This window comes from Siphateles boraxobius, unplaced genomic scaffold, assembly GCF_051911475.1.
Source record: "Siphateles boraxobius isolate OS27281-9 unplaced genomic scaffold, OSU_SipBor_1 51, whole genome shotgun sequence".
Lineage (NCBI taxonomy): Eukaryota > Metazoa > Chordata > Actinopteri > Cypriniformes > Leuciscidae > Siphateles > Siphateles boraxobius.
In genome coordinates this window covers 2,545,328-2,689,506 of record NW_027509153.1, presented here as the reverse complement: position 1 = coordinate 2,689,506, position 144,179 = coordinate 2,545,328, and the positions used below count along the sequence as shown (strand labels likewise).

General features: G+C 42.7%; 1 long non-coding RNA gene and 26 other non-coding genes across 27 annotated transcripts; 20 read left to right on the top strand and 7 right to left on the bottom strand.

The window, feature by feature from the left end:
• Window positions 1–35,014: 35,014 nt before the first annotated feature.
• trnav-cac (transfer RNA valine (anticodon CAC)) lies at window positions 35,015–35,087 on the top strand. Its single transcript has one exon. It is a non-coding gene; the product is annotated as a tRNA-Val (tRNA).
• A 7,186-nt stretch (window positions 35,088–42,273) lies between these two features.
• Window positions 42,274–42,346, top strand: trnav-uac (transfer RNA valine (anticodon UAC)). The gene has a single exon. It is a non-coding gene; the product is annotated as a tRNA-Val (tRNA).
• A 13,540-nt stretch (window positions 42,347–55,886) lies between these two features.
• trnag-ucc (transfer RNA glycine (anticodon UCC)) lies at window positions 55,887–55,958 on the top strand. Its single transcript has one exon. It is a non-coding gene; the product is annotated as a tRNA-Gly (tRNA).
• Window positions 55,959–56,184: 226 nt separating this feature from the next.
• trnad-guc (transfer RNA aspartic acid (anticodon GUC)) lies at window positions 56,185–56,256 on the bottom strand. Its single transcript has one exon. It is a non-coding gene; the product is annotated as a tRNA-Asp (tRNA).
• Window positions 56,257–56,893: 637 nt separating this feature from the next.
• On the bottom strand, window positions 56,894–56,965 carry trnad-guc (transfer RNA aspartic acid (anticodon GUC)). The gene has a single exon. It is a non-coding gene; the product is annotated as a tRNA-Asp (tRNA).
• Window positions 56,966–57,304: 339 nt separating this feature from the next.
• Window positions 57,305–57,376, top strand: trnag-ucc (transfer RNA glycine (anticodon UCC)). The gene has a single exon. It is a non-coding gene; the product is annotated as a tRNA-Gly (tRNA).
• Window positions 57,377–57,602: 226 nt separating this feature from the next.
• trnad-auc (transfer RNA aspartic acid (anticodon AUC)) lies at window positions 57,603–57,674 on the bottom strand. Its single transcript has one exon. It is a non-coding gene; the product is annotated as a tRNA-Asp (tRNA).
• A 340-nt stretch (window positions 57,675–58,014) lies between these two features.
• Window positions 58,015–58,086, top strand: trnag-ucc (transfer RNA glycine (anticodon UCC)). The gene has a single exon. It is a non-coding gene; the product is annotated as a tRNA-Gly (tRNA).
• A 796-nt stretch (window positions 58,087–58,882) lies between these two features.
• trnag-ucc (transfer RNA glycine (anticodon UCC)) lies at window positions 58,883–58,954 on the top strand. Its single transcript has one exon. It is a non-coding gene; the product is annotated as a tRNA-Gly (tRNA).
• Window positions 58,955–59,180: 226 nt separating this feature from the next.
• Window positions 59,181–59,252, bottom strand: trnad-guc (transfer RNA aspartic acid (anticodon GUC)). Its single transcript has one exon. It is a non-coding gene; the product is annotated as a tRNA-Asp (tRNA).
• Window positions 59,253–59,829: 577 nt separating this feature from the next.
• trnad-guc (transfer RNA aspartic acid (anticodon GUC)) lies at window positions 59,830–59,901 on the bottom strand. Its single transcript has one exon. It is a non-coding gene; the product is annotated as a tRNA-Asp (tRNA).
• A 22,810-nt stretch (window positions 59,902–82,711) lies between these two features.
• trnav-cac (transfer RNA valine (anticodon CAC)) lies at window positions 82,712–82,784 on the top strand. Its single transcript has one exon. It is a non-coding gene; the product is annotated as a tRNA-Val (tRNA).
• Window positions 82,785–83,230: 446 nt separating this feature from the next.
• Window positions 83,231–83,303, top strand: trnav-cac (transfer RNA valine (anticodon CAC)). Its single transcript has one exon. It is a non-coding gene; the product is annotated as a tRNA-Val (tRNA).
• A 1,057-nt stretch (window positions 83,304–84,360) lies between these two features.
• On the top strand, window positions 84,361–84,433 carry trnav-aac (transfer RNA valine (anticodon AAC)). Its single transcript has one exon. It is a non-coding gene; the product is annotated as a tRNA-Val (tRNA).
• Window positions 84,434–85,335: 902 nt separating this feature from the next.
• trnav-aac (transfer RNA valine (anticodon AAC)) lies at window positions 85,336–85,408 on the top strand. The gene has a single exon. It is a non-coding gene; the product is annotated as a tRNA-Val (tRNA).
• Window positions 85,409–86,152: 744 nt separating this feature from the next.
• trnav-aac (transfer RNA valine (anticodon AAC)) lies at window positions 86,153–86,225 on the top strand. The gene has a single exon. It is a non-coding gene; the product is annotated as a tRNA-Val (tRNA).
• A 121-nt stretch (window positions 86,226–86,346) lies between these two features.
• Window positions 86,347–86,417, top strand: trnav-cac (transfer RNA valine (anticodon CAC)). The gene has a single exon. It is a non-coding gene; the product is annotated as a tRNA-Val (tRNA).
• A 7,209-nt stretch (window positions 86,418–93,626) lies between these two features.
• On the bottom strand, window positions 93,627–94,383 carry LOC143712770 (uncharacterized). The gene is made up of 3 exons (XR_013195081.1): window positions 94,041–94,383; window positions 93,840–93,944; window positions 93,627–93,729 (listed from the first exon to the last, which is right to left on the bottom strand). It is a non-coding gene; the product is annotated as an uncharacterized LOC143712770 (long non-coding RNA).
• A 2,651-nt stretch (window positions 94,384–97,034) lies between these two features.
• Window positions 97,035–97,107, top strand: trnav-aac (transfer RNA valine (anticodon AAC)). Its single transcript has one exon. It is a non-coding gene; the product is annotated as a tRNA-Val (tRNA).
• Window positions 97,108–97,447: 340 nt separating this feature from the next.
• On the top strand, window positions 97,448–97,520 carry trnav-aac (transfer RNA valine (anticodon AAC)). Its single transcript has one exon. It is a non-coding gene; the product is annotated as a tRNA-Val (tRNA).
• Window positions 97,521–107,371: 9,851 nt separating this feature from the next.
• Window positions 107,372–107,454, bottom strand: trnal-cag (transfer RNA leucine (anticodon CAG)). The gene has a single exon. It is a non-coding gene; the product is annotated as a tRNA-Leu (tRNA).
• Window positions 107,455–107,549: 95 nt separating this feature from the next.
• trnam-cau (transfer RNA methionine (anticodon CAU)) lies at window positions 107,550–107,623 on the top strand. The gene has a single exon. It is a non-coding gene; the product is annotated as a tRNA-Met (tRNA).
• Window positions 107,624–121,134: 13,511 nt separating this feature from the next.
• trnas-aga (transfer RNA serine (anticodon AGA)) lies at window positions 121,135–121,215 on the top strand. The gene has a single exon. It is a non-coding gene; the product is annotated as a tRNA-Ser (tRNA).
• A 3,495-nt stretch (window positions 121,216–124,710) lies between these two features.
• Window positions 124,711–124,783, top strand: trnak-uuu (transfer RNA lysine (anticodon UUU)). Its single transcript has one exon. It is a non-coding gene; the product is annotated as a tRNA-Lys (tRNA).
• A 122-nt stretch (window positions 124,784–124,905) lies between these two features.
• On the top strand, window positions 124,906–124,987 carry trnas-aga (transfer RNA serine (anticodon AGA)). The gene has a single exon. It is a non-coding gene; the product is annotated as a tRNA-Ser (tRNA).
• Window positions 124,988–125,177: 190 nt separating this feature from the next.
• On the top strand, window positions 125,178–125,249 carry trnah-gug (transfer RNA histidin (anticodon GUG)). Its single transcript has one exon. It is a non-coding gene; the product is annotated as a tRNA-His (tRNA).
• A 735-nt stretch (window positions 125,250–125,984) lies between these two features.
• On the top strand, window positions 125,985–126,057 carry trnak-uuu (transfer RNA lysine (anticodon UUU)). The gene has a single exon. It is a non-coding gene; the product is annotated as a tRNA-Lys (tRNA).
• The last annotated feature ends 18,122 nt before the right edge of the window (window positions 126,058–144,179 follow it).

Sequence of the window (144,179 nt, the reverse complement as noted above, 5' to 3'; positions counted from 1 at the left end):
CACAGCGTTTTGCATTGTGTTCCCCATAGCGTAAGATATTACGCAGTACGAGAGATACTCTCGTAAGGGAACGTACTCCGTTACTAATGTAACCTCGGTTCTCTCTAGAGAGGGAACGAGTACTGCGTATCTTGCCCTGCATACACAGCTCTGGTTCGCTTCGGCGATGAAAACCAGTTGTACCAGCCTAATCGAGCTATATTTATGGGGCGAGACCACGCCTTTTCTGGCGGGATGTGACGAAATGGGCGCGAAATGCCCCCATTGGATCACGCAGTGGTCACGCAGGGCCACTCTCGATAGGCTGCTGCTGTTGCTGCAGGGCAGCCAGTAGGCGCGCAAGCCGTCTTGCCTATGTCTGCATGCTGCTGCACAGCGTTTTACATTAATTCAAAATTAAGGATAATTTTTGGCTTCAATAACTCGTGGAAAAGAGGTTTTCCCCATAGCGTAAGATATTAAGCAGTACTCGTTCCCTCTCTAGAGAGAACCGAGGTTACGTTAGTAACCGAGTACGTTTTTTTTGTTTAAAAGCAGAGGCTCTGTTTGTTAGTTTTTTGACATACTCAGATATTCATACAACAGAATATTCTGTTAGAAAGAGTTAAAGGATTAGATCATTCAAAAATTCTGTCATTAACTACTCCCCCCTCATGTCTTGCAAACACCGTCATCCCTAACCCCAAAAAACAACTTTATTCAACAATCTCTTCTCTTCCACATCAATCTCCTTCACTATTGATGTGTGTAAACAGTGCAACACTTCCTGGTTCTACACCAGAACATCGCCTCACTATTGCCCAGCTCTTGGGTCAGAATCACACGCATATGTTGTGGTGATCACGTGACCAGCGTCGGCCAATAGTGAGGCAATTGTGATTTATTTGTTATTAAAAAATGACAATCACTTAGTTACCCTTGTTATTCAAAACTTATTTGAGGAGATGTTAAGCAAAATGTGTTGAACTATTTTATCCATTCTATAGAAAACAATTGTAGAACTAGTTTAAATACTATAAAAGCCAGATGTGTTTTAAGGCCTTATGTGACTGTGATGTCAAAGGTCAAGAGGAGGATTTTGTGCAGCCACTGAGCAGTTTTTGCTTAGTCAGGGATTTTCAAGTAAACGACAAGTGATGGTGAAAGAATAAAAGACCATTGTGAAGAAGTGTCACGTTGAAGTTTCTTGCCTCTGGGAAGAGTTGATTGGAGATTCCTTCTAGAAAGTTACATTTTGCCTATGAGAAACTTGATCATCAACTGGCAGAATGACACAATTAGCGAGAAAGACAGAATATGTAGGACTTAATGGAGGGAAAACAGGAGGGATGGGGGTGAATCTTACAAGACATTATGTCACTTGGTTATTGCGAAATTACAGATTTATGGTTTTTCTGATTCTGGAAACTCCGGAACTCTTGAGCTTCATTTGCAAGAAAGAGATTACTTTTCCCCACAACATAAAATTGGCAAGTGACAGCCAGGAGTGGTCTGAGGCCGATGTCGATGAGAGCCGTGGCTGGGGGACTTGGCAGATCACACAAACAAAGTCACCTATGAGGTAAGAGCAATATTTTCTTATTTGCGTGGTCTGCTGAGTCAAACCTGTAGCGGTGATCGGAGAAAGGACCCCACCAAATTCTACAAAAAACTAATAATAGAATAGAGTTCCTTGTTTCAAAAGATGGGCTTGCGTAGTGTAGATTAGGAGTGCTCTTGCGTGAGGGCAGCCAAGGGAAAGAAAGAAGCCCCTTGGTAGGAGATAAGGGTTACTTAAGGGTATAATTAAGGGTCTTACTGGTGTAGCTGAAGGGTGTGGATTCTGGAATCCACTGCTACTTCAATGTATATCTAATGAGTGATTATAATCAAGGTATTAATCAATATTTTTCCTTCTAAACATCACATGAGTTGAATGACTTCTTTAGGCTTATGAAATGTTACTTTGTTATAGAAGTTACCAGCATGATTACTAAAATGTTCTTTTCATGTATTCTGAAAGAACATTTCGGTGCCCTGAAGCGGCGAACCGGCAGGGAACAACCGAACTGACCATTCTACAACCCTCCTCAGAGGATTGCACGGGGACGCTGACACCTCGGCGCCCTGAAGCGGCGAACCGGCAGGGAACAACCGAACTGGAAGCGCTGCGACCCTCCCCAGAGGGCGCCGTTAGGAGAAACGATTTCTCAAAACTGTCCCTCTTTTTTTTTTTTTTCATTCGACAGGACTTCTTGTCTAAGCTTTATTAGAGATGACGACAGTCTTCAGATCTTGCCTACCTCTAACTAGCCTAGTTCCTACGACCCTCCTCGGAGGATCCTAGGAAAAAGCAGGCACCTCGGCACCCTGAAAGGGCGAACCGGCAGGGAGACCGAACTGACTGCTCTACGACCCTCCTCGGAGGATCGTATGGGGACGCTGACACCTCGGTGCCCTGAACGGCGAACCGGCAGGGAACAACCGAACTGGCAGCGCTGCGACCCTCCTCAGAGAGTCGCACCCCAGTGGGCGCCGAGGAGAAACGATTTCTCAAAACCGTCCCTACCCCGGAGGGGACCACCCTTAGAAGCCTGATAGCCTCGGCATCAGGTCTTCTTCTTTGTACTCTATGCCAGTTTCAGGAACATAGATTGGTGAGGAAGAAACCTCTGGAACGCCGCTGAAAGGTTTAGTTTTCTTGAAAGCGGAGCGTCCAGAAGAACAGACATTTTTATCTTTCTTTTTCTTTCTTTTTATATCAGAAAAACGTATACATATAAACATATATATATATATATATATATATATATATTCTCGAATAGAGTCAATGCTGACATCCTCACATTCATCTATGTCCTTAAATACTTTACCCACCAGTACTGCCTAATAAAATTTATTTATTATTAAAGATGGCTGGTGGGTAACGTCGGGGTTAAAAATGATGACGCCGACTCGGGAAAGAGAAAGCTCGCAAGCGTCTCTATAATCCAAGGCACTGTCATACCATGATACTTAATACCCATAACATTACTCTAGTTAGACGTTTGGGTATTAAACACATAAAATAGAAACCGGTTTATTCCACGATCTCGACACCTCAGTGTGGAGATAGGGAAAAACCAGTAGTCCCCGACGAGGAGGCTGAGATACAGAGTTTTCCTGTTTTTTTAGATATATTTCATCTAATAAACTCTTTTTATTTTCACTCTCATAATGTTCAGCTGTCCAGTAAATATTTAACTAGCAACAGCATTAGAAAAACCTCCTTTTAAAAGCTCCTCTTTATTCAACAGAGTTATGAGCTGCCTATTTATTGAAAAATCAAACATCTGCCTTTTTCTTAATATTTTTATTTGTTTTGTTCACTTTTTCTTAACAAAACACTAACGATACCTATTCCTCAGAACTGGAAATCGCAGCACACTGGATCTGCAGGTGAAAGCTGAGATAGGGCGGGGCCCGTCCCAACCCACGCTGTCAGATCCGTTTTCGAACCCCAAAATGCGAGTCGCCGCCGTGTCTAGGCAACAGCGGGACCCGCGCGGGGAGCGCGAACCGTACCGTCCTCCTCAAAGAACGATCGGCGAGAGCGGAGCGTCTTCATAGATAGACTCATACAATGCTCACAATCAGCCCCCTCGAGGACTGACTGAGCATGCTCCACTCCCAAACAAGCAACACAAAGCTGATGTGTGTCCCCACCCGTATATAACGAGGGCAGGGAACAACACACCGTCTATAATCTTGCTTGCTCGCCATAATAATGATAGATATATTGGGCTTGACAGACAACAATAAATAGACAAGGACAGATATACAGAGAGCGCTTGCTGAAGGTGCAGATGCTGTCGCGGTCTGATTTCAAGGGTGCTTTATAGTTTCCTGGTCAATGACGTCACCTATGTCGTAGCGGGCTTCCATTGGACTGATTTTACACGTGCTTCACGACGTATCACGCAGAGCGTTCCCACCGCGTCTCAAACGCAGCTCGAGTTCCCTTGAAAGGGAACCATTTCTTTGTTAAAGCCTTACATTCCAGTTAGATTAAAAGTGTCCTCTCCTTGAGAGAAAGAACATCTATTTTTATGTTTTGAGCTGACTCTCCTGTTTATAGTTAGAGCCTGGCCAAATCCAACCTTGAAAAAGCTGTTGTGTGTGTTAGTCTTCTTAGTTACAGGTTAAGGAACCACTGGCATTATTGGAGATTGACTGAGTTGTTGTTCTGGACATGCTGGCGCCCAGCAACCCAAATCTGCGACCTGGAAGATCATGACGTGCCTAACTTCAGGGTCCGAGTGTCAGCCGCATAATCCATGGAAATATGCTTCAGTCTATCTGTATATGTGTGGAAAATTGCTATGTTTATCTATTTCTTAGCCAATGAGAATCATTTAATCTGAAGCTAGGACGTGGCTTAGACCTTGGTGAATGGTATAATTGCTGTGATCTTTGTAACTGTAAGGGGGGCGGCCTACGAACTCCTGTGTGAGTCTTGAAGCTGTCTTCTGCTGATGAAACTGCAAACTATCTTCAGTAAAACTTTTCTTTAATTCATTATGATTCTGAATCTGGGTCTTCATTCATCATATCTGGTTCAGGTTCTTTGAATGTAAATCCCCTTACAATAGCCCTCTCAACAATAAATATGACTCAAATGTAAGATTTATGTCTAGGTGAACTTCCTAATTAACAAAAACCGAAGGCACATTTCTAAATATACTTAATTTCCATAGATCACAAAACCCAGATCTTCAGATACCACCTAAGAGTTTCAGATTTAAGTTTTCTACTTGGAAATAAAAATATACTACTGTGTTTTGCCCTTAAATTGGAAAAATAGAAATCCCTTACAGGGGGAAAATGAATGCCAAGTCAACAATAATCAGTTCTTTCCACAGGAATTCACACACAATAGTATAGAGCTCAGAGCTCTTTTGTCTTTGTGTATTTTTCTCAATATATATTTTATAATATATTTTTTCAATAATTATATTATAATATATTTGTGTATTCCCCCCAGCCCACCCCACATGTCAATATTCCAAATTATACAGCTAGGATTTTCAGTACACAGATGGTGGGCTAGTTGGAGCTCTTTTGATACAAAATCAGTATACTCACAAAAAAATAAGATTACAATTGCAGAATAGCAATCTGTAATTCTCACTCCCCGACGAGATAAAAAAACACATCCATGACGCATCCTATGACGACGTTGAGTAAATCCGGATAAACTCCTCCCTCCTCGAACTAGTTAGATGCATCCGTGGAAATCTCGACGATCTCTGTCTCTTAAAGACAATAAGCTTGCACTTGACATAAACTCACAACTACACACACCACTGCAATACTTTTACACTGAATTAATAAAATAAACACAGGTATATTCTTCCTGATTTCAAGACTTATTATAACTGCAACACTGAACTTGAGAAAATGAACATGGAATATGTAACCCCAGTAATGATACCTGCTATGTTAAAGCTGGGGCCTGGGTAAGTATTTGTTTCACGCCTATGATTACCTATAATAATCACGTATTATCCATTCCCTTCAGCAGCAATAAAGACTATTGAATCCAATACTGGTCTTATGGGTCTTTTATATATTTAAATAATCCAATGAATTGAGTAAAGAAATGTGACAAGTAATAAAATGTGAAAATACACTCTTTTGAAAAAAAATAAAATGTCAAATTAAATCCTTTTAAATGGTTTACAATTATTTGAAATAAACCAAAAACTTATCTTCACAAGTGTTAAACACCCTGAAACATATTAATGTACAACTCAATAACACAGTCTTCCAATTGATGAAATACTCAGTAATTTAAATCAAAACTCACTTAATTGGGCCCACATTCACGCTCTCATTCACACTACGTTGCAGGCCTGATGTTTTCCAGAACGATGTGTCCCGCGATACGATGATGTCGGCTTCAGCTCGCACGACCGGCTGTTTCGCTCTCCCGCGATGCAACAGAGGAACTCCGGGCTTTTCCAGTCACCCAGAGCGCTATCTGTTGTAACGGTCTATCCCTCGTTGCCAAAGGAACCCCGGGTTTTCTGGTCACCCGGAGCGCTATCTGGTTTGCCTCCTCTCCGAATGTTATCCGGCTAGTCGCTCGTGCTACTCACCACACGAGAGCATGGAGTGACCGTAGTGAGTGTAATCCAAGACGAATATCACCAATTATACGCTACGTGCGCAATAGAACTTCCGGTTAACTTCCGTGTGTTGAGTGTGCGGTCGACTACTTCCTTGTTGTTTTGAATGATTTTATAATGTCACGTTCGTTGGACTTTCTGTTTATTACTGAGACCTGGTTGAATCCTGGCGATCAGATGGCTCTGGGTGAGCTGACACCACCAGGCTGTGACTTTTTGAACTCTCCACGGACCTCAGAATGAGGAGATGGGCTTGCCTCTGTTTTCCGAGACACTTTACCCAAGGAAGGTGGTGGGTTACGACCAATCTTGGACCTGCGAGTCCTGAACCAGGCCCTCCACAAGCTCCCGTTCAGAATGCTAACGCAGAAACGCATCTTCCAATGTGTCCGTCCCCAAGATTGGTTTGCAGCGATAGACCTGAAGGACGCGTACTTTCATGTCTCCATCCTGCCGCGACACAGGCCATTCCTGCGTTTCGCGTTCGAGGGTCAGGCGTATCAGTACAAAGTCCTACCCTTCGGGCTGGCCCTGTCACCCCGTGTCTTTACGAAGGTCGCGGAGGCAGCCCTCGCTCCCATGAGAGAGCGTGGCATTCGCATTCTCAACTATCTCGACGACTGGCTGATACTAGCGCAGTCTCGGGAGCAGTTATGCAAACGTAGGGATTTGCTGCTCCAGCACATCAGCCAGTTGGGTCTTCAGGTCAACTGGGAGAAGAGCAAACTCGCCCCTGTGCAGAGGATCTCTTTTCTCGGTTTGGAGCTGGACTCGGTCCAACACACGGCATACCTCACAGAGAATCGCGCCCGGTCGGTGCTGAACTGCCTGAATCTTATCGAAAGCAGTACAGTGGTTTTTCTGAAACAATTTCAGAGGCTCCTGGGGCATATGGCAGCCGCAGCCACAGTTACGCCGCAGCCTGCTTCATATGAGATCACTCCAGCACTGGCTTCGCGACCGAGTCCCGAGGTGGGCGTGGCAGAGAGGCATGCTCCGTGTGAAAATCACCCCGGCCTGCCTCCAAACCCTCAGCCCGTGGTCAGACCTTTCGTTTCTCCGGTTCGGTGTGTCCCTAGAACAAATGTCCAGGCATGCTGTGGTTTCCACAGACGCCTCCAACACCGGCTGGGGGGCGACGTACAACGGGCATGCAGTAGCTGGCACCTGGACGGGGTCCCACCTGCATTGGCACATCAACTGCCTCGAGTTGTTAGCAGTGCTCCTTGCTTTGAGACGCCTCAAGACGACGCTGCTCGGCAAGCATGTACTGTCCGTACGGACAACACGGCGACCGTTGCGTACATCAACCGCCAAGGTGGTCTACGTTCCCGTCGCATGTCACAACTCGCCCGCCACCTCCTCCTATGGAGTCAGAAGCATCTGAGGTCGTTTAGTGCCGTTCACATCCCTGGCCTGCTCAATCATGCCGCCGACGAGCTCTCACGACAGATTGTGGCCTCCGGGGAATGGTGACTCCATCCCCAGCCGGTCCAGCTGATATGGGACCACTTCGGGGCCGCACAGATAGATCTGTTTGCCTCTCCAGACTCGTCCCAATGCCAGTTGTTTTATTCCCGCACCGAGGGGACTCTCGGAACGGATGCACTGGCTCACAGCTGGCCCCGGGGCCTCTGCAAGTATGCGTTTCCCCCAGTGAGCCTGATGGCACAACTACTGTGCAAAATCAGGGAGGAAGAGGAGCAGGTTTTGCTAGTTGCCCCTTATTGGACCAACCGAACCTGGTTCCCCAAACTTTTTCTCCTCTCGACAGTATGTATGGCACCCGCGTCCAGACTGTTGGAGACTCCATGTGTGGTCCCTGGACGGGACGCGGAGGTTCTAGGTAATCTACCACAGGCAGTCGTAGATACCATCACTTCAGCAAGAGCTCCCTCTACGAGGCTTGCTTACTCCCTGAAGTGGAACCTGTTCGTTGAGTGGTGTGCTTCTCACAGAGAAGACCCCCGAAGGTGTTCGATCATTTCCGTGCTTTCTTTCCTGCAAGAGGCTTTGGAGCGTCGGCTGTCCCCCTCCACCCTCAAAGTGTATGTTGCCGCTATTGCCGCACATCACGATGCAGTAGACGGGAAATCCCTGGGGAAGCATGATCTGATCGTCAGGTTCCTGAGGGGAGCGAGGAGATTGAATCCGCCTCGCCCCCCCTCTATACCCTCTTGGGACTTATCTCTGGTGCTAACCGCACTGCAGAGACCGCCCTTTGAGCCTTTGCAGGTAGCAGAGTTAAAAATTCTGTCCCAAAAGACAGTTCTCCTGCTTGCTTTGGCCTCCATCAAGAGGGTAGGGGACCTGCACGCATTTTCGGTCAGCGAATCGGGCCTGGAATTCGGGCAGGCTAACTCTCACGTTATCCTGAGACCCCGGCCTGGATATGTGCCCAAGGTTCCTACCACCCCCTTTCGGGACCAGGTGGTGAACCTGCAAGCGCTGCCCCCGCAGGACCCTGGCTTTTCTCTGCCCCGTTTGCGCTCTGCGCTTATACGTGGACAGAACGCAAAGCTTTAGGACCTCAGAGCAGCTCTTCGTCTGTTACGGAGATCAGCGGAAGGGAAAGGCTGTCTCCAAGCAGAGGTTGGCCCACTGGATAGTGGATGCCATCATCTTGGCGTATGAGTCCCAAGGTGAACCCTGTCCCCCCGGACTGCGAGCTCACTCCACAAGGAGTGTTGCCGCTTCTTGGGCGTTGGCGCAGGGTGCCTCGCTGACAGATGTCTGTAGAGCTGCGGGCTGGGCGACACCTAATACGTTTGCTAGATTCTATAGCCTACGTGTCGAACCGGTTGCTTCCCGTGTGCTCTCTTCTCATAGAAGCCAGTAACACCGTGAGCCCCGGTTCAGTGTCGGCTTGCTGCGCCATTCCCCTCCTACGGACCGAATACGTGCGCCATTTTGCTCTAGATGAATTCCCTTATCCGGAACCTTTTGAGCTCCTCCGCACCCCTCCAACGTCGGACGTGGCGGAACGTCCGGTGTTACGCCTACCACTCGTATGCAGTGTGGAACTCGTGTTAGGCTGGGTCCATATGTTGCGGTCCCTACGGCGACCCCATATGTGTATTCTTCCACGATACGGCTCCCTAATGTGAGCCCGTGTCTTTCCCTTGGCAGAGTCCTGCCGTCACTGTAAATCGGTGTTGTCTCCCCCCTCTCTAGGCTGGAGCCACCCCAGTGATATTCCATATGTTATACTGCCCGGTTCTCCGCCCAGTTCATATGCGTATTCCCCCCCTCCCCCCTTTTTCGGGTTGGTTGGGCTTCCGCAGCGTCCCTTCCTTCCGATGTTGGGCACGCTTTCCCAGTGTAACCAAGTCTAACTGAGTGGGTCTTGTGGAACAGCAGCGACTTCCTGGCCTAAGCCCTGTCCTTTTCTTCTAAAACGTCGGGAGGATCAGAGGGCTTTTGTCTAGGCACTGGAAGGTGGCAGCGTTAGTGGCGTGTTCAAAGGGTGATCCCATTTCAGTCGACCGTCGACTACGTCTGACGTTATCGACTGAAAGGGAACGTCCTGGTTGCGTATGCAACCCACCGTTCCCTGAAGGAGGGAACGGAGGACGTAGTCCCCTTGCCACTACTGCTGGACCACCGCTGACTCCGAGTTACGCTCGGCTCCTCAGCGAAAAGCAAATGGTGCGTGCATCTACTTCCGTATTTATACCCGCGCTGCGGGGCGGAGTGTGAGAGGCAGATCTCGCACGCCAATGTGTATTGGCTCGTTCAATAATAGTCGAAGACAATAGGCTCCCTGGTGTGATCCCATTTCAGTCGACCGTCGCCTACGTCCTCTGTTCCCTCCTTCAGGGAACGGATGGGTTGCATACGCAACCAGGACGTAATCATTTGGTATTTCTGTATCAAACCTGGAAGTTTCAGATGTAGGCATTTCTGACCATTATTCAGTGGTCTTTGATGCTGTTTGTTCTTATATCCATCCAATCTCTGCTAAGCCTTTACACTATGCTAGGTCCATTAATTCTACAACTGCAAACCTTTTTTCACAATTGTATTTATCGCATGTTACAGACAAAGCCTTTGGAGAAGACACTGAAGTGCAGGTTGAGGTTTTTACGAAGTCATGTACTTCTGTTTTAGATTGTGTTGCCCCTCTTTAACTAAAGAAACACAAGGGAACCTCTCAACCTTGGCTAAATAATGTAACTCGCACTCTTAGACAAGAATGTAGAAAAGCTGAACGGAAGTGTAAGAGAGATAAACTTCAAGTTTCCTCTGAGATATAAAAAAACTCTTTGGCTAACTATCAGAAAGTAGTAAAAGAGGAAAAAAATAAATTTTACTCTAAGGTAATTTCAGATAATGCAAATCGGCCAAAAGTACTATTTGACACAATTGATTCTATTTTAAACCCCTCAAGGAATGTTATGAGAGATGCCACAAAAGAGAGTTGTGAAGATTTTTTATTGTTTTTTACTCAAAAAGTTTAGAAGATCAGAAGTGAAATAGTACCTGTACATTCCTGTTCATTAATTAATCCTGCGCTGTCTAATATTTTTTCTAACTTTGAACCAGTTTCACCAGCGCAGCTGGCAGATATTGTCTCTAAAATGAACGGAGGTAGCTGCAGATTGGATGTTCTACCTACTCATCTTTTTAAAGATGTTTTTCCTACTGTGAGTTCTAACCTGACAGCTATAATTAACAGTTCTCCAATGAACGGAGTGGTACCCAATAGTTTTAAACATGCAATTCTTCATCCCTTGTTAAAAAAACCTGACTTGGATCATACAGTACATCACAACTATAGGCCAATTTCTAAATTGCCTTTTATTTCGAAAATTTTAGAGAAAGTGGTCTATTCACATTTATATTAATATCTGAATACTTATAATATTTTAGATACATTCCAGTCAGGCTTTAGGACCTGTCATAGTACAGAATCGGAACTGCTCAAGGTCACTAATGATGTATTATTATCGCTGGACTCTGGATCACATGTTGTTCTGGTTTTATTGGATCTGAGCGCTGCCTTCGATACAATAGATCATGAAATTCTTCTCAATCGCCTGGAGTGTTGGGTTGGTGTGCAGGGTATAGCTCTTCAGTGGTTTGCTTTGTATTTAAAAGTCAGTACAGTTGCTGTGAATCTGGGAGACTTCTCTTCCACATTGGCCCCTTTAGTTTGTGGTGTCCCTCAGGGGTCGATTTTGGGACCGTTGCTGTTTTCGCTCTACATGCTTCCTTTAAGCAGTGTTTTTCGAAAGTATAGCATTTCATATCATTGCTATGCAGATGATCTCCAATTTTACTTTCCTGTGAGGCTAGATAAAACCTGTTCGTTGGACAAAGCACAGGAATGTTACAGTGACATTAAACTCTGGCTATCTAGCAGCTTTCTCCAATTAAATGAGAGTAAAACTGAGGTTCTGATTGTAGGCTCTCCCGTTTCATCTTGCTTTCCTGATCATTTGGGTTCTTTATCCCTAAAGACTGAGAATCATGTAAAGAGTTTAGGGGTAATCATGGACTCATCACTTAACTTTAAGAAACAGATTGGTGCTGTTGTCAAAGGAAGCTTTTTTAACCTGAGATCAATTGCTAAAATAAAGCATTTTTTATCTAGTGAGGATTTAGAAATTGTAGTTCATTCTTTTATTACATCTAAGCTTGACTACTGCAATTCTCTCGGATCGGTTCGTTGAGGAAAACGATACACTTCGCCAGAAAGTAAAGGAGCTTGAACTACAAATTCAGGCTCTCCAGCTGTGGAGTTGTTTTGGACTGAAGCGCTTTGCAGGATCGGATGAGGACATCCGATTTTATACCAGGTAAGTCATAATAAAGGTGTTTTGAATTGCAGGAAGCTGATGTCTTGTACCATATTAACAGTGATGGACAAAAAATCACGCAAGTCATGTACTTTAGTGAAAGTACAGATGGGCTACTACACATATAAAATGTTGCTTCACTAAAGGTCCACCTTACAAGAGGAAGAGTATTTTCCTTCAAGTATACATCAAATATCAAAAGTAAAAGTAATGTAATTTATGACTAACATGATATGTAATGATATGTTCATGCCCAAACTTGTGCTACCTACAGCACTCAGTCAGATATGTAGACACAACCTTTCATTGTCTTTTCTTCATGTAAAACAAATGTAGTAAGTAGAGTAAAATTTAAGTGTAACTAAATTAGTCTACCATGACTAACAACAATGTTATTTTTGTGTATTTTGTTTAAAAGATTCCATTCTTATGACCACCTGATGGCATTCTGGAGGCTCATCGAACCAGCAACATCAAGGATGATCCGTGGGACAAGTGTGGCAAGAGAAGCATCGGCCTCTGTGGCAGAGAAGACAATGTCGAAAATATCAACTAAGTTGCCGCCCATAGATGAGTTATTTATTTTTCTAAATTATCTATCAACCGGATGCGCACAGAGAGAGCTTGGCCACCGATTTAACATCTATCGGACAACAGCCAGCAGGATCATCACAACCTGGGCCAACTTTCTTTACTGTGTACTGGGAGCTTGGTGTATCTGGATGACACCTGAAGAAATCACTGCTAACCTACCTCCTGAGTTCAAGGAATATGCTGACACTCAGGTCATTGTTGACTGCATAGAACTGCGATGCCAAACTCTATCCTCACTTGTGCTACAGAGTGAGGTGTACTCGCACTACAAATCACACTGTACCTTCAAGGCCATGATTGGCATGGCACCACATGGTCCTCTGACATTTGTTTCTGCACTCTATGGGGGCTTTATCAGTGACCGTGAGCTCTTCAGATTGTCGGGCATCATACCTCTCCTGTCCCCTGACATGGCTGTGATGGTGGACAAGGGCTTTAGGGTGGACAACCTTGTGCCAGGAAAACTTCACAGGCCTGCATTCCGCTCCAACAAGGAACAGATGGCAGCACAGGACGTCCTGGAGACCCAGTCAATCGCGCGGCTGCGAGTTCATGTTGAAAGGCTAATCAGGCGGGTTAAGGAGAACAAACTTTTTGACACTGTAATCCCTTTGTCTATTTCAGGTAGCATTAGCCAACTTTTCACTGTAGCTTGTATCTTGTGCAACTACCAAAATGGACCTCTGGTCAAAGACTGGAGAGAACAGAAGGGCCAGGTAGAAATCTGACTGTTTGCTGCATGGATGGCTGCTCCTTTTCCTCATTTTCCTGTTTTTTTTCTTTTCTTTTTTACAAACAATATACTGATTCACACCACAATTTAGTTTTAGTTTACATTTACTGACTGTTTTAATAAATAAATTATTTATTTGAAATCTATATTAACTTGGTCTCCCTTTGTGCTGTTTGAGAAGCTGAAGCATCAAGAAAAATGAAGTGGAAAAGTCATATATGGTCCTATATGGACCTCTATTGGGAATATGTGATCATTGGACTTTCTCACTTTAATTATAGTTTATAAAGTTTTTCAACAAACCTGCAGATGGCAGTATTCTATCCCTAACACAGAGCAATGTCCAAAAACAATTTAGATTTAATTAAGATCGTCATTTAAGTGTTTTTTTCTTTAAAAAATATTTTTTCATGAGCCAATTTATGGCCTAGTTACGTAATTGTGCAGTAAATAGGTAAACAACTTCCAAATTTACAGAAAAACACAGCATAAATGTATAGTTGAGAAGCAAAAGAAAAAAAAGATATATAGTTTTCCATATAAAAATGTATATTTCTTATGCAATCGCTCTTTAATGGCTCGTTTCCACTGAGCGGTACGGTACGGTACAGTTTGGTACGGTACGCAATTATTTGCGTTTCCACTGTCAAAAGTTGTGAATGGTACCAAAAAGCCGAACCGTACCGTACCACTTTTTGGGTACCCTTCCGTTGGGGTACCTAGCACAGTGGTACGGTACTAAAGGGAGGAGCTAGACTCACTGCAGAACGCTGATTGGTTGACAGAGATCGTCACTTACGCGTGCTACAAGGGGAATGACAACATAAGAAGCGCCATTTTTTAATATACAGTTGGAATATAATACTACGGTTATTCTTTCACGAAATGTAGTTTTAAGAGTTTTTGAGGCGAGAATGTAGTTGTTTAAAGCTCAAATCTGCAGTTTATTTATAATGATTTATGATAAATTGATCCATTCCAGGCGATCACCGGGCGCTCGGCGCTCATGTTCCCCGCCTGGAACAGCCTTTCCTCGGCTAGTCGTTCTGACGTTTGCCGCTGACTCTGTAGTGGTAATTCGTCTTGTGTATATCTAACGGGTGACCTTTGGTCTCGTGAATCGATAATTCGTTCCCTGGCCAATCGTTTTGGCTGAGGTCTAAGTGAAGTTTCATATATTTAGGCTATTTAACTTTTCCGTTGTTACGTTAATGTTAGACCAGCGCTGAATTTGTATATTTGACAGAATTTTTTGCTTTATTTCTTATTGTATAGCTTCTTGTAACGTTACCTTTTACTTATACTTTTATAATGGCTATTATTGATAAAACTGAAATTTAACAAAAAGAGATAGGGTTGAGTTTTGTCGTTTTTTATTACAAGATTATCACTGTAATGTTGTTTATTGCAACATTTGTACAAATGCACATATTGCCTGGAATATGTTTAATATTTTGTTTAATTTAAACGAAATGCAGGGTTGTGTTTTATATTTAGTTTTGTTATAAATAGGCTACCGTTAAACATCCTGTGAATAATATAATCAGGTCTATACATTGCCTGAACCACATTTGTGTGCCTATAATGTTTAAAATTTATTTAAATGAAAACGAAAAGAGGCAGAGTGGTGTTTTATTACATATTTCGTTTTATTGTTGCCTAAAATGTACATGCAGAGCGAGCTGAGTGACGCTTTCAAGATTACCGGACTCGCGTCCTCAGGAGTCATTCTGCTGAGAACTTTACATACTTGGTATTGAGAAATGCCTAATGTCGGCACTTGTCTTCTTGTGACAAACATGACGAGAAGCAAGGACAAGATCTGCTGTATGCCATCCATTGGTGTTTACTTTGTCGCTTTCTTCTTCGCGCGAAAATGACGTTGATGGCTTCTTTCCGGCAAACACCACGCCTATCAAGTAGGGTACTGTTGGCGGTGGAAATGCTAGCTGGATCATGGTTTACTGACCCGACCCGAACCGTACTGTACCATACCGTACTGCTCAGTGGAAACGAGCCATAAAAGTTTGGGGTCTATCAGACCCCAAATACTAAAATTGTTATCCTTTTTGAACACTGATCAAGTGGTCAATCCTAAAAGTGTTACAACTCTGTTTAGCATATATTTTCTGATTAGTAACTTGACAAATTTAAATTAACTTAAAACAACCCACTTGAAGGCCTCACACTATAATGAGATATCAACAAGAACAAGACAATTGTTAGAAGTTATTGTTTACTGATAATTCACTTTATTACAGCAGATATTTATGTAGGTATGTGTAGAGAAAAAAGAAGTCTGCTATGTCTCTCTTATTTTTTGCATCACACCACTGTCCCGGTATATTCTTTGAATCAGGGTGTCTTCCTCCGCAAACACCACAAAATCGCACCACTCCATCCCGGTTAGGAGCAGCTGACCCTGCACCTGCCAGTAGTAGCCATGACCCTGCTTCAATTTCAGGTTGCCGTCTTTCCTTTTCAGATGTGGATAATCCACATAGCTTTTAACGTTTGGACATTTTATTTCCACAAGACCGAATTCAGTATTTTCTGTTGGGTCAAAGACAACCCCATCTGGGGATGTACCTAGCAAGCTTGTGCAAAATTCAGAATTTCAGAATTGGCCTCCATTCAATTCATGAATTGGAATTTGAATTGAATTGACTCCGCCCCACATGAAGTTGAATTGGAATTTGAATTGGAATGAAAGGAAGTGGAATTAAATTCATGGCAATTCAAAGAAATTCCACACAGTCACACATAGGGTGACCACCATCAAACAAACCAAATGTGGGACGATTACTAAGTTTGTGTGGGACATGTTACCAACACTAAAACATAACCTGAAACTGTTATATAATGTCCATTTAACTTAATAAAAACATTTGTATTCTGCATTTCAGCTGATAAAAATACTTTGTTATTTAGTCCCTTCCAGACAACACAATTACATCACAATGTAAAATAACATGTATTTATTTTACTTGCCATTTAAATTCAACATCACTGAGCAAGGCAACAGGCATCATGCAGATCACTATTTTTGAAACAGTTCTGACTACGGTAAGTCCAACTAAAATCTAACAAAATAAATAATGAACAAATAAAATATAAAACAACATGAAATTAGTTTATTGACAGCCTTATATATATTAAGAATATATTACACCAAACACTTTCATATTTTTAGAAAGGATGTGAATTAAAACAACTACAGCAGGCAATAAGTTGATAAATTCTGTTAAATTAAAATTTTAATTTACCGAATTATCCATTTGTTTTCTGACAGGGAACACATGAACGAATCACCGCTCAACATTTTGATTGACAACCTACTAGTGACCGTGTTTACTCCTTTCTTTTCAACCATTGGATATGATATTAAAAACGGCTGTTGTATTTGTACTTCTGACGAAGCACTGTTAAATATAGGTGAAAAACTACGGCGCAAAAAGAATAAATAAAATGCTTTCCTAAAAAGGCAAAAGAACGCATGCACATTTTCTTAATATGATAATTAAAAACAAACAGACTGATAAAAATGTGGGACATTTTCTCAATATGCGACGTGGGGGACAAGGGGTGAAAAGGCTGTGCGGTGCAACACAAAGCGTGACGGGTGCTCACCCTACTCACACAACAGAGAGAATATTGAATCTCACATACATTCAGCGTTAGGAAGGTTACTTTGGAAATGTAATTGCTTACTGTTATAAGTTACCCATTATAAATGTGGTTTGGATTATTTTATTTGGATTACTTTATCAATGTAAATCAATTTCCTTTAAATTTGATTAGTAACTAATTAAACTACACATTTTACCTCAGTGATACAACTAAATACAATTACATTCATTTTGTAATTCAATAACATAATTTCATTACAGATAACTCACTCCTCAACCCTGCATACATTTTGATCTTATATATATATATATATATATATATATACAGGGCCTGAAATTAACACCTGACCACGCGTCTAATGCGGGTGAATTTTGCAATTGGCGGGTAAAACTGTCAATCTACCTGCCACGTTGGCGGGTAGCCAATGAGAATTGAGTGATTCATTAGTTGTTGTTTTTTTTGCGTCTGTCCGATAACATCAGCAATTTTCATTCAAGCAGGTGATTTCTGTAAATGCATGTAAAACTAAATGTATATTGCAGCACAGGGTGAAGTCAGTATATACATTAACGACGATTTGAGACAAATAAATGTACATTTAATGTAAAACTATGTAAACGGTGTTCTGTGGTGTGGTTTCACCTTTATGAGGCAAAAAAAAAACCCACAGTGGCCAGTGGTCAAAAAAGTTAACTTCAGGCCCTGTATATATATATATATAACAAATGTCCACCTAAAATTGTTTTTTTTTTCTTCTAAAGATTTACTAAAGTAATTCTGGGAGTCATGTTCTATCATGTTCCACAAAATTACAATTACAATAAATCAAACTTAATTATTTGTTCTGTGACTAGAGCTTTTAACATTCATTGCTGGGGGAAAATATTTCCTGTTAATGTCATTTATAGAATATGTAATGCAATCATATCTGACATATACTGTAAATCTTCATTGTTAAACACTTCACTTAAAATATCTATATGAATTTCTTAGAATTTGTTTTGAATTGTAATTCTGCAGCCAGCCAATGGCAAATCTGGGCGTGGTGGAGCGTCATGGTGAGCAACAGGGCGACTTCTTGCCTTGGGTTGTTGGTATGATAAGGGACTGCCTGCTTGTACCAAACCGAGTGCAGAGTCCACTAGTGGCACCTCACAGGTGATACCCATTGTACAAATGGTTGGTGCAAAAACAGGGGTGAACTCTTTGTAGATCTCTGACACTCTGAGAATGGACAGGTCCAGCAACTCTCCACTGATGGCTTTGTACAGTGTGGACCTATTTGAAACAAATTGAGAAACACCAGTAAGATACATCACTTCATAACTACAAGTAACAAAACTACAGTTCCCTTTCGTTGTCACTCCGAGTTACGTTCGCTTAGAAAGCCTATCAACTTCGAGTATTACAAAACGAGCCAATGGCAAAGAAATGCCATGGGTCTGCGGAATTTGCATGACGTAACTCCGCCCCACCTCGTGGGTATAAAACGAGGACACCGGCAACAGGCAGATATGTTTTCGCTTCGGAGCCAAGTGTAATTCTTCACTCCTTAAGCTATCTCTGATTGTCAGCTTCTTACGAGACGAGCAACTCTCCAGTGGTGTGACGGCGATCTCCCGGCGAGTGCACACTTCCTGCTTATCTGAGCGTGGTTTGCCAGCGAGTGTGTTCTCATCCGCCTTTCCTCCCCTCGATGGGGCAGCCGCCCGTGGGTACACTGGGCTCCCCCCGGTTGAGCGCTCTGTTGCGATGCAGCTGTGTCCTCAGAGTGCTTCTTCTCGCGGCGAGCCTAAGCACCCATCCAAGGCCTGTAGGTTCTCGGTTACCCTAGTGGCGAAGTCCTACAGAGCGGCGGGACAGGCGGCTGCCTCTTTGCATGCCATGGCCACTCTGCAGGTCTATCAGGCCCAGATGCTAAGGGACGAGTAGGGTAAGGGAGGGTAGGATGGACCCAGGGCTCTTCGATGAGCTGCGCGCCGCCTCCGACCTCGCCCTCCGGGCGACGAAGGTGACCGCACGCTCCCTGGGTCTGGTGATGTCCACAGCTGGGGTCCAGGAGAGACACTTATGGCTGAACCTGGCTGACATGCGGGATGCTGAGCGCTCTCGCCTGCTCGACTCCCCCATGTCCCAGGCCGGCCTATTCGGCGGTGCGGTGGAGGACTTCGCCCAACAGTTCTCCACTGCCCAGACACAGACTGAGGCCATCAAGCACATTGTGCCCCGACGGCCCGCTGCTGCCTCCACCCAGCCGACCCGGGCAGATCCCTCAGTCTGTTCGCCGCCGAGGGCGCCCTCCTGCGGCTCCCGCCCCTCCCGCCCGGCCCAAGCAGCAGCCTCCACCCAGGCCCGGTCGCGGAGGAAGCCGTAAGAAGGCGCCCCAGCCCTCTCCAGCCCCGCCCCCCGCTAAACGCCGGGCCAAGCGGCGCTCCTGAGACGGGCTGCTCAGGGACGTTGAAGGTTACTTCGCAGGAGATGGTAGCAGGACCACTCCTTCCCCCGGTGGAGGGCCGGGGGACAATCTTTTGTTCTCCACTCCCCGCTGCTCACCCACGGGGGGGGGGGCAGCACCCTAATGTGGTTAAAGAAAGAAGTAACATTTCCATCCCTGAGCACACAGAGTTCTCGGACGACACGGTGCGCCGCCCCCAAGCCGTGCACCCATCGTCCCCCTTTGTCCCAGAGCCGGTTGACAGTGCGCGCCGTCCCCGGACCGTGCCGCTCTCTTCCGCCTCTGTCGCCAGCCCCCTGGCAGAGCAGACCCCCGTGGAACGTTCTTCCTTCCCTGGTCTCCTCTGTCAGGGCGCGGTTAATGACTGTGCCCCCACACCGGGCCGCTATGCCGTCCACGTCCGGGCCAGTCATTCCGCCCTGCTGCACCATCGGTGGGAAGTCTGTGGTCCGTATGACCCCGCTGGTACAGTTCTTGGGAGCCTGGCTAGAGCTTCCCCTCCTGTCCCGCTAGGTCGCACGGACGATCAGGCTCGGCTACGCGATTCAGTTCGCGCGGTCTCCTCCCCGCTTCAGGGGAGTCCGCTCCACTTTGGTCGGTGGCAACGCCCCTATCATGAGAGCAGAGATCGCCACCCTGCTGGCGAAGGGTGCGATCGAGACTGTCCGTCCGGCCGAGATGAGGACCGGCTTCTTCAGCCCGTACTTCATTGTCCCCAAGAAAACCGGTGGGTTACGGCAAATCCTGGACCTGCGCGTGCTGAACCGTTCCCTTCACAGGCTGCCGTTCAAGATGCTCACTGCCAAATGCATTTTCCCTCGACACAGACCGTTCCTTCGGTTTGCCTTCGAGGGGCAGGCATACCAGTACGCGGTTCTCCCTTTCGGGCTAGCCCTGTCTCCTCGCGTCTTCACGAAGGTCGTCAAGGCTGCCCTTGTTCCCCTTCGGGAACACGGGGTTCGCATCCTGAACTACATCGACGACTGGCTGATCCTAGCTCACTCTCGAGACCAGGTATGCGAACACAGGGACCTAGTGCTCCGGCACCTAGCTCGTCTGGGCCTTCGGGTCAACTGGGAAAAGAGCAAACTTTGCCCCGTGCAGAGGATCTCTTTTCTCGGTATGGATATCGACTCGGTCGCCATGTCAGCGCAGCTTACGAGCGAGCGCGCGCAGTCACTGCTGACTTGCCTGAGACAGTTCGAGGGCAAGAGTACGGTTCCACTGAAACTCTTTCAGAGGCTCCTGGGGCATATGGCATCTGCAGCCGCGGCAACGCCGCTCGGATTGCTTCATATGAGACCGCTTCAGCTTTGGCTTCGCGACCGAGTCCCGAGGTGGGCATGGCAACACGGCACCTTCCGAGTAACAGTTACTCCGTCCTGCCGTCAGACCTTCACCCCGTGGTCGGACCTCAGTTTTCTACGGGCCGGAGTGCTCCTGGAGTGCTCCTGCTCCTTGTAACGACAGATGCCTCCTCCACGGGCTGGGGTGCCATGTGCAATGGACGTGCTGCCGCGGGCTCCTGGACAGGACCCCGCCGCCTCTGGCACGTCAATTGCCTCGAGTTGCTGGCCGTACGTCTTGCTTTGCGCCGCTTCCGGGGCGTGCTCAAGAACCAACACGTACTAGTCCGTTCAGACAATACCGCCACTGTAGCGTACATCATCCATCAAGGTGGTCAACGCTCCCGCAGTATGTCGCAAGTCGCCCGCCACCCCCTCATATGGAGTCAGAAGCATCTGAGGTTGCTTCATGCCATTTATATCCCCGGAGCCCTGAACTGTGCAGCCGACGAGCTCTCACGGCTTCAGCCCCTCCCGGGAGATTGGCGACTCCATCCCCAGTCGGTTCAGCTGATTTGGGACCAGTTCGGGCACGCACAGATAGATCTGTTTGCCTCTCACGACTCGACCCATTGCAACCTGTATTATTCCCTGACCGAGGGCACGCTCGGCACGGATGCACTGGCGCATAGCTGGCCGCGGGGCCGCCAATATGCATTTCCCCCAGTGAGCCTTCTTGCGCAGACCCTGCGCAAGGTCAGGGAGGACGAGGAGCAGGTCATTCTGGTCGCGCCGTACTGGCCCGCCCGGACCTGGTTCTCCGAACTAGTACTCCTCGCGACAGCACCTCCTTGGCCGATTCCCCTGAGGAAGGACCTCCTTTCTCAGGGACGGGGCACCCTATGGCACCCTCGTCCCGATCTTTGGAACCTCCACGTGTGGCTCCTGGACGGGACGAGGCTGGTTTGAGTACCCTACCACCAGCGGTGGCGGCTACCATCACTTCCGCTAGAGCGTCGTCCACGAGACACGTCTATGCGTTGAAGTGGAACCTGAAGTGGTTCTAACTGCCCTGCAGAGTGCTCCCTTTGAGCCGTTGCAATCAGTGGAGCTTAAGTTCCTGTCTATGAAGACAGCGCTCCTGGTTGCATTGGCCTCCATCAAGAGGGTGGGGGACCTGCACGCATTCTCCGTTGAAGAAGCGTGCCTGGAATTTGGGCCGGCTTACTCTCACGTGATCCTGAGACCCCGGCCTGGATATGTGCCCATGGTTCCTACCACTCCCTTCCAGGACCAGGTGGTGAACCTGCAAGCGCTGCCCCCGGAGGAGGCAGACCCAGCATTGGCACTGCTCTGTCCAGTACGCGCCCTCCGCGCCTATGTAGACAGGACGCAGTGTTTCAGGACCTCAGACCAGCTCTTTGTCTGTTATGGTGGGAAGCTGAAGGGAAAGGCTCTCTCCAAGCAAAGGTTGTCTCACTGGATAGTGGACGCCATTGCTTTGGCATACCAGCAGCAAGGTCGACCGTGCCCCCTTGGTGTGACTGCCCACTCCACCCGGAGTGTGGCATCCTCTTGGGCTCTAGTGCATGGCGCCTCGCTAACAGACATCTGCAGAGCTGCAGGCTGGGCGATACCTAACACATTCGCCAGATTCTACAATCTCCGAGTGGAGCCGGTGTCCTCTCATGTACTCGCTTCAACCAGCTAGTACTGGACCCGCTCAGGTGTCTTCGCTTGCTCGCCATTCCACTCCACGGACTGGATACGTGCGATATTCTCCTCAGGTGAGCTTCCCCGAAAGCCCTGAGTTCCTCCAGCACTCCTGACGTTGGCGCCAGTGTCTATTGCCTGTGCGTCGGCTAGGTGCCTCCCGTGTGCATGGTCCCTCCCCTGAGCGACCCCCACATGTGTATTTCCACTGTAAGCCTCTTGAGCATGTGTCTTTCCCCTGGCAAGCCACCTTGCCACCCCTGGGGTTGAAATATTCCACCTGCGGCTGGACACCCCAGTGTTCTCCATGTCTCTTTCGGGTCACATGTGTATTCTCTAAGTCCCCCCCTCTGGGTTGGCAGTAATTGCATATTTCCCCTGAACTTTGGGATATGCTCCCCAGTGTACCTTGGTATTCCTGTGCTAAATAGGAGTCCTTCGTCCGTGCCAGTCTCACGACAGGGATCTCAGATTTACGCAGGGCACTGGAAGACAGCTGAGAAGGTGGCGTGATTAGACTGGTAACCCCATTCGTCGTCATCCGACGTAACTCGGAGTGACGACGAAAGGAACCTCTCGGTTACGTATGTAACCCTCGTTCCCTGAGTAGGGAATGGAGACGTTACGTCTGCCTGCCACTTTCCGCTGTACCGCGGGGATCGCCTGAGCTCAGTCTTGGCTCCTCAGCGAAGAAACATATCTGCCTGTTGCCGGCGTCCTCCTTTTATACCCACGAGGTGGGGCGGAGTTAATTCATGCAAATTCCACAGACCCATGGCATTTCTTTGCCATTGGCTCGTTTTGTAATACTCGAAGTTGATAGGCTTTCTAAGCGAAACCCCATTCGTCGTCATCCGACGTAACGTCTCCGTTCCCTACTCAGGGAACGAGGGTTACATACGTAACCGAGACGTTTTCTTGATTTGATTGAGAAAAGTAGGCCTAACAAATTAATTAATAGATTACTAACTACTAGCCAAATTCTCACCTTACTCCCATCACAGCCATCACAGCCATCTTCTCGATGCGACCAGGTTTAACACCCTGTGAATATAGGCCATAAGCAGTGATGAGCGTATGTGATGTGTGTGTGTAGATGTAGCATTGAAATTAGGGATGCACCGAATGTTCGGCAACCGAAATTATTCGTCTCTGTGAAGTTTTTTTCTGGAGCACGACTAAATTTTATCAAAACTCAGCGAATACTAGTCACACAGGCAAAGGCAATATATCTTTATAATAATCTAAGTGTCTCTAATTCAAAACGAAAACAAATATTCTCTGTTTATGTAATCTGTATGAAAAGAGAGAGATGTCAGTCGTTCTCGTGGCAACTCCTTATCTGCTAATTGCCACAGAGAGAGTGCGCTACTGAAACCCAAATGATCTGAGGCAATCCATGCAAACCTGTCAACGCCCACATCAACTCGATAAAACACTAAGTTTAATCAGATTTGTGTATTTTACGTTGTCTTGGAACACTGTGAGGAATAATAATAGCGTAATAGTAATATAATCCTGGAAGAATGTACCTCAGAAGAGCTGGTTTCGGTTTCATTTCGAGGAGCAACGGATCCAGCTGAGGATTGTGAATAGTAAATTCTTTATTCTTAAGTGCTTTGTTCTAATTACGTTAAAGTATATGTAAACCGCAAAAGTAGGCTTATGTCTAGGACAGTTATTCATTTGTTGTGGGTTAACCCACATTTTTTTTGCACTTTTCAATGCACTTTTTTAGTTACATTCTTTCAGCAGTCAGTTATAGGCCTAACATAGGCTATTCAAGAAGGGGGGCTTCAAAGATGGCCAAATAAAAATAGATTTTTTTATTTTACTAATTTATTTTAAGTTATATTGTGCTTTGTTTAAATAATATCTGCTGGAATGTTAAAAAAATTCTGTGTTAAATAAATTGTATTTTTGCTATTTTATTTTTTTCTCTGAAAAGCAAGACAAAATAGTAAAAAGGATTTTTTTACTATTTAATTAAATGCAATGGTGAAAAAATTGGCAAAATAAATGGAAAAAATGCGAAACACCGCATTCGGTATTCGGCCCTCGGCCAAGCGTTTCATTATTATTCGACTTCGGCCAAGAATTATTAGAATTATTATTCTAAGACTTGCCAGGGTTCTTGGCTTGTGCCACTGTTGTTCACTCTCCGTACAGCTCAGCACTGGTGGAACAACTGGAATGTCTAGCTGAGAATAATTTGCAGACTGGAAAAGTAGAGCCACACAATGGTTACAGAGCACTGATCCAGCTACACATGTACAGCTGTGATGTGTGATGGGCCAGCTCAACAGGGATTGAGTCCTTCAGCCCCACCTAAAACAAGATGTTAAAAAAAAGATGAAAAGAGAGTAGCATAACTGATTTGTCATATATTTATATGGACTACTCAAGTAAGCTATTTATTTTTGTACACTGTTAGTTAAATTAGCTAGTAAAAACTTAACTTTTTTTCTTGTAAACACTGTTTAGGGATTAATAATCTGTTTCTTTTAATGTGGTCAGTGGCGCAGTCTAATAGCACTAAGCGTACACTGGTCGTTTTTAATGTGAATGGGGGACATGGGTCAACCAAATGAACATGGTTAACTTAGAGCAAAGAACCAAAAGAAAACGATTAACCCAGGAACATGGGTAACCATCTTAACGCTATCCTCATCCTACACTTAAACTGTGAGGTGGTTTAGATCTGTCCATTGACGGATGACGAAACGCCCTCACACACACTACTCCTGTCACTGGATCTTTCTTGGACACTGAGAGGAAATATAAAACCCAAATTAAAAATACACACAACCAGTTGATAATCATATCAACACTACAAGGTATTTAATAACACTAATAAAGTATGTTGTAATATTGACACGATTTAATGTGAGTAAAAATACTTGGCTGCTAGCTAGTCAATGTATAACGTTAACAGCTGATCTGGCTGCAACAGCTGAGGTATCGCTACTCACCTTCAAAGTTGTGGATGTAACTTGATATGTACAATCTAAATCCTTTTTCACGCTTGCAAGGTGACGGGTGAAAGGTGAACAGTGGTCGACAATACTGTGGACGTCGTTCACGTCAATTTTCGGGAGGCCTTGTAGACAACGGGTGAAATATGCCATCTTTCTCAATCAAAACCTGCCGTCTCGCTGCTATAGCAATGCTGCGAACCGGAAATGGTTGACCGCACACTCAAGCCGGCGGAAGTAGAACTCCTTAGTTACGTGCACGTAGGCTATTCATAAATAAAGTTCTTATTAACAGAATAGAAATACTAAGGACAGATTCACCCTGTATATACGGGATTATCGTGTGAAAATCCTATTATTCAGCCTCTACACTCTACAATCTTATTTCTTTCCCGACCCGTTTTTCTGTTTTTTTCTCTCTCACTCTTCACCACGCCCCTCCTTTACGTCCATTGCGTGATACGTGAGTACGTAAGACATTTAACATTAAATAATATTATGTATATATATAACTATATACATACAAATGAAAACACTGTAAAGGCACAGAATAAATAAAATGCACACATTATAATGTAAATAAACATATTACTTTCAAACAGTAATTTAGTGTATTTCGACTCACTGGGCTACACCCTCCCCCTTCTAAATGTTTGAGGTCCTCATCAAACTTTTGGGACTTTACAAGTGTTTAAATCTTTTTCTCTCAGGTACTCTACTGCATTTACGGCAAGTAGCCAGAGGGTGGCACCAAATAGTGTTACAATTACGTCTACCCTCTGAAACAAAACTGCAGTGCACTGGCATACCATGAGTAATGGTATATATTGGGCGGTTTGTAGATTTACCCAACTCATCATAACTGAGTTTTACTACAGGCTTTATTTCTCTTTTAGACCTAATTTCTCTAGCGGACTCCAGACCATTGGGACTCTCTTCACAGTCAGGTTCTTCAGGAAAAGGTAAGTTATTCCCTTCTACCACTGGAGTGTTAGGTCTTTCAACTTCTTCCGTTGTTTCATCATCATGTCTTTCCCTTTCCAGAGTATCACTCATCATCTTTGGCTCAGAATCTTCAATAGATGGTCTTACTTTTCCCTCACTGTTGTCACAGCTCCTGGATGGTTCACTCACTACAGGGACAGACACTCATTTTTTCTGTAGAACAGATCTCAGATTCTGGGATTCTGGTAGGCTATGAAGTTCTTCCTTGGTTTCTAGAGGTATGTAACATCCTCAGATGTAAGTCGCTTTGGATAAAAGCGTCTGCTAAATGACTAAATGTAAATGTAAAAGTAAATGTATGCAGCAACATCCTCGCAATCTGAAGATAACTCATCCTCTTCATAACTTCCTTCCACAGGTACATCAACTGTTCCTGCTTCATGGAGAGGAGTTTGTCGAAGAGTCTGGGACCTCGTCACTTGTCTCTGAGGTACTTTCTTTTCCTCTGTTTCTTTTGGTATTCTCACCAGGTATCCGATAGGCAGAAGATGATTTCTATGCAATGTCTTGACAGTTCCCTTACCTTTCTCAGGTTTTACACGGTAGACAGGTAAGTTCTGCATCTTACTGACAACCACATACGGTAAGGAGCTCCATTTGTTTCCCAGTTTGTTCTTTCCTGCGACTCCTAGATTTCTCATTAGAACTCGATCTCCTTCTTCAAGTATTTGATCTTGAACTCTCTTATCATGTAATCTTTTGTTCTTCTGGTGGCTCTTGTCTGCAGCATCTGAAGCTACTTGGTAGGCCCTTTTTAGGTCTGTTCTTAGCTTAGATACATATTGCTGGTAATTTTCTGCTTCGCCTTCAGATGAGACAGAGAAACAGAGATCAATTGGGAGTCTTGCTTCTCGTCCAAACATGAAGACATAGGGGGGATATCCGGTTGCGTCATTTCTTGTACAATTATAAGCATGTTCTAGTTGACTGACATGCTGACTCCACTTTTGCTTCTGTCACTTGTCAAGAGTCCCAAGCATCGACAGCAAAGTTCTGTTGAATCGTTCTGTCTGCGGATCCCCCTGAGGATGATATGGAGTTGTTCTTGACTTTTGAATCCCCAACATATTCAGCAATTCATGGATTAACTTGCTTTCGAAGTCGCGTCCCTGATCCGAATGTATACGTGCAGGTAATCCGTAATGAACAAAATACCTTTCACATAACACTTTATATAGATAGGAAGACATTGACATAAATATAAAAATTAAAAATTCATGGCACAGATTGCTGACACTTTCTCCTTAACTGAGAAATCCCTTTCCAGTTCAGCCACGAGTTCTACACCTACAGAAGGCATTTTCAGGGATTTAAAAAAGTCTTCCAGGACAGCAGGGTTGGTGGACACATCTGAAGTATATAATAACTGGTAGAATTGTCTGAAACAGGAATTGATTTTCTCATTGTCAGTGCATTGTCAGTCCACATTCATCATTACTTTCAGGAATGGTTTGATTAGCAGTTCTTTGGCGCAGCTGATGAGCAACTGCTTGGCCAGACTTTTCCCCATGTTCATAATGACCATGTCTTGATTTGGAAATAAGGTATTCAGCATGTCGGGTGGACAGGAGATCAAACTCTGTCTGTAATGACAAGCGTTTCTTAATTACATCTGCTGATGGGGAATGGCCATGCAGCCTGTCTAATTCTAATAACTCATCTGTTATTTTTTTAACACGCTCAGTGTTAGCCCTTTTTTTATTTGCACAGTATGAAATAATTTTACCCCTTAGATATGCCTCCCCAGCAATAGATGGCGACATCCCTGGGGTTTGATTGATGTCGAGAAACATTTTAATTTCAGATGATATGAACTTAGTAAACTCATCTTCTGACAGAAGCAGAGGGTTAAAACGCCATGAACGATATGTAGATTGTGTATTAGGAATGTACATTTTCATGATTAAGGGACCATGATCCGAGATGACCATACCCCCGTAATCACATTCTGTCGTGAGAAGCAGAACTCTTTTATCCAGGAAAAAGTAATCAATACGTGAATACATCTTATGCACCGGGGAAAAGTAAGAGCACACCCTAGAGGTGGGGTTACGAAACTGCCACACATCTGCTACACCATAGGTCTTCAGGAAGAGCTGGATAGAGTAAGCTGGCTTAGTCAGGGATGCCCTCTTAGAAATATTCCTATCTAAAAGAGGAGAAAGTGCACAGTTAATGTCACCGCCAAGTATAAGATGATGTGATGACAAGTCTGGTAAGCGAGAAAAAAAAATGGTGAAGAATGTAGAGTCATCCCAGTTCGGGGCATAAATACAGGCTAAAATAACTGGGAGTTTATAATTTCCCTACCACAATGACATAACGCCCTGTAGAGTCAGTTTGCACATGAGATGCTGTGAACTGTAAATTTTTGCTTATCATAATAGCAACACCCCTAGCCTTTGAGCAGAAATTGGATTTATACACCAGTCCAGGCCATCCCCGGCCTAACCAGACGAGAACTATCACCAGAACGTATATGGGTCTCTTTTAAGAATGCAATATGTGCACTGAGCTGTTTTAGGTTTGAGAATCCTTTTTTAAATTTCACTGGATGATTAATTGATTTAACATTCCAACTTATGAAGTTAACAGGGCAACCATCATTACCTCTTGTATTAATTATATTGGCCATATTGTGTATACAGAGAGGTTAGCACCATAAATTTATTCTCATATATTTATATTTTTATTTTTTATTCTTATAATTTATAGTATTATGTTTCATGTTGTATTTGTATTTGTATATGTCCACTGGAAGCCTCAGTACCAAAACAAATTCCTTGTGTGTGCAAGCACACTTGGCAATAAAGCTCTTTCTGATTCTGATTCTGATTCTGATTCTGATTCTAAATGAAACCCAAATACACACAAAAAACATAAATAAAAATAAAATAAAAGTCAGAGTAGTATCAGTTCGTATATAGGTCCAGTAGTTACCCACTCCCTGTCACCCATATAAACAAGGTGATTACAACAACCCTCAGAAAAAAAATCCACACATTAAGTGTTTGTGGTTCGGAACTATAAAGGTAAACACTCAGGCTCCCGTCGAGCCTCCAACGAAAAGAAAATAAGGATTAGTAGGGAATAGAGTAATTAAATTCTAGGTATAATGCACAGTAAACTTAATTCATAATTCTTGGGAGAGAATATATTAAACATGCTGAGTATCAAGACTATACAGCATTGACTTCCTTAAATAACATTGCATCAAGTTTAATGACTCTTACAAATTGCCAACTATGACTGATCCAATTATCCCATAATAATAATCAGGAACTGAAACAGCATGTCTTTCATTTTAACTTGGGATATCCTTTAAGCAAAAACAGCAAACCAATAATTTAGTAGTAACACTAGGCTGAACATGAAATAGTATGTCAGCCTATGAGCATACAGTTCAAGCTGGTCATCCTGACCAATAAGAAAGTGGGGCAGTATAGAAAATGTAAACGTGCTATGAATTTGTACCTGATGGCATCTGGCACATTGATATACACGTTCACCATACCCGAAGGTCGACATGGGTGTTATGTTCAGTTGAGATGATCGGTCTCATGTACATTCTGCGGCCTCCGTGGATGAGAGAATATTCTTCTTGACATAGGTCATAGCTTTGTCCGGGTCAGTGAACTCCCTGTCCTCTCCTCTGTACGTGACCTGAAATCGCGCTGGAAACAGAATCCCGTACCGGACTCCCTGTCAGTCACGAAGCAGCTTCCTCACCTCTGTGAATGCAGCCCGAGCTTTAGCCACAGTTGCCTTGTTGTCCGGGAAGATGGTAATTGGTTCCCCATTGAAACGGAGCATACCCCGAGTGTGAGCGCGTCGCAGTATCTGGACACCATCTTGGTAATAATGAAGCTTAGCAAAGATGGTGCAAGGTTTTCCACCCGGCTTCTTCGGCCCTAGGCTCCGGTGCGAGTGGTTGATCAACGGCTCTTTTTCCAACTGTAGCACCTCAGTTAGCAACTTTGATACAGAGGTTGTAGTGCTGGAGTCGGGAGTTTCGGGTACTCCAATGATTCTTATGTTGCATCTCCTCATCCGCCCTTCCATATCCTCACACTTCGTTTTCAGTTCTGCCATTTCTGCCTTCATCTCACTCACAGTTTTTTTTAAAGTAGCCACTTCATCTGACCATGCTGATAGCCCCCCCTCTACCTCCTTGATGTTAACTTTCACCTGGTCGATCTCAGACTTCAGCGCAGTGTTTTTTTTATTATCTCAGTTTTCACGGCCTTCAGCTCATTCTTGAGCATTTCGAAGTCATCAGCGAGGGCATTTTTCACCTCTGACTATATCACCGTTGAGATGTCCCCTTTCAAAGAAAGAAGGATTTCTGATTTCAAGATTTCAACGTCCATCTCTCCCGAAGCAGGTGAGGGCGAGGTCACTTTAGCTGGGCTCTTGGCAGTACTCTGGTTCGAGGAGGTATTGTCGAACACAGCTTACTCGAGGAGCACATGTCGAACACAGCTTACTCCATTGCGGCCAAGCCACGGCCCCCCCCAAATTTTTTTACAGGGACCAGATGCCACTGATGAGTCCTGCTGACTTCAACATTCACATGAGACTCTGTACAAGAACATGGTAAAATTAAAAATCAAACACCTTGGAAATGACAGGTATGTACTATGTTTCAGGAATGGCACAAAGGTGTGTGACTGTTCAAGTCTCTGTCTTTAGATCACTGTGTTCGATAATGTGCTTTTTTGTCCTTTGTTGTCGATCTTTGTATTATGTTGTGTTGTAAATAAATCCTATCAATCAAAAAGCCATTATTTTTTAAATCTCTCCTCATTCTTTGTGCAAGGTTCCTCATAATGATAGGGCCTGATAGCCCCTTCAGGGTCATTATGGGAGGGTCTTTGTCTTTCTCAGGTGTGAAACACATCAATATTCATGATGATTCACGCTTCCTTGCATAGAGCTTTTTTACACAAAACATGTCTTACAAATTTTAAGGGGAGCCACGGCAGGCAAAAACATCTTTTTTTTTTTACTGGTCGATTTTGAGATTTTGGGATATTTGTCTTTAATAACATGTCTTCTTTCAGACTTGTGGTGAAGAAAAAAGTCCAAAATACACATTTAGGTCTTTATTTTACTACACTTTGTCTGTTTGTGTCTGTAGATTTCTCATAAATTCATCAAAAGTTGTCGTTATAAATCATCCCTCTGCTCCTCGATCGTGATCGGCACCCTGTCATCACACACACCGTTAGAAAGCTCTCTCTCTCCTGTACAATACTGCCGGATCCAAATATGGTCATTTCCTTTTTATCAGCAACCAATAGTGAAAGTAAAAGGGGGGATTTTACTCTAAATGCGCAATCTCATTGGCTGATGCTAAATCTTTAAAGCCCGTTTTCTCAAAATGACTGTTCTCTCTCACTCCAAGTCCGTTATCTCCAGTTCAGTGGCATCTATATACACCAAACTTTCCAGTCTTGTACCTAGTTATTTTATGAAGACATTTACAGAGGGATTTGTAAATATATTATTCCTAGCCTGATTTATATAACATTTTATTCCAAAAAACATGGCGATAATCCTTTTTTAAGGCTATTGGCAGTATATTCTGATTTACAGGATAACAAAAGTAGATATCCATAAATCCCTCTGTAATTTTTTCCCCATCTAATATGTGAACACAATGAAAAAATAGTTTTGAACCTGGCTTTGTCCAATACTCAGATTTTGTTTTTTTAAATATATGCAAAATAGTGCATATTTAATTAGACAATGCCTCATTTGCATATTTAAACATTAAATTACAGAAAACTTGTAATACATTTTTTCTCATCTTAATGTAGGTAATCAACTGGCAAAGTCTCATGGTGATATCTGATAGTTAAAAAAAAATTACCCTATTCACCTGTAGTGCCTCGCCTTAAATCAATATTAAGGATCCAAAGATCCCTGTGGAATTTAATATGGAATTGAACATGTTGTTCATGACAACAAATTAAAATGTGTTTGAAGTTTGTATTTCGTTTTTCTTGGAAAAAGCTGGCCTAAACCGAAGTAGCGTTTTAATTCTTCAATTAGCCTATTGAAATAATTAAATATTTAGTTAATCAACTTTTTTACGACAGAAATATTACTAAATGCTGCCTAAATATTTTACTTCCTTCATTATCAACACTTCAATAATGCTAATGTCTAGAATAGTGAGTTAAGGCGAGACACGGCAGGCAAAAACATCGATTTTCCATGCAGTGGTCAGTTTTGAGATTTTGGGCTGGTTTACTCCTTCAATATGTGTTCTTTCACGTCACATCTGCCGAGCCAGAGACTGTTGGCGTCATGTCTGCCGAGCAAGAGACTGTTCACGTCACGTCTGCCGAGCCAGAAACTGTTCACATCACGTCTGCCGAGCCAGAGACTGTTCCCGTCACATCTGCCGAGCCAGAGACTGTTGGTGTCTCGTCTGCTGAGCCAGAGACTGTTCACGTCACGTCTGCCAAGCCAGAGACTGTTGGCGTCACGTCTGCCGAGCCAGAGACTGTTCACGTCACGTCTGCCAAGCCAGTGTCTCTGGACAAGATGGCCGTCGCCGAGCCAACGTCTCCAGACAAGATGGCTGCAGCCGAGCCAGTGTCTCTGGACAAGATGGCCGCCGCCACCTCGCATTACCCCTCGGACAAGATGTCCACCTTGATGTCTGTTCCAGTCCATAACCCATGGCTGCCCCGAAGAACTTTTTTTTGGGGGGGGGGGGGGGGGGGGCGGGGGGGGTTAGGGGAGTAGGTCCTCTGATGGGAACCTGATGGGTCCCCTGATGGGACCCTTCACTCATATGGAGGCCGCGCCGCCATGGTCGCCTGAACTGTCTGGTCCGTTATTACTGTCTTAGCTCACCCCTTATAAGTCTGGTTTTCACATTCAATCACGGCGTAGTTTTGTATGTTGTTGCACTGCATCTCTGAGCATTCCTTTGGTTCCTTGTATTTTGGTTTCTTGGACTCTTTGCCTGCCTCTGGATTACCCGTTTGCCTTGTTCTAAACCTTGTGTGTTTGTTTGTTTGGACTGCCTCCCTGGATTTCGACCTGTTGCAACTTTCTCAGTTGGTCGCACCAGCATATGATTTGGTCGCACCTTTTTTTTTTCTTTTTTTTTTGCTAGATGCCATGGGATTAATCAATGCATGCTGATGAATAGTGGTTTTAATGGACCAAGGCTAGCAAAGGCTTTCTGGGTTGCAGCAGAAATACCTGTAATATATTAATTATCATTGCCAAATTTCAGGATTTTCATGGATTTTGAACAGTAATTTTAATCTGTAATTTTAAGCATTTTACATTTGAATTATATACAATCTATCTATTTACATTTGAATAATATTCTATCTATCTATCTATCTAGCTAGCTATCTATCTATCGATCTATCTATCTATCTATCTTTCTATCTTTTAAAAATCATTAAACATTCAAATGTATGCATTACATTTTAAAAGATTAGAGTATAAACTGATACAGATTTTTCGTTATCAAAGTTTATAGTTGTAACAAAAAGCAGAAATCTCACACTCCTTACCTTCTGAATTTTATAATAATTTCCTTTTCCTCTGTCGAGCGATCATGAGAGTAATCGTTCGACAGAGGAAAATATAACCGCTGAAAAGACGTAGGACGAAAGGGGCTCTGTGTTTCGTGAGACCATTTTTATATCCCTTAATTCGTGAATTCGTAATGGGCGCGTTTCACCATCAGTGTGCAATGCGCGTGATGTCTACGTTCGTCAATAAATAAACTGCACGTGTCTTGCGGAATAACATTGTAGATGGAACTTCTCTCCGTTAATGTCTATGGCGAGTCAAGCAGGCACTGGGCTACTCCGCAGCCGAGACGACCCCGGGATAAAATAGTCCGAATATAAACACTTATTATAGGCGTACCGTAGTGATTCAGAATAAGTCAAAAACACGGTTTGGAAAATGGATTCATGATGTAGCCTACTCGTTCATTTTGAACATAAGTTACGGACTGCAGCAGCTGATAAAACGGCGTTCTGTTGCTCAAGCGTCCACTCGCACAAATGCGACCACATAACATTTTAACTCGCACATTCTCAAAAAATGGTTGCATATGCGACCAATTTGGTCGCAGTCTGGAACCCTGGTTACATCATTAAAACAGAGTGGGAAGAGCTTTATACAGTCAACCTACCCAATGTAAAGCATACCACTTCTGATTGGGTACAGCAACAACACAAGAACAAAATGCAGCAGAGCTGCATTACACCATTTCTCCAAAGGGGGGCTCCAAAACACCAAACTCAATACAGCTGCTTAATTACGGTGAAAATCACATAAAAAACACTAACTTTTGAGACAGGTGAAGGCCATCGTACCAAGGAGCTGTAGGCAGACTGCCATGCCGAATGACCTCTGTTCTGTTGTTTGTGGAATTTACAGACTGTCACACTGCTTGCAGGGCAGCAAAAAACCCTGTGTCTCATCAATAGGTTTCTGTAGTGTAGTGGTCATCACGTTCGCCTAACACTTGAAAGGTCCTCGGTCCAAAACCGAGCCGAAACAGCGGTTGGATTCTGACAGAAAATTTAAACTGTTTGCCACGCTAGGTGGGTGTAGCGCTCATTTCCTTCATATGCTTTTTAACAAGCGTGCACCTAAAGATTTATGTCTGCAACCAGAAGACGTGTTTCCGTAGTGAAGTGGTTATCACGTTCGCCTCACACGCGAAAGGTCCCAAGTTCGAAACTGGGCGGAAACTGTGGGTGGTTTTTGCAAACATTTCGTATGCGATTTTCTGTTGAGCAGGTCAGTACACTTGCACGGATGTTTGTGGTTTAATCTCTTTAGAAAAGGACAAAAATAAAACAAATGGCCATTGAGGTTTCCTGTACAGTAATAAAAAAATGTTTGGTCTGCCGACAAAAATTAGCAGCTTTTTGCCATGTTAAAAACACTGGGCAGTCTATAGCTTCAGTCGCTTTTGAACAAGCGTACGCTAGAAGAGGTGGGACTGACGTGCAAATCAAGTTTCCGTAGTGTAGAGGTTTTTGTCTGCAACCTGAAGACGTGTTTCCGTAGTGTAGTGGTTATCATGTTCTCCTCACACGCGAAAGGTCCCCAATTCGAAACTGGGGGGAAACTGTGGGGGTTTTTTGCAAAAATTTCGTATGCAATTTTCTGTTGAGCAGGTCAGTACAATTGCAGGGATGATTGTGGTCTAATCTCTTTAGAAAAGGACAAAAATAAAACAAATGGCCATTGAGCTTTCCTGTATAGTAATAAAAAATGTTTGGTCTGCCAACAAAATTAGCAGCTTTTTGCCATGTTAAAAACTCTGGGCAGTCTATAGCTTCAATCGCTTTTGAACAAGCGTACCCTAGAAGAGGTGGGACTGACGTCCAAATCTAGTTTCCGTAGTGTAGTGGTTATCACGTTCGCTTTACATGCGAAAGATCCTCAGTTCAAAATGTTTGGTCTGCCAACAAAATTAGCAGCTTTTTGCCATGTTAAAAACACTAGGCAGTCTATAGTTTCAGTCGCTTTTGATCAAGCGTACGCTAGAAGAGGTGGGACTGACGTCCAAATCAAGCTTCCGTAGTGTAGTGGTTATCACGCTGGCTTTACACGCAAAATGTCCTCAGTTCAAAACTGGGCAGAAACAAGCGGAGGCATTTTAAATATAAATGCTGCAATTCGCTACAAAATCCTTACTTTTGAGACAGGTGAAGGCCATCGTACCAAGGAGCTGTAGGCAGACTGCCATGCCGAATGACCTCTGTTCTGTTGTTTGTGGAATTTACAGACTGTCACACTGCTTGCAGGGCAGATTATGGGAAGGAGCCATCTTCTAAAAAGCACATGCATCTCATCAATAGGTTTCTGTAGTGTAGTGGTCATCAGTTTGAAACTGGGCGGAAACTGTGGGTGGTTTTTGCAAATATTTTGTATGTGATTTTCTTATGAGCAGGTCAGTACACTTGCAGGGATGTTTGTGGTTTAATCTCTTTAGAAAAGGACAAAAAATAAAACAAATGGCCATTGAGGTTTCCTGTACAGTAATAAAAAATGTTTGGTCTGCCAAAAAAATTAGCAGCTTTTTGCCATGTTAAAAACACTGGGCAGTCTTCATTCTTCAGCACCTCTGTGCCCTAGAGATCCAAAGAAAAGAAATGAACAACGCAGAGATTAGGTTAGTCTCTAGAAAGTGTGTCAGCTATGACATTATTTTTTCCTCGGATGTGTTGAATCTCAAGATGGAAAGGTTGTAAGATCAGACTCCATCGCATAAGTCGCTGATTTCGATTTCTCATTCGATTCAAGAAAACCAACGGATTATGATCCGTATAGATGATAATCGGTGCAGCGATTGACCCTAGGTATACCTCAAAATGTTGCACGGCCAAAACTAGGGCGAGAGCTTCCGTCTCAATGGTAGAGTATACCTGTTGATGTCGATTAAACTTTTTTGAAAAGTAACTAACAGGATGTAGAACCTTGTTCGAACCCTCCTGTAAGAGAACGGCGCCCGCACCACAAGCACTTGCATCGATTGCAAGGCTAAAAGATTTCTCAAAATCAGGGGCTGTTAAAACAGGGGCACACGCCATCAATGCTTTACAATTTTCAAAAGCCTGTTGACAGAGCTCAGACCACCGAAAAGTCAACTTTGGACTCAATAAATCGGTAAGAGGTGAGACTACACTGGCAAAATTTTCGCAGAAGCTCCGGTAATATCCCACCATACCGAGAAACCGCCGCAATTCACGATGAGTGGTGGGTACGGGAAAGTCACAAATGGCTTCGACCTTGGTCTCAATAGGCTTTACACAACCGTTTCCCACGACTTTACCTAAATAGGTAACGGTAAGATTAGCCTTTGCTAAACGAGAAAACAATTCTTTAATCTGGTTAAGATGTTCAGACCAGGAGGAATTATACAACACCACGTCGTCAAGATATGTCTCACATCCTGACATTCCATACAGTATACGATTTACGAGACGCTGGAACGTTGCGGGTGCATTTCGCACTCCGAAAGGCATAACCGTATACTGCAGGAAAACATCAGGTGTGACGAAGGTGGATAATTCCTTCGCTCGACTAGTCAAAGGCAACTGCCAATATCCCTTTAAGAGATCGAACTTACTAACATATCGGGCAGAGCCAACATGATCGACGCAGTCATCTACTCGAGGCAAAGGGAAGCAATCCGGATTAAGTTTTCGATAATCTGTGCAGAATCGATATGATCCATCAGATTTATTTACTAGTACACAAGGGGAACTCCATGAACTGAAACTAGATTCAGCCAGATCATGAGCAAGTAGATAGTTCACCTCTTGTTTCAGCAAATCTCTTTTAAAAGAATTGACTCGATATGCGTTCTGTTTAATCGGACACGAGGCTCCTACGTCGATATCATGTTCTATGATAGAAGTACGACCAGGAACATCATGGAAAAGAGAGGGAAATGACATCACCAACTCAGTGACATCACTCCTCTCCTCCTCTGTCAGATAAGAAAGATGGGAGGACAGATTAAGAAGAATCTCAGAGTTTTTAAGTCGTCCGTCGACTTTTTCTCGAGAAAGAAAACTCTCATCCTCATCAGCATTCTCCAAAGAATCCTTACTCGGGCTACGAAAGGAAGATGACAATTGGGGAAAAGAATCACAAGAGTTTACCACATTAACAGTAACGGAACGAACAGGAGCTATGTACAATTTCAACAGATTACTGTGACATACTTGTACTTTCTTACTCTGATCAGGAGTATTCAACAGATAGTTATTATCGAAAAGATCTGAGACTCACAATCTGAGTTTTAGGTTCTAGAGAAACATCTTCATGCAGCACCACTTTCCGACAAAGCAGACCATCATCAAGAAAGTACGAAGAAGACTGAGGATCAGAACATTTCTTAGACCCTACTTCAGAGAATAAGGTTTTAAGACTGTCGTTGCTCTGTTGAGCTCTAATCAAATCCTCTCGAGAAATCTGTAACAAAGAAGTCAGAGAACAATCAACATCAGAGAGATCAACATTGGTTTTCTCAGGACAGAACCTCTGATGTATCGGTAGATTCATGTCGCAACACTGTCGAATCTTTCTGATCAGAAGACAACGAAGAACAGGATTTCAGGTCTCTATGCTCAGAACATTTGGACACATCAGATCCTGAGTCACCTGTATGAACAGTATAAAAGAAGGTGTCATGCAGTGGAACTTCAACTTCATTTTCAATTAATGGTTAAGCAATTGATCGAGTAACTGCACAAGCTGGAAACAAATCACGAAATTCTCTACAATTTCCAACATCAGATTTCCTAGGTGTAGATGCTATTATGGGTGGAGCTGCCACATCACTCCTTCCCCAAACATTCTCACCAGCTAAATCATTTCCCAAAATGAATGTAATCCCAGGAACTGGAAGTGCAGGACGAACACCAACTACTACTTCACCAGATACAATGGCAGAGGAAAGATGGATTCGAAGCAAAGGCACTTCAGTAAACCTCATCTCAAACCCTCGCACTAATACATGAGTTCCAGTAGCGGTTTCAGAAGTCAAAGGCAAAATTCCCTCTAAAAGAAACGACTGCGCAGCTCCCGTATCTCGAAGAAGACGTACTGGCACCGTTTCGTTTGAACCAGGCAATGACACATTTCCCTCAGTGATAAAGGGTGCATAATCAACAGAAGTTATACACTGATCAACAGATTTATCACTAGAACTAGATGAATGACGATCTTTCTCATCACAAGTGTCAATAATCAATGATGAAGCAGAAACCAAAGCAACAGATTTCGACAATCTCTCTTTCTTCTCGAGAGTAAGACAGTTCCGATATTTTATGACCAGGCTTCTTACAATAAAAGCAAACCATGTCCCGTGAGAGTGCAGGTTTACTAGAATGTTCAGCCACTGTTGTCTTACTATTCCTACTCATCACATAAGACTTTGTCTTAGGTTGAAAGCAAAACTTAGAGTTACTCATATTGTTGGTTTTAAGACCTACTGCACTGAATGACCCATGGGTTAACACAAATTCATCAGCCATGATAGCAGCTTCTGAAAGTGTATTCACCTTGTGTTCAGTGAGATGCCTAGCTACAGCATGAGGAACACAATGTTTAAACTCCTCTAAGAGCACGAATTCTCTTAATTGCTCCTTAGTTGTAACTTTCATTGAAATGCTCCAACGATCAAATAGGTCCTCTTTCCCTCTTGCAAATTCAACATTCATCAGCTTTACTCAAATTCCTGCATTTTTGACGATATGCCTCAGGCACGAGTTCATATGCATGCAACACAGCAAATTTCACCACATCATACTCACCACTCTGTTCCAGTGAGAGTGCAGAATAAACTTCTTGAGCTTTACCTGTAAACACACAGTGCAACAATAAAGTCCAAAAGCTTTTTGGCCATTTCATGGACAAAGCAACACGTTAAAAATGATAGAAATATTTATCCTCTTCCTTTTCAGAAAATGGCGGCACAAATCTTATATTCCTGTGAACGTCAAATACAGCTTCACCTGCATTCGCATGCCGTTGTGGAACAGGAGGCACATTCGATTGTGAACCTTCAGCTGTCTGTGCTGCTAATTCTAACTCCAACTTTTTTATCTGAAACGCTCTCTCGTCACGTTCCCTCTCTAACTGAAATGTTCTCTCTTCACGTTCCCTCTCTAACTCAAGCTCCATTTTCCGCATAGCTAACTGATGATTTAATTTTCTCTCTTCAAATTCTCTCTCTACCGCTCGCTCTTTGATAGCGCGATCATCACGTTCTGCACGAACTTTCGCGGCATCTAAACACAGTTGCTTCTCTTGCAAAGACAACTCTGGAAATTTTGTCTCACTTTCACTATAAACCTCATCAGGAGTAGACACAAACGATTCACTCGGAGTGATTAACTCAGTGTTTACCTCTACAACTCCTCTATCAACAAGTGACCGCTTCAGAGTGGTCACCATAGTCTCCTTCAGCCTCTTCTCTTGAGAAGTAAAATCAACACTGAAGCGTTCGGCGATTTGCACCAACTGCTCGTTTGTACAACTCTCAAGCAAAGCTTCTGATGGACACGCAAAGAAATCCTCGACCACCGAAGACATTTTGTTCGTATGTTTTATACACAATAAGACAAACGAAACTATTAGCTAACACACGTGAGACGCTGTTCACTCGAAATACGATTCCCATAAGCCACTGCTTCAAAAAGGAACTACGTCACCGTATTACACAATTCATTCACAAAAATATCCAAAGACTTCCCACAAGTCAAAACACAGTGTAAGTGCAAAATAAACTGCACTATACGCGCAAACGCAACGATTTACCTTTTTTTATTTTTGTAGAATGGATTTACCATTTATAATATAAGAGAACTCCAGCTCCTAAATCAGAAAAACACTAACTAAATCTTACCTAGTCTTCAGAGATGTACCGGGCTCAAGGCGACATTAAACGCTGAACTCCGCAACTATCAGTCAAACTGAAAGTCCGGAAGCGTATCCCCTACAGAGATTTAATCTCCACCCAGGATAACCTCCAAAAACAAGAAAGGCAAAATAACAAAACAAAACAACAAACAGTGCTCCGTCGGAAGGATTGTATTAACAATCCAGCGGGAAACACACTAATTCACCAGAGTTCTCATTTATAAAGGTAACCATTCACAAAAACATACACACATACAACCCATACTCACCACCGTTTCCTACCCCGATAGGATCGCGGACGAGACTCCCAATTTATGTTACGGCCAGCTCGTTTTGGCCGTACATAAAGTAAGCAAGTACACCAAAATGACTTGCAAGATTTTATTTGTCCTCAAAAATCACAATTAACTAAATATAACAAAGTCTAGGGTTTCAAATCAAAAGTGGAAAAATCATAATCCAGTTGGGGAGTAAAAGAAGGCTAGTATGGGCTGTAAATCAAAGGTTCGAATGACTTCGCCAGAGGCTGTCACTCCTCTGGACGAAAGTGAAGAGAAGATGTTCAATCCACTGTTTTATCCTCTTCATAATTAAGGATAATGAGGAAGCAGGGGTGTGCGATCTCCCAAGCTCTCTCTGAGCAAAACCGCCACCAACAGGCGAGCAAGCGGAACGCAGGGTCGTAACCAGTGGTGTAGTCTACGTGATACGCAGGTATACGTCGTATACCCACTAGAAAATGTCAAGGATTTCCGTATGCCCACTAGGAAATGTCAAAGATCTCCGTATACCCACTTTAAAAAGCGTGAGGATTCGTAAACGTAACAACATCGTTTTGTGAAAGAACTTTCATTCATAAATTCACCCCGCGGTGACGTCTGTGTTTGCGCAGCGACACGGATCGAATCGTGGAATCCAGCAACAAATGTAACTTAGCCTACTGTAAAGCGGAACGTCACGCAATTTGGCCATTTTTGAATGAATAAATCAAAAGTAATGATACAATGAATCAAATCTCGATATGTACTAAGTGTCCATGAATATTAAAGCTCAAAAAGACTGCTATTGAAATAAACTCTGAATGTTCTGCGTGTTTCTGTGAATGAGTGCTCAATGTGTGCTCTACTACACACTGACGCGCGCGTGACACTCGTGGTGCTTTCAGCGTCTATGAGGAGGACATGCACACATTTGAACTTCATTGCAGAGCTTTTATGAGAGTCACTTAACAAGAATTTTTCCATTTCATTTAATAAAACTATCGTCATTCATTCGTATCATATACACACTCACATATGGAGAGGGGGCGAGGGGGTACGGGGGGCTTGGGCTGGTATATCACAGTATACTCACTACAAAAAACTAGACTACACCACTGGTCGTAACACAACAAAATTAGCAACTTTTTGCCAGGTTAAAAACACTAGGCAGTCTATAGTTTCAGTCGCTTTTGAACAAGCGTACCCTAGAAGAGGTGGGACTGACGTTCCACTCAAGTTTCCGTAGTGTAGTGGTTATCACGTTCGCTTTACACACGAAAGGTTCTCAGTTCAAAACTGGGCGGAAACAAGTGGTGGCACTTTAAATATAAATGCTGCAATTTGCTACAAAACCCTTACTTTTGAGACAGGTGAAGGCCATCGTACCAAGGAGCTGTAGGCAGACTGCCATGCCGAATGACCTCTGTTCTGTTGTTTGTGGAATTTCAAGACTGTCACACTGCTTGCAGGGCATATTACGGGAAGGAGCCATCTTCTAAAAAGCACATGTGCCTCATCAATAGGTTTCTGTAGTGTAGTGGTAATCGCGTTCGCCTAACACGGGCCAGCCGCGGATAGGTGTACATTTTAATCAAAGAACAAAACAAAAAGTAAATCACTCACTGCTCTTGACTGAACAATGTTTCTAGCTTTAGAGGATTAATTAATTATTATGAAGGATTAATGTATATTTAATTTATAATTTATTCAGTGAAGGCTGTGAAGTTTTTGATAGTTTTTTGACTTTATTAAATTTCTGTATATATCCTACCTGATTTACCTACCTAAACATCATAAAGCACTGTTTACAAGGTTAGATGAGTCATAAACTATGAAAACAATAACTTTTTGTGCTTTTTGACAGGGCAAATAAAAATCTGACCTGGGGCCTCATTTATAAAACTTTGCGTAGGATTTGCGTCAGAAGTGGCGTACGGATGAAACATAGGACGTGCGTACGCACAGAAATATTCGGATTTATAAAACCGTGCGCACGCACATCCTACGCATTTTTCCCTTAATAAATCACAATCAATTCTAAATGTAGCGCAGCTTTTGCGGCTTCATTTCACGCCCATAGTTTCCCATAAATAGTCCATGAAACGCCCACAAGTTAATATTCATCGATTGCGAAATCATGGCAAACACAGAGAGGAAATCAAAAAAACGTAACTTCACTTAATGTGAAGTAGAAGTTATTGTTGGCGAGGTGGAAAAGAGGAGAAAAATGTTGTTTGGAGGGTACAGTGTGGGCATTACTAATGCCAAAAAGCCACTTGAGTGGCAAAAGGTTGCAGACGCCGTAAATGCTGTAGCCTCACAACCTCGGACTGTGGCCGAAATAAAAAAGAAATGGTCGGACATTTGCCTCATTTGCCAGCAAGTTTTCTTGCCATCTGAAGATGCGTTCACTCCGAATCCTTCCATTTTCCACATCTTCTAAGAGCGCAAGATCAGCCATTGTGCGTCATTACGCATTGTGACGGGGCATTTTATTTCCATCCATTTAATTGCATCTGACAAGCTACAGATGTCGGTTATAATCTACTTGGAAATGGGAATTAGTTCAGCGCAAATGTAATTTCTAGCAGCTTTCTGAATGGGTGAGACATACGTCATACGTTATTTTATCTACAATAAAACAAACTAAAGGCATATGCATGAATATCATGATTCCGTAGCTGATGAAGACATTTTTACTATGAAAACAACTTTCCCCAGTGGACAAATAGTGGACAAATCTATCTATCTATCTATCTATCTATCTATCTATCTATCTATCTATCTATCTATCTATCTATCTATCTATCTGATTGACTATCTGACTGACTATCTAATTGCATCTATATCTGATCCGCCAGACGGACACATTGGCGAGAATATCAGTTTTGTACATTATTTCGTTCTGTTTACCATCTTATTTATGAGGATGAATTGTATAACATGCCAATATTATTGCAGAACATATTTCACTTTTCTTTTTTGCAAATATGTGTTAATTTGCATTTCTGTTGCAGATCGATCAAACGGGTGTTCGTGTAGGCTGTTAATTGTAAGACTTTGTGAAGTCTTCGTGTTATTTATGAGAGTATTGCCATTTATTTTACACAACGGTCTACAGTTTCACACACTTTCACGTGTTTCTTCCATCTGCCGACGGTGTCGCCATTTCTCATTTCACTCGTTTTTGTGCGTACGCATGGGTCAGAGCTTGCGTGAAGGACCGCACATTTTACCGTCAAGTTTGCTTTTTATAAATACCAATTATTGCGTAGAGAGCGGCGTACGCCTTCTTTTGTGCGTACGCAACGTTTATAAATGAGGCCCCTGGTCTGACTGGGCCAATAGAAAAGAAATTAATATATATTGAAAGTGTATTGAAGGCACAGGTAAATGTGTCATTTAATATAATGGGTTTATGTGAAGATTGTTTTAAGTTCACTTAAATTAGAAGTTGTTATATTATTTAAATCCTTATAATAATAGTTTAAAGTTATAGCTTTCAATTATACTGTAACGCTGAATGCATATAGTTATAGTTTTTTTTCAATCTTACGCTAAATTTCTTGTTTGGGATTGGGAACTGTATGTCCACATGTACAGTAATGTTCACATTCAAAAGCATTCCAGTAAAAATCAAATCGTTTTTTTAAATTTACTGTTTACCAGCCTCTCTTAGTGAAAGACCGTGGTTGATTACATGGTCAATGATAGGGCACGAATTTCATCACGAATTTCATCACTGACTGCTGTTCTTGCAACCCTTGGAATGCCACCACCACGCATTCTTACACCTCTACCTTGCCCTGTCCTTGGGCCTGCTCTTCTCCCTGGCCCTGCTCCTCTCACTGCATTTCTCACTGCACCTCTCACTGCACCTGCACCTCTCACTGCACCTGCATCTCTCACTGCATCTCTCACTGCACCTCTCACTGCATCTCTCACTGCATCTCTCACTGCATCACTCACTGCACCTCTCACTGCACCTCTCACTGCATCTCTCACTGCACCTCTCACTGCACCTCTCAGTGCACCTCTCAATGCACCTCTCACTGGGCCTGCTCTTCTCCCTGGGCCCCTTGCTCTTACTCTTCCTCGTCCAGACATTACAGTGTTTGTCTTTTTCTGTTTCTGTTTCCAAAAACATCACTCCTCAAAGTCCTCCTTTTACTGTATAAGTGCCAATGTAATAGAAAAAAATAACCCCTGCCACTGAGTCTAAGCCAGACTGGAATCAGCTATGGTTGACCCAATTTACCCAACATAAATTAGCTGTGTGTCAATTATTCAATTGTTTGTTTATTATCAGCTGAGGTATATTGTGCGTGTTCTCCTTCCTCAGAAACTGCCCAATGGTCCTCTGTCCATGTATGCCGGCCTCAGCATCCCTGACACTTTCTATGGCATGCAGGTATGCCCGGTGAGCTCGCTCATACTTGAGGTGCATGAGCTCATTCACCTGGTTTGCCATATCAGTTGGTGACTTGCCACTGCGCCTCAGCTCATCCATCACAGACTTGCAAATGGCTTTCTTGTAGGTCAGGAATGCGGGCAGAAGGTTGGTAAACCGCTTGGGCAGCTTCTCAAGCCATCGTGGATTGTCAGCAAACCAGTTCCTCCGACAGGCCTTGCAGCAGAGACGTGAGGACAAGATGTAATACTGGCCACTGGTGCCAACTATCACTCGGGGCCTGCCCACACTTGCAGAGACCACCTGTGGATGAGGACATCGATGCAGACATGGCAGGAGGTAATTGTTCCTCAACCTGACCATGATGTGACTCTCTGGCTTCCAGATGAAAAATGGGTGAAGCTAGAAGAAGTTGGGAGATGGGAGCGCAGCCACAGTATCGACAAGCTCAGGTTGTGGAGGAAGACGCCACAGTGAAATTGTGTTCCCTGGGTTACGTACTGAACCAGACCCAGGCCACAGCCCGAGATCCTGAAGCTCTATCCTCATCCACAGCTTCTGGTGTTGAGAACAGCTCCAGTTGCTCATGTCGTGGTCATGCCCAGGCAGGAGAACAGGAACAGGAATGGGTGGCTGAGCTGAGGGTACTAGGATTTAAAAAGAAAAATGGATAGGACAAAAAAAATGTACTGCACTGATTATTATTATAGATTGCATAGTGTGAAAAACAAAATGATTAAAGCAGAGTTAAGACAACATCTTAGTGTCAGGATTTAACAAAATGGAGGGGTTGTTTACATGCTGTTCATTCTTACCATCATTACCACTGTCCTCAAAGGCAAGCGCTTTGCGCGCAGAGGTGCCAGCAGCACTTGTGCGGGGTCCTAAAAAGAAGTGCAGTCTTTATGTTTTGTATTTGTGTCACGGTTGATGAAATCGCTATTTCCTTCTTGTCTCGTGTATATGTTGTGGGTGTGTGTTTATGAGTGTGGGCGGCAGCACTGATCACTACCTCTGATCAGCACGCCAGCTGTAGTCGATCAGTGCCCCCTATTTAATCCCTGTGTTTTTACCTTGTCTTTGTCAGTTCGTTGTTGGATGTAACAGTGGTCCCGCCTGTCCCTTGTTCTCCGTGTTTCCGGTTGTTCCAGTCCTGTTGGTTTTTCGCTCGTCTTGGCACCCTGGTTGTCTCAGCGATTCCTCCATTCTTCCTGTCACTTGGATTTACTGCACGCTCTTCAATTCAACTCGTCTACCGTTTGTGGCGGACTCACCCACAGCGTCCCTGTGCTACCTTGTGCCTTCTACTAGAGACTTCCATCATCCTTCTGTGTTCCTTAAATAAACCACTTTTACTTGCACTTGAATCCTTTGCCTCTTTACCGTTACAATTTGTACCGGCTATTAGCATCATGATGTGATGAACTAATTGTGGTTGTGTTTGTGAAAATGATACAGAGTTAGATCTGCTATGAATTTAGTTAAGTCAAGTCACCTTCATTTATACAGAGCTTTAAACAATATGGACTGGTTCAAAGCAGCTTTACAGTGATAATAGGAAATTAAAGTAACAGAGATTGTTTTGGTTTTACAGCAGCTCTAGAATAAAGTTATTGTACAGCTAAGGTTAGTTTTGATTGATTCACTTCCGTCGCAACGATCATTAGTTATTAACTTAGGGGCCGCTAACACGGCACCGTTCTAACAGAAAACCTTAAATGCGATCCGGACGCTCATTTGCATAAAACAGTGCCTGGTGGCTCTGAGAATTTTAGCGCTTCCGCGTAGCCACATGAATCGGGATTATCCCGACAACGTTTCATCAGTACAGAGGTAAAGAGAAGGAAGGCAGATCCTGGGCAGATCTGCACATTTAGCATGTGTGTAAATGAGTATCAGTCCTAAACTAAAATGGAAACATACCTAGAGTTGACTCAGGCATCTCTGCTGTTGTCTCCTTTACTAGGAACTCCAGCTCTGCTGGCAGGGGCACAGGTGTTTTCTTCTTAAGGCCTGGAGAGGCTGGAGCTACATGAACGTAAATATACCAATTATTATTTTTATGTAACCAAAATTAACTCAACATTTGACTACATGTACCTGATTACAGTGTGTGTACCATCAACTGGTGATGCTTGCAGTTCAGCAGTTGTATCAGGATTTGGTTTGGACAGTGCCTCAGATAAAACTATAACAGACAATATCATCAGTCATTTCAGAATTCACAATATATGCAAGTGTTGGTGTTAGTAAGAACTCAATGAACAAGCATGCATTCAAGTGTTACTACCCAACGCTACTTAATTTGTTTTTAATACATCATGAATGGAAAACAAAAAGTGCATATTTACCCTCCTTGCGGTTGGAATCAGTTCATCATGGTAGGATCAATTCATAGTCCTTAGGACAGTTAGTATAACGGCAGCATTCAACCATATTGTTAAAGGAACATGGCCAGAACATGGCCAGAACACAAACAATATAACCAGTTAAGTGAAGGTTCAGTTTTGGAGTTCATTTCATTATGTAAAAGAATTTTACTCCAGCCCTGAAACCTTTTATTTAAACACCTATCTTTGCTCCTGATGACACTCTGGGTTTGACAGCTGCAGCTACTGGCACAGCAACTGGTTACACACAAACACAGATAAATAAATGTGGAAGACAGCAGATACAAAATAGACCATAGATCATCATTAATTCTGACATTTGGTCAGTGTAATAACAGTGTACTTACAGCTCTGCACTTGTAGCTTAGAAGGTGAGATGCCCACATCGCCCTCTCCAGCTCTTCATCGTCATCCATCACTGTGGCACAGACAATCATTTGTTTTCCAAATTTAGGATGAATTATACACATTTTTCACATGTATATTTAAACATGGATGTATAGATGAAATAATAATAAATCTGGTCATACATGAATAGTAATTTTAATCTAAAAAAATTTGAACAAAAATGTTAATAGGATAACCTACCAAGGGGTTTATCTGGGGCCCTTGAGGCATGCTCAGCAGATGTCGAAGCAGTGGCAGATTCCTGCCTCTTCCGCAGGTACTGCTGCAACTTGCACATGCGTGTCCCTGGGACGCAGCTCTTCCCCAAGATGAAGTCTGCATAGCCATCAGCTCTGCCATCCCATATCTCCTTCCAGGTGCTCTTGGCCCGGGAACCAAAGCCAACCAGCTGGTCATCTGAGTGGGGTCGTCCTTAATCTGCCTAGCTTCGTTTGACGGCTCCTGGAGGAGAAACTGACAAAACTGAATAAGACAGAAGTATGTTACATTTCTACAGTAATATTGTAATGAAAATCTACTACCAAAGCAATTAGATGAATCTGAACACCTACACAACCGTTAGTCTTTCAATTTAATTACTATCCATTCAAAAGGGAAAACTTAAGGATAATTTTGTACTGTAATGTAAACATCAATAACATAAACTGCAGTGAATTACACATTACACATTAAAGACTCTTTTTGTTTTGTAAAGAAATTGTAAAAAAGAAAACATTGTATACTGCTCCTGATGTTAGTGTTTTTTTTTTTTTGGTCTGTGTTTTATGATTGACAAAGTGTGTTTGTTGGTTGAAAAACTTTACTAGTGTTCTGTAAGAATGAGCTGATTTGAGATATAGGCTAAAGTGTTTTGATAGATATAGTGCATTTTGAATGTGAAATTAATTGCTGTGCATGTGCCTAGATGAAAGTTGGTTTGGAGAACTGTGTAGAGTTTTGAAAAAATTACAAATATTTAGAAATGGATAACACAAGGTTTGATCAAGGTTTAATTAAATCTTTGATCTCTAAACTTCAGTCACATACTGTAGTTCAAAAAAATAGTTTTAATGATTTTAATGTTTTTAATGGCATAAAAAAAATAATGGTTCAGTCTGAGATTGTATTGATAACTTGGTAGTCAAGATTTTGGTTAGTGCAATGTATAATAAATAAGACAATAGGCCTATCTGTAGGCGAGTTATCAACACATTACAGTAAATGTATGCTATTCAACGTCACAATATGAAATCCATTCACATAAATCTAAAAAACTATCATGTTCATTCATTATTTAGCTCGTATTCACCCCACCATCTAAAACAAGCGATGCTGAGCTAACTCATCAACATAACCTTGTCAGAAACGGACTGACAAGATTATTTATTTAACGTCATGACATGAAAACTATACACATGAATAATTAAAAAGATCATGTTAATTAATTATTCGGAGCTTCATTTCATAACACGTCATCTCTTATCATGCAACCGATGCTAGCTACTGTACCAATGACTAAATTTACCCTTTGGTTTTAAATGAATCTCAAAAAACATATCTTACCTTTGATAGATGAAAAATCAGTGTGAAGAATGATGGTAGTGAGTCGATGTCTCCGCAGAAGTTTGTCCAGAATAAAAGTTTGCAAAAACGCTGTGTAAAAACTCGGAACAGCGCCAAAAGGGCGTAGGGGCCAAAGTTATATAACATCCGTAGTGTTTTAGCACTAGCCTACCATTGAAAATGAATGGGAAACTGTTTAGGGCCGTTTAGCTGAACAATCCACGGCAGCCGGCGGGAGACCGGGGTTCGATTCCCTGACGGGGAGATCCAGTCCTTTACTGCTGCCAAAAGACCTTAACAAAAGTTTTGGTCCAGCAAACAAGTTACAGGAGAAGTTGGCAAGGGGACCTGGACGACTGTTTTAAAGACACCGTTCCTGGAAGTGGGAAGGCTATTTGCAGCGAGCTGTAGTCGCGCTGATTGGGGGCGACTGCCTGTCTTTGCAAAAGACTGTTGGATGTAGGCTGGAAGCCCTGTTGTGCGGTCAGCAAGAATTTTCGCAATACATTAGCAGCTGGCAGGTGCAGATGAACTGAAACTCCCTTTGTTTGGCACTTGCACTTCCTGCTCAGCTACTGTTCGGACGCTCTCGCTTTCTGCTCCGCGCTTTGCTCCATCGCTTTTATATTTCTATATTTTATCTCCTTTTATCACCTAATTTTAACTTCAGCAAATCAGCACAGTGCTCAAACGCTTGGATTACTACAAAAAAAAAGCTGAATTATTTTATTCGACCAGCCTCCCACTGAAAGCTTACATTCCGGGGAAGAGAAAACACAACTGCCTACATTCATGAGCATAAGAAAATGCCTCCTCTGGAATCTACTTGCTGCTCCAACTGCCACAGACTTTTACAAAGGATTGCAATTCTTTGCAAAAACCAGACGGAACACACAACGGAGCTTCGTCATGGACGCCCTCAGCACACAGCCGGTGAGTCCCATGAATCTAGTGCTTCTCGACAGGCCATACTGAGTGTAGAGAAACAAGCCGATCGACTTACTAATCGATGGCACAAACAGGGTGCGAGACCCAAAGGCACTCGAGACATCAGATTGTCACGAGCATCACATATTACTGCAGTAGCATCCTCTACCCCAGATACGGCTCTGACAAGGACTGCAAACACTGGTCTCCTACCACCGCCTATACATCTTGAGAACAGATTTGAAGTATTAATGAATGAGGAATCCCCAAATTTGATGAATGTGATCGAACACAGACTGAATCAGCCAGTAGCTAACACTGATGCTAACTGGGGCTCAAGGTCGAGCAGACAGCGGCACTCAGCTCAGAGCGCAGCCGGGCCCAGGACTCTGATAGTGGGCGACTCCGTAATCAGAAACATTAATAGCAGGGATACAACAACGTGCTGCCTTCCACAAGCAACAACATCTGATGTAAACAGGGAACTTCAGAACATTCTGATGAAACATAAGACTGCAAATCGACTCATCGTTCATGTGGGGAAGAATGATATTCATAAAGAGCAGTCGGAACTTCTTAAAAAGGATTTCAATGATCTTTTTGAAACACTTAAAAGACAGAAAGTGCATACATTCATCAGTGGACCACTACCAGCAAGAGGAACAAACAGGTTTTCACGGTTGCTTGGGCTTAATACATGGCTGCAAAAAACCTGCAATATAAAAGGAGTGAACTTTATTGACAACTTCAATCTTTTCTGGAGTCAGAGGCAACTGTTTCAACAGGATGGCCACCACCCAAACAAACTTGGTTCAAGAGTGCTAAAGGACAATATCTACTTCTCCCTCCGTCATCCTTCTGCAATGTGTGCCAATCCACTCAACCTGAATGGCACACACACACCTGGATACAGTATGAATGACCACAGGATTTCACTTCAGCACCTGAATGGACATGCGGTTGACACATCACACAAGGACAGTGATAACACCACTCAGCCACAACAACCTCTGCTCACGGACACAATCTCAGCTGAGCCCTGCCAACAGAGCTCACCACAGACAGACTGTGACATACTAGCACTGCTCCAAGATACAGCACCCAAGGACGACTTTCTGGAAAACAGCCAGGGAAACCAGGACAGCATATTACAGCCTCCAATAACACCAGAGCAACAACCCCTCTCACCGGAAACGTTATCACTCTCTCCAGCATCTCCACTTCTGTGCTTCTCAGAGAAAATGGAACAACTGGTGCATGTTGGAACTAGACTATCCCACTCTTTTGCTGCGAGCCCCCAGATACCAACCAAAAAACGCCAGGCCCCACAACCACCAAAGCCTGCGGGCCCAGCTCGCCCTCCCCCTCCTCCTGTGAGAGCTCTTCGGCCTCTGCCACAGCGCCAGGGCCCACACCCTCCTCCAGCGGCTCGAGGTGAACCAAAAACAACTGATACCAGCTCTAAGTGATATGTGTCGGGTCCCCGCTATGATAACAATAACTTTCTCAAATGTTTACAGAACAAGCGGGAACCCAGTGTGTCTGTATCCTTTTCTATTGCTGTTCGATTACATGATAGAAAGTCTAAGGCCTTCAAAAGCCGTACAGCAAACCCATCTAATCTGGTGCCTATTACACGACATACCAAGATTGCTGTGGGGACAAAAAGTAAGACTGTTAAGTTAGCACTTTTAAACATCCGCTCACTTAAAAATAAATCACTTTTAGTCAACGACTTAATAACCACATACAACCTGGATTTTATGTTGCTAAATTAAACTTGGCTAGAAGACAGCTGCAGTGCAACAGTCCTCAATGAAACAGCCCCTCCTAACTTTACTTTCGTGAGTGTCTGCAGAGCTGTCAGAAGAGGCGGAGGTTTAGCTGCTCTTTATAAAGATGTCTATAAATGTAAGCAAATATCATTTGGGAATTAACCGTCTTTCGAATATCTGGGTATTGTGTAAAAAGGTGCTCCACGCATTTTACTTATCATTGTTTACAGGCCTCCAATATACTCTCCAGCTTTTGCTAAGAACTTAACAGAACTGTTATCAACAATTTCCCCAGAGTTGGACTGCTTTGCCATTGCTGGAGATTTTAACATTCACATAGATAATCAAGAAAACAAAATGGCAAAAGATATCAAAACTGTTTTAAAAACTTTTGATCTGACTCAGCATGTACATGGACCCACACATAATCGTGGACACACTCTAGATTTACTTATCAGTAAGGGTCTAAACATTTCATCAATTGTTATTAAGGATGTAGCACTGTCTGATCATTTTTGTATTTTCTTTGATATATTGATCTCTCCTGCCATTGAAGCTAGATCTGTGTCTGTCAAGAAGAGATGCTTAAATGAGAACACTAGTGTATTATTTATGAAGGCTATATCTTTAACACCAAGGATATCTGCTGACTCTGTTGATTTTCTCCTTGATTCTTTTAACTCAAAAGTTAAGAGTGTAATTGATGATATTGCTCCTGTGAAAGTCAGGAAGAAGAGTGGCAGACAAAAAGCACCTTGGAGAAACTCAACAGCAGTGTTGAAAAGACAATGCAGAAAAGCAGAGCGCATGTGGGGGAAGACAAAACTTGTAGTCCATTATAACATCTACAAAGACAGCATCCATGCTTTCAATAAGGAACTAGGCAAAGCTAGACAGACTTTCTTCTCGAATATTACAAACAGCAATATAAACAACACACGCACTCTTTTTGCTACTGTAGAGAGACTGACAAACCCCCCAAGCCAGATTCCCAGTGAAATGCTCTCAGTGAGAAAGTGCAGTGAGTTTGCTTCTTTCTTCTCTGAGAAAATCAATAATATCAGAAAGGTGATCAGCTCATCCCTGAGTTGCGCTGGGGTCAGGCAGATCAGACAACAGCACGAGAAAGTAGCCACTATGTCTGATTTCGAAGAAATTGACGGCAAAATTTTGGAAGAAACCGTACAGCACCTAAAAACATCAACCTGCGCCCTTGACGCACTTCCCACATCTTTTTTCAAAAATGTGTTACACAGCTTAGAAGCAGATCTCCTAGAAGTGTTAAATGCCTCACTTCTCTCTGGGAGTTTTCCGACCTCCCTGAAAACTGCTGTTGTCAAGCCCCTCCTGAAAAAGAGCAATCTGGATCAGACCATATTAAACAACTATAGACCGATATCAAATCTTCCTTTCATAGGCAAGATCATTGAAAAAGTTGTCTTCAATCAGCTGAACAAATTCTTAAGCTCGAATGGATACTTTGACCATTTTCAATCTGGTTTCCGACCGCACCACAGTACAGAGACCGCGCTCATAAAGATAATAAACAATATTCGCTTAAATACTGATACAGGCAAATTATCAGTGCTGGTACTACTCGACCTCAGTGCTGCATTTGACACTGTCGATCACAACATACTTCTTGACAGGCTGGAAAACTGGGTCGGGCTTTCTGGGATAGTCCTAAAATGGTTCAAGTCATAGGCAGAGGTTATTATGTGAGTATAGGAGACCATTAGTCTGAGTGGACATCCATGAAATGCGGAGTCCCTCAAGGCTCAATTCTTGCGCCACTCCTATTCAACCTGTACATGCTCCCAATGAGCCAAATAATGAGAAAGAACCAAATCGCTTACCATAGCTATGCAGACGACACACAGCTCTACTTATACCTATCGCCTAACGATTACAGCCCCATTGACTCCCTTTGCCAATGCATTGATGAAGTAAACAATTGGATGTGCCAAAACTTTCTTCAGTTAAACAAAGACAAAACTGAAGTCATTGCGTTTGGAAACAAAGATGAAGTTCTCAAGGTGAACGCATACCTTCAGTCTAGGGGTCAAACAACTAAAAATCAAGTCAGGAATCTTGGTGTGTCTCTAGAGTCAGACCTTAGTTTCAGTAGTCATGTCAAAGCAATAACTAAATCAGCATACTATCACCTGAAAAATATTGCAAGAATTAGATGCTTTGTTTCCAGTCAAGACTTAGAAAAACTTGTGCATGCTTTCATCACCAGTAGGGTGGATTATTGTAATGGACTTCTCACTTGCCTTCCCAAAAAGACCATAAGACAGTTGCAGCTCATACAGAACGCTGCTGCTAGGATTCTGAGCAGAACCAGAAAATATGAACACATCACACCAGTCCTCAGGTCTTTACACTGGCTGCCAGTTACATTTAGGATTGATTTTAAAGTATTATTACTGGTATATAAATCATTCAATGGCCTAGGACCTCAATACGTTGCTGATATGCTCACTGAATATAAACCCAACAGATCACTCAGATCATTAGGATCTCATCGGCTAGAAATACCAAGGGTTCACTCTAAGCATGGCGAGTCTGCTTTTAGCTACTTTGCCAGCCGCAGCTGGAACCAGCTTCCAGAAGAGATCAGATGTGCTCCTACAGTAGTCACATTCAAATCCAGACCCAAAACACTTCTGTTTAGCTGTGCATTTACTGAATGAGCACTGTGCCACTTTTCGTCCGACTGTTTGCACTGTATTTTATTTTATGTTTTAATTACTCTGATTTCATGTGATTATTTCTGTATTTTATCTTTTATTCTAAACTGTTTTAATTATTCTGATTTTTTTAATTTCTTCTATATAAAGCACTTTGAATTACCATTGTGTATGAAATGTGCTATATAAATAAACTTGCCTTGCCTTGCCTTGGATCTCCCCTTCGGGGAATCGAACCCCGGTCTTCCGCGTGACAGGCGGAGATACTTTACACTATACTAACGAGGAGTTGCAGAGACAAATAGTTGTCCCCGATCAGAGCGACTTCCAGGAACGGCTTCATGCTTCATTTTAGCTCAACGCTTCACAGAAGCCAGTGAATGCAAAAAATAATCTAATACCGTTTAAATATGAAGTGTCTGTATAAAACGTGTTACATTATTAAATTAGAGACCTTGTTTTTTAATATGGTGCCTGGTAGGTCAGGTCAATAAGTTCATGCAATTTTTTTAAGTGCCAGGTCCAAACAAAGAGAGTTTCAATTCATCTGCACCTGCCAGCTGCTAATGTATTGCGGAAGTTCTTTAAGTGCCAGGTCCAAACAAAGACAGTTTCAGGTCATCTGCACCTGCCAGCTGCTAAAGTATTGCGAACATTTTTGCTGACCGCACAACAGGGCTTCCAGTCTGCATCCAACAGTCTTGCGTTGGTGGTATAGTGGTGAGCATAGCTGCCTTCCAAGCAGTTGACCCGGGTTCGATTCCCGGCCAACGCATCACATTTGTAAATTTAAGACCTTGATTATGAGCATTCTTGCTATGGGTTCGATTCCTGGGTCTGTCCATTCTTGCTGTATGCGTTCGATTCCCTGCCAACGCATTGCATTTTTCTCAAGCTGTCTTTAAAACAGTCGTCCGAGGCCCCTTGCCAACTTCTCCTGTAACTTGTTTGCTGGAGCAAAACATTTGTTAAGGTCTTTTGGCAGCAGTAAAGGACCGGATCTCCCCGTCGGGGAATCGAACCCCGGTCTTCCGCGGGACAGGCGGAGATACTTTCCACTATACTAACGAGGAGTTGCAGAGACAGATAGTTGTCCCCGATCAGCCCGACTTCCAGGAACGGCTTCATGCGTCATTTTAGCTCAACGCTTCAAAGAAGCCAGTGAATCCAAAAAATAATCTAATACCGTTTAAATATGAAGTGTCTGTATAAAACGTGTTACATTATTAAATTAGAGACCCTTTTTTTAATATGGTGCCTGGTAGGTCAGGTCAATAAGTTCATGCAATTTTTTTAAGTGCCAGGTCCAAACAAAGAGAGTTTCAATTCATCTGCACCTGCCAGCTGCTAATGTATTGCGGAAATTCTTGCTGACCGGACAAAAGGGCTTCCAGTCTACATCCAACAGTCTTGCGTTGGTGGTATAGTGGTGAGCATAGCTTCCTTCCAAGCAGTTGACCCGGGTCCGATTCCCGGCCAACGCATCACATTTGTAAATTAAAGACCTTGATTATGAGCATTCTTGCTATGGGTTCGATTCCTGGGTCTGTCCATTCTTGCTGTATGCGTTCGATTCCCTGCCAACCCATTGCATTTTTCTCAAGCTGTCTTTAAAACAGTCGTCCGAGGCCCCTTGCCAACTTCTCCTGTAACTTGTTTGCTGGAGCAAAACATTTGTTAAGGTCTTTTGGCAGCAGTAAAGGACCGGATCTCCCCGTCGGGGAATCAAACCCCGGTCTTCCGCGTGACAGGCGGAGATACTTTCCACTATACTAACGAGGAGTTGCAGAGACAGATAGTTGTCCCCGATCAGCCCGACTTCCAGGAACGGCTTCATGCGTCATTTTAGCTCAACGCTTCACAGAAGCTAGTGAATCCAAAAAATAATCTAATACCGTTTAAATATGAAGTGTCTGTATAAAACGTGTTACATTATTAAATTAGAGACCCTTTTTTTAATATGGTGCCTGGTAGGTCAGGTCCATAAGTTCATGCAATTTTTTTAAGTGCCAGGTCCAAACAAAGAGAGTTTCAGTTCATCTGCACCTGCCAGCCGCTAAAGTACTGCGAAAATTCTTGCTGACCGCACAACAAGGCTTCCAGTCTTCATCCAACAGTCTTGCGTTGGTGGTATAGTGGTGAGCATAGCTGCCTTCCAAGCAGTTGATCCAGGTTCGATTCCTGGCCATCGCATTACATTTGTAAATTAAAGTCCTTGATTATGAGCATTCTTGCTATGGGTTCGATTCCTGGGTCTGTCCATTCTTGCTGTATGCGTTCGATTCCCTGCCAACGCATTGCATTTTTCTCAAGCTGTCTTTAAAACAGTCGTCCGAGGCCCCTTGCCAACTTCTCCTGTAACTTGTTTGCTGGAGCAAAACATTTGTTAAGGTCTTTTGGCAGCAGTAAAGAACCGGATCTCCCCGTCGGGGAATTGAACCCCGGTCTTACGCGTGATAGGCGGAGATACTTTCCACTATACTAACGAGGAGTTGCAGAGACAGATAGTTGTCCCCGATCAGCCCGACTTCCAGGAACGGCTTCATGCGTCATTTTAGCTCAACGCTTCACAGAAGCTAGTGAATCCAAAAAATGATCTAATACCGTTTAAATATGAAGTGTCTGTATAAAACGTGTTGCATTATTAAATTAGAGACCTTTTTTTTTAATATGGTGCCTGGTAGGTCAGGTCAATAAGTTCATGCAATTTTTTTAAGTGCCAGGTCCAAACAAAGAGAGTTTCAATTCATCTGCACCTGCCAGCTGCTAATGTATTGCGGAAATTCTTGCTGACCGCACAACAGGGCTTCCAGTCTATATCCAACAGTCTTGCGTTGGTGGTATAGTGGTGAGCATAGCTGCCTTCCAAGCAGTTGATCCGGGTTCGATTCCCGGCCAACGCATCACATTTGTAAATTAAAGACCTTGATTGATATAACAGATAAGCCACTCTATATTCAATGCAGGTAGTTTCATTTCAAAATGGCATGTTTATACATTCAGAGATTTTCGAACAGCATCATTGAAAAAATATCCATCACTTTCACTCTTATAGAACAATTATGATTACCATCAAAATCAAATAGATCAAAGATCATTCTTGCTATGGGTTCGATTCCTGGGTCTGTCCATTCTTGCTGTATGCGTTCAATTCCCTGCCAACGCATTGCATTTTTCTCAAGCTGTCTTTAAAACAGTCGTCCGGAGGCCCTTGCCAACTTCTCCTGTAACTTGTTTGCTGGAGCAAAACTTTTGTTAAGGTCTTTTGGCAGCAGTAAAGGACTGGATCTCCCCGTCGGGGAATCAAACCCCATTCTCCTCGTGACAGGCAGAGATACATTCCACTATACTAACAAGGAGTTGCAGAGACAGGTAGTTGTATCCGATCAGCGCGGCTTGAAGGAACGGCGTCATGCGTCATTTTAGCTCAACGCTTCACAGAATCCAGTGAATGCAAAAAATAATCTAATAACGTTTAAATATGAAGGGTCTGTATAAAACGTGTTACATTATTAAATTAGAGACCTTGTTTTTTAATATGGTGCCTGGTAGGTCAGGTCAATAAGTTCATGCAATTTTTTTAAGTGCCAGGTCCAAACAAAGAGAGTTTCAGTTCATCTGCACCTGCCAGCCGCTAAAGTACTGCGAAAATTATTGCTGACCGCACAACAAGGCTTCCAGTCTTCATCCAACAGTCTTGCGTTGGTGGTATAGTGGTGAGCATAGCTGCCTTCCAAGCAGTTGACCCAGGTTCGATTCCTGGCCATCGCATCACATTTGTAAATTAAAGTCCTTGATTATGAGCATTCTTGCTATGGGTTCGATTCCTGGGTCTGTCCATTCTTGCTGTATGCGTTCGATTCCCTGCCAACGCATTGCATTTTTCTCAAGCTGTCTTTAAAACAGTCGTCCGAGGCCCCTTGCCAACTTCTCCTGTAACTTGTTTGCTGGAGCAAAACATTTGTTAAGGTCTTTTGGCAGCAGTAAAGAACCGGATCTCCCCGTCGGGGAATCGAACCCCGGTCTTCCGCTTGACAGGCGGAGATACTTTCCACTATACTAACGAGGAGTTGCAGAGACAGGTAGTTGTCCCCGATCAGCCCGACTTCCAGGAACGGCTTCATGCGTCATTTAGCTCAACGCTTCACAGAAGCCAGTGAATTCAAAAAATAATCTAATACCGTTTAAATATGAAGTGTCTGTATAAAACGTGTTACATTATTAAATTAGAGACCCTTTTTTTTTTTATATGGTGCCTGGTAGGTCAGGTCAATAAGTTCATTCTAATGTATTGCGAAAATTCTTGCTGACCGCACAAGATGGGTTCCAGCCTACATCTAACAGTCTTGCGTTGGTGGTATAGTGGTGAGCATAGCTGCCTTCCAAGCAGTTGACCCGAGTTTGATTCCTGGCCAACGCATCACATTTGTAAATTAAAGACCTTGATTATGAGCATTCTTGCTATGGGTTCGATTCCTGGGTCTGTCCATTCTTGCTGTATGGGTTCGACTCCCGGCCAACGCATTGTATTTTTCTCAAGCTGTCTTTAAAACAGTCGTCTGGGGCCCCTTGCCAACTTCTCCTGTAACTTGTTTGCTGGAGCAAAACTTTTGTTAAGGTCTTTTGGCAGCAGTAAAGGACTGGATTTCCCAGTCGGGGAATCGAACCCCGGTCCTCCGCGTGACAGGCGGATATACTTTCCACTATACTAACGAGGAGTTGCGGACACAGGTAGTTGTCCCTGATCAGCGCGAGTTCCAGGAACGGCGTCATGCGTCATTTTAGCTCAACGCTTCACAGAAGCCAGTGAATCCAAAAAATAATCTAAGTCCGTTTAAATATGAAGTGTCTTTATAAAACGTGTTTCATATTAAATTAGAGACCTGTTTTTTTAATATGGTGCCTCGTAGGTCAGGTCAATAAGTTCATGCAATTTTTTTAAGTGTCAGGTCCAAAAAAAGAGAGTTTCAGTTCATCTGCACCTGCCAGCTGCTAATGTATTGCGAAAATTCTTGCTGACCGCACAACAGGGCTTCCAGCCTACATCCAACAGTCTTTTGCAAAGACAGGCAGTCGCCCCCAATCAGCGCGACTACAGCTCGCTGCAAATAGCCTTCCCACTTCCAGGAACGGTGTCTTTAAAACAGTCGTCCAGGGCCCCTTGCCAGAAGGACTGGATCTCTTCAACGACGGCGTAATTCAATGTATCAAAACTATTTATCAAGAGCCCACAGCGAGGATCAGAGTGAATGGAAGCCTGTCCAATACAATCCAGCTGGAGAGGGGGACAAGACAGGGTTGTTGTCTGTCTCCTACTCTTTTTGCTTTATATGTTGAGCCTTTAGCGCAGGCAATACGGCAGAATGGGGAACTGCAGGGTGTTAATATAGGGGGAACAGAACATGTAATTGGCCTTTTCGCGGATGATGTCATTATTTTCCTGCAACAACCAGATATATGTTTCCCACACCTAATGTATCAACTGGAAACGTATGAATACTATTCAGGATATAAACTGAATATATCAAAAACACAGATTCTCTCTCTAAATTATACTCAGCCCGACAAATAAGAGAGGCATATAATTTGAAATGGAATTCTAAAACAATGAAGTACCTTGGAGTAACTCTTACTAAAACCCTTAGTGATATGTACGAAAACAACTATAGTGAAATTGAGAAAAACATCCAAAAAGATATTGAAAGGTGGTCTACCCTTCCGTTAGACTTTAGTGCTAGAATACAAGCTGTCAAAATGAATATTCTACCTAAACTGTTATATTTCTTTCAAGCTCTTCCGATTAATATCCCCCAAAACAAATGTATTGCTTGGGACAAGATGATCTATAGATTCATTTGGAATGGTAAAAAACCAAGGATAAAACTTAAGTCACTCCGACTACCTAGAAGTAAGGGTGGAATGGCTTTACCTAATCTTATAGAATGTTTTTATGCAGCTCAGCTCAGACCTCTGGCCTGTTGGTGTAGTCCTGACTATGAGTCTAAATGGAAAGAAATAGAAAAGGGCATACAGGGCTATCCGACCCAGATACTGGTCGGGGATGAACATTTGATAGGTGCTTTAAGGCACGATATGAACCCAATAATAGCATTTAAACTAGAAATATGGAGTGCTGTAGTAAGAAAATACAAACTTAAGAGGGATACGTGCATATTGCAGTGGTTTGCGTATGACTAAAATTTTAAGCTGGGGATGTATGATCCAGTATTCAAAGAATGGGCACAAAAAGGTATGACAGCGATATGTACAGTTTCGACAGGTAGAGAATTTCCAACCTTCCAAGATCTTAAAGGCAAAATACGACCTAGAAAACAAGCAATACATGCAGTTAAGAGACTATTTCACAAAAGAGATAAAGCCACTTGAAATGACAAATAAGGTGATTAGAGTCATTGTGGACTCGTACAAACAGAAGGGGTCTCGGCTCAACTCTGCTTTCTATCAAGCCCTGGGTGAGAGTAGGGGGGATACGACGCTCTATATAAAAGCAAAATGGGAAGCAGAACTACAAATTCAGATACAAGAGGAGGCATGGAATCGCATGTGCGAGACACAATGTACTTCTACAAGTTCCTTAATATGGAGAGAGTTCTGCTGGAAAAACTTAGTTCGCTATTCCATAACACCGAAAATAAAATCGAGGCAATTCGCTAAACAACAAAAATGCTGGAGATTGTGCGGGAATGTGGAATCAGACCATGCACACATCTTCTGGAACTGTACAAAAATGGGGACATACTGGCAAAATGTTAACCTAGTTGTTAAAAATGTTTTGGGATATGAAATCCCAAACACTTGTCTAGTGATGTACCTAGGGAATATTGAGGAGGTTGTAAGGAAAGAAGATCTGTATTTGACTAAAGTATTACTTGCATCCAGTAAGCGGTCACAAGAAATTGGCTCAATAACAATATCCCAAAACAGGAACAGTGGTTGGAAATTGTCCAGGAAATCTTTGAGATGGAAAATTTGACATACCTTTTGAGAGTCGAACAGAATGTCTTTGAAAAGAATTGGGAAAAATGGAACATTTATATGACACGCGGCACAAACTGAACAAATGCCAAATAGAACAGTGGACTGTGTAGCACATCATCTCCAGACAGATTTTTAGATTGTTAGTGTTATTACTATTGTTATTTTGATTTATGTATCATTTACTGTATTATTTTGTTGATATACATGTGAAAATTTAATAAAAATGAAAGTTATGAAAAAAATTTTAAAGTTGTGGAGAGCACAGGAAAAACACGATTTTTATTTTAAATTAAATAATTATGTACAGAGTTTAATTGAAAAAATAATTAACATTTAGAGTTTTTTAAGTCTGAGAAAGATAAAATAACAATGCAAGTCAATAAATTAACTTTAAAAAACAATAAAATACAGATTCAGATTATTTTATTTAATGCCATGTCAGCATTCAAAGCTATTTTTATGGCAAAAATTCAATTACAAAAATACAAATATCATATAAATACAATAAAAACAAAAAAAAATATAAGCAACAAGTCATATTATACAATATATTTGTTTAAATTAACATTTGATAAAAAATCCAAAACCTTTTCAGGCATAATCTCATTAAATATCTCCTTCAATGAAGTAACTTCATAAAAGAGCATTCTGCTTGTGTTAAGTCCAGGACAATCTTATAAAATATTTTTGACAAATAAGGGAATTTTACAAAACATACATAAAGTTGGGTCTTCACCTTTAAGCAAAAACGCATGGGTCAAACTTGTGTGACCCATAAGGCCAATAAAATACAGTAAAAAAAATACAGTAATTTTGGTATTTTAATGAACAAATGGAAATAAATGAAATATTTAATATATATATATATATATATATATATATATATATATATATATATATATATATACTAAAAGTGCAATAATATGTATACACATTTATGCATAACCTTGTGCAAGGAATGTCTCTGTGCTATAAAACAGTATTTGATGTAGTTGTTTCTAAGCCTTTCATGTATACTGTGCTCAGGTTTCCAAATGAAAAAGGGATGGAGCTGGAAGTACTTTGGTGATGGAAGGCCCATGTTTGTCTCTATTAGCTCAGGCTGAGGAGAATAGCGCCACAAGGAGACCATATTCATGAGGTGTCTTACTGGGTGTGATCCTGGCCAGAGCCCCATGGACTCCATCTCTGTTTTCATCCAAATTTTTTTTCAGTCCTTATTTTTCTGATAAATGAATTGGTGCAATGTGATATATACTGTACATTTTTGTGCTTGTCCAAAATAACAGTCAAGGATGTTCTGGATATTTTCAGTTAAATTATGTTTTAATAAAAAACAAACATTCAAAAGAATAAAAGTATACCTTTATAAAATATACAATCATAAAAAAAATACATTTTTAATTTTAAAAGACTCATCCTACCACAACACTATGCACAGTACATGTAATTACACAATAATGTGAACCAATGCAATTGGACTGAATGAACAAATGTTAAAAAATGGGAATATCTCAACATGACCAAAAGAAATAATCAATCTATGAAATCAAGTGACAGTTTAAAAACACCTAGTGAACAAAGATCTATGGAAGAATAAAAAAGAAACAGGCTGAAACAGGCTACACAGTACTTTTTCAGTTAAACAAAGATTATACAGTTTAAGTAATATTATTTGCAAAAAAATTCTTACAGGTGAGATGCAAAGTATTTACAATTACAAAAGATTAAAAGTAGTGCTTTCCATCATCTAAATAATCATAGAGTTTTGAAAATGTTTTGAACGAATTGTAAAAACATTTTAACTGATAAATTATGCATATATAACAGTAAAAGTTAAGCAGACTTTTTTACATTTTACAATCATTCAGGTACCAACATGGCCTTCTAAAGTAAAAAAACAAAAACCAGAAAGACAAATTAGCCAAGAACAAACCTCAGTGGTTTACACATGTAACAGATATCCATAACAAACAAGATACAGAGTTATATTTTGTATGATACAATATTTACAATCAAAACCAGGAAACATGAAGGCAGTCACTTTCCCTTTTCTGCTACCCATCTCTTCTTTTCTGCCTCATAAAAGGAAGACTGACAGAACTCTCCCCAAGTCATCTCGTGAGTCATCCCATCTGTCCGATATAGGGAAAACACTTTGGCAGGACAATATACATATTTCCCTGCCACACCAGGGAACCCAGTATGTATGTGTGGACTCTCTGGGCCTTGTTTGAGGGGCTTGTGGCAGAACCTACAGAGGCGACCAGGGGGATGCTGCTCCATTGCCTTTCTCTTTCCCCGCTCCTCCATTACCTGTCTTGCCTCTGCAGAGGCCTGTAGCTCTCGATTAAAAAAGGTGTTTCAGCAAAGTCAGCAAACGGCATTCGAGGATTGGTGAGGCCTTCCGCTGCATACATCTGGTATACCTTTGTAGAGCATTAAAAGTACTTCACGCTCCCAGACTGATAAAATAAATTAATGGAGGAGCCATCACCAAGGTAACGTGACTTTGGCTGGCCACAAGCAAGACAGTTCCGTGTCCTCTTTGTAACAGGCTGCTGTTGCTGTTGCTGCTGCTGCTGCTTCTCCACAATATCTTTCACCATCTGTTCAATCTCACCCTTAGTTAGCAGGGACACCTAGGGCTTATTTCTGGGTGGGTCTTCACTGGGGCAGGTGGGAGGGTTACCACTGGAACACTTACAGTTTCACTACCTTTTGTGAGGTGATGCCACAGCTGCTGGGTCTCCAGGAGTTTCTCTGGACTGGTGTTTGGTGACAAACTTGTGTTTGTCATCTTGGCCATGTGTTTCACATAACGTGAGATATGCTGTTTCGTGGTGGGGTGTAAGAGGCTATTGGGATCCCTGGAGGCAGCCTGCACAGGGGCAGCATACTCCGCATCCACCTGGGTGAGAAGGTCTTTCTGCCCATGGTACTTTGCCAGAAGGCCAACAATGGAATCCCTCATGGGCTGTGTCCACCGAAAATGGTCCAGGACAAAAAGTATACCCCCTGCCTTGATGGAACCTGTGCGAGCAGCTCGTGGAGAGGGAGCAAAGGGCAGTGGTGGTGTCATCTCATCTAAAAGAGAGGAAAAGGGACAGAATAAGTAAATCATTTTCACCTTTATATCTAAAATATATGTAGTATTCATATAAATAAGGAATAATTAAGGGATGAAGATGTGAGCTGAATCACCTTTTACACTGGTGGGTTGTGCAAGCTGGATCATTGTTTGTGAGCCAGGAGAAGCCACACCAAAGATGTCATCCTGGAGCATAGAGTAATTAATTTGGGTTACAATCAGTAATTACATATTAGATTTGGATTATAGTGAATGGGGATGTTTGTAAGTACAACAGTCAAGTTTAGCTGAGCAAAGTGTTCCCCCCTCACCTCCTCAGTTGTGTCATCAGGTGGGAATATCTCACTGAGAGCAGACGGCTGTGAGGACTGATGCTCTCCCTCCTCTGCAACAGGTACCTTCTGGGACTTGTGCTTGTCCCAGTCCAGGGGGACAGGACGACAACCAGGCTCCACATACTGCAGTCCAAACCTTTCTCCGGTGTCTGTGTGTGAGATAATTAAGGCAGGGTACTTGCCCTGGCCTGTCACCACGTCTGAGGGCTCGTTCAGTTCCATGATCAGCACAGGATCAAAAACTGCAGGCAGCTTCACTCTAGGCTGCTTCAGGTCCACAAGGCGCTTGAAATTCCAGCGAGCCACTCCAATGATGCCCAGCGCCTGGAAAAGTTCTGTGGATACCTGAGTGCCTGTGACCCATCTCGCCTGATGGAAATGGAATCCCTCCTGCTGAGAGGTGCCTCTCACAGGGATCCACACGGGTACAGCTGCCGCCTCCCCCTTCACATTGTTCAGCTGGACCGTTCCAGCATGCCTATAGAGGATCCCCTCTTCAATCTCTGGGTCACTCATGCAGCCTCTGAGGATGTGGTATCGCTGAATCCTCCATACCTTCAACATCGATGGTTTGAACAGTGGTCCACCATCAGGATCTCATTCTAAAAAGAATCTTTGGAGAACTCTCTCCACTCTCTCCAGCAGCTCTTTGGGGTGTGGGACCCTAGTGCGACAGTGCTCCCTGATATGCTTCTTTGTTGGATTTGCAGGCACTATCCCACAGAAGACATAAGCCTGCTTCAGTCTCTGTAGGTCCATCTGGTCCACAACACTAAAAGCTGCTGACAGAAACTTGCAGAAAGCACTGTGCAGTGGATGGTGCTCTGAAGTACACTCTCTGGAGAACCGCCGCATGCAGTGGAACAAGTGAGGCACAGGTGTTGATGAGATGCCCAGAGTTTGCCTCGGTCACTATAGCCTCAGTGGTCTTCCAAGAATCCCAGAGGAGGTGCTCCTGGGGATCAGGGTTTGGGATCCTGAAGGCAGCACAGCAATCTCTGTTCCACACACAAAGAGAAGTATATTTAAAATATTAAACATTCAAATAAATAGGATACATGTATTTGCTAACCTATATTTTGTTTACTTTACAAATATAATATAGGTGGGAAGGAAAATGTGATGGCTGGTTCTTACCGGTCAACACACTGGTAGTTTGCTTTTGGCAGTTCTGCAAAAATGTAATGACGGGACAGCCCTGCATACATTGGCTGCAGGGATTTATCACTTTCAGACTGTAGCATCACCCAGGACAAGATCATCCAGTTTTCATTCATCACAGCGTATGACAACATAGTACCTGATGCAAGCACAACCTTCCGGGCCACCTTGCGGGTATGGTCAGCCCTTAATATTTGTCCAAATGTGCCTTGAAGGAGCAGATTGCAGGGCTCTCCTGCCTATGGTACTCCTGAATGAGGCAGTCAACCAAGTAGTGGGTGAAACTGTGACTCCACACCAGCCGACCACATCACCATACTCACCAAATGGAGCAGGAGTATTTGTTGCTCTTAGTGCCCCTGTGATGGTCTGCTGACCATAAAGTCCACTGTCTCCATCCAGCACATTCTTAACAGTGGACAGGTAAGCCAGGTGTGCACGCTCATACCTGAGGCTGAGAGCTTCGTTCAACTGATTGGCCATATCATTGGGAGACTTTGCTGTGCGCCGCAACTCGTCCATCACAGTCTTACATATGGCCTTCTTGTGCGTACGAAAAGCTGGAAAAATGTTGCAGAATCGACTTGGCAGCATGTCCATCCATTGAGGTTAGTCTGCAAACCAGTACTTTTTACAGACTTTACAGCTGAGCCGAGAGGCCAGCATGTAGTACTGGCTGCTTGTACCAATAATGACACGAGGTCATCCAACTCCTGATGATACAACGTGAGGATTCGGACAGCCGTTCAGACATGGCAGAGTGTAGTTGTTGCGGACTCTTTCCATAATGGAGTGCTCTGGTTTCCAAATGAAGAATGGATGAAGTTGAAAGTATTTTGGTGATGGCAGCTTATAGACAGCATCAATAAGCTCAGGCTGAGGTGGGTAACACGACAGGAGATCATGTTCATTGGATGTCTCACCGGTCTAGAGCCTGGCCACAGTCCCAAGCCTTCCATTTCTGTTTTCATCCAGATTCTCGGCTGGTGAGAGCAGTTCCATTGGCTTACATCCTGCTCATAGCCTGGCAGTGGTGGAAGTGGTGGCTTCTCCTCCAACTGAGTTGGGGGGTGCCCAGCAGAGACTGCAGGGAGTGCTGTGGGCAGAGTAGAGGCTGCAAGGAGTCCCGACTGGACAGCAGCTGCATGGGGGCCTGAGGGAGGAGTAGAGTCAAGTCAAGTCATCCTCATTTATATAGCGCTTTTAACAATGTAGATTGTTTCAAAGCAGCTTTACAGAGATAAACATATTATTTAAGGTAACAGAGATTGGTTTGGTTTTATAGTGGCTCTTGAAAAATGTTTTTTCCAGCTAAAGTTAGTTTTGATTGATTCACTTCCGTCTAAATGATCATTTGTTATTAAATTAGGGGCCGCTAAGACGACACCGTTCTCTCTAAACAGACTTTAAACGTGAACCTGTGATAGACACTGATGGCATTCACATGCGCATTAAGAATTGATTCTATAGTTATGTGCGTTTGAATATATGTGCGCAGGTTTGTAATTCCTTACAAACCATGCCTAAACAAACTACTTGTCTATAAATTTTGATGCAGAATTTTTATTTTATCTTATCACTTTGGGTAGGTACGCGAACCGAAAAATTCCACAACGCTTTATCTGTAGAGTGGTATAGGGATCCTCCATAGGGAGAGGCTAGTTGGCACTTCAGCACTGCATTGTCATCATGTCCAGGCGAAAGTCCTTCGTCTGATCTGGAAACGGCCTGGATCCAGCAGGCTGCGGGAAAACCTTGGGATAAACAAAGACACTAAAATTAGCGTAGATGCCATTCTTTGTCACGGTTCATGGATTCATTGACTCGCCCTCGCTAGGTGTGTGCGTGTTGTGTGAATGGGCGCGGCTCATCAGCACGGCTCGTTATCTCCGCTGATGAGCTGATCAGCGCCAGCTGTTTTGAATGAGAATGTCCTATATATTGTTTGTCATGTTGTCTGGTCTCTGTCAGATGGTTGTTGAGGTTCACGGATTACTCACCGTCCTTTCTCCTTGCCCAGTGTCTGTTCTCCTGTATTTTGGACTCTGCCCTGTTCTGAGGAGCGTCAGCCGTTTCCAGTCTGTTCCTGATCCGGTGTTTTCCGCCTCGTTCTGGGAAGCAGCAGCCGCTTCCAGAGACTGTTCCTGATCTGTGGTATCTGCCCCTTTTCTGAGAGGATTCTTCTGTTTCCTGCCTTGCCGTCTGCCCACGGAGTCCTGTGTTACCGAGCCTGTGTTCTGTCGCCTGTCTGTCATCCACTGCATTGTTTGCCACTACCTTGTGTTTAATAAACACCTGTATTCACTCGCGATTGAATCCACGACTGTTCTTTCGTGCCGTGACAGAACCATCTGACCACCTACATGGATTCAGCGAGTGCAGCCGAGGTCGGGAAGATGGTCGCCGAGAACCACGCCCGCATGGATCGACAAGATGAACAGATCGGATCCTCGGGTCGGGCGATACAGGCTCTGGTAACACAGGTGTCGGAGCTCACCTCTCAGATACAACGTCTGAGAGGTCCCGCTGCGCCAGCCCCGCCCCCGCCTGTTCCCCCGGAGTCTCCGAATTTCAACCGACCAGAGCCGCGCATTCCCACTCCGGAGAGGTATTCTGGGGAACCAGACCTGTGCAGAGCGTTTTTAACAAAATGCTCTATTTTTTTCTCTCTCCAGCCTGTGACGTTTTCCTCTGAGGAGAGTAAGGTGGCACTCGTTATGACGCTGCTGTCTGGACGCGCGGCTCAGTGGGGAACAGCGGTGTGGCAGAATAGACATGCTTGCTGCTCCTCGTTCCAAGCACTCGAGCAAGAGATGAGGCGCGTGTTCGACCGCGCGGTTAGCGGATGGGAGGCGGCCCGCCATCTTGTCGATCTCCGTCAGAATAACAGCTCTGTTTCCGACTATTCCATCCAGTTTCGGACATTGGCCGCCGAGTGCAAATGGAACGAGGAGGCGCAGTGGGACCTTTTCCTGCATGGGCTGGCTGACCGTGTTCAGAAGGAAATTTACACACTGGAATTACCCAAGACTCTTGATGGACTGATTGAACTGGCTATCCGAGTCGATGCACGCCTACAACAGAGAGGGAATCGACAGTTCCAGACTCCGAGGGTGGAGGTCGCGGAGTTTCCCGGTTTCAGAGTAACGAACACGGTCAGTTCCTCGAACGATCCGGAGCCCATGCAGGTAGGTCGAGCTCGACTCTCCCGGGAGGAGAGAGAACACCGCCGCTCGAGGGGTCTGTGTCTTTACTGCGGGGAGGCCGGCCACTTCGTTTCCACCTGTCCTTTAAAAGGCCAAGCCCGGCGGTAGGACGGAGGCTACTGTCGGGCGGACTTTCCTTGACCAGACCCTCGAACGCCACCCTCCTCCCGGTGAGACTCCAGTGGGCAGATCATTCCTTCAACGGCCAGGCGCTGGTGGATTCAGGAGCGGAGGGAAACCTGGAGAGACTCGTCGTTGGCCCACAAGCTTCACCTCCCCATCACTGCCTTGGACCACCCTATCACCATCCACGCACTAAATGGACAGGAACTCCCGGGCATCACTCACATTACTGGGCTCGTCACACTCATCACTTCGGGTAACCACACTGAGAGGATTTCACTCTATCTCACTCGGTCACCTCACGCTCCCCTTGTCCTGGGTCATCCGTGGATGGTGAGACACGGACCCCGGATAGAGTGGGGACAGAACTCTGTGTCCAGTTGGAGTGAGAAATGTTATGCCTCATGTCTTTTGTCTGCTGTTCCGTCTGTTTCTCGTTCTGTGTTGCAGGAGGAGCCAGTGAACCTGTCTAACGTGCCACCGGAGTATCTAGACCTGAAGGAAGTGTTCAGTAAGTCCCGGGCTGCTTCTCTTCCTCCGCATCGTCCTTACGACTGTGCTATAGATTTACTGCCAGGTACGTCTCCGCCTAAGGGCAAGTTATATTCGCTTTCTGTTCCAGAAAGGGAGGCTATGGAGAAATATATTTCTGATTCTCTAGCAACTAAGTTCATTCGCCCCTCCTCTTCTCCAGCGGGGGCGGGATTCTTTTTTGTAGGGAAGAGGGATGGTTCTCTGCGACCTTGTATTGATTACCGGGGGTTGAACAACATCACGGTAAAGAATACTTATCCTTTGCCGTTGATGTCTTCAGCTTTCGAGAGGTTGCAGGGAGCATCAATTTTCACAAAACTGGATTTACGTAATGCATATCATTTGGTTCGCATCAGGAAGGGGGATGAGTGGAAGACCGCGTTCAACACCCCCAGGGGGCATTTTGAATATTTGGTTATGCCGTTTGGGCTTTCCAACTCCCCAGCGGTCTTCCAGGCACTCGTCAATGATGTGTTGAGAGACATGGTAGATCAGTTCATATATGTTTACCTGGATGACATATTGATTTTTTCTTCGTCTCTCCAGGAGCACGTTCAACACGTCAGACGAGTGCTTCAGAGGTTGCTAGAGAATGGGCTTTTTGTCAAGGCGGAGAAATGCGCGTTTCATGCACAGTCTGTTCCTTTTCTAGGGTACATCATCTCGTCTGAGGGAATACGAATGGATCCTGAGAAGGTTAAGGCTGTGGTGGAGTGGCCAAGTCCAGATTCCCGTAAGGCCCTACAGAGGTTTCTGGGGTTCGCCAACTTCTACCGGCGTTTTATTCGCAACTTCAGCCAACTAGCCGCGCCTCTGACTGCCTTGACCTCCCCCAGAACGGTGTTCAGGTGGTCAGACACAGCTGAGGCTGTGTTTGCTAAACTTAAGGGCCGCTTCGTTTCAGCCCCCATCCTTATAGCCCCTGATTCATCATGTCAGTTCGTGGTGGAGGTCGATGCGTCAGAGGTGGGGGTAGGAGCAGTGCTGTCCCAGCGTTCTCCCACAGACGACAAGATGCATCCCTGCGCGTTTTTTTCCCGCCGCTTATCGCCTGCCGAACGTAACTACGACATCGGTAACAGAGAGTTGTTGGCAGTCAAGTTAGCGTTGGAAGAATGGCGTCACTGGCTAGAGGGGTCGGGGGTACCTTTTATCGTCTGGACCGATCACAAGAACTTGGAATATATCAGAACTGCCAAAAGATTGAACTCCAGGCAGGCTCGGTGAGCACTTTTTTTCGGTCGTTTTGATTTTGTTCTCTCGTATCGCCCGGGTTCCAAGAACATCAAACCCGACTCTTTATCTCGTATTTTTGACCGTTCCGAACGCCCGTCTACTCCCGAGTGCATTTTACCCGAGACCCTATTTGTCTCCACACTCACATGGGAGGTCGAGTCGAAGGTCAAGTCGGCCTTAGAAGGGGTAACGCCTCCGCCCGGTTGCCCACCGAATCGCTTGTTTGTGCCGGAGGGATTAAATTCCGACGTTATCCAGTGGGGGCATTGTTCCAACGTGGCTTGTCATCCAGGAGTTAATCGTACTAGTTATTTAGTCAAGCAACGATTCTGGTGGCCACTTATGGCTCGTGACATCCACAGTTTTGTTTTGGCTTGCTCGATTTGTGCCATTGGTAAGACTTCCAATCGACCTCCAGATGGGTTACTTCAACCGCTGCCTGTCCCTTCGAGACCCTGGTCCCACATAGCGCTAGATTTTATTACCGCCCTCCCACCCTCCCAAGGTAACACGGTCGTTTTAACCGTGGTGGACCGGTTCTCTAAGGCGGCTCATTTCATCCCCTTGCCCAAATTACCTTCAGCCAAGGAGACGGCGTTGACAGTCGTAGACCACGTCTTCCGTTTACATGGCCTCCCGGTGGACGTGGTCTCCGACAGGGGACCCCAGTTTGTGTCCAAATTTTGGCGAGAATTTTGTAGATTGCTGGGAGCGACTGTCAGTCTGTCCTCAGGGTTTCATCCCCAGAGCAATGGCCAAACCGAGAGAGCCAACCAAGATTTGGAAAGGGCGTTACGATGTTTGGTCTCCAAGAATCCTTCTTCCTGGAGTCAGCAACTCTCTATGGTGGAGTACGCGCACAATACGTTACCGGTGTCGTCAACGGGCCTATCTCCGTTTGAGTGTACTGTAGGTTACCAGCCACCAATTTTTCCCAGTCTGGAATCCGAAGTCGCGGTTCCCTCCGCCCACGCCTTTATCCAGAGGTGTCAACGCACGTGGATCAGAGCCCGTGAGACTCTGCTCCAGGTGGGTGCACGCACCAAGGCTAAGGCCGATCGCCACCGGTCTAAACCTCCCGTATACGTCGTTGGTCAAAAAGTGTGGCTTTCAACCAGGAACATTCCGCTCCGCTCCGTTTCTAATAAACTTGCTCCCAAATTTATTGGCCCATTTACTGTCACCAAGATCATTAGTCCGGTGGCAGTCCGCCTCAACCTTCCTCCAGCGTACAGAAGGATTCATCCCGTTTTCCATGTATCTAAAATTAAACCTGTGTTTCATTCACACATTAATCCGCCTGCCCCGGTTCCCCCCCCGCCGCGACTCGTAGATGGGGAACCAACGTATTCGGTTAATAGTATACTGGATTCGAGACGGAGGGGACGTGGATTCCAGTATTTGGTGGACTGGGAGGGTTACGGTCCGGAGGAGAGGAGTTGGGTTCCTGCCAGGGACATCCTGGACCACTCCCTTATCGATGATTACAATCGACAGGTAAGGGTGTCTGGGAATGCCAGGCGGCATTCCTAGGAGGGGGGGTACTGTCACGGTTCATGGATTCATTGACTCGCCCTCGCTAGGTGTGTGCGTGTTGTGTGAATGGGCGCGGCTCATCAGCACGGCTCGTTATCTCCGCTGATGAGCTGATCAGCGCCAGCTGTTTTGAATGAGAATGTCCTATATATTGTTTGTCATGTTGTCTGGTCTCTGTCAGATGGTTGTTGAGGTTCACGGATTACTCACCGTCCTTTCTCCTTGCCCAGTGTCTGTTCTCCTGTATTTTGGACTCTGCCCTGTTCTGAGGAGCGTCAGCCGTTTCCAGTCTGTTCCTGATCCGGTGTTTTCCGCCTCGTTCTGGGAAGCAGCAGCCGCTTCCAGAGACTGTTCCTGATCTGTGGTATCTGCCCCTTTTCTGAGAGGATTCTTCTGTTTCCTGCCTTGCCGTCTGCCCACGGAGTCCTGTGTTACCGAGCCTGTGTTCTGTCGCCTGTCTGTCATCCACTGCATTGTTTGCCACTACCTTGTGTTTAATAAACACCTGTATTCACTCGCGATTGAATCCACGACTGTTCTTTCGTGCCGTGACATTCTTCTTATGATGCAACGAGTACATCAGGATTTGAGGGAAGTGTTCCCAGTTCCGGCTGACCTAATCTAAGCAGCCTAATATTGAATTATAGAAGTCTATAGAGTGTTATGTGAATGCTAGGTCAAAGAGATGTGTTTTTAGTCTAGCTTTGAACTGACAGACTGTGTCTGCTTCCCGGACAATGTTAGGAAGATTGTTCCAAAGTTTTGGTGCTAAATAGGAAAAGGATCTACCGCCAGCAATCGATTTATATATTCTAGGGATTATCTTACGTGTGGAAGTTTTTTGTCCAATAATTAGAATCTCTGTTTTTTCAGAATTTAGTAGTAGGAAATTACTAGTCATCCAATTTTTGATATCAACTATGCATTCCGATAATTTTGTGAATTGGTGAGTTTTGTTAGGTTTGGAATAAATATAGAGCTGAGTATCTTCAGCATAACAGTGAAAGCTAATTCCATGTTTCCTAATGATATCTCCTAAAGGTAGCATGTACAGAGTGAACAGCAGCGGTCCTAGTACTGAGCCTTGTGGTACGCCATACTGAACTTGTGATCGATAAGACATCTCTTCATTTACTGCTACAAACTGATAGCGGTCAGATAAATATGATTTAAACCATGCTAATGCAATTCCACTAATGCCAACATAGTTTTCTAGTCTATTTAAGAGAATGTTGTGGTCAATGGTGTCAAATGCAGCACTAAGATCAAGTAACACTAATAGAGAGATACAACCACGATCGGATGATAAGAGCAAATCATTTGTGACTCTAATGAGAGCAGTCTCAGTACTATGGTGCGGTCTAAATACTGACTGGAAATCCTCGCAGATACCATTTCTTTTAAGAAAGGAACACAGTTGTGAGGATACCTTTTCCTGCCTTTTCTAGTATCTTTGACAGAAAAGGTAGATTTGAAATCGGCCTGTAATTGACTAAATCTGTAGGATCAAGTTGCGTTTTTTTAACAAGCCGTTTAATCATAACCAGCTTTAAGTTTTTGGTATGTATCCTAGAGACAAAGATGAATTAATGATGTTAAGAAGAGGATCTATGACTTCTGGAAGCATCTCTATCAGTAGTTTAGTCGGTATAGGGTCTAACATACATGTTGTCGATTTAGATGAATTAACGAGTTTGCAAAATTCTTCCTCTCCTATGGCAACAAATGAATCAAATTTTACCTCGGGGAGACTATAATGCACTCCCTGATGTGATGCTGTAGCAGACGGTTGCATAGTTATAATTTTGTCCCTAATATTATCAATCTTATAAGTGAAGAAGTTCATAAAGTCATTACTGCTGTGTTTCTTGGAAACTTCTGGCCTTGAAGCTTTCTTTTTCGTTAGTGTAGCCACTTTTTCAAATAAATACCTTGGATTATGTTTATTTTCTTTTAATAGGGTTGAAAAATAAGCAGATCTAGCAGCTTTTAAAGCCTCTCTGTAAGCAATCGAGCTCTCCTTCCATGAAATCCGAAATACCTCTAGTTTTGTTTTCTTCCAGTTGCGCTCCATTTTTCTGGCTGCTCTCTTAAGGGCCCGGGTGTACTCGTTGTACCACGGTGTTGGACTATTTCCTTTAATCTTCTTTAAGCGCAACGGAGCAACTGTATCGAAAGTGCTGGAAAGGAGAGAGTTAAAAGTTTCTGTTGCAATATCAAGTTCTTCTAAGCTATCTGGGATGCTGAGATGATGAAACTGATTAGGAAGATTATTGATAAAGCAATCTTTAGTGGCAGAAGTGATAGGTCTAACATACTTGTAACACGGAGTTGGCTTTGCAGCCTTGGCTAAATGTAATTTACATGAGACTAGATAATGATCTGAGATGTCGTCGCTCTGCTGCAGAATTTCAACAGCATCAACATTGATTCCATGTGATAATATTAGATCTAGAGTATGATTACGACAATGAGTAGTAATGACACGTGTTGTCTAACTCCAATAGAGTTAAGAATGTCTTTAAATGCCAATCCCATTGCATCTTTTCCATTATCTACATGTATATTAAAATCACCAACAATTAGGACTTTATCTGCAGTCAATACTAATTCTGATAGAAGGTCAGCAAATTCTTTGATAAAATCTTTATGGTGCCCTGGTGGCCTGTAGACAGTTGCCAGCAGAATTCTCAAACTTGATTTATCGTTTACATTATATATTTTTACATTAAGCACCAACACTTCAAAAGAAATATATTTTAAGCTAGATTTTTTAGTGGTTTTGAAAATATTACTATAAATTACAGCAACACCTCCCCCTTTGCCTTTCAGGCGAGGTTCATGTTTATAACAGTAATCATGAGGGGTGGACTCATTTAAAGTAATGTAATCGTCTGGTTTTAGCCAGGTTTCTGTCATAGACAGCACATCTAAGTTATAATCTGAAATCATATAATTAACTATGAGCGCTTTTGAAGGGATCGAATATTCAGCAACCCAAGCTTTATCGTTTGCTCATCTGTATTATATCTATTTTTTATTTGTTGAATATCAATTACATTTTTAACCTTAGATCGGTTTGGACGTTTTTTTGGATTTCCAAATTCGGGGAACAGACACAGTCTCTATATGATGATATCTAGGTGAAAGAGCCTCTATGTGATGGGATTTATCTGACCTTGGTGACGCGAGGCCGCTAGCAGACGGTCGGTTTAGCCAGTTTGTCTGCTTCCTGACCTGAGCCCCAGATTGTCATGTTTTGTCTCTAAGACTATGAGCCAAATTACTAAACAGAAGCAAATTACAGTGCCTGACATCGTACTTGCGAGTTCAAACACCTCTTTAATATTAATTTTGGTGATCTCCGACTGGCGGAGTCGAACATCATTAGTGCCGACGTGAATAACAATCTTAGAGAATTTACAATTAGCATTAGCCAGCACTTTGAAATTAGCTTCGAGATCAGGCGCTCTGGCTCCCGGCAAACATGTGACTATGTTGGCTGGTGTCCCTATTTTCACGTTCCGTGTGATAGAATCGCCAATTACCAGGGCACAATCAACAGAATTCTCAGTGGGTGTTTCACTGAGTGGGGCAAATCGATTTGTTGTGGTAATCGGAACAGAAGAGTGTTTTTTTGATCCGTGACTAGAGCGATCCCTCACTGTCACCCATCTGCCTCGCTGCACAGGCAATAATTCAGCCGGAACCGAATCATGTAAAGAGTTCACAATGCTAGGCGCATCCAAAATAGAATCTAAAGCTCTAGCACACTTACTATGTTCAATTAAAGTTTGGATGCGTGTTTCTAATTCTGAAATCTTCTCCGTCAGCCTGACTGTTTCCTTGCATTTATCACATATAAACCCTATATTGCCGACGGGGAAGGCTATACTAAACATGTAACATGAAGTGCAGGTGACAATAAAAGGACAAGACATTACTCACCGTGTTTGTTGACTGATTCTTACTCACCTGGGCTTTTTATGAACTCAGAGGCGCGTGAGAGAAAAATAAATAAATAACTGAGCGCACGTGTGGCGCGTTAACAGGCTAGCGAGTTACTAGCGTGTTGTTCTAACAATAACGGTAGCTAGCGATGTCAGGTTAATCTGAGATGTTGTCTAAGCTGTATTTAGTAGTATAAACAACTAGAAATGGTAGTAAATGATGGTTCAAAACAGAAAGAAATACAAAGCTAATACGAGGCTTAGACGGAGCTTACAGCCTCGAAGCAAACAAAACACAGCAGGCAGCTAGGCAGACAGGAGCAATCGATCAGGATCAGGATATAGAGGCTATAGATTCTGCGGAGGTCACTGGGAGGAGGGCTGCAGGATGACATGCTTGACATTAGTCATAGATGAGCATTATATTTGTTAAATATGTTAAATGTGTTTTAAATTTTATTAAGTAAAATTATGTTACATTACTGTAATACATATTTGTACTTTTGCTGTACTTCTGCATTTTGGTACATACCAAACCTTTAAAGTATAGCATCAAAAAAAAAAAAAAACCATGCAAAAAAGAACTTACCCTCAATGATGAGATATAAATGCCTTTATCAATGTTTGTAGAACAATTGAACACAAGAATAAGAACAGGCCTGAACGTGGCCTAACCAACAAACAGCAACAAATCAATGTAGAACAGATAATCCTGATTCATGTCAGAATCATCCCTAGCATGCAGTAGGAATAAAACCTTTGACCACTGGGACTCCAACAACTTCTGAACCTGAAAGCACAGTGAAGATAATTAAACTTTCAAGCATTTATAACATAAACAGACACAATGACATATAAAACCCTTTACTGTTAAAGTTCAGTACACACCAAACTACACACAGATGTGAAAAATGTAAAGCACTGCTACGTGCCTTCTGCTTGTTCAGTGTACAGTGGTGTGTACAGGAGTCACATGTACATTTATATGCACAAATACACTGTATATACAGTATGTATGCACAATTGATCTGAATCTTGAATTGAACTAAATCAATACTGAAGTGACTTGAGCTGAATAATGTCACAATTGGCTTGTTAGAGCTGCTTTACAGCAGAATTTGTCTTATATATATATATATATACTTAATGGCCATAGGGACTCCAACAACTTGTGAACCTGAGTGCACAGCGCAGAAAAAATGTAACATGCCAAACATTTACCATATTGAATTACGCTGAATAAAAATGTAATGATGTTTCATGGAAATGAATGCAGTTTGATTGAGCATGTATGTGCATGTATGTGGTTCTCACTCAGTTGGTCTGGAATTTTAGATGAAAATGTGGGTAGCATTATCCTCCCCAATTCTTCACCTTCCTCCACTTCTATGGATAAGAACAAACCAAAGATTGGTATGAAAGGATGGAATTATAAATATCATCAACTGTTGTTTATTCAGGGAAAATTGACTGAGCATTAAGCTCTTTTACAGCAATACTCCACATTCATACGGGTGTACATTCAGAAAAATATGGATATAGCAACCACAATAAATAGTGTGTGTTGAAATAGAAACTTTTGTAACATTATAAATGCCTTTACTGTAACTTTTGATGAATTTAATCCATCCTTCGTGAATAAAAGTATTGATTTATTTTATTTATTTCCCCAAAAAAATAACTAACAATTCTTACTGACCCCAAACTTTTGAACAATAGTGTTTAATGTTACAAAAGATTCTATTTCAGATAAATGCTGTTCTTTTGAACTTTCTATTCATCAAAGAATCCTACAATAAAAATGTAAATAACTATTTGTTGTACTGTAATACTGTAACAATAATACAATTGTTGACAATGATAATGAGAAATGTTTCTTGAGTACCGAATCATCAGAATCATGTGACACTGAAGACTGGAGTAATGATGGTGAAAATTCAGCTTTGATCACAGAAATAAATTACACGTTATTATATATGCACATAGAAAACAGCTATTTTGAAATCTAATAATATTTCACAATTTTGACTGTTTTATTTTGTATTTGAATCAAATAACAGACTTAGTAAAACAAATCTTACTGATCCAAAAATGTGTCTGTGTGAGGTTTTCTTACTCAGTTGGCCTTGGAGTTTGGATGGGGATATAGAAAGCATCATTCTCTCCAATTCTTCATCATCCTCCATTTCTGTAAAACAAAGCATAAAAGCAAAGATGCGAATCATATGTCATCCCACATTTACATTTTTCAATTCGACCTTATATATACTCAACTGTACTGTCAACAAACCTGGAGGATGAGAGGCAGATGCTGTAAGGCCAGTGGAAGCATGTTCCGCTGAAACACTCTGAAGCTGGCTCTTTTTCTGAGTGAGGTACTGCTGCAGCCGAAATATTTTGCTGCCTGTGACGCACTGTTTCTGGAGGATAAATGCAGCATATCCATCTGCTCTGCTCTCCCAAACATCCCTCCAAGTCTTTTCTGCATTAATCCCAAAGCCAACCAAGTTGTCATCTTCATTCCTCACAGGTGGTGCCACTGATCTTCCAGTTAAATAATTTAGGAGGTCCTCGATTTCCTGGAAGCTTCTACTGTACTCAAGAAATGAAAGTAGGCTGTCCTTTTTGGGACCCTCTGGTTTAAACTGACCGGCTCTCTCCTCCTCCTCAACCTTCTTAGTCAAGAATATGGTATAGCCTACATCATTCTCTAGCAGCCACCGGAATGATTTGTCTTTGTACTTTCCAAACTGAAGCACATACTCTCCAAGCACCTCTTTTCTGTCTGACACATCACCTCCTCTCATGAAGACAACAGAGCGGGCATTCTCCTTGACCTTGTCTTCCCTTTGAGGGGCTGATTTGTCCTGGAGATTGGGGTTGTCTTTGATCCTCTTGGCTTCATCTGAGGGATCTTGTCTCAGATATCCAGTCGGTCCTTTCCTGAAGCACACTTTGATCTTGCCTGGGAAGATCACTTTCACCTGCATCCTGCTGTGCTGTACATATACATTCACAAAGAGCTGATTAGTGTTTATGGTCTGTTGCATTAACACACTTAATTAACGCACTTATATTCTGATTTCAATTATTTTATTTCTTAATAAATAAAACAACAATTAAATTAACCATTTTATTATTAAATAAATATTCATATTAATTTCAAAATATCCTCTTTCACACACTATTATTGTGTTTAATTATCTATTTTATCCCAATAAAATGTTATTCATATACTATACCATTAAATTGCACACATATTTTTTTGTAATCATTTTCTTTTTGTAATTCAAATGTATTATATTTGTGTGTACTATTTATTAATTACATTAAAAGTACTACATCATACTGCACTGTTAACACATAGTTGTAAACATTTTATATGATTGCATAGTAAGAAATCAAAGATGAAACATTCACCGTTACAAACAAAGACACTCTTAAAAAATAACAGCTGTATTTACAACGAGGAGTTTGGTTTACTGGGTTTCTTAACATCACAATCAATTCAACACAATTAACAATACGATTAACTTAACAGTTAACTTAACTTACGTTACATGATAACAACATGCAATTTAAATGATAAAATATATGAATAATAATGTATATGTGGTCACGTGAGGTCAAATCTGTCTGAAGGTAGTTTAGACTGTAAAAAATTGTTGTAAAAAACAAAACAATTTGCTGACAATTCGGTAAACAAATATCTCCGATCGTAAAACGGGTCTCCCCTCCTCCACTGCGAATGATTGATTGACAGATGACACTACGCTTTTAAAGGGGTCATGACATGAGAAACCAAATTTGCCTTGATCTTTTGGTATATAAGATATCTATGTACTATTAAAACTTCCTGCAAGTTTCATAGCTTAAGACGTCCTCCCCATTATAAACGAAGCATTTATTTAATCAAGCTCTAAATACAGCTCGTTCTAGATCCATTGTATGAAGTGACGTCACGGTGCGAAGTGACGTACCAGTCGTTTGCATATGACCGCCTCCAGCGCAAGACAACTACGCCTCATTTCGCATCATCGCATGCGTTGTCGTGCAGCGAGTGGGTCTGTTTACAAGATGACTGCGATGCTACGCAGATGTGCTGTTCCTGTTTGAGTCTTTGAATACGCTGCCGAACGATCCAGACTCTCTCACTCCCTCGCGCATTTGAATCAAAATCAATTGAGAATTGACACGATGGTAAAAGATCGGAAGACCGAAGTTTCACGTGGTGGAGCATTGTGTAGTCTACGTGTGATACAAAATGATAAACGTTAATAATTTATGCATAAGCAGCACTGACGTTAGCCAATCATAACAGTGGGCGTTAACACTGAACTTTTAAAGGGGAAACACCTCCAAAACAGACTGTTTGAATCAGAGGTGAGAAACAGGGTGGGAAAACGTCATAAATCACTATATTTTTAAAGTTTTTTTTTACAAAAATATTTTGTTATTTACATTAATATGTACTATAATTGCACCTAAAGGAAAATAATAAAAAAAAAAAAAAAAAAAACATGTCATGACCCCTTTAAAATTCCCCGCCACCGAAAAGCGAAACAGCGCCAGGAAGTCTACGTGTGGCCAAAGGTATATTGCATCCGTTGTGTTGAGCAGTACCATAGAGAATGAATGGGAAAAGTTAAGGGAAGTTAGCTTAACCATTTTCGGCTCCCGCGCGGAAGGTCCTCGGTTCGAAACCGAGCAGAAACAGCGGTTGGATGCTGACAGAAAATTTAAACTGTTTGCCATGCTAGGTGGGTGTAGCGCTCATTTCCTTTATACGCTTTTTAACAAGCGTGCACCTAAAGATTTATGTCTGCAACATGAAGACGTGTTTGTAGTGTAGTGGTTATCACGTTCGACTCACACGCGAAAGGTCCCAAGTTTGAAACTGGGTGGAAACTGTGGGTGGTTTTTGCAAAAATTTCGTATGCGATTTTCTGTTGACCAGGTCAGTACACTTGCACGGATGTTTGTGGTTTAATCTCTTTAGAAAAGGACAAAAATAAAACAAATGGCCATTTAGGTTTCCTGTACAGTAATATAAAATGTTCGGTCTGCCAAAAAAATTAGCAGCTTTTTGCCATGTTAAAAACACTGGGCAGTCTATAGCTTCAGTCGCTTTTGAACAAGCGCACCCTAGAAGAGGTGGGACTGATGTCCAAATCTAGTTTCCGTATTGTAGTGGTTATCACGTTCGCTTTACACGTGAAAGGTCCTCAGTTCAAAATGTTTGGTCTGCCAACAAAATTATCAGCTTTTTGCCATGTTAAAAACACTAGGCAGTCTATAGTTTCAGTCGCTTTTGAACAAGCGTACCCTAGAAGAGGTGGGACTGACATCCAAATCAAGTTTCTGTAGTGTAGTGGTTATCACGTTTGCCTCACACGCGAAAGGTCCCCAGTTCAAAACTGGGCGGAAACTGTGTGTGGTTTTTGCAAAAATTTCGTATGCGATTTTCTGTTGAGCAGGTCAGTACACTTGCAGAGATGTTTGTGGTTTAATCTCTTTAGAAAAGGACACAAATAAAACAAATGGCCATTGAGGTTTCCTGTACTGTAATAAAAAATGTTTGGTCTGCCAACAAAATTAGCAGCTTTTTGCCATGTTAAAACACTGGGCAGTCTATAGCTTCAGTCGCTTTTGAACAATCGTACCCTAGAAGAGGTGGGACTGATGTCCAAATCTAGTTTCCGTAGTGTAGTGGTTATCACGTTCGCTTTACACGCGAAAGGTCCTCAGTTCAAAATGTTTGGTCTGCCAACAAAATTAGCAGCTTTTTGCCATGTTAAAAACACTAGGCAGTCTATAGTTTCAGTCGCTTTTGAACAAGCGTACCCTAGAAGAGGTGGGACTGACATCCTAATCAAGTTTCTGTAGTGTAGTGGTTATCACGTTTGCCTCACACGCGAAAGGTCCCCAGTTCAAAACTGGGCGGAAACTATGTGTGGTTTTTGCAAAAATTTCGTATGCGATTTTCTGTTGAGCAGGTGAGTACACTTGCAGAGATGTTTGTGGTTTAATCTCTTTAGAAAAGGACACAAATAAAACAAATGGCCATTGAGGTTTCCTGTACTGTAATAAAAAATGTTTGGTCTGCCAACAAAATTAGCAGCTTTTTGCCATGTTAAAACACTGGGCAGTCTATAGCTTCAGTCGCTTTTGAACAATCGTACCCTAGAAGAGGTGGGACTGATGTCCAAATCTAGTTTCCGTAGTGTAGTGGTTATCACGTTCGCTTTACACGCGAAAGGTCCTCAGTTCAAAATGTTTGGTCTGCCAACAAAACTAGCAGCTTTATGCCATGTTAAAAACACTAGGCAGTCTATAGTTTCAGTCGCTTTTGAACAAGCGTACGCTAGAAGAGGTGGGACTGACGTGTCACGGCCGACTCGCAAGCCGCGACAAAGAAGGAGATGACACGTTAAAGTGGTATGGAAAAAGGAATAACATTTATTAAAGTAAAAATAATAAAGTAAGAGAATAGACCAAAAAAGGAACAAGACAACAACAAAATGGCACGAGGGGAGAGCGCGCCCCGTCACGACCGAAGGGAGCTGCTTTTGTTTGCCGGCATCAGCTCTAGCACAGGTGTAAACCATCAGTCATCATGACGTCACTCACTCCAACTCCAACCTACAAAACAAGTAACAAAGACAACCGAACCCACACAATATGACCCACACTGGGGTCGTACCTGACGTCCAAACCAATTTTCCGTAGTGTAGTGGTTATCACGTTCGCTTTACACGCGAAAGGTCCTCAGTTCAAAACTGGGGGGAAACAAGTGGAGGCATTTTAAATATAAATGCTGCAATTCGCTACATAACCCTTACTTTTGAGACAGATGAAGGCCATCGTACCAAGGAGCTGTAGGCAGACTGCCATGCCGAATGACCTCTGTTCTGTTGTTTGTGGAATTTACAGACTGTCACACTGCTTGCAGAGCAGATTATGGGAAGGAGCCATCTTCTAAAAAGCACATGTGCCTCATCAATAGGTTTCTGTAGTGTAGTGGTCATCACGTTCGCCTAACACGCGAAAGGTCCTCGGTTTGAAACCGAGCAGAAACAGCGGATGGATTCTGACAGATAATTTAAACTGTATGCTAGGTGGGTGTAGCGCTCATTACTTTTATACGCTTTTTAACAAGCGTGCACCTAAAGATTTATGTCTGCAATCTGAAGACGTGTTTCCGTAGTGTAGTGGTCATCACGTTAGCCTCACACACAAAAGGTCCCCAGTTCGAAAGTAGGCGGAAACTGTGGGTGGTTTTTGCAAACATTTCGTATGCGATTTTCTGTTGAGCAGGTCAGTACACTTTCACGGATGTTTGTGGTTTAATCTCTTTAGAAAAGGACACAAATAAAACAAATGGCCATTGAGGTTTCCTGTACAGTAATAAAAAATGTTTGGTCTGCCAACAAAATTAGCAGCTTTTTGCCATGTTAAAAACTCTGGGCAGTCTATAGCTTCAGTGGCTTTTGAACAATCGTACCCTAGAAGAGGTGGGACTGATGTCCAAATCTAGTTTCCGTAGTGTAGTGGTTATCACGTTCGCTTTACACGCGAAAGGTCCTCAGTTCAAAATGTTTGGTCTGCCAACAAAATTAGCAGCTTTTTGCAATGTTAAAAACACTAGGCAGTCTATAGTTTCAGTCGCTTTTGAACAAGAGTATCCTAGAAGAGGTGGGACTAGCATCCAAATCAAGTTTCAGTAGTGTAGAGGTTATCACGTTCGCTTTACACGCAAAAGGTCCTCAGTTCAAAACTGGGCAGAAACAAGTGGAGGAATTTTAAATATAAATGCTGCAATTCGCTACAAAACCCTTACTTTTGAGACAGGTGAAGGCCATTGTACCAAGGAGCTGTAGGCAGACTGCCATGCCGAATGACCTCTGTTCTATTGTTTATGGAATTTACAGACTGTCACACTGCTTGGAGGGCAGAAAAAGACCATGCATCTCATCAATAGGTTTCTGTAGTGTAGTGGTCATCACATTCGCCTAACACGCGAAAGGTCCTCGGTTCGAAACCGAGCAGAAACAGCGGTTGGATTCTGACAGATAATTTAAACTGTATGCTAGGTGGGTGTAGCGCTCATTTCTTTCATACGCTTTTTAACAAGCGTGCACCTAAAGATTTATGTCTGCAATCTGAAGACGTGTTTCCGTAGTGTAGTGGTCATCACGTTAGCCTCACACGCAAAAGGTCCCCAGTTCGAAAGTGGGCGGAAACTGTGGGTGGTTTTTGCAAACATTTCGTATGTGATTTTCTGTTGAGCAGGTCAGTACACTTGCAGGGATGTTTGTGGTTTAATCTCTTTAGAAAAGGACAAAAATAAAAAAGAAGGCCATTGAGGTTTCCTGTACAGTAATAAAAAATGTTTGGTCTGCCAACAAAATTAGCAGCATTTTGCCATGTTAAAAACACTGGGCAGTCTATAGCTTCAGTCGCTTTTGAACAAACGTACGCTGGAAGAGGTGGGACTGACGTCCAAATCAAGTTTCTGTAGTGTAGTGATTATCACGTTCGCTTTACATGCGAAAGGTCCTCAGTTCAAAACTGGCCAGAAACAAGTTGAGGCATTTTAAATATAAATGCTGCAATTCGCTACAAAAGCTTTACTTTTGAGACAGGTGAAGGCCATCGTACCAAGGAGCTGTAAGCAGACTGCCATGCCGAATGACCTCTGTTCTGTTGTTTGTGGAATTCACAGACTGTCACACTGCTTGCAGGGCAGATTATGGGAAGGAGCCATCTTCTAAAAAGCACATACATCTCATCAATAGGTTTCTGTAGTGTAGTGGTCATCACGTTCGCCTAACACGTGAAATGTCCTCGGTTCGAAACCGAGCAGAAACAGCGGTTGGATTCTGACAGAAAATTTAAATTGTTTGCCACGTAAGGTGGGTGTAGCGCTCATTTCCTTTATACGCTTTTTAACAAGCGTGTACCTAAAGATTTATGTCTGCAACCTGAAGATGTCCGTAGTGTAGTGGTTATCACGTTCGCCTCACACGCGAAAGGTCCCCAGTTCGAAACTGGGCGGAAACTGGTGGTGGTTTCTGCAAAAATTTCGTATGCGATTTTCTGTTGAGCAGGTCAGTACACTTCATTGACCTCTGTTCTGTTGTTTGCGGAATTTACAGACTGTCACACTGCTTGCAGGGCAGATTATGGGAAGGAGCCATCTTCTAAAAAGCACATGCATCTCATCAATAGGTTTCTGTAGTGTAGTGGTCATCAGTTCGAAACTGGGCGGAAACTGTGGGTGGTTTTTGCAAAAATTTCGTATGCGTTTTTCTTTTGAGCAGGTCAGTACACTTGCAGGGATGTTTGTGGTTTAATCTCTTTAGAAAAGGACAAAAAATAAAACAAATGGCCATTGAGGTTTCCTGTACAGTAATAGAAATGTTTGGTCTGCCAAAAAAATTAGCAGATTTTTGCCATGTTAAAAACACTGGGCAGTCTTCATTCTTCAGCACCTCTGGGCCCTAGAGATGCAAAGAAAAGAAATGAACAACGCAGAGATTAGGTTATGCTCTAGAAAGTGTGTCAGCTATGACATTATTTTTTCCTCGGACGTGTTGAATCTCAAGATGGAAAGGTTGTAAGATGAGACTCCATCGCATAAGTCGCTGATTTCGATTTCTCATTCGATTCGAGAAAACCAACGGATTATGATCCGTATAGATGATAATCGGTGCAGCGATTGACCCTAGGTATACCTCAAAATGTTGCACGGCCAACACTAGGGCGAGTAGAGTATACCTTTTGATGTCGATTAAACTTTTTTGAAAAGTAACTTACAGGATGTAGAACCTTGTTCGAACCCTCCTGTAAGAGAACAGCGCCCGCACCACAAGCACTTGCATCGATTGCAAGGCTAAAAGATTTCTCAAAATCCGGGGCTGTTAAAACAGGGGCACACCCCAGCAATGCTTTACAATTTTCAAAAGCCTGTTGACAGAGCTCAGACCACCGAAAAGTCAACTTTGGACTCAATAAATCGGTAAGAGGTGAGACTACACTGGCAAAATTTTCGCAGAAGCTCCGGTAATATCCCACCATACCGAGAAACCGCCGCAATTCACGACGAGTGGTGGGTACGGGAAAGTCACAAATGGCTTCGACCTTGGTCTCAGTAGGCTTTACACAACTGTTTCCCACGACTTTACCTAAATAGGTAACGGTTGCCTTCACGAATTCCGATTTAGCGAGGTTTATGGTAAGATTACCCTTTGCTAAACGAGAAAACAATTCTTTAATCTAGTTAAGATGTTCAGACCAGGAGGAATTATACAACACCACGTCGTCAAGATATGCCTCACATCCTGACATTCAATAAAGTATACGATTTACGAGACGCTGGAACGTCGCGGGTGCATTTCGCACTCCGAAAGGCATAACCGTATACTGCAGGAAAACATCAGGTGTGACGAAGTCGGATAATTCCTTCGCTCTACTAGTCAAAGGCACCTGCCAATATCCCTTTAAGAGATCGAACTTACTAACATATCGGGCAGAGCCAACATGATCGACGCAGTCATCAACTCGAGGCAAAGGGAAGCAATCCGGCTTAGTAACAGAATTAAGTTTTCGATAATCTGTGCAGAATCGATATGAGCCATCAGATTTATTTACTAGAACACAAGGGGAACTCTATGAACTGAAACTAGATTCAGCCAGATCATGAGCAAGTAGATAGTTCACCTCTTGTTTCAGCAAATCTCTTTTAAAAGGATTGACTCGATATGCGTTTTGTTTAATCGGACACGAGGCTCCTACGTCGATATCATGTTCTATGATAGAAGTACGACCAGGAACATCACGGAAAAGAGAGGGAAATGACATCACCAACTCAGTGACATCACTCCTCTCCTCCTCTGTCAGATAAGAAAGATGGGAGGAAAGATTAATAAGAATCTCAGAGTTTATAGTCGTCCGTCGACTTTTTCTCGAGAAAGAAAACTCTCATCCTCATCAGCATTCTCCAAAGAATCCTTACTCGGGCTACGAAAGGAAGATGACAATTCGGGAAAAGAATCATAAGAGTTTACCACATTAACAGTAATGGAACGAACAGGAGCTATGTACAATTTCAACAGATTACTGTGACATACTTGTACTTTCTTTCTCTGATCAGGAGTATTCAACAGATAGTTATTATCGAAAAGATCTGAGATCTGACTCACAATCTGAGTTTTAGGTTCTAGAGAAACATCTTCATGCAGCAGCACTTTCCGACAAAGCAGACCATCATCAAGAAAGTACGAAGAAGACTGAGGATCAGAACATTTCTTAGACCCTACTTCAGAGAATAAGGTTTTAAGACTGTCGTCGCTCTGTTGAGCTCTAATCAAATCCTCTCGAAAAATCTGTAACAAAGAAGTCAGAGAACAATCAACATCAGAGAGATCACCATTGGTTTTCTCAGGAGTGGACAGAACCTCTGATGTATCGGTAGATTCATGTCGCAACACTGTCGAATCTTTCTGATCACAAGACAACGAAGAACAGGATTTCAGGTCTCTCTGCTCAGGACATTTGGACACATCAGATCCTGAGTCACCTGTATGAACAGTATAAAAGAAGGTGTCATGCAGTGGAACTTCAACTTCATTTTCAGTGAATGGTTTAGCCATTGATTGAGTGACTGCACAAGCTGGAAACAACTCACGAGATTCTCTACAATTTCCAACATCAGATTTCCTAGGTGTAGATGCTATTATGGGTGGAGCTGCCACATCACTCCTTCCCCAAACATTCTCACCAGCTAAATCATTTCCCAAAATGAATGTAATCCCAGGAACTGGAAGTGCAGGACGAACACCAACTACTACTTCACCAGATACAATGGCAGAGGAAAGATGGATTCGATGCAAAGGCACTTCAGTAAACCTCATCTCAAACCCTCGCACTAATACATCACTTCCAGTAGCGGTTTCAGAAGTCAAAGGCAAAATTCCCTCTAAAAGAAACGACTGCGCAGCTCCCGTATCTCGAAGAAGACGTACTGGCACCGTTTCGTTTGAACCAGGCAATGACACATTTCCCTCAGTGATAAAGGGTGCATAATCAACAGAAGTTATACACTGATCAACAGATTTATCACTAGAACTAGATGAATGACGATCTTTCTCATCACAAGTGTCAATAATCAATGATGAAGCAGAAACCAAAGCAACAGATTTCGACAATCTCTCTTTCTTCTCGAGAGTGAGACAGTCCGATATTTTATGACCAGGCTTCTTACAATAAAAGCAAACCATGTCCCGTGAGAGTGCAGGTTTACTAGAATGTTCAGCCACTGTTGTCTTACTATTCCTACTCATCACATAAGACTTTGTCTTAGGTTGAAAGCAAAACTTAGAGTTACTCATATTGTTGGTTTTAAGACCTACTGCACTGAATGACCCATGGGTTAACACAAATTCATCAGCCATGATAGCAGCTTCTGAAAGTGTATTCACCTTGTGTTCAGTGAGATGCCTAGCTACAGCATGAGGAACACAATGTTTAAACTCCTCTAAGAGCACGAATTCTCTTAATTGCTCCTTAGTTGTAACTTTCATTGAAATGCTCCAACGATCAAATAGGTCCTCTTTCCCTCTTGCAAATTCAACATAAGTACATTCATCAGCTTTACTCAAATTCCTAAATTTTTGACGATATGCCTCAGGCACGAGTTCATATGCATGCAACACAGCAAATTTCACCACATCATACTCACCAATCTGTTCCAGTGAGAGTGCAGAATAAACTTATTGAGCTTTACCTGTAAACACACACTGCAACAATAAAGTCCAAAAGCTTTTCGGCCATTTCATGGACAAAGCAACACGTTCAAAATTATATAAATATTTATCCACTTCCTTTTCAGAAAATGGCGGCACTAATCTTATATTCCTGTGAACGTCAAATACAGGTTCACCTGCATTCGCATGCCATTGTGGAACAGGAGGCACATTCGCTTGTGAACCTTCAGCTGTCTATGCTGCTAATTCTAACTCCAACTTTTTTATCTGAAACGCTCTCTCGTCACGTTCCCTCTCTAACTGAAATGTTCTCTCTTCACGTTCCCTCTCTAACTCAAGCTCCATTTTCCGCATAGCTAACTGATGATTTAATTTTCTCTCTTCAAATTCTCTCTCTACCGCTCGCTCTTTCATAGCGCGATCATCACGTTCTGCACAAATTTCGCGGCATCTAAACACAGTTGCTTCTCTTGCAAAGACAACTCTGGAAATTTTGTCTCACTTTCACTATAAACCTCTACAGGAGTAGACACAAATGATTCACTCGGAGTGATTAACTCAGTGTTTACCTCTATAACTCCTCTATCAACAAGTGACCGCTTCAGAGTAGTCACCATAGTCTCCTTCAGCCTCTTCTCTTGAGAAGTAAAATCAACACTCAAGCGTTCGGCGATTTGCACCAACTGCTCCTTTGTACAACTCTCAAGCAAAGCTTCTGATGGACACGCAAAGGAATCCTCGACCACCGAAGACATTTTGTTCGTATGTTTTATACACAATAAGACAAACGAAACTACTAGCTAACACACGTGAGACGCTGTTCACTCAAAATACAATTCCCATAAGCCACTGCTTCAAAAAGGAACTACGTCACCGTATTACACAATCTCATTCACAAAAATGTCCAAAGACTTCCCACAAGTCAAAACACAGTGTAAGCGCAAAATAAACTGCACTATACGCGCAAACGCAACGATTTAACTTTTTTTATTTTTGTAGAATGGATTTACCATTTATAATATAAGAGAACTCCAGCTCCTAACTCAGAAAAACACTAACTAAATCTTACCTAGTCTTCAGAGATGTACCGGGCTCGAGGCGACATTAAACGCTGAACTCCGCAACTATCAGTCAAACTGAAAGTCCGGAAGCGTACCCCCTACAGAGATTTAATCTCCACCCAGGATAACCTCCAAAAACAAGAAAGGCAAAATAACAAAACAAAACAACAAACAGTGCTCCGTCGGAAGGATTGTATTCACAATACAGCTGGAAACACTCTAATTCACCAGAGTTCTCATTTATAAAGGTAACCATTCACAAAAACATACACAGATACAACCCATACTTACCAACGTTTCCTACCCCAATAGGATCGCGGACGAGACTCCCAATTTATGTTACGGCCAGCTCGTTTCGGCCATACATAAAGTAAACAAGTACACCAAAATGACTTGCAAGATTTTATTTGTCCTCAAAAATCACAATTAACTAAATATAACAAAGTCTAGGGTTTCAAATCAAAAGGGGAAAAATCATAATCCAGTTGGGGAGTAAAAGAAGGCTAGTATGGGCTGTAAATCAAAGGTTCGAATGACTTCGCCAGAGGCTGTCAATCCTCTGGACGAAAGTGAAGAGAAGATGTTCAATCCACTGTTTTATCCTCTTCATAATTAAGGATAATGAGGAAGCAGGGGTGTGCGATCTCCCAAGCTCTCTCTGAGCAAAACCGCCACCAACAGTCGAGCAAGCGGAACGCAGGGTCGTAACACAACAAAATTAGCGACTTTTTGCCAGGTTAAAAACACTGGGCAGTCTATAGTTTCAGTCGCTTTTGAACAAGCGTAACCTAGAAGAGGTGGGACTGACGTTCCACTCAAGTTTCCGTAGTGTAGTGATTATCACGTTCGATTTACACGCGAAAGGTCCTCAGTTCAAAACTGGGCGGAAGCAAGTGGAGGCACTTTAAATATAAATGCTGCAATTCGCTACAAAACCCTTAGTTTTGAGACAGGTGAAGGCCATCGTACCAAGGAGCTGTAGTCAGACTGCCATGCCGAATGACCTCTGTTCTGTTGTTTGTGGAATTTCAAGACTGTCACACTGCTTGCAGGGCAGAAAAAGCACATGAATCTCATCAATAGGTTTCTGTAGTGTAGTGGTCATCACGTTCACCTAACAAACGAAAGGTCCTTGGTTCGAAACCGAGCAGAAACAGCAGTTGGATTCTGACAGAAAATTTTAACTGTTGTCAACGCTAGGTGGGTGTAGCGCTCATTTCCTTTATATGCTTTTTATCACGTTCGCTTTACACGCGAAAGGTCCTCAGTTCAAAACTAGGCGGAAACAAGTGGAGGCATTTTAAATATAAATGCTGCAATTCGCTACAAAACCCTTACTTTTGAGACAGGTGAAGGCCATCGTACCAAGGAGCTGTAGGCAGACTGCCATGAAGAATGACCTCTGTACTGTTGTTTGTGGAATTTACAGACTGTCACACTGCTTGCAGGGCAGATTATGGGAAGGATCCATCTTCTAAAAAGCACATGCACCTCATCAATAGGTTTCTATAGTGTAGTGGTCATCTGTTCGAAATTGGGCGGAAACTGTGGGTGGTTTTTGCAAAAATTTCATATGCGATTTTCTCTTGAGCAGGTCAGTACACTTGCAGGGATGTTTGTGGTTTAATCTCTTTAGAAAAGAACAAAAAATACAACAAATGGCCATTGAGGTTTCCTGTACAGTAAAAAAAAATGTTTGGTCTGCCAACAAAATTAGCAGCTTTTTGCCATGTTAAAAACACTGGGCAGTCTATAGTTTCAGTCGCTTTTGAACAAGCGTACCCTAGAAGAGGTGGGACTGACACCCAAATCAAGTTTCCGTAGTGTAGTGGTTATCAAGTTTGCTTTACACGCGAAAGGTCCTCAGTTCAAAACTGGGCGGAAACAAGTGGAGGCATTTTAAATGTAAAAATGTTGCAGAATCGACTTGGCAACATGTCCATCCATTGAGGTTTGTCTGCAAACCAGTACTTTTTACAGACTTTACAGCTGAGCCGAGAGGCCAGCATGTAGTACTGGCTGCTTGTACCAATAATGACATGGGGTCGTCCAACTCCTGATGAGACAACGGGAGGATTCGGACAGCCATTCAGACATGGCAGAGTGTAGTTGTTGCGGACTATTTCCATAATGGAGTGCTCTGGTTTCCAAATGAAGAATGGATGAAGTTGAAAGTATTTCGGTGATGGCAGCTTATAGACAGCATCAATAAGCTCAGGCTGAGGTGGGTAACGCCACAAGAAGATCATGTTCATTGGATGTCTCACCGGTGTAGAGCCTGGCCACAGTCCCAAGTCTTCCATTTCTGTTTTCATCCAGATTCTCTGCTGGTGAGAGCAGTTCCATTGGCTTACATCCTGCTCATAGCCTGGCAGTGGTGGAAGTGCTGGCTTCTCCTCCAACTGAGTTGGGGGTACCCAGCAGAGGCTGCAGGGAGTGCTGTGGGTGGAGTAGAGGCTGCAAGGAGTCCCGACTGGACAGCAGTTGCAGGGGGGCCTGAGGGAGGAGTAGAGGCTATAGATTCTGCAGAGGTCACTGGGAGGAGGGCTGCAGGATGACATGGTTGACATTAGTCATAGATGAGCATTACATTTGTTAAATATGTTAAATCTGTTTTAAATTTTATTAAGTAAAATTATGTTACATTAAGTCCTTACATTGACAGAGCATGGTTTCCTGAACTGGTCTCATAGGCGATGTGGTCTTGCTTGTCGATAACCCCAATTCAAGCAACTCTGGAGGTACTGGCAAAGGAACCCTCACTGGAGTGAAGGGAATTGGTGAAAAACAATAACACTGATCAGAAACAGGCACATCGTTAGAGTAGAGTCGGCATGTGTATACGTCCATATACTAACCTGGATGTGGAGATGCAGTAGCACTATATTCATCAGGCCGGTCTGGTTTTAAGAGTGTTGCTGGTGGTTTACGCCTCCCTAACACAGAAAAATGTAATGTCATTCTAATTCCCTGTAGTATTGTCCCTTAGTAAATGTGTTATTAAATAGTAATGTAAATGCATACAAAACCATAGAACACATGTCAAGACTCTTTATAATATTAGAGGTGTGGTATGTTAATGCATTGCCATTACATGAGTACTACATTACATGAGTAATCTACAGCTTCATGAAACAAAACGGATGCGTCATTCTAGTCCAAATTACATTTTTTTTCAGTCGCTAACAAGCGTTTGTCCAACCAGTTGTCACATTTTTAAAACTCTAAACACAATAAAGCTATACCTCCCAACAAAATTATGGATTGTTTTTGTAGTATTTACTAATGTTAACACACACCATCCCACAATAGCAAAAACAATATTCCAAACCTTAGATACAGTACAAAAACCTCTGCTTCTGCAATGATATCAGTTCAAAAACAATATATCTCAGCTGATAATAAACAAACAATTGAATAATTGACACAGCTGATTTATGTTGGGTAAATTGGGCCAACCATAGCTGATTCCAATCTGGCTTAGACTCAGTGGCAGGGGTTATTTTTTTTCTATTACATTGACACTTATACAGTAAAAGAGGACTTTGAGGAGTGATATTTTTGGAAACAGAAAAAAACAAACACTGTAATGTCTGGACGAGGAAGAGTAAGAGCAAGGGCCCCAGGGAGAAGAGCAGGCCCAGTGAGAGATGCAGTGAGAGGTGCAGGAGCAGTGAGAGATGCAGTCCCAGTGAGAGATGCAGTGAGAGATGCAGTGAGAGGTGCAGGAGCAGTGAGAGATGCAGGCCCAGTGAGAGATGCAGTGAGAGATGCAGGCCCAGTGAGAGATGCATTGAGAGATGCAGTGAGAGGTGCAGGAGCCGTGAGAGATGCAAGCCCAGTGAGAGGTGCAGTGAGAGATGCAGGCCCAGTGAGAGGTGCTGTGAGAGGGTGTAGTGAGGGGTGCAGTGAGAGATGCAGTGAGAGGTGCAGTGAGAGATGCAGTGAGAGATGCAGGCCCAGTGAGAGATGCAGTGAGAGATGCAGTGAGAGGTGCAGTGAGAGATGCAAGCCCAGTGAGAGGTGCTGTGAGAGATGCAGGCCCAGTGAGAGGTGCTGTGAGAGATGCAGTGAGGGGTGCAGTGAGAGATGCAGTGAGAGGTGCAGTGAGAGGTGCAGTGAGAGGTGCAGTGAGAGATGCAGGCCCAGTGAGAGGTGCTGTGAGAGGGTGCAGTGAGGGGTGCAGTGAGAGATGCAGTGAGAGGTGCAGTGAGAGATGCAGTGAGTGGTGCAGTGAGAGATGCAGGCCCAGTGAGAGATGCAGTGAGAGATGCAGTGAGAGGTGCAGGAGCAGTGAGAGATGCAAGCCCAGTGAGAGGTGCAGTGAGAGATGCAGGCCCAGTGAGAGGTGCTGTGAGAGGGTGCAGTGAGGGGTGCAGTGAGAGATGCAGTGAGAGGTGCTGTGAGAGATGCAGTGAGTGGTGCAGTGAGAGATGCAGGCCCAGTGAGAGGTGCAGTGAGAGGTGCAGTGAGGGGTGCAGTGAGAGATGCAGTGAGAGGTGCAGTGAGAGGTGCAGTGAGAGATGCAGTGAGAGATGCAGTGAGAGATGCAGTGAGATGTGCAGTGAGATGTGCAGTGAGAGGTGCAGTGAGATGTGCAGTGAGAGGTGCAGTGAGAGATGAGATGTACAGTGAGAGGTGCAGTGAGAGATGAGAGGTGCAGTGAGAGGAGCAGGGCCAGGGAGAAGAGCAGGCCCAGGGAGACGGCAAGGTAGATGTGTAAAAATGCGTGATGGTTGCATTCCAAAGGCTGCAAGAGCAGTAGTCAGTGATGAATTCGTGCCACTATCATTGACCATATAATAAACCACGGTCTTTCACTAAGAGTGGCTGGTAAACAGTAAAGGAAAAAAAAACTGATTAGCTTTATATTGGAATGCTTTTGAATGTGAACATTACTGTACATGTGGACATACAGTTCCTAACCAAGAAATTTAGTATAAAAGCGGTGGATTGCATGTTTTGCATGCAAATACCTGTAAAACTGAAACACAAAAGTCTATGAAGTTTTTGTAATGTCAACAATAGCCAGTATTTTGAAACCTGGTGTACTTTGATTGACTGCATGTACCTTGTGAAGTGAAAACAAGTGTTATTCTTTGACAGAATAATTTCATTCTGAGTCAGATTTCCAGTGTTTTGGTAAAGTTAGTGTGTGCAGAAAAAGAGGTGTTCTATTTTGAAATGAAGAGTTAGTATATATTTAACAAAATGTGTTTTTGAGAAGAAAATTATCCATTTGGCCAAATTTGTTTTGTAGGTGTGAGTCTGTGTTAAGAGTTTAGAAAAAGTATCTGAAGTATCGGTAAGCGCTTGTTAGCGGTTGAAAAAAACTGTAAAATATTGTTTTTAATGTTTTTTAATCATTTTGAACATGTTTTACATTGAGCCCTATTGATCGTGGGTGATTTTCCACACTTAATCTGTTCAGACCAATATGGGGAGGAAGGGGAGGAGTTAGCGTGGGGAGAAATTCCATGCACAGGTGTACAGGCCGGAAGTGGGAGGGAGGGAGGGAGGGAGGGAGGGGAGGGCTGAGTATCTCGGGGGATTCCCAAGGTGTCATAAACTGGGAGGCTTTATGGGGGGCAATAAAACTGTCAGTTTGACGAAAGTCGCCCTTATACCTCTCTCTTCCACAGTTCAAAACTGGGTGAAAACAAGCGGAGGCATATTAAATATAAATGCTGCAATTAGCTACAAAACCCTTACTTTTGAGACAGGTGAAGCCCATCGTACCAAGGAGCTGTAGGCAGACTGCCATGCCGAATGACCTCTGTTCGGTTGTTTGTGGAATTTACAGACTGTCACACTGCTTCCAGGGCAGATTATGGGAAGGAGTCATCTTACAGGTTTCTGTAGTGTAGTGGTCATCACGTTCGCCTAACACGCGAAAGGTCCTCGGTTCGAAACCGAGCAGAAACAGCGGTTGGATTCTCACAGAAAATTTAAACTGTTTGCCACGCTAGGTGGGTGCAGCACTCATTTCCTTTATATGCTTTTTAACAAGCGTGCACCTAAAGATTTATGTCTGCAACCTGAAGACGTGTTTACGTAGTGTAGTGGTTATCACATTCAGCTCACACGCGAAAGGTCCCCAGTTCGAAACTGGGTGGAAACTGTGGGTGGTTTTTGCAAAAATTTCGTATGCGATTTTCTGTTGAGCAGGTCAGTACACTTCATTGACCTCTGTTCTATTGTTTGTGGAATTTACAGACTGTCACACTGCTTCCGGGGCAGATTATGGGAAGGAGTCATCTTACAGGTTTCTGTAGTGTAGTGGTCATCACGTTCGCCTAACACGCGAAAGGTCCTCGGTTCGCAACCGAGCAGAAACAGTGGTTGGATTCTGACAGAAATTTTAAACTGTTTGCCACGCTAGGTGGGTGCAGCACTCATTTCGTTTATATGGTTTTTAATAAGCGTGCACCTAAAGATTTATGTCTGCAACCTGAAGACGTGTTTACGTTATGTAGTGGTTCTGTAGTGTAGTGGTCATCACGTTTGCCTAACACGCGAAAGGCCCTCGGTTTGAAGCCGAGCAGAAACAACTGTTGGATTCTGACAGACAATTTAAACTGTTTACCACGCTAGGTGGGTGCAGCGCTCATTTCCTTTATATGATTTTTAACAAGCGTGCACCTAAAGATTTATGTCTGCAACATGAAGACTGTTTTCGTAGTGTAGTGTTTATCACGTTTGACTCACACGTGAAAGGTCCCCAGTTCGAAACTGGGCGGAAACTGTGGGTGGTTTTTGCAAAAATTTCGTATGTGATTTTCTGTTGAGCAGGTCGGTACACTTGCAGGAATGTTTGTGGTTTAATCTCTTTAGAAAAGGACAAAAATAAAACAAATGACCATTGAGGTTTCCTGTGTTTCGCTGTAATCCTGCAATTCGCTACAAAACCATTACTTTTGAGACAGGTGAAGGCCATCGTACCAAGGAGCTGTAGGCAGACTGCCATGCTGAATGACCTCTGTTCTGTTGTTTGTGGAATTTACAGACTGTCACACTACTTGCAGGGCAGATTATGGGAAGCAGCCATCTTCTAAAAAGCACATGCGTCTCATCAATAGGTTTCCGTAGTGTAGTGGATAACACGTTTGCTTTAGAATTTTTCTGAAATGTCAGGACTTGAAATTCCAAGTGCCATAGAATCCCATACATTGCACTAAAGTGTTACTTTAAAAGTCATGTACTGCAGGTCAGTGTTGCTTTAATGTTTGGTTAATTCTAGCATGAACTGAATTGCAGTGCTTTGTCAACATTACTGCATTTCTGGATAAACTTGCCAGAGGGTTAAAGACTCTAGCTTGAGCCCGCAGCCAAAGGTTAGGTTTGTCAGAAGTGGGATTCGAACCCACCTCTCCAGGGGAGACTGCGACCTGAACGCCAGCTGCCGAAGGATAGTCCGTCAAAATGGGGATAATGTTGAACAATGTTGAACGCCACAGCCAATCATGTCGACGCGCTATAACATTTGCAGCCAATTAGAGAGCGCCATTCTCGACATTATAACATTTGCAGCCAATCAGAGAGCGCCATTCTTGACTTTTTCCTTATCATTTTCGACATTTGACCAATCAGAGTACAAGGAAATGTCGATGGCACGTTTACGCTTAGCACCGCTAGGAGGAGGAGTCAGGAAGCTAGCCAAGTGTCAATCAAGTTGCCGAACTGAGCCGAAGGTGTACGAAGTAATGACATATCCTGAGGGGCGTGTCAGAGGTCAAAATGTTCAGACGTCGAGCATCACTGTCACGGAGGTCAGGCAGCATCATTTTAACGGAGGACTGCGAAACTTATTTTTCGGTAACTTTAACTGTATTTTCGGACAATGTAATTTTATATTTGTATATAATTGTATATATTATAATTGTAAATATCGTGTGTGCTTTTTTAAAAGAAATAATTTGTATTATAGTAGTTTTGTTCAAAACGATATAACCTAACTGTTAGCCCCCCAACAAAAAAATGTCTGGCAAAAAATCCCATAAAGCCATGTCAGATACTGACTGGATTGCAAGGCTAAAAAAGTTTGCCAGCACAGGAGTTTGGCCATCAAATGAGGGTAACAGGCCAGCTCCTCGACAGAAAAAGTGGCATGACGTGTACCAAAGGGTGAGTGTGCTTTTGTCACCTTTGCATGATGTAATAATTGTAATCCTAATCATTTAATTCTATGTCATCATTATTTATAGATATGTATGTAGATAATGTTGCAGGTATTTGAGATTTATGTTTATTTATGTAAAAAAAAAACCTTTTTTTTGCACTGGGAGATTCAGAGATTTGAGGCAGTGGGGGTGGGGATTTTGAGTGAATGGATGTTTTTTTGAAGGTGTGAAATGTTTCTCTCTTGTTCTTTTAAAGGAGGATACAAACTTTACTCACTCTTTATCTCTAATTTTACAGTTTGTATCTCCCCTTCAAAGAACATGAATAAAAATAAATGACACACTACAATAAATTAATGTGGCATTCATACTGATAAGTTAGAAATGCATGTATTCTATATTATATGTGTGATAATGTTTACAGATTGAAAGATGTCCGATGCAGTCTCGCGGCCAGACAACCTTGCTCGGAGCGGTCCCAAAGTGCATATGTGGTTTTCACACTCAAAAGGTAACAATGTAAAGATGTAACTTGTATTTTTTTAATATATATATAATTTACTGACCAAATTCTTCTCGTTCAACAATTATTGTAGCCTATGTTTTTTTGTGGTTGTCTTAAGCAGGCCACAGCCTCTATTGGACAAGCACCAAGGGTTGTTGAACAACAGTCTGCCGCTACTGGACCAGCACAGGAGGTCATGGCGCAGAGTCAGCGTCAGCTCCCACCCCAGCCTACTTCTAAAATTATACCAAGTTTGTCAAAGGTAATAACATTTTTTTTATATATATAATTGCAGTTTTAATATACGTTTAGTATAAAGGTTTAAGCTCAGTGGAAATGGCTGGTATGTTTTTACACCTACCTGCCAGCTGTGACACCTTGTACAGGGGCGGCTGTAGTCTGCTTATTGGTCAGTTTCACTGTCTCAGGTTGGTTTAGATCAAGTAAAATGGTGAAAGAACAATGTAACCTATGTGATCTCTCTTTCTTCTCTGGGCTCTGCTCTTGCATTCTCCTCTTCCTCTCTAATTGGGCTTTGCCATTATGGGTTAAAGGACACTCACGTCCTTCATGGCATCTCTCTTGATTTTTCCAACTGGCTACTGAAGCTACGTCTTTCATTCTGTATTTCTCAGGTAACATTCCACTTATGCACAATTAATTATACACGTATTATGAATTAAGTCATCATGAATCTGCTTTGTTGCCATTTCAAGGGTAACCTTCATTACTGTTAATAAACGCTTTCTCTTACAAACTATGTGCAAACTATTTTTGATTTTAAGTCATTTTTAAAAGGTACTTGTTAAATTACTATATACTCACATTCTAGCAATACCTTCCCACACATTTTTCTATTCTAACTGTGCATATTTCAATCTGTATAAGTAGTAGAGTGTGGTAATACACAGACAAAAAAATAAGTTAAAGAAAGAAAGCAGGTCCTTTAGTTATATAATGAATGATAGGATCAATAGATATTTTCTTATTTTACATTTTATTATATTTTTGGCCAATGTGCTGTTACAATTCAATTTGTCTTTTCATTGAAATTGTTTTGCCCTTTTTTAGTTTACCAAGCCAAGATTTGGTGGGTCCCACATTGCTGCTGCAAAGCCAAATCTGAATGTGGCTAGGAGACCATCTCAGGCTGTTGACCAACCCAGCGCAGCAGTGTCCAGTGCCCCTACACCAAGCCCCACTGTCTCTGTAAGTACTGGCATAATCCACATTGCATTCTAAGACAAATTCCACATCTGTGCACTTTTTAGAAACTTGCATTCTAAGATACATTCCACATCTGTGCACTTTTTAGAAACATATTTTGTATTCCAGGAAACATCTCAGGCTGTTGACCAACCCAGCGCAGCAGTGTCCAGTGCCCCTACACCAAGCACCACTGTCTCTGTAAGTACTGGCATAATCCACATTGCATTCTAAGACAAATTCCACATCTGTGCAGTTTTTAGAAATATATTTTGTATGCAGGAAATCTTATCATAATGAATTAAGAGCAATACTATACAGTTTTCACACAATATGCAGTCAGTGAACACATTTCCACAATGCTTAAATTTTCTTAACAGACAAGCTATACCTCCCAACAAAATTATGGACTGTTTTTGTAGTATTTACAAATGTTAACACACACCACCCCACAATAGCAAAAACAATATTCCAAACCTTAGATACAGTATAAAAACCTCGGCTTCTTCAATGATATCAATTCAAAAACAATATATCTCATCTGATAATAAAAAAACAATTGAATAATTGACACACACCTGATTTATGTTGGGTAAATTGGGCCAACCATAGCTGATTCCAGTCTGGCTTAGACTCAGTGGCAGGGGTTATTTTTTTCTGTTACATTGACACTTATACAGTAAAAGGAGGACTTTGAGGAGTGATGTTTTTGGAAACAGAAAAAGACAAACTGTCTGTCTGGACGAGGAAGAGTAAGAGCAAGGGGCCCAGGGAGAGCAGGCCCAGTGAGAAGTGCAGTGAGAGATGCAGTGAGATGTGCAGTGAGAGGTGCAGTGAGAGATGCAGTGAGAGATGCAGTGAGATGTGCAGTAAGATGTGCAGTGAGATGTGCAGTGAGATGTGCAGTGAGAGATGCAGTGAGATGTGCAGTGAGAGATGCAGTGAGATGTGCAGTGAGAGGTGCAGTTAGAGATGCAGTGAGATGTGCAGTGAGAGGTGCAGTGAGAGATGCAGTGAGATGTGCAGTGACAGATGCAGTGAGATGTGCAGTGAGAGGTTCAGTGAGAGATGCAGTGAGAGATGAGAGGTGCAGTGAGAGGAGCAGGGCCAGGGAGAAGAGCAGGCCTAAGGACTTCCAAGGGCTGCAAGAACAGTAGTCAGTGATGAAATTCGTGCCACTATCATTGACCATGTAATCAACCACGGTCTTTCACTAAGAGAGGCTGGTAAACAGTAAAGGGAAAAAAACTGATTTGCTTTTTACTGGAATACTGTACATGTGGACATACAGTTCCCAACCAATAAATTTAGTGTAAAAATGGTGGATTGCATGTTTTGTATGCAAATACCTGTAAAACTGAAACACAAAAGTCTATGAAGTTTTTGTAATAAAATAGCCAGTGTTTTGAAACCTGGTGTACTTTGATTGACTGCATGTACCTTGTGAAGTGAAAACAAGGTTCACTTCACAAGACACAGATACAATCCTTATCTGTGTCTAAGGTGTGAAAATGTGTGTAGAGTTTTACAAATCACTGTGTGTAATGTTTTGCTAAAAGGGTAAAGCAGACATTGTGTGTAATGTTGTGCAAATCTGTGGAGGGGTTTTGCTCATTGGAGTAGAATTTTGCAAATTGTGTGGAAATTTTTATTTTAGTGTGTAAACAATCATAAAATCTGTAACAAAATGTGTTCTTGAGAAGAAAATTATCCATTTGGCCAATTGTGTTTTGTTGGTGTGAGTCTGTGTTAAGAGTTTAGGAAAAAGTATCTGAAGTATGGGTAAGCGCATGTTAGCGATTGAAAAAAACTGTAAATACTTTTGAAAACAGATTCAAATAAGCGGCGATCCTAAATTGCAATATTATTTCCCACTATTACTGTTTTTGACTGTATTTTAATCATATTTCAAAAACAAAAAGAATCTTACTGATTACTGCAAGATGCATCTGCGGTAATCAGTGGTCGGACACTTTGCGACCAGAGGATCACAGGTGGATTGCCAGCAGGCTTTTTAAAATGGGGCCCAAGGGAAAACCAGAGCTTCGAGACAACCTACAGCTCTGGTATTACCCACCACAGCCAGCACTTATTTACAACCAGGCTCCAGCTCCAGACAGATTTTTTTGTCATGCTCTGTTGCTGTGGATGCCGTACAAGCTGTGGAAGATCAAGGCTCTCTGTCCCAATTCTGCCTGCGGGCAGCATCAGCTGACTGGAAGCGGTCTGCACAAAAGGGCACGGCAGGTTCTGGACATCGATAGGATGTACAACATGGTCACAGAAACCCTCATCTGTACCAAGTGTAAAGCCTCGCATGTGTCCTGGAGTCAGACTGTCCTGCAACAGCTGGATCTGGGCCATCGCTCTGAATTTCGGGTCATCCTCACGCGGAAAGTAAGTACACTTTAATTCCACATCCAGTTGATAGCCCATCATCAAATATGTTTGCAAATACTTTACAAATCAATTATGTAAAATATATGAATGTGTGGATTTTGCTTTTCCTAAGGTATGGCTGTGATATGAGAGTCATTCGGCTCCTGCGTGAGCGTGGCCTAGGCAACAGTCCCACGCGGGTCATCAAACAGCTGCGTGAGAACCACAGTGAGGAGTGGCTCCAGCGTATGGCCCGGTACACCACCCAATGTGTGGACTTCCTCAAACGACCCGGGGTGTTGCAAATACAATTCCAGGAACCCCCAGAGCCTACAGTGGTCCCAAGCTGCAAGTGGCTGCTCACCGTGTACAGCCAAGACATCCTGACAAGGCTGGATGAAATCCATGCAAGGATAACATCTACGTATGGTTCAGTCTTGAAGATGGATTCCACTAAAAAGGTTAGCAGGGGATTTTTGTTAATTTATGGTGTTTACTGTTATATCATTATCAGAGCATGAGTATCATATTCTACATGGTGTGATGTTTCATTGCATTGCATGCTTCCTGTCATCTACTGCAGATCACTAAGAAGCTGGCTGGGACGGCAAGGGGAACGGGACTCTGGCTTACCTCTGTTGGCAATGAGTTTGGTCAGGTGCTCATGAGTGTGCTGACAGCACAGGAAGGAGCAGGACTGGACATGATGGTCGATGGTCTGGTGAAAAGGTACCAGCAGGCTAGTGTGGATCCACCTGCTGTTTTGTACGTGGACTGTGGCTGCTGCACTGATGTGGGTGAGACCAAGCTGAAAACCAGATTCAGAGGGTGGCCTGATCTCATGATTCGCTTGGACATCTGGCATTTTATGCGCAGGATTGCCATGGGGTGTACAACTGATGCCCATCAGCTGTATCCCATCTTCATGTCACGGCTGTCAGCGTGCATTTTTGAGTGGGATGCGGCTGATGTTTCTATGCTTCGCAAAGCAAAGAGAGAGCTGTTGATATCCCAGGGTTGGCCTGCGCTGACAGATGAAGATGTCAACAAGCATCTTACCAGGAATGAGCTGGCACTCCATTGCCAGAGAAGGACCTGTGGAGAGGAGACTACCATCCTTCTCCTTGAGCGGCTGCTTACAGAGCTCCTGAGCAGCAAGGGCAAAGACTCCCTGGGTGTTCCTCTCCTGGACCGAGAAAGGATGGAGCACATCTGGAATGTCCAGAAGAAGCATGTGAAATGCATTCAAGACCCCCCTGGTGTTGTGCTCTATACAGAGACAGGGAGCCTAAACAAGGGAGGTGTGCTTCTAAAGACCTACAGATGTGCCAGAGGCTCCACTTCTCTCGAGTCCTTTCATTTACACCTGAACCGTTTCATCCCAGGTATTGTCTTTGTCACACACACTGTGCATGTGTAAAGAAAGAGCATTAAGTGTTTTTGTGTGTTCCTTTAACACCTCCTAAACACTGTTGTGTCTATTTACAGGGACCAGTGCAAACAGTCTGAACTTTCAGATTTATCTGCTGGAGGGTCTACACCGGTGGAACCAGGACCGGGAGGCTGCTTCCCTGTCATCGGAGCCATCAGCTTTGCGCAGCTACACAGGAGAACTTGTTCACTGTGTAAACGGCAATTATGAAAAGCTGTTTGGCAGGAAAGTGGTCCCCACGTTTTGTCCCCCTGCATGTTACACCGGTGAGAATTATTTTATATATTTTTTATTTTATCAACTTGCAATTTCTGTGTAACCTCCGTCTATATGTCAGATTTAACCCTATAGAGTCGATTGTATCATAATTGATATGCAAGTTTCTAAAGGACTCTAAATGATCAACATGATCAAAACTTTTTAGGAAACATGCCCTCTGTCGTCTGATTGATTATAGTCTTTTAGTATAATTGTAAAAGTGTCCACCTTCAGCTCGTGCTTCACGTTTCTTTTCATTGTGAAACCTTTACTGATTTTATAAAGTAATTGTAAGAATAACTTTTATATTGTTACTAATATTTAATGACTAGTTACTAAACTGAAGCAGCTTGGGTTCACTTGATTAGAAAATCATGTCACATGTAAATATCAAAATGATCATCAGACTTTTCTCTCAATCATCATTGTGTTGCATTTCATTTCATGTTTTGCCCACATAATTAAACGTGTTGGGCCTTTAAATAAAACTGTTTTTTTTTTTTCTCCTTGACGATGAGCTCTATATTCTCACACTTTATGAGCTACTACAAAAGCCTAATGTATCAAATATGATACACAACATTCTATTTAATTTCCGTTTGTTTATTGTTTTTATTTCAGGTGAGCTCATTGGAGTGCAGTATCTGTTCCAGCAGACTGGTCAGGCACTGCAGGACATGAATCCTGACTCTGAGCAGACAGCAGAGCTCATTGAGGACCTCAGTGTGGAGGAGCGAGATGAAGATGAGGGCTTCTGTGACATCAGCGAGGATCACACAATAGCAGATCTGGAGGCTGTTCTGTCACCACCCTCTTCCACACTGACACTGGGTTCTTCCACCCTGGTCACCAGCAGTGCCACACCTGTACTGGGCTCCACATCCCCTTCACTGATCCCTGACCCCAAACTTGTCCTCACACAGTCTCCTTCATCACCTGGACCCTCAGGGACTGCTGTCACACCTGTTCCCTCTGAAACATCTGTTTCAACTCTCCCCTCAGAGCCAGAGGATGCTGGTCAGGATGTTGATGAAGAAGAGACGGTAAATACTACTCCTTTGTATGTCTTTCAAATTAACTAGAATAATTATGATGAATTAACATCCAGTGCTTTAAATCCAGACTTTCCACATATTTTACATTTAAAAGTACAGCCTAAATTCATTTGTAAGCTGCAAATACACATCAAGTCAAGTCATCTTTATTTATTTGGTGCTTTGTAAAATGTCAAGAATGGCGCTCTCTGCTTTGTACTATACAGTGCTTTACGGTGATAAACAGGAAAATAACACAATCAGTTATGGAACTATGCATTAGACAGATGTGATGTAATAATTGTATTGCATGTTTGTGTTTTTTAATAGGCTGTTGACTACCAAAATATCCCGGGTTATCAACATGTGGACCAGCTGGCAGAATATCTGGTGGATTTCCGGGACCACACAGCCCTCAGCCTGACCAACCAGGAAGCCAACACCATAATTGCTCTTTGGCAGAACCTGGATGACCGGGACAAGGAACGGGTGGTGTATGACAGGCGATGCCGCAAGAGACTGCTGAGTGGACGCTTCAAGGTCCCGAAGAAGCCCACTCACCCTGGTGTAGAGAGCACCACCAGATGTGTGCTGGGTGCAAGCAGCGCACCTGCTCAGTGGCCTGACTGTTGCCGTCTGGTGGAGACCATCTTCATCAGACTTTGCACTGTCCACCCAAGCCCCAAAAGAAAAGGCAAGGGAGCCCTGTCAAGATGGTCTTTGATCCTGCAAGACTATCGCAGGATAAGGCAGCTTGTACTGGGCAACAGCTTGGTGATGGGAGGAACATGCATGCAGCTGGTGGAGGTTAACCAGAACACCCTGATTCAGTGGTATAACAAAAGACAGAAAAAGCAGGACCTGTCTGTGCTGCTTCAGGGCATTCAGTTGCCTCAGCCCCTCCCTGAAGCTCATGAGCCTCTCCTGGTAGCCAAACGTCTACGGACTGAGCCAGAACAACCAGGGGAGCAGCACCAGTACAAGCTACCAGAGAGCACAGCTGGTCAGGCAAAGCAGAGGCAGACTTCTGTTGGGCGACCCCCTCTCAGACCCAAGGCACCAGCGCAGAGTCAGACGTTGCTGACACCATCTGCATCTGGAGCATCACTGCAGATGGTACCAAATATACTTATACCATCAGCACCAGGTTTCCAGGGTGTGCCCATGTTCCAGGGTGTGCCAATTACTGCATTTCTGGATAAACTTGCCAGAGGGTTAAAGACTCTAGCTAGAGCCCGCAGCCAAAGGTTGGGTTTGTCAGAAGTGGGATTCGAACCCACGCCTCCAGGGGAGACTGCGACCTGAACGCAGCGCCTTAGACCGCTCGGCCATCCTGACATGACGGCCGGTGTTGAGCAGCATTTTTGGACCTACACCGAATGGCAGATGATCTAGAAGGTAGGGCTTCACCGCTCACCCGAGTCAGAGCACATGCCTCGTTGGCGCAGTTAGGCAGCGCGTCAGTCTCATAATCTGAAGGTCGTGAGTTCGAGCCTCACACGGGGCAGAATGGTGCTTTTTGATACACGGGACCGTGTAAATTAATGAGCTGCTTTCTGTATTCCCTTTTATGCCTTTGTCCATTTCTTCATATGCAATGTAATTGAAATCCAGTGTTTTTTTAAGACTAATGTTGAACAAATGCAGTAATAGTATTACTCTCATATTCATGTCATATGTGTCACAATGATTTGTTAAGGCTTATATCATTCTTTCATTCTAATGGCATGTCTTGTTAATGCTAATGTAATGTTTTACATGACATTCCTTGAATCTTGTGTCATGACACTCAACCCCATGCCCCCAAACCCATGACATTTCATTCCAAGAAATTTCCAAGAATCCTGGCCATGAAATTCTACTGCATCTTCTTCCGGTAAACATCACAACATGTTATTTCGTAAAATTCAGTTGAATCCGATTCAATCAACATGTCCATTTTTTCTGAAATGTCATGACTTGAAATTCCAAGTGCCATAGAATCCCATACATTGCACTAAAGTGTTACTTTAAAGGCCATGTACTGCAGGTCAGTGTTACTTTAATGTTTGGTTAATTCTAGCATGAACTGAATTGCAGTGCTTTGTCAACATTACTGCATTTCTTGATAAACTTGCCAGAGGGTTAAAGACTCTAGCTTGGGCCCGCAGCCAATGGTTAGGTTTGTCAGAAGTGGGATTCGAACCCACGCCACCAGGGGAGACTGCGACCTGAACGCTACCTGACAGCCGTGCGGCTGTTTCACAACAGCCAATCAAGCGCGAGCACTCCATCATTGTTGAGCGAATGGCGTTCTCGGACTTCATCTTTGTCAGAGTTCCTCGGCCAATCACGCGTCGTATCTTCATCTTTGCTTGGCGAATGGCGTTATCGGGCTTCATCTTTTTCAGAGTTCCTTGGCCAATCACGTTTCGGATCTCCATCTTTGCTGAGCCAATGGCGTTCTCTGGCTTCATTTTTGAGAGGATTCTTTGGCCAATCACGCATCGAATCTTCATCTTTCAGGCGCCGTGGAGAGACGGGCTCTTTTTTATTCTCAGGTATACCCGCGCCGAAGTATTGCCGTTCATTCATCGAATGTCAACAAGTAAGATAAACTACATTAACAACAATACAATAATACATATTTCATTTTCTTCTCGTATTTTATGACCCATTAAGGTGTTTATTGTTATGATCTATCGCGATCTTGATCTGCTGGCAACCTCAGCATTTCATCTTAATGTGTTGATGAACTACATTAACATCAGCAACATATTTTTCATATATTGCTAACTTTTTCTCGTATGTTATGCTGCATTAAGGTACTTTTTAATGTTATGATCTATATATCTTGATGAGCTAGTATATTGCAGCACTTTTCTATTACACTATTTTTTGATAAACTACAATCTACATTAACAACAACATATTTTAATTTGCATTTTAAAATGTAAAGTTGTTTAGTGTCATGATCAGTCTTGATGTAGTATACTGCAGCACTTCTCATGTTATTGTCTCCAATGATGAATTACATTAACAATAATATATTCGTGGATTTTTACCTTTCAGTGTTCTTTAAGGTGTGTTTAAAAATGTCAATATCGATCATGATTCTAGTATGTTATTGTTTAGTGTTTAATTATAGTAGTACTGTATCAAATACAGTAATAAGTAGTAAAGCGTTAGTAGCTAAAAAGACTAAACATGTTTCAAATGTTCCAGAGATGTCTAAAAAGTCACACAAGGCCATGGGGGACGATGAGTGGATGTCCCGTCTGCGGCGGTTTGCCAGCACAGGGGTTTGGAAAATAAAAATAAAAATTTTGCTTTTTATTTATAAAGCTTGCTAAAGTGATACCACCTTTTACCGTGGATAACAATGTTGGCTATATCTAGTCCCATAGCTCCTCCAACGATTAAATAGGCAGAGACAATTTCTGATAGGCTTTGGGTTTTGCTCATTTATTCAAAAAAGTATTTTGTATAAAGCTTTTAAATCTTACCTCAAACAAAGTTGATGTGTCAGCAGTCCATTACCATTACCTATATCAATAATATTTATGTTAGGATTAATTTAGGATCAATTACATGGATTAATATATCCATGTAATTGACTATCTAATTCTAAGCTGCAAACAAATATATATATATATATATATATATATATATATATATATATATATATATATATATATATATTTGTTTGCATCTTAGAATTAGACAGTCAATTACAATTTCATCTGCGATTTGCAGTTAGGCTCCATTAATTAGTGTATAATTGTAAATAAATAAAATATATATATAATGTGAATATAATTAATTTGTGGCCACTGTGTGTATTTCTCCAAATATCAAAATATACGTATCCACAGATTACGAAGGACAGGTTTTATTTATGACCTCATTACAGATATAAAAACACAAGCAAACAAAAACATTTAGAAATGATTTGGATTTTAAAAATTGCCAAAGAGACCAGTTAGTATTGAATTTATTTTTATTGGGTGTTATATTTATTTTTATACAGCTTCTCCTTGCTGTTTCTGCTCTCAGACTCTTGCTGGTGTACAGGGACGGATTGTCCTGATTAAATGTATAAATGTCTGTGAATGTTAGATTATGGCATGCCTGTGCGTAATTAGATCGGTAAAATGTACCACGAATGAAAGATGAATACAACCTGTTTTCCTCATTCTTGATTGTTCTTTTACCAGACCACAAGTGCTCCACCTGCATCCACTCCTACCGCTGTCCCAACCTCTACCTCAGCCCCGACCTTTACACGGCCTGCACTTAACTTATCAATGGTAAAGCATTATTTTAATATTTGAGTAGATTACCTCCTCCACAAGCAATGATCTCCGGAATTTCCCAATGCCTTTTATTGGTAGGCTGGAAGATTATTTGTGTATTCTTCAATAGGGAATTCATATCATCAAATTTCCAATGCATGTATGATATTACATGAATGTCAATCTGTTCAATAATCTCCTTCTTTTAGTTTACAAAGCCACGATTTGGGGGATCCATTAGTTCAGCAGCCAAACCCAGCCTAAATGTACAAAGGCGGATTCAGGTAATTTAAAAAGACCTTAATATGTTTCATCATCATCATCTTTATTATGGTTGTTGATAATGTACAATATGTATCTTTATAGCCTGGTAGTCACAGTCCGCCTCCTTCAGCCAGACCCAGTCTTTCACCTTCATCCAGTCCTTCTCATTCAAGCATTCAACCGGCAGCCAGTGCTTCTCCTTCTGCAGCCAGACCTCCTTAAACCAGTCCGTCTCCTGCACCCAGACCTGCTTCTGCAGCCAGACCTCCTTCTGCAGCCAGACCCCCTTCAGCCAGTCTGTCTCCTGCAGCCAGACCTCCTTCTGCAGCCAGACCTCCTTCAGCCAGTCTGTCTCCTGTAGCCAGACCTCCTTCTGCAGCCAGACCTCCTTCAGCCAGTCTGTCTCCTGCAGCCAGACCTCCTTCAGCCAGTATGTCTCCTGCAGCCAGACCTCCTTCAGCCAGTCTGTCTCCTGCAGCCAGACCTCCTTCAGCCAGTCTGTCTCCTGCAGCCAGACCTCCTTCAGCCAATCCGTCTCCTGAAGTCAGACCTCCTTCTGCAGCTAGTCCGACTCTTACATCCTTGGTGAGTGCCCATCTATTTTTTGTGGCATCTCTTACTTCCTGTGTGTGAAGTACATGTACATGTGGCTTATTCTAAAAGTTAGGGGGTACATTACAAAAATTACTGTTGGTTTATGTTTCCCTGTTGAATTTGTCAAACTTTGTTAAACTTCAAGTAAAACATGTATATGAGTGTTATTTTTTTCCATTTAGCCATGTATACAGTGATTTTTTTAAAAATCATTTGAGAACCAGTTCTCAAATCTGCCTTAAAATTAATTTTGTTTGAAGAAAATATAGGCTAATTATCATAAATGGACATGAAATGTCCCCTAATGCCCCTTTGTAGAATTACTTGTATGCAAACTTGAGAGAAACAATGTTTTAATATTACATCTCTAATCTTTCATTGCTTTTGAATCAGGAGGAGCATGTTGCCCCTTCTATGCACGGACCTGCTCCTGCATCCGAGCCAGATAAATTTTGGCTGCCCACTAAAATGAGGCAGACAATCCCCTCACAGGATCAGAGGTGGATTGCTTCTGCGATCTTTCACTCTGGCAGACTTAGGACAGACTTGAAGCTCTGGTATGAGCCACCCGTCCCTTCCCTCATCTACCACCAGGCTCCATCTCCAGATCGCTTTTTTAATCACAGGCTTCTGGTGTGGATGCCCTACCACTTGTGGAAGTTCAGACTGTTCTGTCCTGCATGTGGGAAGCAGCTGACTGGATATGGCCTCCACAAGAGAGCACGGAAGGTCCTGGACATCGACAGGTACTGCCTTATGGTAACAGAGACTCTCAGGTGTACTGTGTGTTGCCTGAGTTACCTGTCTACCAATCAGACTGTCCTGGACCAGCTCGATGTGCCCCATAGAAGACTTTTCCGTCTGATTTTGACACAGAAGTGAGTTAAAATCTACACGCCTTGTACAGAATTTTGTAATGTGTTTATAATAAAGTCATTCATATTTCAAAATTAATAATTTATTTTCTGAAGCAGAAATGTGTAATATGAAGTAAATGCAAAATAAAAGTGTATTTTATTTACCATAAAATAAATTACATAAGCAAATCTTCTCTTTTACACAAAGGTAAGCTTGTGACATTCGTGTCATACGCATGCTGAGGGAACGGACGCTGGGCAACAGTCGCACAAGACTTGTCAAACAGCTGAGGGAGAACCACGGGGAGGAGTGGCTTGACCGTTTGGCGCACTATATGGAGGAGTGTGCTGGTTTTATCAACCGCCCCAGCCTCTTACCTGTCATGTGCCAAAAGCCTCCAGAGCCCATTGATGTCCCTACTAGCAAGTGGCTGCTGTCAGTTTATGGGAGGGACATTATCAGTCGCATAGACCACATCAAGGCAAGCATAACCTCCACGTTTGGGACCATTTTGAAAATGGACTCAACCAAACAGGTAATTGTTTGACATTATTACTGATGTTTTAACTGTTGTGAAGTTTGAAAATGATTTGTGTTATGCTTTATTAATATTTTTAATTTGGTTGATTTTAGATCACAAAGAAGTTGGCAGGCACAGCCAGGGGAACAGCACAGTGGGTGACTTCTGTTGGCAATGAGACAGGACAAATTCTTATCAGTGTCTTGACTGCTCAGGAAGGTCCAGCACTGGACACCATGGTCTCCGGACTGATTAACAGGTACAGCCAGGCGGCCGTGGCTCCACCACTGCTGCTGTACGTGGACTGTGGCTGCTGCATAGAGAAGGGGCAGAGCAAGCTACAGGCCAGATTTGGAGGATGGCCTGACCTCAATATCAGGCTGGACATCTGGCACTTCATGCGTCGGCTGGCAGTGGGGTGCACCACTGATGCTCATCCTCTATACCCAGTCTTCATGTCACGTCTCTCTGCGTGCATTTTTGAATGGGACCCAGATGATGTGGCTTTGTTGCGGCGGGCAAAGAGAGAGCAACTGCAGGAGGAAGGTGTGCCTGTCATCACAGATAACCTTGTGGACCGACGCATCACCAAAAAAGAGCTGGCGCTCTATTGCCGTCGGAGGACTCGTGGGGTGGAGTCCACAACCCGCTACCTTGACAGGCTTCTGCAGGAACTGAAGGGGGATAAGGGGAGAGATATGATGGGGGTTCCTTTGCTGGACACAGTGAGGATAGAGCACATCTGGCGTGTTTGAGATGAGGCATGTTAAGTGATCCAGGATCCGCCAGGTGTGTTTCTCTACACTGTGACGGGCACCACCACCACCAAGGGAGGATTAGTTCTCATGAAGTACAGATGTGCTAGGGGCTCGACCTCACTTGAATCTTTCCACTGCCACCTAAACAGGTTCATTCCAGGTTTGTGGCTCATTGTGTTTGCAGTATAGTATATATTCAACACAATAGAACATCTAATATCACTTTATATTTTCTGAAGGAACTCATTATCCCAGTTTCATGATTTTCATTGTTCACTTCTTTACAGGAACCAGTGCTAAAACACTGAATTTTCAGTTGTATCTCCTGGAAGGCCTGAACAGGTGGAACCAAGACCAGGCAGCAGCATCAATTTCCACAAAATCCTCCCCTCTTCTCACCTACGTAGGGCAGGTGGTGCAAAGCATCAACACCAACAGCCTAAATGTTTTTGGAGAGAAGCTTGTCCCCACCTTCCAACCTCCTGCACAGTACACTGGTAAGACTCTCACTGTACATTTTACAGCACATGGTTCTTTGCTAATGCAAGGGCTATATGTTTAACACACTGCATTCTGTTTTTAGGGGAGCTAATTGGAGTGGACTATCTACTTAGTCAGACAGGGCAGCCACTTCAGTCAATAGATGCTGACAATGAGCAGACAGACCAGCTGCTGGAGGAAGTAAATGTAGATGAGCAGGATGAGGGATTTGAGGAGGACATCAATGAGGACCCTACACTGAGTTTCCTCCTTGAAGATGAAGCTAACTATAACCCACCTACAATTCAGCCTGTTCATCCCTCATCTCAGTCTTCTGCTGCCTCATCATAGTCTGCTGCTGCCTCATCCCAGTCTGCCTTCTCCCAGTCTGCTGCTCCCTCATCCCAGTTTGCCTTCTCCCAGTCTTTTGCTGCCTCATCCCAGTCTGCCTTTTCCCAGTCTACTGCTCCTTCATCCCAGTCTGCTGCTCCTTCATCCCAGTCTGCTGCTCCTTCATCCCAGTTTGCTGCTCCTTCATCCCAGTCAGCTGCTGCCTCATCCCAGTCTGCTGCTCCTTCATCCCAGTCTGCTGCTCCTTTATCCCAGTCAGCTGCTGCCTCATCCCAGTCTGCTGCTCCTTCATCCCAGTCAGCTGCTGCCTCATCCTTGTCAGCTGCTCCTTCATCCCAGTCTGCTGCTCCTTCATCCCTGTCTGCTGCTCCTTCATCCCTGTCTGCTGCTCCTTCATCCCTGTCTGCTGCTCCTTTATCCCAGTCTGCTGCTGCCTCATCCCAGTCTGCTGCTGCCTCATCCCAGTCTGTTGCTGCCTCATCCCAATCTGCCTTCTCCCAGCCAGCTGCTGCCGCCTTCTCCTCTCAGCCAACTACATCCATAGACCAGTATGCACCAGGTTCCCCCACTCATGTGCCTGAAGAGCTTTTGGTATGTAAATTTCACAATAGGAACTTGCCACGAGCAAATTAATTTGTAATTCGACAAACTGATTAATACTACCATTAAGATGTAATTTCACTGATCTCTTTTTTTCTTTACCATTTAAAATGATACTGTTTTAGGCTGTGGATGACCAGAACATTCCAGGAATGGACCGGGTGGACAGACTGGCTGAGTATTTGGTAGAGCTGAGGACAAGCACAGGGTTAACACTGAGCAGGCAGCAGGTATGTAAACATTTTGAATGTTTGTTAACTTGGAAAAGACCACACAAAACACAATGTGACTGTAAAAACAGTGTTACTGAACTATGTATGCGAAATTACCAGTTTCCTTTTAACTCTGCTATGCCTCTATACTTCTATCCTTCTTCAGGTTGATGACATTGTGTGCTTGTGGCAGAGCCTGCTTGAATATGACAAGCAGCGAGTGAAGTTTGCTGCCAGACACCAGGACAGGCTGACAATAGGGAGGTTCAGGTCTCCAAAAAAGAAGGCCGTTTTCAACCCTGGAGTGGACAGCCTGAAACGGAGTGTGTTAGCATCTACAGCTTCACCTGCCCAATGGCCAGACTGCTGTCGTCTCGTGGAGGCCATTTTCATCAGGCTCTGTCGCATCCATCAAAGTCCGAGGAAGAAAGAGAAGAAGACGCTGAGTCGCTGGTCTCTCATTTTACAAGATTACCGAAAGATCCGGCAGCTGATCCTGTCTAATGGTGCCATCATGCAGGACACTACTCTCCAGCTGGTGGAGGTAAATCAGACCACTCTGGTTCAGTGGCACAACGGCAGGGTTAAGAAGCAAGATCAGACTCTTCTGCTTCAGGGGATCGATCTGCCTGACCCTCTTGGTATTGCTGCTGAGGCTCTCCCACCTGCCAGTGTACGTGCTGTTGCTCCACCCCAGGTCCAGGGAGAGCAACATATTTACAAACTGCCACAAAGCACAGCTGGGCAAGCTAGATTAAAAAGGTGCATCACTAGCTATACAACTGAGGCAGTCATACCCAAGCTGACAACCCTGAGGCCAATAATTCCTCGGCCCGTTGGCAGCCTTCAACCAGAACCTGTCCTTCCCAGCCCCAGCGCGACTGTCCCTCTTGCCTCCCACACTACCCCTACCTTCACACTGTTTGTTGTCCCCCAAAACCCTTTTCCTGTAGCCCCAGCCACTCCCAGTTTCGTCCTCCCAGCTCCTGCCACAGTCAGTCAATCTCAACCCACCGTCCCTCGTCCATACCACAGAAAGGTTGAGGCAAATACCTGCAGGAAGTGTGGACAATTTAGGACAGCAGCGACTGGGCACAGCCAGTTTAGAGGGACTATCTACTGCCCTGTCACAGAGACACTTACGAAAGAACAGTGGCTTGAAAAAGTAAAGAAAAAGAAATAGCTAATTTTTTATATATTTTGTATATTTTTTTATATATACATTACATTATTTTATGTATATATATATATATATATATATATATATATATATATATATATACTCACTACTATGTATATAGTTTTATAAAGTTTTTTATCTTTGTGTGTTTATTACTATTATATATGTTATTTATTATTAGGTTGGGGGTTCGACCCCACTCAGGGACTTTTATTTTAATTATTTTATATGTTTTTTTTTAATACTCGTATTGTTTCTACTTTTGTGTGTTTACTACTGTTCTCCATGTTATATATATACTCTTTATTATGTGCATAGTTTAATGTTATATTTTATTGTTAAAAAATTAAACATTTTATTGTTCATAGAATTGTTTCTCGTCATTCAGTAATCATTCAGTGAGCCTGAGTCAAAACATTATTATAATTATTATTATTATAGGCCTATATATCTCATATGTATAGCACATTTCAAGGAACTCCATAGTCATATGGGTAATTAATAAATAAAAACGTATCGATACAAGGCCCCCACTTCAGAGCATTTTTTCACACACCGGCTTGTCTTGTGGATGCCATACCACCTTTGGAAGGTCAGGCTGTGCTGTCCTGTGTGTGGAAAACAGCTCACAGGTTATGGAGCCCACAAGTGAGCCCGCCAGGTTTTGGATGTCGATAGGTACTACCTGATGATCACGGAGACCCTCTGGTGCAGTGCCGCTGGTTGTAAGATGGGTTACATTTCCAGTAGCAAGACCATCTTGGACCAGCTGGATTTGGCACACAGAATGGAGTTCCGACTGATCCTGGCACGAAGGTGAGTATACTGAAATGATTTAGGCCTGCTCTTCTCCCTGGCCCTGCTCCTCTCACTGCACCTGCATCTCTCACTGCATCTCTCACTGCTCCTGCATCTCTCACTGCTCCTGCACCTCTCACTGCATCTCTCACTGCTCCTGCACCTCTCACTGCACCTGCATCTCTCACTGCTACTGCACCTCTCACTGGCCCTCATTTATCAAAAGTGCATACACCAAATTTCCAGCGTACACCCAAAACCACAGTGACTTTGATATTTATCAATATGGACGTTGGCGTACGGCACGCTCAAATCCTACGCCAGGTCAGGAGGTGGTGTACATGTACGCACGTTTTGAGTTAGTGCGGAAATGCGCAGAAAAACAATTCCTAACACCACAAAACGCACTGACAAACTAAAAGATATGAGGAGCTCTTTTCCAAAACGCGATAAACACCATTTTTAAAAATAAATTTGTATTTTATTTCTATTAATAAACTAGTGTTGTGTCTGCAAAGATGAAATTGATGATCACCATCTCCGTAGTGAACGCGCCTATAGAGAGAGTAGCCTATTTCTTTTCGTTTATAATTGTTTCGTTTAAAGACATTTCAAGCTTTCTTTATAGATATATTTCTCATGTCTGTGAGGCATATACTGAGTTTCGGTTAATTTGTGATGAGATGCGCCCCAGTTCACGTGCAATGCAAGGGACCGCGCCCGCACCTCCATGTCATGACTCATGATTATATTGTCTGCTATTTGCTTCTTATTTATTAAATCCAGGCAACTGGTTGATGAAAAAAATATTAAAATTAAGATACAATTTATACAAAACGAAATTCACTTTAAAGAAAGGCTTTCTACAAAACAAAACTTAATTAAGTGGCCAAAATCATGTCTGAGCATGTCTCCCGATATATTGCGCATCCTATCTTAGCCTATGTTCACTTTTCATAATCAACATAGATGGGGAAAAAATAACATTATTATTTTTTAACAAATATGAAACTAAATGCACTTAGTTAATGGCTACAACACGCCTAATAGTAGGCCTGAATATTGTTATCATTACTTTTTTCAAGTTCGGCACGAATTACTATTAGCCTAAATGTGTTACTTAAGGATTTGAATGTATTTTTAACATTGTTGTATTTAAGGACTGTATTTGTGTGTTATTTTTAAATTATTTGTTTTATGTGGTGGACAATATTGGAACGTGACATTGGGAATATTTATTTTATTTTTACTATTTAATTTATTTTACTATTTATTTTGTTTGGCTTTTATATATTTCATGCAGTTGCACTTATTTAATTTATATTAATTTATAGTATGAGTCCCTGATTATATGTTGCATGTTCTCTTCTTGTTGTTTTTTTGTTGTTGTTTTTTTAGACAAAAAATGGATGGATTTATAGCGTTTTGAAAAAAAATACAATTAACTTTGAATTTATCATCAACAATATTGTTGTTTGATTTAATAATAATTTTTCATGATGGTGATGGTCTCGATCTCCAGAGAAGTGTCTCCTCTTTGCCGTCTTCCGTGTGTCGATGGTGTAAAATGAGGGTGTGGGGGAGGCGGATACTTGAATATATAGGGGCGTGTTATTCTAATGACGATCGTTTTCAGCCGCGGCATTTATCAAGGGCAGGTATTGCGTACACCTGGATTTCAAAGGTACGCACAGCTTCATAAATCAGGCGGTGAGAGGAGTGTAAGCATAATCTTACGCCAACATATACGTCAGTTTCTACGCAAGAATGATAAATGAGGGCCACTGCCTCTCTCACTGCTCCTGCACCTCTCACTGCATCTCTCACTGCTCCTGCACCTCTCACTGCACCTGCATCTCTCACTGCTCCTGCACCTCTCACTGCCTCTCTCACTGCACCTGCATCTCTCACTGCATCTCTCACTGCTGCTGCATCTCTCACTGCTCCTGCACCTCTCACTGCATCTCTCACTGCTCCTGCACCTTTCACTGCACCTGCATCTCTCACTGCACCTCTCACTGCCTCTCTCACTGCACCTGCATCTCTCACTGCATCTCTCACTGCAACTCTCACTGCATCTCTCACTGCACCTCTCACTGCACCTCTCACTGCACCTCTCACTGCATCTCTCACTGCACCTCTCACTGCAACTCTCACTGCATCTCTCACTGCACCTCTCACTGCATCTCTCACTGCATCTCTCACTGCACCTCTCACTGCAACTCTCACTGCAACTCTCACTGCACCTCTCACTGCATCTCTCACTGCACCTGCATCTCTCAATGCATCTCTCACTCCATCTCTCACTGCACCTCTCACTGCATCTCTCACTGCACCTGCACCTCTCACTGCACCTGCATCTCTCACTGCACCTGCATCTCTCACTGCACCTCTCAGTGCATCTCTCACTGCATCTCTCACTGCACCTGCATCTCTCACTGCATCTCTCACTCCATCTCTCACTGCACCTCTCACTGCATCTCTCACTGCACCTGCACCTCTCACTGCACCTGCATCTCTCACTGCACCTGCATCTCTCACTGCACCTATCAGTGCATCTCTCACTGCACCTGCACCTCTCACTGCACCTGCATCTCTCACTGCACCTGCACCTCTCACTGCACCTGCATCTCTCACTGCACCTGCATCTCTCACTGCACCTCTCAGTGCATCTCTCACTGCATCTCTCACTGCACCTCTCACTGCATCTCTCACTGCACCTCTCACTGCACCTCTCACTGCATCTCTCACTGGGCCTGCTCTTCTCCCTGGGCCCCTTGCTCTTACTCTTCCTCGTCCAGACATTACAGTGTGTTTTTTTCTGTTTCTGTGTCCAAAAACATCACTCCTCAAAGTCCTCCTTTTACTGTATAAGTGTCAATGTAATAGAAAAAAATAACCCCTGCCACTGAGTCTAAGCCAGACTGGAATCAGCTATGATTGGCCCAATTTACCCAACATAAATCAGCTGTGTCTCAATTATTCAATTGTTTGTTGTATCAGCTGAGATATATTGTTTTTGAACTGATATCATTGCAGAAGCAGAGGTTTTTATACTGTGTCTAAGGTTTGGAATATTGTTTTTGCTATTGTGGGATGGTGTGTGTTAACATTTGTAAATACAACAAAAACAATCCATAATTTTGTTGGGAGGTATTGTCTGTTAAGAAAATGTAAGCATTGTGGAAATGTGTTCACTGACTGCATATTGTGTGAAAACGACATGAAATGTGTGCATGGTATGGCCACAAAAGACTGATGCTGTGCTAATTGTGTTTAGAGTTTTGAAAATGTGACAACTGGTTGGACAAACGCTTGTTAGCGACTGAAAAAAACTGTAATTGACAATTTACTTCAATCTTTTATTAATCACCTCTGATGTATCCATAATGTCAGCGTGATGTCAATGCTCCATTTATTAATTTACTCAAAAAATAAATATAGTTCAGTTAGAAAAGAGAGTAATTTAAAAAAGATAATAAAGATTTATTATATTCAATGGTGAAATAATAAAATAAATAATACATTTCAAGAAACCACATATTCATATAATAAATACATTTTAACATGTATCCATACAAGGAGAAATATGTTTTTATAAAATATGTGTTAAGGCAAAAAAGCACATGAAATCTATACATATGTGTTCATTCATTAAGAAAATAATAGAAAAGATATTGGGTGATTTCAACCTTGTCAGAGGTGGGACTCGAACCGACGCCGTTCACGTCAGTGATTTGCCCATGAAATGTATAAAAAGGCAATTTTCTGTAAAATATGAATACCAATCTACCAAAAATCACACAGAAGGGTGAAAGGTGGGTTTACCTTTTCCCTTTCCTTTCATTTTTTCTCTTTTTTCCTTCTCTTTTCTCTCTTTTTCTTTCTTCCCCTTCTTTTTCCTTCTCCCCTTCCTCAAACAGGCTATTGTTCCCCAGCTTTAGCTCAGTCGGTAGAGCATCAGACGTTTAATCTGAGGGTCCAGGGTTCAAGTCCCTGTTTGGCCAAACGAGCCTCTTTTTGTGGAGCGGTATGTTTTGTTGTTGAGTTCTTGCTGATCTACACTGGCCTCGGGCAGCGACGCTGCAAGGCACCAATCCACAAACGACATGCCCCTTTCAGCCAGCGTGTAGTCGTGGCCGAGTGGTTAAGGCGTGGACTAGAAATCCATTGGGGTCTCCCCGCGCAGGTTCGAATCCTGCCGACTACGTTGACAGCATGCGCCTGCTTTAGTTTGTAACCTTCTGGAGGCCTAGCTTAAACTTTATAAAAGGAAAAAAAGTCACTGTTACAGGATTACCCTTGAAAAGAGTTATGGTGGTAAGAAACAGTTTTGTCTGCAAGCTAAAGATGACAAGGACCCTTTGTATTCAGGGACACGTCGGGTAGACCAGTAGCTCGTCGTGCTCGTATAGTGGTTAGTACTCTGTGTTGTGGCCGCAGCAACCCCGGTCCGAATCCGGGTCACGGCAAGATTTTCTGGGTGCCATTGAAATTGAGCTCCATGTCACCACCTCTCCTCACCCCGTCCTTCAGACTACTCTTTTAGTGCACGGCGCGTGCCCTTGATGTGCTCTCGATGTTCGAGTGAATTGAAACTGGGACCTTCTTTGAAAGCACGAGCTCTCAGGTTCGAACCCTTAGAGAAAAGACTGAAAACGAAAAGCTCCTATTTATTTCGGAAGAATCTTGCTTCAGAGAGAATATGGTGCTTGTATATTTTCTAATCGCTAGGTGTCAGTACACTCGCTGGCTGTTACCTAGAGTGCCGCGGGCTTGCTATTTGCTACAAACAACTGCGCCTTTGACACAAGTTTACAATAACGATAAGAGCGCGGCAAGTCAACAGTATTGAAGCGTGTGAAGAGGCTTTCCAGACAAGTAGCAGTAAGTTTTTGTTCTTTTTCCTAGCATTATTTTCCTTTAATGACTATTATCATCAGTCTAATAGGCTGCATTCCAACTAATTTGCTAATATATTTTGACATAGCAGACGTTTTGACGGCCATTCTGAATCTTCGAAGAAGGAAACGCAATGCATTGGAAGACACTTTTTTTTTCTGCGCCAATACGATTCATTTTGCTGTGCGCAGACTTTTAATCTGAGGGTCCAGGGTTCAAGTCCCTGTTCGGGCGAACGAGCCTCTTTTTGTTACTTTAATTACTATTATCATCAGTGGTGGAAAGAGTACTGAAAAAACATACTCAAGTAAAAGTAGCATTACATTCCAAAAAATGTAGTGTGAGTAGAGTAAAAAGTACTTGTCCAAAAAACTACTTGAGTAAGAGTAAAAAAGTAGCTTATTTAAAAGTACTCATGAGTAGTGAGTAGTGAATACTGAGCTGCGAATTCTACCCCTTACAATAAACACTGTGCACTACAATTTATACATTTAAAAAAATTGTGCATAATGTAATTCACATTATATTTTGTTCTTTGTTAGAAAGATTGAAGAATATCTATCATCCATCTTTTTAAAATGCATCAAATAGAGAGATTAAAAAATACCCAATTTCTCTCCAAAACGGTATCAATGTTAGTGTTTTGATAAATGAGAATCACTAATATTATCAATTACCTCACATAATGCACTGAAAAAGGCTAAGATAGTGAGCTAACACTAATTACACACTTTAATTCCATGATATTAAATATGTTACAATTTAAATGTAAATGCACTTTTATATCCAGGAAACTTTTACAAAAGAAACAAACACACACACACACACACACACACACACACAAATGCATGTCTCTTTGTAGTCTCGGTGAAGGGGTTTTATCAGCAGCATCCACACACACACAAAAAAAAAGTTCAACATGAAAAATGTTTTTGCGCAAGTGCACTTGCCAAATGAATACGGATTGTAATGGATCAATCAAAAAACGTTGTTTATTAACGAGCTGTAGTCACGCACTGACAGAAATGCAGTACAAGTTAACGCCATGGTTCACACTGATTCTGAATCTGGCGGCATGGCGAGCGCGAGACGCGGCAGTGCACAGATCGTGACGCGCGTCTCTCTATAATGTGATTTTGAAGTAAATGGGAGCGGGAATTTACCGCCTTATGAACTCGTCACGCAATACCCACAGCCTCAGACCAAATGTTAGGCCCTGTAGACAGGCCAGCCTATATAAATATCATATTAAGCAGAAATGTGAAATGTACCTTATTAGAGGATTGATATCTGGATTGATGCGTGAAGAATGCACTTCCACAGCAGTCACGAGTAACAGCAGGAATAGGCGGTTAAAGTTGTCTATGCTTAATTTGATTTGATGACAGTCACGAGACCGCTTACTCCAGGGGTCTCCAACCTTTTTTCATTTGAGAGCTACTTTTTAAAAAACATAGTGGCCGAGAGCTACTCATGTAATACAATACTTTAATCTCTTAAATAATGTCTCATAACTCTCATATTAACAACTATTTAAACTGTTTTAGACCTAAAAGAGTTTTTGTAGGCTCATATGTCACCCTTAAATGTCAGAGAAAAGAACAGAATCAGAGATACATTTTTTTAAAGAAAATTGTACTCTGCATATTATACTGTAAAAACAAAACCTAATTATAGTTGATTTTATAGTGCATCTTAACTAGAGATGAAATGGCATGGAAATTTCATTTCATGATTATAGTGACCAAAATGATCACGGTTATCACAGAATCCTGTTCAAAAAGTACTAATACTAGCTACACAATAAAATCAATTCACCAAGTTTTATGTCGAAAACCAGCAAATAACAAATATAATTAGCATTAATATGCACTTTTTGTTACATAAACATTAAAATAACAACATTAAAAATGATGGCCAGATTTTAAAGGAGTACTGGACATTTTATCTACTAGTATGTAGCCTACAAGTTCAAACCTTTTTTGACAAAAAAGATTTATAAAAAGAAACCTTGCATATTTCAGCCTTTTAATCATTTTTATAAAAAGAATGAGTCAAAAAAGATAAATTACTGACGTTTACAATGCACATTAGCTTATCTTTTATTATTAATAGTAAAATTCGGTCGTTGCTATGCAACCATCCACTGCGCTCTCCACAATGACAAAGAAGTTTTAGAAGTTAATGCATTTTTTCATCTCACTGCGCCTGGAAAAAATTAGTGCGTCGCTTCAATTATGAGCTTCCTACATTTGAAATAACGAACTTGAGCGTGCAAAAGACGCTATATGTGAACGGCCCCTTGGCGAGCTACCTCCAATCAGGCCACGAGCTACTGGTAGCTCGCGAGCGACGTGTTGGAGACCCCTGGCTTACTCAATCCAATCACGTTGATGGATAAAAATAAAATACATTTAAAACAAGCATGTAACGAGTAACGACCACAAACAGAAGGAAAATAGCGGAGAAAAAGTACCGATACATCACTTAAAATGTACTCAAGTAAAAGTAAAATTACAAAAATTTTAAACTACTCAAAAAAGTACAATTTCTGAAAAAAACTACTTAATTACAGTAACGTGAGTATTTGTAATTCGTTACTTCACACCCCTGATTATCATCAGTCTATTAGGCTGCATTCCCACTAATTTGCAAATACATTTTGACATAGCAGACGTTTTGACGGCCATTCTGAATCTTCAAAGAAGGAAACGCTATGCATTGGAGGACACTCTTTTTTCTGCGCCAATACGATTAATTTTGCTGTGCGTTCCCACGCAGCACGCACGCTTCTCGAGCAAGAGCCCGGATAGCTCAGTTGGTAGAGCATCAGACTTTTAATCTGAGGGTCCAGGGTTCAAGTCCCTGTTCAGGCGAACAAGCCTCTTTTTGTGGAGCGGTACGTTTTGTTGTTGAGTTCTTGCTCATCTACACTGTCCTCGGGCAGCGACGCTGCAAGGCATCAATCCACAAACGACATGCACCTTTCAACCAGCTTGTAGTCGTGGCCGAGTGGTTAAGGCGATGGACTAGAAATCCATTGGGGTATCCCCGCGCAGGTTCGAATCCTGCCGACTACGTTGACAGCCTGCGCCTGCTTTAGTTTGTAACCTTCTGGAGGCCTAGCTTAAATTTTATAAAAGGAAAAAAAGTCACTGTTACAGGATTACCCTTGAAAAGAGTTATGTTGGTAAGAAACAGTTTTGTCTGCAAGCTAAAGATGACAAGGCCCCTTTGTATTCAGGGACACGTCAGGTAGACCGGTAGCTCGCCATGATCGTATAGTGGTTAGTACTCTGCATTGTGGCTGCAGCAACCCCGGTTCGAATCCGGGTCATGGCAAGATTTTCTGGGTGCCATTGAAATTGAGCTCCATGTCACCACCTCTCCTCACCCCGTCCTTCAGACTTCTCTTTTTGTGCACGGCGCGTGCCCTTGAGGTGCTCTGGATGTTCGAGTGAATTGAAACTGGGACCTTCTTTGAAAGCACGAGCTCTCAGGTTCGAACCTTTAGAGAAAAGACTGAAAACGAAACGCTCCTATTTATTTCGGAAGAATCTTGCTTCAGAGAGAATATGGTGCGTGTATATTTTCTAATCGCTAGGTGTCAGTACACTCGCTGGCTGTTACCTAGAGTGCCGCGGGCTTGCTATTTGCTACAAACAACTGCGCCTTTGACACAAGTTTACAATAACGATAAGAGTCAACAGCATTGAAGCGTGTGAAGAGGCTTTCCAGACAAGTAGCAGTGAGTTTTTGTTCTTTTTCCTAGCATTATTTTCCTTTAATTACTATTATCAACAGCATTGAAGCGTGTGAAGAGGCTTTCCAGAAAAGTAGCAGTGAGTTTTTGTTCTTTTTCCTAGCATTATTTTCCTTTAATTACTATTATCATCAGTCTAATAGGCTGCATTCCCACTAATTTGCAAATATATTTTGACATAGCAGACGTTTTGACGGCCATTCTGAATCTTCGAAGAAGGAAACGCAATGCATTGGAGGACACTCTTTTTTCTGCACCAATACGATTCATTTTGATGTGCGTTCGCACGCAGCACGCACGTTCCTCGAGAAAGAGCCCGGATAGCTCAGTCGGTAGAGCATCAGACTTTTAATCTGAGGGTCCAGGGTTCAAGTCCCTGTTCGGGCGAACGAGCCTCTTTTTGTGGAGCGGTACGTTTTGTTGTTGAGTTCTTGCTGATCTACACTGGCCTCGGGCAGCGACGCTGCAAGGCACCAATCCACAAACGACATGCCCCTTTCAGCCAGCTTGTAGTCGTGGCCGAGTGGTTAAGGCGATGGACTAGAAATCCATTGGGGTCTCCCCGCGCAGGTTCGAATGCTGCATTCCCACTAATTTGCAAATATATTTTGACATAGCAGACGTTTTGACTGCCATTCTGAATCTTCAAAGAAGGAAACGCTATGCATTGGAGGACACTCTTTTTTCTGCGCCAATACGATTAATTTTGCTGTGCGTTCCCACGCAGCACGCACGCTTCTCGAGCAAGAGCCCGGATAGCTCAGTCGGTACAGCATCAGACTTTTAATCTTTTAAAAAAATTTTTTCTATCAAATTTTTTTTTGTTTTTTTGTTATGCTGTAATATTATGGTCCAACATCTTGTGTTGTTAAAAGAAAGTGGCTGGTATTCAGAACGTTCTTCCCAAATATTCCCAAAGCCAAGTCAGCTGAGAGGATTGAGCTCCGTAATAATCCTCTGTTTTAGACACACATCTACACACATACCACCACCCAACCCCAAAAAACACACCCACCCACCCAACCAACAACCCAACAACCCAACACACACTTTTGTTTCTGCATAGATAACAGCGTTTTTTTTTAACAGGAGTTTTGCTCCAACCCTAATCAATCACACCTTAAAAAGCAAATTAAAGTAAAGGGTAAAGCTACAAGCAGGTGAATTTTTTCAAGGTTGGAGGTAAACTGCAGGAAAGGGCTAGAGTTGAAAATCCCTGATTTATAAGATTTTTCTTTTCATAAGAACTTACATTTTTCCCCACAAAATGTTTTTTACTATCCTTGTAGGGACATTTGGTCCTGGACCACACACACAGGTTGGTATTCCCTGTTTTATGCGAACTTTTCATAGGCATGATTTTTATACTGTATAGACTCCATCCCTTTAACCCTAAACCTACCCATCACTGAAAACTTTCTGCAGTTTTACATTTTCAAAAAACATAATTTGGTGTTGTCTCTGCTCCGCCATGGTGCCCTGCTCTCCGTGTTCCCTTGTATTGGTTTGGTTTTATGCTTTGTTTTCATTAAGGTACCACACCTGCACTTAAATACATTTTTCCTGTCTGCCATTCTTGCTTCCCCCATATAATAGTACGCATTACTGTACTGCTGTAACAATATAAATGTAAGTGTAATACAAGTATATAATAACACAAGTATACAATAATATAAGTGTAATACTGATAATGCAAAAGGTATATAAACATAAAGACGGGATATTCCCAGTAGTGTTTTGTGTTGAGCACATCACTGTGTTGTTGGTTGTTAGACATATCTCTTCATTTGTCTTTGGGGACAATTGGGGAAAAAAATATATTTTTAGTCCCCTTTCTATTGACAAAGTGATGAGCTGAATCAGATGGAGACAGTACACTTTTAATGATCGAAACACAGTATAAAGAAACAATTACCTGTTATCTTAATGTCATGATTAATCCACACAAACCCACATCGCAAGCAAGCTTGGGCCGAATGTGGCCTCAAGCTAGCACTGCTGGCCTTCTGTCGGCAATAGCACGTATCCTTTCAGCCAGAACTGGGCGTTGTGGCAACGGTGAGGGCCGATTGTTGATGGAAGGAATGTGGCCCAGATCAATCCAGTGATCATTTGGTCCAAATCAGGATTATGAACTTATTTCATTTGAAATTATAAAATTTTACTCTGTTATGATTTGGCATTTCAAAGGATACATTTTAAACAATACTACAGTTTAAAATATTGAATTCATAAAATAATTGTGTGATCATTTAACCATTATCATGCAATATTTCTGTAATATTGTTTATTGTGGGGCATATTTTTATTAATATGCTGTCATAAAATACACCAGATTTTATTCCTGTAATCCAAATCTTTGGAATGTCATGCTTTGTGTGACAAACTGTCTAATGCAGTTCAACTTAGATTAAAAAGCAGCAAAGAAGAACCTGTTGTTTGTGCATGTGGAGTCCACCTGTGATGCGGCTGATTTTACTGCTTGCTGTTGAACTCACTCTGTCGTGTTCACTACTTCACGGGTGTTAAGCAGCAATGTAACGCAGGTTAATAGGCGGGAGGTTCACTTCCCTGATTGAAGGACGGGCCAGTCAAGAGTTGAAACGTGGACCAGTAAAAATCCCCAAAAAACGGTGTGTTAGAATCCAGTAATGAATGAGTACGGGCTATAAACAGGAGCGAGTACTAGTTTTGGCTTGTTGTCTCATCAGGAGAGATGTGATCACCGGAAAGATGCTGTTTCTATCCATTGTGCTGCGGTTTTAAGTTTGTTTGTTTGCGCTACCGCTGTACTGCCGCTGTATATGTGCGCGGTTTGTATGCCTGATAACTGTTACTTTGGTCACGTTGATAAAACCTTGTTTGCGGCCTGATGTTTAACGATGTCGGCTTTATAGTATCCGTGGTTATATTTTAAGTAAATGTTTGGATTTGGAGCGTTTCACTGTCACACGAGTTACTTCCTGTTTGCGGTGCCGCATGGGTAATGCAGTTAATTGCTTTACATTGATAATGGATTACTATGCTCAGCGTTACTACTTAAAACTACACTCACTGGTTTCATTTTGGGCCAAAACACTGAGAATACCTTTTGTGGTTTTGGGCGAATGGTTTAGTGTATAACATTGACATTGTTGTATATTTGGTGTGTGTGAAACTGTAGCATTTCTGTTTAAATGTGTATGCTTTGTTTAGTCATTTAGTTTAAACACTAAGTATATTATAATATTTATAATATTGAATGTTGATTAAATTCCATAATATATTATATATTATTCCATAGTGTTTATAGTATTGGCTATATTGGAATTTATATTTATTTATATTTGTGTATTATTCAGAATTTATGATATATTATGTATGATATATTATGGATCCGATACAAGATGCTTCTTTCCCCTCTCTCCCTGACATGTCTGCCGATCGCAAGCTGAAGTCCAAAAGGTACACTGGGGCATTAAACATGAACATCCGGCCTCTCTTACAGCAAAGCAGCCCAGAAAGAACCAAAGGATACTCTAATCTCAAGCCTCAAATCAGCCTTGAAAAAGCACGGCTACCCACTTTCTCTGGTGACATGAGGGACTATTACTGCTGGAAGACTGAGTGGGAGGACCTACAAGAATTGGGTAACCCACAAGGTGTGGAATGTTTAAAAAGGTTCCACTTATTAAATAGTCTCCACGAAAAGGTCAAGAAGGATCTTGTCCTATCTAGCTGTGGATCCGCCGACGATATGTTTAGGCTACTGGACAGCAAATACGGGAACAGAGCGAAAATAGTCTTAATGGTCACCAACGAGGTCCAGTCTCTTCCCCCCGATAAAGGAAACAATCCAAGAAGAACCATTGAATTGATCCAGGCTGTGGAAAGGGCACTGTGCAACCTCCAGATTCTTGGTGAAGAAGACGCCGTGAAGAACTGTGTTGTTGCTCAATCTCTTGAAAGCAAGCTTCCCAGTTCACTCAAGAAGGAGTGGATTATGCACAAAACTGACCCGGAAAACAGGTTCTCTCCACTGCATCATTTTGATTGCCTCATAGGATTCTTGAAGAAGCAGGAGGAGATTCTTGAGGAGTTGGAACAGGTGGAGCCAAGCCCTGCAGATAAAGGCCCTGTGGAAAAGGGTGCTGCAGAATACCCAGATAAGAGAGGGAGGAAGGCATTCACTAAATCCACAGCAGGTCAGAAGGACGACTATCCCAGCTGTATTGTCTGTGAAGATGACTCCCATGCCGGCAAGCTATTTGCGTGCAAGGTCTCCAGGGAAGAAGATCTCTTAAGAAAAAGGGCCCATGTGAAGAAGCTATGGTTGTGCTCCAAGTGTTTGCGGCCCCACCCCAAGGATGGGAAAGGATGCACACCCAGATACCTCTGCCGAAAAGTAGACTGTCGGAAAGGAGGGATATCGGACCACAATTACCTTCTGTGTCTTAAGCCATCGACTTCAAAGAAATACAGCAGCAGTGAGGAGCAGAGCACCATAAAAATTGGAGGAAAGAAACTTGGCCTAACCAACAAACACGAAGAGTTTCTTGCAGAGCTTACTCCAGAACAAAGAGAGAAATGCAAGAATGTGTTCTCAAACAAAATATCATCAACTGTATGTGCCAAGGCTGGAGATGGACTGCAAGAACATCCAGTGGTGATGATGCTGATGGAAGTAACGACAAACTCGGGTTGACTTATTGGCTCACTAATCGACCTCACATCTGACACCAATTATATCACCAATGAAACAGCTGATCGCCTTGGACTGTGCGGTGAGAATATCAGGCTTATAGTCCATGGAGTCGGGGGGATGAAGAAGACTGTCCTTACCAAAAGATATTCCCTACGGTTGAAAGTGAAGACACCCAAGGGAGAAGTGGCAAAAAAGTTTACAGACACTGTGTCGTAAATATGAGGCTATAGCACTCAGGATCCCTGACGACACCACATACAGCAAGAGCAGATATACAGTATAACAGGACATTGAATGAGGCGAGAAGCATAAGCACTTTACAATAAAACAATATAATACATTGCAGAAAAAAAAGAGAAAATAAATTGGGAATAGGCTATGGTACAGCTGCAAAATAGATAAAAAACAAAAGTAGGGTTTAAAGAGTTTTATGTTCCATTCCCCCTTTACCTTTAACAAAAAAATCTAAGAGGTAAACTAAATTCACAAAACTCCAAATGTAAAAAAAGGGTGAGGCTTACTTATGATTTGGATTGAACAAACACCAGATGTAAAGTTGTATGGTTACCAGTGTTGGGTAAGTTACTCAAAAAAAGTAATCCACTACAAATCACTAATTACTACTTTAAAATTGTAATTTGCTTACATTACTGATTACTGCAAGTAAAATCAGATTACTAATTACTTTACTTTCAAGTTACTTTGAAAACCTATTAAAACTACAAGAATACACTGCAAAGTGAAACTCAGTTCTTTCCGTAATTTAATATTGCAGACATCCCAAGTCTCCCAGAAGTTCCGGGAGTCTCCCGCATATTGATAGCGGCTCCCTGATGCCCGCTTCCTGATGCCCACAAATTAGTTCAAATCTCCTGGAATCTAGAGTGAGCGAGCAAGAGCGCGCATGCGAGAACTGTGCTCCAAACCGTGTAGCGCGCGCACGGCGGAGAGGGAGAGAGCGAGAGACCTTTGCGTGTGTGTGCGTTTGAGCCTCATGAAGCACGTTCTCCGGTAATTCATTAAACCGCATGCTCATTAACTGACGCAGCCAGCCAAATGTGATTGGAAATGCATTTCTAAGACACAACTCTTTGCGCATGGGCGTGCGGTTTGTGTTTGGAGCTCCGTCGAATTGATTCATAAATCCTTGATTTTCTTCTTTACCACTCATTTATAAACAATCACTTTCTGTTTTTATAGCATGTGAACTTATCTTCGATACTTTTCCTTATAAAAAACAATCGGATTGCTTTGATTTCGCTACTTAGATCCAACTTTTCAAATCTCCGCTACTAGCCTTTAGCCCGCTAGCATCGCACACGTGGCCTCTCGCCTATTGATCTCATTTACACCCGTTTCACTGAAAGGATACGGGTTATATCCAGGATTTCAGTCCTAAATTAGTAGTGATATTGGTAGTATCACTACTAATTTACTGTTCATCTGTTATAATGGCGAATATATCGGATGTGTGTCTAACGTTACCTCTGAGTGCAGGTGAGGACACATTAGAGCTGCATTCGGTGCTGTTGGAGCTGGAGTCCGTGGAGAAGCAGATCCGTGGTCTGCTAGAGAGGCAAGCCGAGCTGCGAGATCGGCGTTCAGCGCTTGAAACATCAAACGCCGATGCTCACAAGTCAGTGGTTAGTAACTTTTTGACTCCGACCTCGTCTACTCCGTGTGCTTCTCTGCACAGGACGCAAGCACCCAGGACGCGATCATCCCTGGCTTCATTCACTCCGGCACCGACACAACACCATGGGCCCTGGGTGATTCCTCAGCGGAAGACACGAGCCAGGACCAGACCAAGAACCTCTCCACCTCTCCTGGTCTTCGAGATCTCCACCCGGAACCGCTTCTCCCCTCTTCGCGAGTCGGAACGCGACGACGCCGTGATCATCAGCAGTTCCATCGTCCGTCATGTCCGTGCTACCTCAGGTAAGGGTAAGGTGCGCACTCACTGCTTTCCTGGTGCTTGTGTTCTAGATGTCGCTGCACATGTTCCCGAGATCCTGAACGCTGACGAACGCGTCGGAGCTGTTGTGCTGCACGCGGGAGTGAACAACATCAGTCTGCGGCAGACGGAGGTTCTGAAGAAGGACTACAGGAGCCTGATCGAGACGGTACGCAGCACATCACCTGAAGCAACGATCATCGTGTCTGGACCGCTTCCCACGTACCGACAAGGACAGGAAAGGTTCAGTAGATTATTTGCACTAAATGAATGGTTAATGTCATTGTGTAATGAACAGAAACTGCTCTTTGTAAATAATTGGAATCTGTTCTGGGAACGACCTAGGCTCTACCGTGCTGATGGCCTGCACCCCAGCAGAATCGGAGCGGCTGTTCTGTCGGACAACATCTCCAAGATGTTACACACCATATGACTAGTAAGTCAAAGTCCAAATCACAGTCTTTGCTGTCCCAACTTAATTGATATAAGTAGTGTAGAACATTATATAGAAACTGTGTCTATTCCTCGTTTAGTGAGGCCAAACAATAAATCTACTGTAGGATCTAGGAAAAATCTTATTGTAATTAAACCTGAAAATCTCAATATCAGTGAACAAAAACAATTTCTAAAGCTAGGTCTTCTAAACATTAGATCGCTCACACCTAAGGCGGTTATTGTAAATGAAATGGTCGCAGATAATAGTTTCGATGTATTCTGCCTTACTGAAACCTGGCTTAAACCAAATGATTATTTCGGTCTAAATGAGTCCACTCCACCAGGATACTGTTATAAGCATGAGCCCCGTCTGATCGGTCGTGGCGGCGGTGTTGCAACAATCTATAGAGATATTCTAAATGTTACTTAGAAAACAGGTCACAGGTTTAATTCGTTTGAAGTACTTGTGCTAAATGTTACGCTCTTAGATGTAAGAAAGAAATCCCTATTATCTCTAGCCTTGGCTACTGTATATAGACCTCCAGGGCCCTATGCTGATTTCCTAAAAGAGTTTGCAGACTTTCTCTCAGATCTATTGGTCAATGTCGATAAAGCAATAATTGTTGGAGATTTTAACATACACGTAGATAACACAAATGATGCGTTAGGGGGTGCGTTTACAGATTTATTAAACTCCTTTGGGGTCAAGCAAAACATCAGTGGTCCCACTCATCGTCTAAATCATACACTAGATTTAATTATATCATATGGAACCAATCCAACTGATATAGATATTGTACCGCAAAGTGATGATGTCACTGATCATTACATGATAACTTGCATAATACGTACTCCTGAAATTTGTCATGTTGCGCCACGTTATCGACCAGGCAGAACAATCCTTCCAACCACTATAGATAGATTCTCAAATAGCTTACCTGATCTATCTCAGCTACTCAGTGAACCCAAACAAACAGATGAACTAGAGGAAATGACTAGCAGTTTGAGCACCATTTTCTCTAGTACACTAGAAATTGTTGCACCAATTAGATTAAAAAAGGTTAGAGAGAAAACTAAAGCACCATGGTACAACAGTGCTACGCATGTTATCAAGAGAGAAACTTAGAGCGTAACTTAGAGTGTAAATGGAAACAAACTAATTTAGAGGTCTTTAGAATCGTGTGGAAAGACAGTATGTCACGTTATAAAAAGGCTCTAAAAGCAGCCAGGGCTGAGCATCTCCGCAAACTAATAGAAAATAACCAAAATAATCCAAGGTTTTTATTCAACACCGTAGCTAGACTAACAAATAAACAAACATCACCAGAGCAAAATATTCCATTACAGTATAGTAGTAATGATTTTATGAATTTCTTCAATGAGAAAATAGAAAGCATCAGAAACACAATTGTAAATGTACAATCTTTTATGGTGTCTTATGATTCAGCCTCAATTATCGCCCCTCAAGAACAACTACACCGCTTTACAACTATAGGACAGGAAGAGTTAAATAAACTTATCATTGCATCTAAACCAACAACATGTTTATTAGATTCAATACCCACTAAACTACTGAAAGAAGTGTTACCTGTAGTGGAAGAGCCTCTTCTCAATATTATTAACTCGTCTTTATCTTTAGGTCATGTTCCAAGAATATTCAAACTGGCAGTAATAAAACCTCTCATTAAGAAACCGCAATTAGATCCAAATAACCTAGCAAATTACAGACCCATTTCAAATCTTCCATTTATGTCTAAAATTCTAGAAAAAGTTGTGTCCGCTCAATTGTGCTCTTTCTTGCAAGAAAATGATATCTATGAAAAATTTCAGTCAGGATTCAGACCGCATCATAGCACAGAAACTGCGCTAGTTAAAATTACAAATGATTTACTTTTAGCTTCTGACCAAGGCTGTATCTCAATACTAGTTCTACTCGATCTTAGCGCTGCGTTCGACACTATAGATCATAAAATACTCTTGGATCGACTACAAAACTACACTGGTGTTCAGGGACAGGCATTAAGCTGGTTTAGATCGTACTTATCAGACCGTTATCATTTTGTCTGTTTAAATGTGGCAAAATCGAAGATAACGTCAGTAGGCTATGGAGTGCCGCAAGGATCGGTGTTAGGCCCTCTGCTATTCTCAATATATATGCTGCCACTTGGTAATATTATAAGAAAACGTGGAATTAATTTCCACTGTTATGCTGATGACACTCAATTATATATTTCATCACGGCCAGATGAGAACACTAACTCATCTAAATTGACAGAGTGTCTCAAAGATATAAAATGCTGGATGACGTGTAATTTCCTGCTATTAAATTCAGATAAAACGGAGGTATTACTTATTGGTCCAAAAAACTACCCCCACAACCTTGTACAATACAACTTTAATTTAGAAGGATGTCCTGTTACTTTATCCACTAAAGTAAAAGATCTGGGTGTTATACTAGACTGCAACTTGTCTTTCGAAAATCATATTTCATATGTTACAAGAATAGCCTTTTTCCACCTTAGTCAGTTAGTTCATGCATTCATGACCTCGAGACTAGATTACTGTAATGCTTTATTAGCTGACTGTCCTGCATCCTCAATAAACAAGCTACAGTCTTAACATACCTGAATAGGAATGGGAACGGAAATGCCAGGGAGAGGAGACCCCACCCCATTGGCCAGCCAATCCATACCCCAAACTAAACTAATCAGATGATAAAATAACTTATTCTGCCACAATAATATTACATAAAAAACAGTAGCAGTCAATTTCACATGATTTACAGTAGCCTTGTGATATTGTGGCATCAGTATTATGACAATCTGTTATTCAAATTACTTTTAAAGGGTTAGTTCACCCAAAAATGAAAATTCTGTCAGTAATTACTCATCCACATGTTGTTTCAACCTCGTAAGACTTGCGTTCATCTTCGGAACACAAATTAGGATATTTGTGATGAAATCTGAGAGCTGGGTCACTCCTCCACAGGCTTCTAAGGGATTTTCTTCTCTGTGGGCCTAGAGTGAGTTTACTAGTGTAATAGCGCAGCGCTTCTGTGTCGTTAAATAGGCTCACTATTGGCCGACGCTGGTCATGTGTGTGATGCGTGTGACGTGTGAAATCTTTCAGAGTATCACGGCACTGCATGAATTTCTGCAGTAGTATTGGGATGTGAAATTAACAATTAATATTAAACAATTTAATCAGAGACTCTGATATCAGTCAATCAGGCCACTAAAAGATGACTACTGTAATTCCTCAAATAAAAACCGGTAGTCAATTAAACGCCGGCTGGGCCTCTGATAGTGGCCGGGGGCGGGGTCAACACAGACAATTAAAGGCCGGTCTTAAATTAAGGCTGGGGAAAATTTAGTGTTGATAGGTAATCTCCTAAGTGCCTTTCATGTAATGACATAACGTACATATGTAAATATATTTGCCGAGGTGTTTTAGGGTGCTTTCACACCTGCCTCATTTAGTTCGGTTGAATCGCACTAGAGTTCGTTTTCCCCCTTGGTGCGGTTCGTTTGGGCAGGTGTGAAAGCAGCAATCGCACATGGGTGCGCACCAAAAGCGGACCAAATAAGCGTACCGAGACCTCCTCGAAGAGGTGGTCTCCGTACGCTTTCAAGCGAACTCTGGAGCGGTTTGTTTGTGGTGAGAACGTGATCCGACCTCGAACAGACCCAACTGCCAAAGAACTGCGCATTTTTGGACTTAACCAGCTGCCGTAGTCGAACAAAATTATTATTTAGATTGTCAATAGCGCTCCCTTTAAGCCATGACTGACTTACCGCGTTCTGCACTCTCACTAAAATCTCATCATAAACCCTGAAGTTGTCTGCACTGCACAGTGAATTTCTTATTTATATCGCATCTAGACTTTGTTGTTTATGGGGGGATTTGCGAAAGGATAAAGCTCTTGCTGATTCTGAACATAATTTTTTTTTACTCTATTCTTCTTCCAGTTCACCGGCCACTTACTTTCATGTATTTTAGGAGAAACTGATGAATTCACGTGCTGTAATAAATCCAACAGACAGGAATCTCTTAACTGCTGCGGCCCAAACAAACATCTCACGTTACAGATAAAGATCATTGATAAAGGTTTTTTAAACGACAAAACAAACTCACTTGCATGTATTTGAGAATCGGAATAGAAGATAGTTGATAACATGGTAAGCAAGTTTGTTAATATTTAGAAATAAAAGTGCTACATCTGTCATACAGCGCTATTTTGGCTGTGGTGAATCACATGCCAAGCATGACGCGTCACCATGGAAACATGGGGGGGCGGGGGGGATCGCGATGCCGTCTCAACATAGTGATGTCTGTCAGCCATCGCGATAGATGATTGCATCGTCCATCGGCCCAATCCTATTATTTATCAAAAAGATGGAATTAGAAATAAAGGCCTGCCTCTAACAAAAGCCTGCTTCAAATAAAAGCTTGTTACCTCCTGCAGTTCAGGTAAATAAAGGCCCCGGTTTTTATTTGAGGAATTACGGTATACAATCATTAACAAGTGAACAACATCATCTAAGTTTCGCTTGCATTTTTCGCCATAACATTTGTGTTTTTTTCCCTCCACTAGTTAATGCCACATTGTGGCATAGTCGGATTATTTTAAATTTTGATTTACTTTTCCCTCCACTTGTTAATGCCACACTATCACCAATACATGACCAACTTCATCTGATGACATTTTCTCCTGCATTTTTTGGCATAACAAATATTATAAGAAATACACAGTTACAGCAGCCAGAGACAAACTAATGATAAGACGTCAAGGGTCAAGAGCCCAACTAAAGCAAACAATAATCACCATAATTTATTTTCAATGATACATCAACATCTAAAGTTGGTCATGTATTGGTGATAATGTGGCATTAACAAGTGGAGGGAAAAGTAAATCACATCAATCCCAATGCTAACATTAGCACGGCACTCGGCCAGCTTCAGCTTATGGTAACTAAACAACAGAGGGCTCATCCGGATGGCGTTCACATCATCGCGGGGGACTTTAATAAAGCTTGCCTTAAGACTGTTCTCCCCAAATTCCATCAGCACGTCAAGTGTGCCACTAGGGGAGAAAACACATTAGATCATGTTTATTCCAACATTAAACATGACTACAGAGCGTCCCCCCTCCCCCACCTCGGACAATCAGACCACCTCTCCCTGCTCCTCTTCCCGGCCTACACCCCCCTCAGGAGGCAAACAAAACCAGCCACACAGACCATCACAGCCTGGACTGAAAATGCTCTCATCCAGCTGCAAAACTGCTTCGTCTGCACAGAGTGGAGTATTTTTGAAGATCAGGACCTGGACACACACACACAGAGTCTGTCCTCTTCTACATCAAGTGCTGTATCGAAAATGTCACAGCGAAGAGACGCATTTAGATCTTCCCAAACAGCAACATAAAATCCAGGTTGTATGTGGTTATTAAGTCGTTGACTAAAAGTGATTTATTTTTAAGTGAGCGGATGTTTAAAAGTGCTAACTTAACAGTCTTACTTTTTGATAATCAAATAAACAGTCGCCCTAAGGGGTCGAAAGGTCGTAGGACCTCGAGATTCGTCACGGACGACCGCCACGGGCCCCCGAATCGGGCCCCAGAGTATCGTGGCTCTAGATGCTTCCCGAGCCTAGTAGGCCCTCTAATCCTAACTGCTGAATTAACCCTAGCAGACACATGCTCCCATACAGATCAATGGGAGACAGAGAGGTGCATAAAAAATAGCTAAAAATAAACTTGGCATGTCTCGACCTAGCCCGCTCGGTCTGTCGCAGAGGGCCACGTGACGCAACTTTTTGTCGAGTTTGGGGCCCCTCGGACCCCTGGCGGCCGCGCGGGAGCCACTGACACGTGCAACTTATCCCATTCATTTTCATAGGCGTTTGGTGGACATCCCCACGGAACGGTCCCAATAGCTCCGAATGGCTCCAATTTGAAATCTGTGGCCCCTCAGGGTCCCCTCAGACGGTCCACAAAGACTGGGGTCCGTAGTACCCCGTTAAGTGCGTTAGAGTCAAAAACAGCATCCCACCTGTAACCTATTTGACGGGTGCCCTAAATGCTGTCCGTGGACAGTCCATATTTAGGCTAATTATGCATAATTAATAGTTTTAATGTACATCAGTGTGTTGTATTCTGTCCCCAGTGTGGTGTACAGTAGGTTTGACCACAAAAAACCACTGCAATTATGAATTATGGCGTATTAATGCATTGACCACGGACAACCTATTTGGACTCCGTCAAATAAGTTACAGGTGGGCCCTTACTTTGCCCACCTGTAACTTATTTGGCAGGGTCCAAATAGGCTGTTCGTGGACAGTCCATTTTTAGGCTACAGTGGGCCCTTAATTTGCCCACCTGTAACTTATTTGACAGGGACCAAATAGGCTGTTCGTGGACAGTCCATTTTTAGGCTACAGTGGGCCCTTAATTTGCCCACCTGTAACTTATTTGACAGGGACCAAATAGGCTGTTCGTGGACAGTCCATTTTTAGGCTAACTATGCATAATTAATAGCTTTAATGTACATCAGTGTGTTGTATTGTGTCCCCAGTGTGGTGTACAGTAGGTTTCACCTTATAAAACCACTGATTATGAAATATGACCTATTAATTCATTGACCACGTACAGCCTATTTGGACCCTGTCAAATAAGTTACAGGTGGGCCCTTACTTTGCCCACCTGTAACTTATTTTACAGGGTCCAAATAGGATGTCTGAGGACACCTTCCTGTGCCCACCTGTAACTAATTTGACAGGATCCAAATAGGCTGTTCGTGGACAGTCTATTTTTAGGCTAACTATGCATAATTAATAGCTTTAATGTACATCAGTGTGTTGTATTGTGTACCCAGTGTGGTTTACAGTAGGTTTGACCTCACAAATTTGAGTTTTCCAAAAACTCACCCATAGTTTCCAAGAACTCACCCGCTCCAAAAAAGTAAAAAAAAAAAATCATCCCACCTTTAACTTATTTGACAGAGTCCCTGTAAGCTGTCCATGGACATGCCATTTTGAGTCTAATAATGCATAGTTCTTCTGATGGGACACATAGGCCATTCGTGGTCACATAGGCGGTCAGTGGGACAAATAGGCTCTCTGTGGTCAATGGGCAGGGCCACGGGCTGTCACTTAGATTTGCCGTGGACGAACAGGCCATTCAAATAAGTTGCAGGTGGGATGCTGTTTTATATTTTGATGTCATGACTGATAAAAATGAATAAAATTGATTAAATATCAATTTTACGTTAATCTCTGGGCCCCCCTGAGCGATTTGCAGCATGGTACGTACCCCTTTGAGATTTTTTTGGGTCGGATTTTCAAGTTTCTCCAATCTCTTTGAAATTCACACCATGGGCAGGGCATGTCCAGATGAGCACAGGAGCGCAGGTTTCATCTCCAAATTGTGTCCAGAGGCTGAGATCTGGACGTCCCACCTGCAACTTATCCCATTCAAAAATTTAGGCTGTTTCATGGACAGTGGAATTTCGGGGTTCTGAAGGCTGCAAATCGCTCAGGGGGGCCCAGAGATTATCGTAAAATTGATATTTAATCATTTTTATGCATTTTTTTATCAATCATGACATCAAAATATAGAAAAGATCCCACCTGTCACTTATATGACAGGGTCCCTGTAAGCTGTCAGTGGACATGTCATTTTAAGGCTAATTATGCATAATTAATAGCTTTAATGTACATCAGTGTGTTGTATTGTGTCCCCAGTGTGGTTTACAGTAGGTTTCACCTCATAAAACCACTGTAATTATGAAATATGACCTATTAATGCATTGACCACGGACAGCCTATTTGGACCCCGTCAAATAAGTTACAGGCGGGCCCTTACTTTGCCCACCTGTAACTTATTCGAAAGGGTCCAAATAGGCTGTTCGTGGACAGTCCATTTTTAGGCTACAGTGGGCCCTTAATTTGCCCACCTGTAACTTATTTGACAGGGACCAAATAGGCTGTTCGTGGACAGTCCATTTTTAGGCTACAGTGGGCCCTTAATTTGCCCACCTGTAACTTATTTGACAGGGACCAAATAGGCTGTTCGTGGACAGTCCATTTTTAGGCTAACTATGCATAATTAATAGCTTTAATGTACATCAGTGTGTTGTATTGTGTCCCCAGTGTGGTGTACAGTAGGTTTCACCTTATAAAACCACTGTAATTATGAAATATGACCTATTAATGCATTGACCACGTACAGCCTATTTGGACCCTGTCAAATAATTTACAGGTGGGCCCTTACTTTGCCCACCTGTAACTTATTTTACAGGGTCCAAATAGGATGTCTGAGGACACCTTCCTGTGCCGACCTGTAACTTATTTGACAGGATCCAAATAGGCTGTTCGTGGACAGTCCATTTTTAGGCTAACTATGCATAATTAATAGCTTTAATGTACATCAGTGTGTTGTATTGTGTACCCAGTGTGGTTTACAGTAGGTTTGACCTCACAAATTTGAGTTTTCCAAAAACTCACCCATAGTTTCCAAGAACTCACCCGCTCCAAAAAAGTCGAAAACAGCATCCCACCTTTAACTTATTTGACAGAGTCCCTGTAAGCTGTCCATGGACATGCCATTTTAAGTCTAATAATGCATAGTTCTTCTGATGGGACACATAGGCCATTCGTGGTCACATAGGCGGTCAGTGGGACAAATAGGCTCTCTGTGGTCAATGGGCAGGGCCACGGGCTGTCACTTAGATTTGCCGTGGACGAACAGGCCATTCAAATAAGTTGCAGGTGGGATGCTGTTTCACACTATATACATGATGCTATATACATGAAAATATATACATTATTTGGAAATGGTTCTCCGCATTTCCTCTAACCACACCTCTTTTGAAACAGTCTCAGTCTGTGGGCAGTACACCCTGCCCCTGTACTGGCTATGTCCTTTTGCACTTGTTTTAAATTGCCCACATTTTTTGCAAGTGTTGGCCTCTACGGTTCTCCTGTAGGGTCTCTTGGGCATGGCGTCTGGATTGGCAACTGGTGAAGCGGGTAAGCGGGTGCCCTGTACAGCTGTTGGCTGTAACAGTGGCTGTATCATTTGCATCCCCTGGGCCATTGGGATGCCCTGGATCATTTGCACTCCCTGGAACATTGGCACACCCTGGAACATTGGCACAGCCTGGAACATTGGCACACCCTGAAAACCTGGTGCTGATGGTATAAGTATATTTGGTACCATCTGCAGTGATGCTCCAGATGCAGATGGTGTCAGTAACGTCTGACTCTGCGCTGGTGCCTTGGGTCTGAGAGGGGGTCGCCCAACAGAAGTCTGCCTCTGCTTTGCCTGACCAGCTGTGCTCTCTGGTAGCTTGTACTGGTGCTGCTCCCCTGGTTGTTCTGGCTCAGTCCGTAGACGTTTGGCTACCTGGAGAGGCTCATGAGCTTCAGGGAGGGGCTGAGGCAACTGAATGCCCTGAAGCAGCACAGACAGCTCCTGCTTTTTCTGTCTTTTGTTATACCACTGAATCAGGGTGTTCTGGTTAACCTCCACCAGCTGCATGGATGTTCCTCCCATCACCAAGCTGTTGCCAGTACAAGCTGCCTTATCCTGCGATAGTCTTGCAGGATCAGAGACAATCTTGACAGGGCTCCCTTGCCTTTTCTTTTGGGGCTTGGGTGGACAGTGCAAAGTCTGATGAAGATGGTCTCCAGCAGACGGCAACAGTCAGGCCACTGAGCAGGTGCGCTGCTTGCACCCAGCACACATCTGGTGGTGCTCTCTACACCAGGGTGAGTGGGCTTCTTCGGGACCTTGAAGCGTCCACTCAGCAGTCTCTTTCGGCATCGACTGTCATACACCACCCGTTCCTTGTCCCGGTCATCCAGGTTCTGCCAAAGAGCAATTATGGTGTTGGCTTCCTGGTTGGTCAGGCTGAGGGCTGTGTGGTCCCGGAGATCCACCAGATATTCTGCCAACTGGTCCACATGTTGATAACCCGGGATATTTTGGTAGTCAACAGCCTATTAAAAAACACAAACATGCAATACAATTATTACATCACATCTGTCTAATGCATAATTCCATAACTGATTGTGTTATTTTCCTGTTTATCACCGTAAAGCACTGTATAGTACAAAGCAGAGAGAGCGCCATTCTTGACATTTTACAAAGCACCAAATAAATAAAGATGACTTGACTTGATGTGTATTTGCAGCTTACAAATGAATTTAGGCTGTACTTTTAAATGTAAAATATGTGGAAAGTCTGGATTTAAAGCACTGGATGTTAATTCATCATAATTATTCTAGTTAATTTGAAAGACATACAAAGGAGTAGTATTTACCGTCTCTTCTTCATCATCATCCTGACCAGCATCCTCTGGCTCCGAGGGGAGAGTTGAAACAGATGTTTCAGAGGGAACAGGTGTGACAGCAGTCCCTGAGGGTCCAGGTGATGAAGGAGACTGTGTGAGGACAAGTTTGGGGTCAGGGACCAGTGAAGGGGATGTGGAGCCCAGTACAGGTGTGGCACTGCTGGTGACCAGGGTGGAAGAACCCAGTGTCAGTGTGGAAGAGGGTGGTGACAGAACAGCCTCCGGATCTGCTATTGTGTGATCCTCGCTGATGTCACAGAAGCCCTCATCTTCATCTCGCTCCTCCACACTGAGGTCCTCAATGAGCTCTGCTGTCTGCTCAGAGTCAGGATTCATGTCCTGCAGTGCCTGACCAGTCTGCTGGAACAGATACTGCACTCCAATGAGCTCACCTGAAATAAAAACAATAAACAAACGGAAATTAAATAGAATGTTGTGTATCATATTTAATACATTAGGCTTTTGTAGTAGCTCATATAGTGTGAGAATATAGAGCTCATCGTCAAGGAGAAAAAAAACAAAACAGTTTTATTAAGAGGCCAAACACGTTTAATTATGGGGGAAAAACATGAAATGAAATGCAATACAATGATGATTGAGAGAAAAGTCTGATGATCATTTTGATATTTACATGTAACATGATTTTCTAATCAAGTGAACCCAAGCTGCTTCAGTCTAGTAACTAGTCATTAAATATTACTAACAATATAAAAGTTATTCTTACAATTACTTTATAAAATCAGTAAAGGTTTTACAATGAAAAGAAACGTGAAGCACGAGCTGAAGGTGGACACTTTTACAATTATACTAAAAGACTATAATCAATCAGACGACAGAGGGCATGTTTCCTAAAAATTTTTGATCATGTTGATCATTTAGAGTCCTTTAGAAACTTGCATATCAATTATGATACAATCGACTCTATAGGGTTAAATCTGACATATAGACAGGGTTACACAGAAATTGCAAGTTGATAAAATAAAAAATATATAAAACAATTCTCACCGGTGTAACATGCAGGGGGACAAAACGTGGGGACCACTTTCCTGCCAAACAGCTTTTCATAATTGCCGTTTACACA